The sequence below is a fragment of the Aedes albopictus genome, chromosome 1 (genome assembly GCF_035046485.1).
Source record: "Aedes albopictus strain Foshan chromosome 1, AalbF5, whole genome shotgun sequence".
NCBI lineage: Eukaryota > Metazoa > Arthropoda > Insecta > Diptera > Culicidae > Aedes > Aedes albopictus.
In genome coordinates, this window is record NC_085136.1 from 152,707,771 (window position 1) to 152,851,949 (window position 144,179).

Genomic DNA, 144,179 nt, shown 5'->3' on the forward strand with positions numbered 1-144,179 from the left:
TGGATGAACAGGCAGTATAACTTTGAACGATTATTCAATGTAAAATTTCCAAGTCGCACTGAGTGGGAATCAGGGGGGCCTAATATTCGGCCAGGCTCAGTGGTTTTTTTCACAGATGGCTCAAAAATAAATGACAGGGTTGGAGCTGGTGTCACTGGCCCTGGAATTAACATATCTATATCTATGGGTAAATGGCCAACTGTATTTCAAGCAGAAATACAGGCAATAATTGAATGTACTTCAATTTGTTTACGACGTAACTATAAGCATGCAAATATATGTATCTTCTCGGACAGCCAGGCTGCTCTTGAAGCGTTGAAATCTTGCACTTCAAAATTAGTTTGGGAATGCATTCAATCACTACACGAGGTGGCTAAAAATAGCACAGGTAATCTATTCTGGGTACCTGGGCACTGTGGGATTCAAGGAAACGAAAAGGCGGATTTGTTAGCAAGACTTGGATCTTCAAAACCTTTCCTAGGTCCAGAACAATTTTGTGGGACCTCAGAATGTACCCTCAAACTGGAACTGAAAAACTGGGAAAAGAATATGATAGAAGAAGTTTGGAAAAACACGGTAATAGCACGACAATCTAAAAGATTTATATCTCCAAACAAAAACATTACTCGAAACCTTCTGAGTTTGTCTAAAAAAGATCTGAATACTTTTTGTGGTTTAGTAACAGGTCACTGCTCAAGCAAATACTTTTTAAAACTGCTAGGAATATTGGAAGATGACACTTGTCGATTCTGTAGAAGTTGCAAGGAAGATTCGGAGCATTTATTGTGTAACTGTGATGCACTTTTCCATAAGAGGTGCATATATTTTGATAAGAGCGTAATACAACCATCAGACGTATGGATGACTTCTCCTAGCCCGCCACAATAGATCAACAATTGGTCGCAGTGGAAATGTACCCAACAGGAAAAAAAAAAAGATGCCCAATTGGGCTGCAAAATGGTGAGCCGATAAGGAAAGCGTCCAACATATCCCTTTCGGGACGGAGCGCAAAAAAGTTAAATCTCCATACAAATGGCTCAGCTTTGGCTCTCCAGAATTCTTAGATTTCGCAACACAACCAAAATTATTTTTCCTCATTTGAAAGAACTACTCTTTATCTTTCGATTTCTTGCTTTGAACACCTAGATAAATCGGAAATAAAAATATGTGACCGATAAAACTTTATCAGGTTTTACGGTTTTTGTCCACTTTTTGTTTACCTTGTTGTGGTAAATCTCACAGGCAATGTAAACAAAAGTTTATTCACACACAAACAAGTATAAGTAATGGCTGAATTATTGAAACAGTTTACATCATATAAAACAAAATCTAAACAGATGAAAAAATATGCAAAACTGTTACCGCTCAACAGCACAATTGTGCTGGTTCGTCACAAAAGGGATATGTAGCTCTGGTCCTCATAAGTTCCTTTCTCATACTTCCACCGGTCAAGCGATTGCAAAGGCAAGAGTTGTTTGTTTAGCTGGTAGTGCAGCCTGGGCACTGTAGTCCTTCTGACTTCAGCTAGATTGAGGAGGTACTCTACTTGAGGTACTTGAGGAGGTATTCTACTTGGCTGTGTGTCTCCAGTTCCGCACTCTGCGAAGGGTCCGCAGATCTTTCTCCACTTTATGGACCCTTTAGCTCGCTTCGCACCATTCCATCGCTTCCGTTAGAAAACTCTAAGGGCGCGTTGGTCCTCTGCACGTTGGGTACATTCTTTGAGCCCATAGAGGGCTACCGGTATAATCAGCGTTTTGTGGATATTATTTAACTTCGTGTGACGGCGAACTTTATTCGATCGTAGAGTTTTGTGGAGTCCAAAGTAAACTCGATTTCCTGCCACAATGCGTCTCTGAATTTCTCTGCTGGTGTCGTTCTCGTTGTCGGCGGTCACCAGTGAGCTCAAGTTCACGAATTCTTCAAACGCCTCGTTTTCATCACTGATCATTTTACTACTATTTTACGAACTACGCACATTACTCGATCCATCGTTGTCTTGATAAATCGTATCAGTTTATCTGGGAATCCGTACTCGTGCATAATCTGCCATAGCTGGTCTCGATTAATTGTATCATACGCCGATTTAAAATCGATGAACAGGTGATGTGTGGGCACGTTGTATACGCGGCATTTCGGATTCACAGTTATCACGTGCAAATGAATCAGCTTGCTGAATATTCGCCATGTGATAGCTGAGTCGGCAGTGGCCAGTCAATGCTTTGACCAGAATGCTGCAATTCTGCTTTGACAAATTTGTAAGATACTTCGCCACCCTTGGAGATGGCTCAGTACAATACAATTTGGTTTGACAACATGACTCCAAACTATTCCAGTATTGTTTGTGTTGAGTGGCAGCCCAAGTGGGAATCTGCAGCTTTGCCCAACACTTCGATATCGGAATAGCTGGCTCAGGGCCAATGAAGTCATGTGATGCTCCAGTGCGAGCAAATTCATGAGCCAATTAATTTACAGCGATGGAAGAATGGCCAGGTACCCATTCAAGGTGAACAGCGTTTGCTGAATTCAGCTCCTCGATTTGAGTTCGACAAGCGATAACTACCTTCGACCTAGAGTTGGCCGAAGCATGTGCTTTGATAGCAGCCCGGCTATCTGAACAGAAGTATATTACTTTGTCCATTACGTGCTTCTGAAGTGTCGATTGCACTCCGCACATAAAAGCAAAGATTTAGGCCTGAAAAACGGTGCAGTGTCTACCAAGTGAGTAAGACTGATACAGCCTTAGCTCACGAGAATAAACACCAGCACCTGCTCGACCTTCGAGAAGGGAGCCATCAGTGTAACATACGATGCCGTCTGAAATACTTCTTTCCAGATAACCAGAAGTCCACTCTTCCCGGGAAGGGAATTTCGTGGAAAACGTCCTGTATGGAAATTACAAGCAATTGCGAGATCACTTGGAGCAAGGACAATTTTGTCCCAATTCACCATAAGTGGAAACAACGAGATGTGTGTTGATGTGCAGTTCACAGGAGTTTCCTCTAGTAGACCGAGTATCCGTAGACGGTAAGTGCAAGATAGTGATTCTTGTTTGAGATGAATGTGTAGTGGGGAAACGTCAAAGAGAACTTTTAGCGCTGCCGTGGGAGTTGAAGAGAACGCTCATTAAGCACATCCCTCGGAGATGGCCTAACTTTGATTGGACCGTTCTCATTTCACCCTTATGCACATGACATCCATAGGCCAATATTGGCCGAACCACAGTTGTGTAAATCCATTTGATATACTTGGGTTTAGACCCCAAGTTGTACCAAATGTTCGCCGGCATTGCCCGAAGGCCATACAAGCTTTCTTGATTCTGAACTCAATGTGAGGTGTCCAGGAAAGCTTGGAATCCAGAATAACTCCAACATACTTTACCTGTTCAGTCACATCGATTTTTAAATCAAAGAGACGCAAAGGTCGAACGCCATCACGGTTTTGCCTTTCCGTAAAAAGAAAAATAGATGTTTTATTCGGATTAACCGAAATGCCATATTGGCGACACCAACCCTCAACTACCTGAGGGGCACTTTGCATCAGATCGAAAAGGGTGCTGATGCACATACCGACTAACAATGTTAGATAGTCGTCGGCAAAACCATAAGTAGGAAAACAGCTATTATTGAGTTGCCTCAATAGCGTATTTGCTACGAGATTCCACAAAAGTGGTTATATGACTCCCCCTTGGGCGCATCCACAAACACTCAATTTCCTAACCGCCGCTTGACGCAATGTCGAGAAGAGATGTCGGGTTTTAAGCATTTGGTGAATCCAATTGGAAATCATTGAAGATATACCATGACCCCGTGCGGCCTCCAATATGGCATCGAAAGGCACGTTGTCAGGGGCACCCTCGATATCTATGAATACACCCAAACAAGATTGCTTTTAAGCGAATGCTTTCTCTTAGCTGGCAACGCGGCAATGGCACATGAGGCCATGCAACTTGCCGGAGCCGTAGCTACTAAGCTTATTGATAAAATCTAAAAACAAAAATTAGAATGAATATTGTTACATATTAGATATAAGTAATTCTAAACGGGATGAATGACCCATAAGAGATTAAAATCCCTGGTAATAAACAAACAAACAAACAACAACCCAAACAAGATTACTTTTGAGCGAATGCTTTCTCGATATCGTAAACAACCTTGTGTAAAAGAGTCACAGTAGACTTACCAGATTGGTAGGCATGTTGGTTTACATGGAAAGGCACGTTGGCCAGATGAACATCACGGATATGGTAATCCACAATGCTTTATTAGCATTTCAGAAGAAAAGAGGTCAAACTGATAGGTCTGAAACTCTTTGCATCTTCATACGACGCACGACCCACTTTCGGAATAAACTTCACAGTAATATCCCGCCAAGATATGGAAATATACCCTGTACCAAAACTGCAAACAAGTAGTTGTTTCAAAACATGTTTGAAATAATCAAATCCCTTCTGAAGCGAAATATGATAAATCCCATCTGCTCCAGGAGATTTGAAAGAAGCAAAGCTATTAAGTGCCTACCCAATCAATTCTATAGTTATGATACTCCGAGCCGAGGCCAGGGAGTCATAACTACAAGAAAAGACATCAGGTTCATCCGAAGATGTAATATCCACACATCCAGGGGAGTGTGTGCAGAATAAGTATTCCAGAACTTCCTCATCAGAGGAAGTCAGATCGCCATTTGGCAAACGAAGTTCGTTCACTCGGAAATCCTTAGATTTCGCAAGGATTTTGTTTAACCGACTGACTTCACTTAAACTGGAAACATTTGTACAAAGATTTTTCCAGCCGGATCGTTCAGCAGACCGGAGAGCTTTCCTGTAGGCCTCCGAACCAGCCGAACGTCGTCTGTTCCAACTCTTTCTACATTGTTTCCTGAGTTTCACCAGATCAGAGTTCCACCAAGGGGTTTCTCTTGTGGTCTTCACAGACCGTAGAGGGCATGCTTCTTCAAAAGCTTCTATGATGAAGGTAGTTGTAGTATCAACGGCAGCATCATCACTCGGTGAGTCAGTGGATGGTGAGTATTCATGAAATTTGGCCGCAACCAAATCAGTAAAAAGATCCCAGTTTGTTGACCGGGGATTCCTAAAACGCAATGTTTGCGAAGTAACATTAATATGTTCAAAAAAGATGTAGCAATGGTCAGATAAAGATTCTTCATCTGACACATGCCAATTGGTTAGCTCGTAACAACTCTACTAGAGCAAAGCGTTATGTCTAACACTTCCTCTCTAGCAGATACCATAAAGGTTGGGCGGTTGCCTATGTTAAGTAATGCAAGATCTGTACTTCTTAAGTACTCCATCAAACTGGAGCCTCTCAAGGTAATGTCTGAGCTGTCCCAGATTATATGGTGAGCATTAGCATCACTACCAACAATTAGCGGAAGGCCTTTTGAAGTGCAGTATGCGATGACGTGTTTGAGAGCATCCGTAGGTGATGGTTCGTCATGCGGTAAATAATCCGAACAATAAATACGTCTATTGAGGTTTCCAACGGATACATAAATTGTGATAGCACATACATCTCTGGTGGTTAGTTCAGAGATGAGTGTAGCAACTATTGCGTTGTTGAAAAGTACACAGGCTCGAGGCATGACACGCGAGCTTTCCATTTCATGTTTACTGAAAGTAGCAAACACCGGGTTCACAAGGTTTCCTAGATAGAAATTCCCCTTACTGAAGTAAGTTTTTTGAACCAAGGCCACTTGGGCTGAACCATTTTGCATAAGTCTGCAAAGATCGAATAAAGTTCACCGTCACATGAAGATTACTGTCTGCAAAACGCTGATTAGACCGGTAGTCCTCTATGGGCTCGAAACATGAATTCTACGTGCAGACGACCAACGCGCCCTTGGAGGTTTTGAACGTTGCGTACCATCTACGGCAGAATGCAGATGGAAGACGAGACTTGGAGAAGGCGAATGAACCACGAGCTGCATCAGATCACGTCATCAGAGTTAGCATAGCAACCCGATTAAAATGGTTCTCGAGAGCCATCCGACCAGTACAAGATGACGTGGTGCCTTTAGCCTTTAGCCTCAGGTCTAAGTCTGACCGGTAAGTAAGATAAGATAAGATGTCCCACGATACCTTAATGGGACTCAGATGAATGCCACGATACTCGCAATAGTGAGTACGTACAGGGGATAGACTAAATGATCGGAACAGGCAAAATTTCCATTTTTCATATACTATTCAACTAGCTGTTACTCTTGCTCTATATTTCATTGCATTCGGTTCATTGAATCCGGAGATATACAAGCTTAAAGTTGGCTATCGGATAATTGTGCCGTTTCCTAGATATTTTCTAAATTTGTGTAGAATAGCCTGTAGAATAGTTCGACCAAATTTGGACCACTGCCACACAACTAGTTGATCAAATTACAGAACAAATTTGAGATTTTTAAATGCATTTTTTGAGAAGTTACAGCTATTTGACCCTTTTTTATGTGAAAATTTTACCTGTCACGATCATTTTGTCTATCCCCTGTATCCTTAAGAAGAGTGGAATCATTCAGTGCAGAAATCGCTTTGTTTTCGAATAGGATGCATTTGAGAGCATAGTAGTGACACCATGATTCTACAACAGTTTTAAAATAACTGTTAGATAGAAAAAAATTTAACAAAATAAAATTGAAACTTTATTTAGAATAACCTGATTTTGTCGAAACAAGTCAGCATTTGAGATTTTTTGCGTCACATTACAAATGAGGGGGTTAGAAGCAAAGGGGTGTAAGTGCCAAAAACCCACTTTCGAGTAAATGAAATTCAAAGTTTATCACCAACTTTTCATCCCATACAAAATGTATGAAGTTTCAAAATCGACCCAATTTTCTACGATTTACTGTAATTTTTTTAATCATCGTAAAAATAATCTTAAAAAAGTTCCTGAAAGCTTGAAATCTGAAGAATTTTTTTATACACTCAGCTCAAAATCGACAAAATGGTCACTTTCACCCCTTTGATTCTGGGCCCCTCAAATAATTTCTGCTAATATGGAGCATTTATTTTAAAAATACCGATTACTATCCTTTTGTTTGTATCTCGTAGCTTATCTCGAGTTATTATTAACTTTCAAATTCAACATCTTCCGACATCTATCTCAACGCAATTTATATATATATATATATATATATATATACAACAGATGACGTTGAAAACATCAGCTTTGAGACGGATAGAAAAAAAAATCCCTAATAAAACCACACAAATCAACCTGAAGCAAAACTAACAATCGAAATAGTTTAGTTATGACGTCTCAAAGCTGACGCCCGAATTCCGAAAAACGTAGGTATGTTGCTTCCATTGATCCATGTCCGTAGTGTGATCAAGTTGCCATACTGCGAGCTTCGGTAGTAACGGTATAAACAGAAAGCGAAACAAAAGTCGTAGGTGGATTTTATCCAAACCGCCTCACTTGTTCATATGCCACTCTAGTTCCGTCTTGCCCGTTTATGTCAGTCCATTTTTTTACGGTCGACATCTAATAAGCAAGCGTAATTTACGGGATTATAAACTGGCGTTGAAGTGCGACTGAATTAGGCTATTGGATTTTAGCACTTGGTAAAAGTGCACGGTAGAGAGGTGGGTACCTGCCTTGCTTGATGTATGAGTCACTTTTATGCGTTTCTTTCAATCAATTTTATATACTTCTGCTTGCCTTTTTTCGCAGCTACTCCCACCAGTAGAGCAGATTCGGCTTGACAGCATAGTGCAAGCCTCGCTTTAACAGTTATTAACTGGGACTTGACTGTGAGCTTCCTTATCCAATTCATTTATTTTATGATTGCGATATGGCCTGTGGGTTATCTTCTTCGAAAATTCGGAAATATTTTGTAGCAAGAAAGTTTTGTTTTTCAAATTTATGTTTAGAATGGTTCGTATTTCCTGACAGTCCTTGGCACAAGGTCCCAGATTCAAGTTTTCAACATATAGACTGTGGTACAATTAGTGAAAAACTGCCTCGCCAACCCGAAAAGGTTTAAAACATCCTACAGAATCAGAAGCACATCATCTTACCAGTTCTAAGAATCGCGTGAAAATATGTTATACTTTGTGATAGTGATGGATGGTATATTGATATTACTTGATTTTACTGCTTAACCTTTTTTGTCAACAGGAAAGGCAATCCAGAAACCTAATCAACGTTTTTCACGCGATCATCAGGCGACTTCAACTCGTCAAACTGCGAACCTTTCCCAGGTTTAATAGTCGAAAAAAAAAACAAGCAAACTAAAACCAGAATATTGTTACACGCTCCAGGGAAGATGAGGATTGCGGTCTCAAACGCAAAAGAACCAGTCACCAGGAACGCACAAAAAGAGGAAAAAAACTTAGTATATTGCTTCGAATCCCATTCCTTTGGGGCCTGACTACGACTGAGAGCCGGTTCCTGCAGGGTGGAGCCACCGTCCGTATATACCTGCCTGTACCCGTCCGGGCCGAGCGTAATTCTTCTGCAGTCCAATGCTTTGTTTCGATGGTTCTCTCTTCTAGCGCTGCCCATCAGACAAGACGGAGCAATTATTTGCCGGGTGAAGTGATCCGATTCAGCAGTTTATAAATTATTGAACAGCGTTATTTTACAGCCCGCTATCCACGTTGAAGTGCTTCCCTTGAGTTTTGCCGATTACTAGGCGCGGTGGTGGTTGCTGGTTCCTAAAGTAGGCAGGGTAGCGTCTGTTGGCGAGGCTTTCAAACCACATCATCGTTCTGGAGGTCCTTGCCATATCGTGTTGCAGCCGCAGCAGTTTATACCATGAATCTGATATAACAGGAATGCAAGTAGCGATTGCAATAATAAAACAAGATGTTCGCCATGTCAATCTGTCTATCTACATCGCAGCAAAGAGTACTGTACGCTCCATAAATCCAACTTGGAATGCTTACGTCCGGTTTTGTTCTGTGCTTATGCAAACTTACGATTATCATTTAAAAGTTGGTTGAACTAGAGACTGGCAATCATTTAATTATTGTCACCGTTAAATTCAATGCAATTATCCGACGGAGTATTCGCGATCTGATTGCAGGGTACGCACTGAACAGGCGACAGCGTGTTAGTCGCCACCAATGGCGTTTATGGTAATTCCATTAATCAAAAACTAGTTTGTCTGACTAAATACTATATTCCAAGACTGCCTTTATATAACAACCCTTTCACGTTAACCGGATTTTGCACTACTTTGTCGAGAGAAAGACACTTTTGATCGCTGTCTTTCTCTGCAAGATTACTTGGTTATTGACGTCATTGCTTCGAAATTTAAAATAATATAATTTTTTGTGTGGTTACTTAGCAGGAGGATTTGTCAGGAAGCTTACTTACTGGTAGTCTTGTGCGCTCATGTAAGGGCAAAGAACTAACATCAAAGATCCCTATCAAGGACAATTGCTGCAAATCGCCAGGATGAACTTCCATCACCTTTTTTGTATTATTGTGGTTGCGCCACCATGAGCCTCTGCTACGATGATGTCCTACAGTAACTGGGATCACGTCCGATGTTCGCCACACAGTAAAACCACTCAGCAATAAAATATGTAAGACCTACTCATAAATGCATAATTTCCATACCACTAATAAAATGTGTAAGAGTTACACATTCCCAAAATCTGCTCCTGCGTCCACAAAATTGTAAAAGTTGCCATTTTTTTTGTATGTCAATCTACATAGCTAGGTTTACTAGTGACCTTGGCGAACCAAAAAGTATAGCCATTTCGCATCTAGAATAGTGTACGAGCAGATTTTGTGAATGTGTAAATCATACACATTTTATGAGTTGTATGGAAATTATGTATTTATGAGTAGGTCTTACACATTTTAGTGCTGAGCAGTTTTAGCGTGCAAATGACGTTTTACCTCGTCCACACAGGTCCACACGGCTCACTCACTGCGTTCTCGTCGTTCTTGTTCATGAAGTTTCATATTAGCATTGTGCAGTTGATACTGTCGTATGCCGCTTTGAAGTCGATGAACAGGTGATGCGTTTGGACCTGGCATTCACGGCATATATACACGGAGAAAGTTAAAAACTCAAAATTAGGTACTTTTAAACTCAATTTTAAGTTCTTTTTCATCTCCCTTTACATGCGCTCTTTCTAGTGATGTCAGAGAGTAGAGAAAGAAACAGGCCTACTTTTGCAGCTGAGTGCGTCAACCCAACACTGAGTTTCTAGCACAGTACTCAAATTTGAGTGAATACAACCTAGTCGAAACTTCGGTTGGGTGATAAAAACTTAAAATTAGGTATTTTTTTCACATGGAAGCAAGCGGGAATAACCCAACATAAACATCGATTCCATCAACTCAAAATTGGCTTGAAGCACGCAACCCCGAAGTTGGGTGGAAAGAACTCAATTTTGGGTAGTTTCATCTCTCCGTGTAGAGATAAGTGTCATTTCAACACACGAACACAAAAATGCACGCTAAATCAAAGGCTATTCAAATTGCACATGGGTAATATCAATTGATTTGGGTAAAACGGCTCAATAATGTTAAAACTAACAACCGGGGTAAGAGTGCACATATTTCCCCCCAAGTTTCACAACTACATCTACAAAAGAGACACGCACACATTTGAACGTGATTACCACTATTTCTGAAAGTTTTGAAGTGCGGTGATGATCTGGTCCGTTGTTGATGAATCCGGCTTGATAACTATTCGCAAACTCATCAGTTTTTCGTAACAGAGGGTGGAAGATGATTCGACATAACACTTTGCTGCAGGCGACAGCGAAGTTCTCACATTCACATTTCTTGTAAAAGGCATAGATTATCTCTTCCTACAACTCATCCGGTAGCTGTTCAATTTCTCAGGTCCTGACATTTCTGGGCCCATTTTGATGAGTTAAGCTGTTTTGTCGGTTTTAAGTTAGCGAATGGCATCCTTAACTTCCATCAGCGTGTGAGTTGCCTCAGTTCCGTTCTCTGCTGCACCGACGATATAGTTTCCTCCGATTCTCTGATCTCTCGTACCTTTTACTCGTCATTCGATGTGCATTGCTGCTGTGCTGCTTCCACCTTTCGGTCTCCTCACGCCCGTTTGTCAAAAGGACTCCTGTCCTTATCCTTGAACATTAGGCCTGTCCAGCTTTTCAAAAATGTTCTCTGATTCTCAAGTCCACCCCCATATTTTGATTAGCATCCCAGAAGAAGTAACTGGTCAAAATTTCAGCCAAATCCATTTAAATTAAGAGGTGCATCAAATCAATTTTATGTTTTTCGACTATTTTTGAACTTCACTAAACTACACTACACTACACTAACTAACTACACTAAAACTTATCAAAACTTAATTCTTCCGAAATTGAAAGCTATACTTGTTTGCTACAACTTCTCCGAACAACATGTGCCAATAAAATTGAAGGAAACATGTGTAATTATCACATTTGTAATCAGAAAAACCTTAAAAAGTTGTTTTTTGATAGATTTTGTTCTGGAACACCCTTATATACGTAATAAGTTGGACTTTTCAAAACGGCATCATATTCTCCAATGTTTTTTGGTTATTTGCTTCTTTGACACCAATGCTGTAGGAGTTGAGCAAAAATTACTAAAATTCGTGAAAGCCAAATGTGGCCTAAAAACTAGCTTTTCGGGTGCAATCACGCTTTGAGAGAAATATTTACATAGATGGATTTTCTGAAGAACTTCCGGAAGGACCTTAAAATTCCTGGTGAAATACCTAACAAAACTTCTTGAGGTATTTTTGGAAAAAATCCTAGAGGAATCCCCAAATAAAAATCTTAAACAACTTTTCAATGAAGTCCTTGAGAAACCCATAGAGGAATTCTTAGTGGTACGCTTGGAGGAAATCCTGGAGGAATGTCTGATAAAAATATAGAGGAATAACCGCGAATTTTTACAATTTTTCATGTAAAAGTCATGTAAATTCACATTGTTTTACGTGACTTATTTAATTAGCTGTTGCTCCGGGGTGTTACGAACATTTCATTCATTCATTCATTTATTTAGTATTACATCAAATTCAAGATAAAACTGAATCAACAATATTTCTCCATAATACACGGTTTGTGGCTGCCGCTCTCCATCCTCGGTCGCGCCCGATGCTCGCCAAGTCACGCTCCACCTGGTCCGCCCTACGTGCTCTCTGCGCTCCACGCCTTCTTGTGCCAACCAGATCAGTTGCAAACACCAGCTTTGCAGGGTTGTTGTCCGGCATTCTTGCAACATGCCCTGCCCACCGTATCCTTCCGGCTTTAGCCACCTTCTGGATACTGGGTTCGCCGTAAAGTGCAGCGAGCTCGTGGTTCATTCTTCTCCGCCACACACCGTTCTCCTGCACACCGCCGAAGATCGTCCTTAGCACGCGTCGCTCGAAAACTCCGAGTGCTGCAGGTCCTCCTCGAGCATGGTCCATGTCTCGTGCCCGTAGAGGATCACCGGTTTTATTAGCATTTTGTACATAGTGCATTTGGTGCGTGGGTGAATCTTTTTCGACCGCAGTTTCTTCTGGAGCCCGTAGTAGGCCCGACTTCCGCTGATGATGCGCCTCCGAATTTCACGGCTCACGTTGTTGTCAGCCGTCAGTAAGGATCCGAGGTAGACGAATTCCTCCACCACCTCGAAAGTATCCCCGTCTATCGTAACATTACTACCCAGACGGATCCGGTCGTTTTCGGTTCCGCCAACCAGCATGTACTTTGTTTTTGAGGCATTCACCACCAGTCCGACCTTTGCTGCTTCGCGTTTCAGGAGGGTGTACAGCTCTGCCACCGTTCCAAATGTTCTGGCAATAATATCCATGTCGTCCGCAAAGCACACAAATTGTCCGGATTTTGTGAAAATCGTTCCCCGGCTGTTGAGCCCGGCTCGTCGCATAACACCTTCCAGAGCGATGTTGAAGAGTAGGCATGAGAGTCCATCACCTTGTCGCAGTTCCCGGCGAGATTCGAATGAACTAGATAGTTCACCCGAAACCCTTACGCAGTTTTTCACACCATCCATCGTTGCTTTAATCAGTCTAGTCAGCTTCCCAAGAATGCCGTTTTCGTCCATGATTCTCCATAGCTCTGCGCGGTCGATACTGTCGTATGTCGCTTTGAAATCGATGAGCAGGTGATGCGTTGGGACCTGGTATTCACGGCATTTCTGGAGGATTTGCCGTACGGTAAAGATCTGGTCCGTTGTCGACCGGCCGTCGATGAAGCCGGCTTGATAGCTTCCCACGAACTCGTTTGTTTTAGGTGACAGACGACGGAAGATGATCTGGGATAGCACTTTGTAGGCGGCATTCAAAATAGTGATCGCCCTGAAGTTCTCACATTCCAAATGGTCGCCTTTCTTGTGAATGGGGCAGATTACCCCTTCCTTCCACTCCTCAGGTAGCTGTTCGGTTTCCCAGATCCTGACTATCAGCCGATGCAGACAGGTGGCCAACTTTTCTGGGTCCATCTTGATGGGTTCAGCTGCGATACCATCCTTACCAGCTGCTTTGTTGGTTTTGAGCTGGTGAATGGCATCCTTAACTTCCCTCAGCGTGGGAGTTGGTTCATTTCCGTCCTCCGCTGCACTGACGTCGTCGTTTCCTCCGTTGCCGTGGGCTCCCGTGCCTACGTTCTCCACGCCGTTGAGGTGCTGATCGAAGTGCTGCTTCTACCTTTCGATCACCTCACGTCCGTCCGTCAAGAGGCCTCCGTCTTTATCCCTGCATATTTCGGCTCGCGGCACGAAGCCGTTGCGGGATGCGTTGAGCTTCTGATAGAACTTCCGCGTTTCTTGGGAACGGTACAGCAGTTCCATTTCTTCACACTCTGCTTCTTCCGGCGCTTTTTCTCCCGAAAGAGGCGGGTCTGCTGTTTCCGCTTCTGTTTATAACATTCCACGTTCTGTCGAGTCCCTTGCTGCAGCATTACCGCCCTGGCTGCATTCTTCTCCTCCAAAACCGTTCTGCACTCTTCGTCGAACCATTCGTTCCGTCGATTCCGCTCCATGTACCCGATGTTGCTCTCGGCTGCGTCGTTGATGGCTGCTTTCACTGTACTCCAGCAGTCCTCTAGAGGGGCCTCATCGAGCTCGCCCTCGACTGGCAACGCGGCCTCGAGGTTCTGCGCGTATGCTGAGGCGACATCCGGTTGCTTCAGTCGCTCTAGGTTGTACCGTGGCGGTCGCCGGTATTGTTGCCGTACATTGTTGATGACGGAGAGTTTTGGGCGCAGTTTGACCATCACCAGATAGTGGTCGGAGTCGATGTTGGCGCCACGATAGGTCCTGACGTCGATAATGTCGGAGAAGTGCCGTCCGTCAATCAGAACGTGGTCGATTTGAGTTTCCGTCTGCTGTGGTGATCTCCAGGTGTAACGATAAGGGAGGCTGTGTTGGAAAAAGGTGCTACGTATGGCCATATTTTTGGAGGCGGCGAAATCAATGAATCGTAGGCCGTTTTCGTTCGTCTGCTGGTGGGCGCTGAACTTAACAATCGTCGGTCTGAATTCCTCCTCCTGGCCTACCTGAGCGTTCAAATCACCTATGATGATCTTGACGTCGTGGCTTGGGCAGCGATCGTACTCGCGTTCGAGCTGCGCGTAAAATGCGTCCTTGTCATCATCAGTACTTCCGGAGTGTGGGCTGTGCACGTTTATTGTGCTGAAGTTGAAGCATCGGCCTTTGATCCTCAATCTGCACATTCTTTCGTCGATCGGCCACCAACCGATCACGCGCCTCTGCATATCACCCATCACGATGAAAGCTGTTCCCAGCTCGCGTGTGTTGCCGCAGCTCTGGTAGATGGTATGATAACCTCTAAACGTTCGCACTATGGATCCTGTCCAACACACCTCCTGCAGCGCTACGATGCCGAACCCGCGGTCCTTCAGTAGATCGGCGAGTATGCGGCTGCTCCCAATGAAGTTGAGAGATCGGCAGTTCCACGTACCGAGTTTCCAATCGCAAGTCCTTTTTGTTCGCTGGGGTCGTTGCCGTTGGTCTCGGTTCGTATTATTCTGTTGCTGATTTTCCGTTACAACATTTCATCTATACAACATTTTAGTGTAGGAATTCGTTTTCATTGACTATTGCACTTGGCAAGCAAATTTTTAGTTTCACACTTTTACCGATCTGTCAGTCAGTCAACCAATCGAATCAGCAACAATTCTTCATTACACCAAAAAAGCAAGCCATGAAAATGTTTGACAATTCTCAGGTCATTTTGACAGACCACACACATGCACGAAAAAGACGGATCATATATTCTACTTTATCGATCTTGATGTCGTCCTTTTCATGCTCATGTTACATCTGTCAAAATGACGTGAGAATTGTCAGTCATTTTGAGGTTAGGTTCGTTGGTGTAATGAAGAATTCCAGAAAATATTTCTTTATTTCCGTTTCGTTGAAACAATCTTGAAAAGGACCACAGTGAGTTAACATACCTTTCCACGCAAGTTATCAACAACAACAATCAGCCGGTGGGCGAGCGTCGATGTTTGTTTTGGTCGCAGACAATGGAAACGTGTTGCGTGTAGTTTTGGCGCGCAACGACGTCGTCTGCTTTCTTGCTCCTGATTGGCTGCGCGCAACTGGAGTGGAGCTGCGCGTAACTACCCGGCGCGCAAATTGCGCAACGAAAGAAAAATTATACAAAATATTTGCAATAATTATCAAAAGTTTGCCACGTTAATATGTATTAAAAATTGCATAGATTTGCCAGCACGAAATAAAACAAAGTTACCCATGATTAAAACGTCATTACACTTCTTTGTATCATCTGCATCAGTTTCAAAATGGTGCAGATGGTTGAGCATGAGACTGTCGATCTGAAGATTGAAGGTTCGTGCCCTGGAATAGGATTTTTTTTGAGTCTCCATCCAGCTATAAGTTGTAAAGCTGGAAGTATTTCTTTCACTTTTCTGTTAGGGAAACTACGTCACTGCATCTCATCGCAATTTGGCATCATAGCATCATAGCCTTCTTTCGAAACTGTAGAGTGCATTGTAAGAATGAAATTTCATGTAAGTAGTTGTGTTGGTTTGTGGGTATAGATACATGTAAGCTCCACAGTTGCATGAAAAGTTTTGCATCCAGAAGCAGTTCCATCATCGTATTGAACTGTTTTAGCTAAATCGATCGTTATTTATCCTCTACTGATCGCGCTGTTGTATTTTGTACAATGCATTGAAAAAATGTCACTTTCTGTATACAGCATTAGCGTGGTGCTGACAGTGGTGGCCAACCGCGCGAGTTATGGAAGGTTAATCAGATGCTCAATATTTCGCCCAGCTGATCTCGTCGACACGACTTCTCATCAACAAGTATACAAAATATCTAGCTAGTCGTAGAATGGACTTATTTTGCAGGTCCCGATCATTATTATTTAAGAGATTGCGTGTAAGACATGGCAGATTCAAAGAAAGAAAAAAAAAGTTTATTATGTTTTTGTGCTAGAACCTGGGACCTGGGCTCGAGCCTTATCATCTGCCCCATTTCTGATGCTTGAATCAAAACGACATTAGAATACGATGGCATGACGTCTTAATCATGGGTACCGTAATCCGGGGTATCATTGATCAGCGGGGTAACATTGATCGGCTTGACACACCTCATGAAATGTTCAAACAAGCATTTTACATTGAATCAGTTTCTGCTATGGAATGGTATATCGTAATCTGCTATCATTTAGCTATAAAATGACATGCAATTTATGAAAGTTGAATTTCATAAACATTGAATTAAATCGATTTTTCTAAAACTGTGTTTCGTAATGCAATGAGATACATTGTCAAACATTCATGTTTGGCGTGAATACAAGATACAATATGAGGTTCGAAATCACTATATTACTTCAATATGATATCCTAGAGTTGGATTTAATAAACGAAACTTTTATGAAAATTATATTTTTCAGTAAAATATACGACTTATTAAAAGTCGGCTATCAACTCCTTGAGCCATTGCCTACCTTTAGGCGTTATTCGTGGTTTAGAGGATTTTAATCCTAAAATAACTTAAAAAGTACATAAGTTGTAAGAACTTGGACAACATAATCGAAATCAGCGACCCCGAATTTAGTAAGTAAGGGTATTTTCAACACAAATGAACATTGATCACTGACATGATCAATGTTACCTCAAATCAACGCAATCAAAAATTAGATTTAAAAACCTATTTAAACATGTTTTAAAGTTTTACAATACTTTTTCGAGTAGCTTAACACATACTCAGAGGGCCAGTACTTGTTTAAATAGTATAAAACATGTAACGTTTGCTTTAACAAGAGAATTATTCAAGAAAGATACAAAATTCTGATCAATGTTACCCCGGATTACGGTAGCTTTGTTTTAATTCGTGCTGGCAACTCTGTGCGATGTTTAGTATCAACATGGCATACTTTTGATAATTAATTAATGAAAACGAATCCCCACACAAAAACAATGTATGGACGAAATGTTCGTAAAACATAGGAGTAATAGCTAATTAAGTTATTCACGTAAAATAATGTAAAATTACATGACTTTTATATGTAAAATCGTAAAAATAATGTATTTTTTCGTGATTTTTCAACGAAAATTGTTTAATAACTTTGAAATACGCAATTTAAACACCGTAGTGTCTTCAGCAAAGTTGTAGAGTATTGTTCTAACTATATTCTAACGGTATTTCCGGAATCTTTACGGTGCAATTTAGTGGATTTCAGAGTAAATTTTTGAGAAAATGGTTATAAAAACACAAAATTGATTTGATATACCTTTTTCATCAATTTGGCTCATTCTTGGATTGAAGACTTGTTTTTGCATGTGGATTGATAATTTAATGTGTCACGGAGAATCGGTGAAAATAAATTTCAAAGTAAACAGGTCTATTACGCAGCAATTTAATCTGTTTAGTGAGTACCCCTTATGAAAAGATGATTTTAAACAATGCAAAAGAATTTAACTTAATTAATTAATTAAGTTAATTTTTTTTAAATTTAATTAAATCAAATTACAGAATTAATTAATCATCATTTATCTTTTTTTTCGGACAAATTACACTTTGTGCCAAATGGCGTTAGGAAAAATGATGATTTTTTTGGAATTCGTGGAACCAATCCTCAATGTTGTATAATATGTATCTTGTATGCACATAAGCCTTGGTAAATTTAATAAACGCTCCAAAGCGTAAGCCCGTCTCATACTAGTGCTACATTTGGGCAAACCACTTGAAATCGATCTGTGCGCATCGTGTTTAAGCCCAGGCCCAACCGTACACCCAAATAAACTTCCATATTAATGCCACTGAACTGGCGTAAACTATATCCAAACAGCCGGTGAGTTCACTGCTGCAGCCCCGACGAAATACCCTTTCGCCCTGATCGTGAACTGGTTCGCAAGGCGAGGCACGCAGTTTTCAAGTTCTTCTTGTGCCTTCCAAGTTCAAGATCAAGATCGCCAGCACAACAATAACTGGGTGGCAGTTAAGTCAATCGGTATGCACCGAAACCATCGACAGCCGACAGCAGTAGCAGCAACAGCAGCAGCTGATTCCAGTGAGCCAGTACCTAATAAAAGTTTACATGACGGCTTCTGTCATACACCCGAAGAAGGAGGAAAATATGGAAGGTAAAACCGAAAGAGAACGAGAGCAGATTGTTGCTTTGGAGTGCACCAGTTTTCGGTTCGATGATTGAAATGAAGTTGAAACAAGTTTTACGGGGTTCCACTGCTGTCGATGCCGTTGACTTGTGTGAACTTTACACGAATAAGCACTGGTGCGCAAGTGTTGCAGTGTGCACCGACCTGTATCGAGGTGGGAAAATTGAATTTCTGTTTTGATTCTACCATGCACGTAAGCCTGGACGACACGCATTATTACAGGTGTTGCTCGGTTTGAGTAAAAGGAAGTCCCCGACCTTGGAAAAACCTGATGAATTGATGCAACGATGAGCTCCCACTGCAGGCACGGCACATGTAAAATTCCCGGGAACGGTTGTTTATACAGAAAATATAGTTCATTGAACTGCCATTTGCCAGTGCACATCTGCACTCAACTCAGATGATGAGGCATTCACTCATTAGGATACGATCATGTGGATCCCACACTGGGGAGGTTCGTTCGAGAGTGTGTGTACAGTCGGGTATCCTATGAGACGCTGCACAATGGTCCACGAAACAGATTTACGTTGAAAGATGCATTCAGCGCCTTCAAATGATTTTCTAGATTAATATGGTCTTCTACAAAGTTGTTCCTAAAAATAAGGCCCACTTTTCAATATACATGAAAATTAAGGTGGTCCATATTTTTAAAGAAATTGGGAATCAAACTTTTTTATTTGCAAGAATAACAATATACATTCTTCGAGAAAGTTGTAGATCTATCAATTTTGAGCAAATTTGCTGAAGATACTTTTTATGTTGCTTTGAAATTGACCGATCTAGTGATATTTTTCTGAAATAGCTTAGGGTATTTCAAGAAAAACCGGTTTTCTGGCGTTCACCTTTTCAGTTTTGATTTTTCAACTAAGTCGCCCAAGAAACACTTGTAGAGCATGTGAAGGCGCGTCGTTTCGTGCGCTGAGATGGTCGTTATCTCTTTTGGTTCAAAAGTAACAGGCGTTTTTCTTTTAAAAAAATCATAGTTATTTAAAAAGGTGTTATGACGGGTAGGGGCAAACATAAAAAATATTTTTTGCTCGCATTCAAAAGAGAAATGTGGTTATGAAACATATCAAAAAATTAGAGGGGTGTTATTTTTGTAACTCAAGTGAAAAACACTTGAAAAGTGCCTATTTTTTTCTAGAAAATCATCAATATCTTTTGAACGGAATGACGTAGCAACATTCTCAGCGCACGAAAATGTGCGTTTTTTTAAAGCTCTAAAAATGGTTCTTGGACAACTTTGATAAGAAGTTTGAAACAAAATAGATAAAGCCTTTAAACTGTTTTGACCAAATTTGGAGCATTTTAGTTTTCATAGGGTGACGCTAGAACAAATCGTTTTATTACTTTATCTTTTTTGTTTAAAATTTCTCGTCAAAGTCGCCTAATAACCACTTTTAGAGTTTCCAAAAACGCGCATTTTCGTGCGCTGAGAATGTTGCTACGTCATTCCGTTGTGGAGCCTCGTAGCCGTGCGGTTAGGGTCACCAAGCTTATAATCGCACCATGCTATGGGGTGAGGGTTCGATTCCCGCTTCGGGCGTTGAAACTTTTCGTGAGAATAGTTTCTTCCCCGTTTCCACTGGTGCATGCTCCGTTGTCCGTTGTCTAATGTTAAGTTTAAAACAGTCTGTATAGCCGAAAGCTGAAGACGTTGTCCGTGTCTTTTTTTTTAAAGATGTTGATGATTTTCTAAAAAAAATAGGCACTTTTCAAGTATTTTTCACTTGAGTTACAAAAATAATACCCCTCTAATTTTTTGATATGTTTTATAACAACATTTCTTCTTTTGAATGCGGGCAAAATATATTTTTAATGTTTGCCCCAACCCGTCATAACACCTTTTTAAAAACTATGATTTTTTAAGAAAAACGCCTGTAACTTTTGAGCCAAAAGAGATAACGACCATCTCAGCGCACGAAACGACGCGTCTTGAAATGCTCTTCTTGGGCGACTGTGATGAAAAATCGAAACAGAAAAGGTGAACGCCAGAAAACCGGTTTTTCTTGATCCACCCTAAGCTTATTCAGAAAAATACCCCTAGATCAATCAATTTTGAAGCTACATAAAAGTGTATTCAGCAACCTGCTCAAAATTGATAGATCTACAACTTTTCCGAAGAATGTATATTGTTATTCTTGCAAATAAAAAAGTTTGATTACCAATTTCTTTGAAAATATGGACCACCCTAATTTTCATGCACATTGGAAAGAGGGCCTTATTATTAGGGACAACTTTGTAGAAAACTATATTTGCCTAAAAACTCATTTGAAGGCGTTGAATGCATCTTTCCTCGTAAATCTGGTTCGTGGACCACTGTGCAATGTTAACCTTTATCCCTAATAGGATGTTGGGGTCTATAGGGCACTGCACTGTTTTGATTTTGTATGGAATTTTGACATTTCCTGGCCTTGTTGTTTACAAAATCTCAATAAGAGCGAAGGAGAGGGAGAGAGTTTCGTGCAGAGCCCTATATGACCCAGACATGCACGATGAACGCACACTACGCCATCGTACTGCAAAGGTCCTAACATCTTAGGAGGCTTAAGTGATCGCGCTGTTGTATTTTGTACAAATCATTGAAAAAATCTCTATTTTTGTACTCAGCATTATAGCTGGCGGTGGTGGCCAACCGCGCGAGTGCCGGAAGGTTAAACAACAGTCCATGGCCTTGTCATAGTCCTCCGTAATATGCAAAAGAACTAGACAGATCACCCGAAAACCTTACACAGTTTTTAACTTATCGTTCTTGAGTTGCTGGATAACGTTAATTTCTCTGATCGTGGGACTTCACTCGTCGTTGCTTCCTGCTGTACGTAGTATTTTCTCCCGTTGTCTTGGCCTTTTGTCAGCTTCTGGTAGAACTTTCCTGTCTTTTGTGAACAGCACTGCAGTTCCATTTGTTCACGCTGCACCTCGGAGTGTGGACGGATATCGCCAGCGGACTCATATCATATGACGCCACGACAGCAACGCTACTAGGGTGTTTTATCGCTGTAAGGGGCGATTTCAACCGCATGGCACCGGTATTACTTAGCCGACACCAAACCCCTGGACAACCTCTTGTACCGCATCTGGACTAGCCATTCTCCGAGTGCACGCGCTACCTCCTCTGTAGCTCCAAGACGATGTGGGTGTAACCGTTGAAATGACATTCCAGCCAAACTCATCCCTACAGATCCTCTGGACAAGATTCTCCGGAGTAGTGTCCCCCACGCATGCGGCTAGCATTTAGTCACGCATTGCGAGAAAACGCGGGCACACGAACGAAACGTGTTCCGCCGTTTCCTCTTAAGCAGCACAAACCGTACATTCGAAAGAACCCGCATGACTGATACGATGTAGATACTGTCAGAAGCAACCACGTCTTAAAAGGACCTGAGTTAGGTGGAATGTTCTTTACCCATGGCGCCTATTAATCGAGCTATCTACCCTCGGGAACAACCTATGGGTTCACCTTCGTATGGTGGAACTGTCCCACGCGCGCTGTCTTTTGACCGCGGAGGCCATCCTGGCAGCCCTACGTATGTCTCTTGTACCGCGCATTTCGAAGCACACTATGTCGTCCGATACGCACCTTATCAGAGATTACGCAAAGCGCATCGTGTGACACGGTACGGTATGCGCTCGCAACCCTCAGGCACATCAGCCTATAAGTACTTTCCAGCTTACCACGGTAACTTTTGATACTTAGCGCTGTGCCCCACGCCGGGCCTCCATACCTCAGTATGGACGTTGCGATACTAGCCAGAAACTTACTGGCATACACCACAGAGATATTGGACATCATCCGGGACAGTGTCAATGTAGCTGTGGAGGCTCTTTTGCAGGCGTAATCAACGTGGCTACCGAAGGCGAGCTTATCGCCAATCATCGCAGCTAAATGTTTGACGGAGCGCTTCAAAGTGGTAGTACAATCGCCTACATTGATCATCGCTTGCTGCTCCGACTTTCGGTTGTTCACAACCACCACATCAGTTTTGTGGTGAGCCAACTCCAGTTTTCTGGATCTCATCCATGTCTCCTCAACCTTGACCGAGTGGGTAGTCAACTCCGACGCTTCGATCGACTCACCGCAGACTTCCAGCGTTATGTCGTCAGCGAAGCTGACGATCTTCACCCCCACTAGGAACTCTAACCTCAAGACCTCGTCGTATATGACATTTCATAACACCGGGCCCAGGATAGCACCTTGCGGATCTCCTAAGGTTATGTGAAAGCACTTCCGACCCACATCTGTTTCGTAAACTAGTACTAGATTCTGGTAGTTACCTCTAAGAATCTTGTACAGGTACCCGGGTATCTCCAGACGCATGAGCGCATCGCCAATAGTCGGCCAACTGGTGCCATTGAACGCGTTCCTTACATCCAGAGTCACTACTGCACAGTTGCGAATCCCCCGCTCTTACGCTGGAGTGCTATCTCGGCGATTTTCGTAACCGACACGATAGCTTCTACGGGCTACCTCCCTGTCCGGAAACCAAACTGGCTGCTCGAGAGACCATTTACACCCTCAGTGTGCGTAACATTCTATTGCGGATGATCTTTTCGAGCACCTTCTCCGCCGTGTCGATCAAGCATATTGGTACATATGCTGACGGGTCTCCGGGTGGTTTCCCCGCTTTTGGCTATAAAACCTGCATTTTCCAAACTTCAGGGAAAACTCCCTCGTCCAGGCATTTCTGCATAGCAGAGGAGCCTCTGCAGTAGCTACTTTTAAGGCCTGGTTCGAAACTCTATCTGGACTTGGGGCCTTACCTAAGCTAAGGGACTTTGCTATCGCCGCAAGTTTCACATCGGTGACTCTATCCTCATCACCAGCCCCAGTCCCTGACTGTCTTATGAAAGGAGGTCATGGACAAGGATCATGATCTCCAACATCTCTGGAGATTGCTCTGTTAGGGCCATTACACCTCTCGTCTTGGCCATCACGATCCTGTAGGCGTCACTCCACGGGTTCGCATTGGAACTCTGACAGAGACCCTCAAAGCAGCCCTTTTTACTTGTTCTTATCTCGGTCTTCAGCGCGGCTTTTGCACCCGCCGTTCGTTTCGCTCTTCCTCTGATGGTGCTCGCTGCATCCGCCACCTAACTCGTAGACAGACGCGGCGCAGGTCCGCAATCGCATTAGTCCACCACAGTGGTCTCCCATTACTAGGGTGGACTCACCTAGGCATGGTCGCATCGCACGCACGCGATAGCTTCGCTAACAGCTCGTCGCTGTCCAAACCAAGAAGGTTTTGGTCACGGCGGAGCGCCTCCCTAAATACCCCTTTGTTGAAATATGATGTCTTTCATCTGCGAGGGCCTTGGCCTAGCCACCTCTTCCTCTATCCGCTGCCTGCTGTTGTTGTAGTCGACGCTATAGCGAACCACCAGGTGATCGCTGTGAGTGTAGCAGCTACACCGTAATTATCTTCTACTCTCTAGTTCGAACTACTTGTTAGGCCACGACTACAAAAAGTGACGTCAAAAAATGACTCCGCTCCGTTCCGACTAAAGGTTCTCGTAGTACCGACATTTGCCACGTCGATATCTTGTATGGCCAGTGTCTCTAGCAGGATCTAACCCCGCTGACTCGTAAAACGGCTTCTCCATTCCATGGCGCAGGCATTAAAGTCACCCGCTCGCTATTAGCCGCGGCCTTCGCCTTCATGGTCGCCCCAGCATGGTCGTCATACAGTCCAGCAACTGCGTGAACTGCTCAATCGACCACCGCGGAGGTACATAACAGGTACTAAAGAAGATCTTGTTTACTTTGGCGACCACGAAGCACTCATAGATAGTACACACCAACTTGTTATGCGGATCGGCTGTGATTGATATTATGCTAGTGGGGATTTCCGGCATTCAGTCTCTGTGCTATCATGAACGGATATTGGTTCAACCAGGTGTTGAGCCAATATCCGTTTATGATAGCACAGAGACTGAGAGCCAAAAATCCCCGGTAGCATAGTACATACCAACTCCTGGACGGGGTATTTACGTCATCCATATCACCGCCATTTTTGTGGACCCATCCGAGACCCAATTGCCATTATTGGCAGGTACTCGGTATTGGTCCGCTATGACGGCGATACCCGTTCCTTATCCAGAAATCACCTGATACAGCAGTTGCTGGGCTGCGTCACAGTGGTTCAGATTTAGCTGTGTTACCTGCACTGTGATTTGTTCACTGCGGCTTTCTTAAAGGCCGGGCCCCTTGGACCACCCGTTAGGTGCCTTATGGTCTTCGGCGCCGCATCTCCTACACAGTTTGATCTTGTCAGGGCCTTTGCAGCCCCATGACATGTGTCCTGGTTCCAGACACCTGACGAACCTCAGGTGGCTCATGAAAGGTCAGATGGCATACTGAGCCCACCTTGATCTTCCCTACTTTAACGGACTTATTTACGTTCGCCGCGGGTAGCTGTACCAAGGCCGCCCGTGTCTCCGCCGGCCCCTTCCATAGCCGAACGGCTTGCTGTGGCTACCTGCACCCCGCAATGTTGCCGCAGTGCCGTGACGAGTTCTTCCGTTTCGGTGACCTCGTCTAGGTTTTTCACCGTCAAAGTCGCCTTTGCTGTAAGGGTTTGTTCGCATATTACGAATAGCTCAGAATGGAGGGAGGGGATCTACCGCTGTGGTACGCTCCATACAAAAAATCTAAATTCCCCATACAAAACTTTTTACGTGGGGGAGGGAAAGGGTCTAAAATTGGTAAATTTTCGTTACGTAATATGCGATTGAACCCTAATAGCCCTCACCTCGACTCCTTCGCCAAGGACCACATCCGTCAGAATTTTGTATGCGGCGCCCTTGTTTTCCTTGACGCGCTTTGCACCTGCTCTTCTACGCCTTCTTGGTTTAGCGTCCCTAATCTGCTCGATTAGTGGATTTTTCTTTTCGCTCTTCCGCTCGACTTTCGTCAATGGGGGTCCTCCCCTTGGTTCGCCCTACTCTGTGGTTGCTGAGGGCCTAACAATGGCCTTAACCCTCTTGTATGTACATTAGGGTGGCCCACACTTACGTGACAAACAAAAATTTCGAAAAATGCCAAGTCTTACCTCCTGAATCAGTTGTTTTCGACTCCCAGAAGCTATGTTCAAAATTTGAGCAAAATCGGTTTAGCCTAAGGGGGCGCTCAAAACGCTTGAAGTTTGTATAGGAAAACTTGGCCAAATGTATGCAGAAATTTAAAGTTTTCGAATTTTGCCGCTAGGTGGCGCTGTAAGCATTTAATAAATAAACCCTTTGGTATTGTTGTAGGTGTCTATATGCCAAAGAACTTTGTCGAAGACTGCGAAGTGATCCGACGGCTGTGCAAAAAGTTATACCCTAGGCAAAGTAAGGCACAGTATTGAGATTTCATTATTGATATTATTCCTTTGCATGTATTAGAAAAATAACAATATAGTTTATCCTCACTTTACCAAGGGTATAACTTTTTTCACAGACGTTGGATCACTTTACGGTCTTCGACAAAGTTGTTTGGCATATAGTCATTTACAATAATACCAAAAAGTTTGATTATTGAACGCTTACAGCGCCACCTAGCGGCAAAATTCGAAAACTTTAAATTTCTGCATACATTTGGCCAAGTTTTCCCATACAAACTTCAAGCGTTTTGAGCGCCCCCTTAGGCCTAATTGATTTTGCTCAAATTTTGAACGTAACTTCTGGGAGTATGTTTGTATGTTTGTATGTTTGTATGTTTGTATGTTTGTATGTTTGTATGTTTGTATGTTTGTATGTTTGTATGTTTGTATGTTTGTTTGTTTGTATGTTTGTATGTTTGTATGTTTGTATGTTTGTATGTTTGTATGTTTGTATGTTTGTATGTTTGTATGTTTGTATGTTTGTATGTTTGTATGTTTGTATGTTTGTATGTTTGTATGTTTGTATGTTTGTATGTTTGTATGTTTGTATGTTTGTATGTTTGTATGTTTGTATGTTTGTATGTTTGTATGTTTGTATGTTTGTATGTTTGTATGTTTGTATGTTTGTATGTTTGTATGTTTGTATGTTTGTATGTTTGTATGTTTGTATGTTTGTATGTTTGTATGTTTGTATGTTTGTATGTTTGTATGTTTGTATGTTTGTATGTTTGTATGTTTGTATGTTTGTATGTTTGTATGTTTGTATGTTTGTATGTTTGTATGTTTGTATGTTTGTATGTTTGTATGTTTGTATGTTTGTATGTTTGTATGTTTGTATGTTTGTATGTTTGTATGTTTGTATGTTTGTATGTTTGTATGTTTGTATGTTTGTATGTTTGTATGTTTGTATGTTTGTATGTTTGTATGTTTGTATGTTTGTATGTTTGTATGTTTGTATGTTTGTATGTTTGTATGTTTGTATGTTTGTATGTTTGTATGTTTGTATGTTTGTATGTTTGTATGTTTGTATGTTTGTATGTTTGTATGTTTGTATGTTTGTATGTTTGTATGTTTGTATGTTTGTATGTTTGTATGTTTGTATGTTTGTATGTTTGTATGTTTGTATGTTTGTATGTTTGTATGTTTGTATGTTTGTATGTTTGTATGTTTGTATGTTTGTATGTTTGTATGTTTGTATGTTTGTATGTTTGTATGTTTGTATGTTTGTATGTTTGTATGTTTGTATGTTTGTATGTTTGTATGTTTGTATGTTTGTATGTTTGTATGTTTGTATGTTTGTATGTTTGTATGTTTGTATGTTTGTATGTTTGTATGTTTGTATGTTTGTATGTTTGTATGTTTGTATGTTTGTATGTTTGTATGTTTGTATGTTTGTATGTTTGTATGTTTGTATGTTTGTATGTTTGTATGTTTGTATGTTTGTATGTTTGTATGTTTGTATGTTTGTATGTTTGTATGTTTGTATGTTTGTATGTTTGTATGTTTGTATGTTTGTATGTTTGTATGTTTGTATGTTTGTATGTTTGTATGAAAAAAGCTTTTATCCTATTTAATTACCGCAGAGATGAAGTTTTATATGAATTGTTCCGAGTCCTGGTTTTTGCCTTCAGCTATGTTATAAAGTTTGTTGCAAGAGAAAATGGGTAATTTTTATTGAAATATACCACGCAATATGGATAACCTGTTTTGTTTGTATTTTTGTTTTCAATTTTGGTCTTAATCATCTAAAAAATCACAACATGTGCATGATTGAAATCAAAAACCCCTTTTAATTTCTGAGTTAATTTTATGTGTTCTTTTCTTACAATTTACTTCAAAAACTAAATCAAATTTTCTTATTGCGATTTATTCTGAGTTGACATCCCAACCCTTAGTGTATCAAATTGACAGTGGAAGCCTACTGACGCAGTCAATTAAGATTTTATTAGACATGGGAACAACCTACCCAAGCTTGCTCCTGAAGCGGCATTCTAAGTACAGAACCGTCTACTGGACACTCTCATGTAAAGTTTTGTTCTCACAGACAAACCATTCTAAGCGAGGCCCATTCTCTCCATCGGCTCGGTCCGATCCCAGCGCACGCGCGGGCGAGAAGTTGAGCATGTACGCGCCGCCCGAGTCCTCAGAGCAACCAACAACGACGCGAAGAGTATAGTAGAAAAATATGTATATCATGCCAATTTAATTTCTGCTTCACATAGCATTTGTCAGTGCACAGCCGTCCGTGTTGTAGAATAGATGCTTCGGGTCCTAGCATTGTATTTCCGAACCGTGCGCGTGCTTTGCTCTCCTCATTACGTGGTGACTGGGACTGGGGACGGAATTCGGATACGGTGCGTCACGATCGATTGGCGGTGCCCTGCTTCGACCATCAGAGACCACCAGCCGCACTTGCGCATTCCCAGGAACTCGTGAATTAAGAATAGAAGGGAGGTGTCTTACCCACAGTTCCAAGAGAAGGTGGTTGAGTGACCTTGTGTGGCTGAAAAGGGGTAGAGTGAGAGTGCAGACTGTGAAGATCTTGAACTAGTTACCGCCTCGAAGTAGGACTTAGTCAACCGGAAAATATTTGCTCAAACAGAAATTAATGAGACTTGTGAAGCTTCGTTGGGTGGTTTTGCGGAGAAGAAAGCGCATAGAAGGTCACGTATATTGATTTTGCCTATTTGGGTCCGCTACCGGAAGCACCGTTTTGCTAAACAAAGTGAACCAATAATTGTCCACAATGGACCAATTTACGCAACTGAACGCCGAACAAGAGACCGCCGCCGGTAAACAATGTGGTTTATGCTTAAGCTCCTCTGGAATGCAGCATTGAGTGAAAGTACTTCAGCAAAGGACGATGATTGTGCACTAGGACTCCAGTAACGAAACGACCCACTACAGGACTCTAGGTGTAACGTTAGGCTTCTTTGTAATGTTTCTTTTCGATACTTCGTGCCAGAGGGAAGTATAAGAAGAAGAAACGGAAAAGTAAACTCCAGTGCTGCGGAAAACATCGAGAGCCCGCCGGAAGGAAACATGCAGTGATTCGATTGCAAAAAGCAAAATAGCTTGTGCTGACGGTCATCATCGAGTGCGAAGGCGTGCTTCAGAGAGCGAGCTGTGGAGCAGAAACACGGAGTTCGAAGGCGAAAATTATTCATTTTGTGGCTGACGTAAACAAATTCACTGCACATTCCAGTAGGATGGAACAAATTGTAAATTTGTTTGTTTGCTTCCTGATGGTGAGTATAGCGAATATTTATCTCTTTTATTTTGCCGTCGCCATGATAGGGCTATGAAGTGGGCCTACACTAGTGGGAATAATTATTGTTTGAAAGGATGTAATGCAATTTATATTTTTTGGCAATGGAAAATTAAGCCTGCTACTCAGTTTAATACTATTCCTTTCTTACATTTGTAAAAATCTATTAACTATCAGCATCAGTGTATATTCCATTTGATTAAAAATGGGTTTCTATTAGGATAGAGGAGATACAAAACAAACGACATGGAATGCGCGATTTTTTTGTTTATAATATCATCTTACAATCAAAATTTTTTGATGATGGCTTCTCAACAGTGATGCAATGTTTACTGATTCGAAGTTACCTGCAAGGATCAAAGCTTGCGGTGTACGATATTTGTCCTATTCTGTTCAAATTGAGATTAAGCTATGTCGCAGTCGCATTACATTTATCATTTTATTAGTGACGCTTTTCATTTAAGGTAATACGGGAAACCATGTTAATTCAGCTATCTTTCGTATCTTTTATCATCATTACCCTTGCAACTTTGATGATGCAAATCTTCACTTCCAGTGGAATGATCTAACTGAAAACTTAGTCGATTGTACATCACATGTAAGTATACAAACGATCAAATTTTCAGCCCATTTGATGCAGTAGAATTCGAGATTTGCATCTTCAAAGTTTGAGAGCAATGATTGATGATTCTGATGACGCCCCGTAAAACCTTATGGAAAGTTTCCAGTTGCCGAAGTGGAGCGGTCAAATTAAATTCTTTTTTTTTTTTCCATGAGTAAGATTAACAGCAGATATAGTATGTCCCTCTGACCTTCGTCCACGCGGAATAATACAACGCAAGCCCGTGAACAAAGGGGAGGGGCCTTTTGCCGAAATTGGGTAAAACCCCTCCCTTGGTGCTACTTCTGTGCACGGGCCTGATACAACAGAATATATTTTCGCGCAGACAAATGACAGGTAAGGTACACCGGGGCAAGTTGAAACGGGTGGGGCAAGATGAAACAGCGGGTTAACATGATGTTATTTAATGATGGTAAACAGCTTGAATGCCATGACACATTGTTTTTGATTCAAACAATCTTTTGGCGAAAGAAAAATTTCCAAATTGTATTGAAAACTATTTCAAAACTTCGCGTTTCATCTTTCCCCACCCGTTTCAACTTGCCCCGGTGTACCTTACATTTGATTTGCATTACAACTTCTAATTCTAAATTCTAATTTAGAAGCATTAACTCCTAAACTACCAAGGGTCCAAAAAAAGTCGGAAGTCCAACTTTGACAAGGCATTTCTCGGCCGTTTTTCAACCGATTTAAAAACTTTTTTTTGCGATGGAACCGGACAGGTTTCAAGATCATTGTCCATTTTAAAAAATATAAAATAGATGCGTCTACCCAAAGTTATTAAGCAAAAGGCACTTCCTAGTTTTTATGAGAGCGCATTTTTTGCGCACATTGACCAATAAAACAAAATTTAAAGCGATGACATATGGTTTTTTCGACTCTAAATCATGCGTACAGCTGGAGTGAACATGTTTATGCAAAATTATTTATTTTTCAGTACACTGATAATTTACCTTACTCAAAAAACTGCTAAAATACCCTATTTTCCACATAAAATAAGCAATAAATCAAAATTCAAAGCGATGACATATAGTTTTTTTGGTCTTAAATTGTTCGTAGGATTGTACTTGACATTTTTGATGAACAATGAAAATGTTCTAATTACACTCTTATTTTGTTTAACCCGGAAAACTAAGAAAATTCCATACATTTTACACAAAGTAGTCAACAAAACTTAATTTAAATCGATAACATGTAGTTTTTTAGCCTTGAAATGTTCGTAGCAGATTGGGAGACATACTTGAAGAATAATAGTGATGTTTTCATTACACTCAAATTTTTATTCACTCAAAAATCAACGAAAGTACCAAATTTTTTTCGCAAATTGCTTAACAAAAACGATGGCTTACAATGCAATGTAGTATTTTACCTTTAAATTACTCGTGAAAGCGTACTGGACGTTCTTGATGAGTAATAGTGATGTTTTCATGACACACTTAATTTATTTTACTCGAATAGCTACAAAAATACCATAGTTTTCATACAAAACAGTCAATAAAACAAAATTTAAAGCCATAACATGTAGTTGTATGCCCTTCAATTTTCCGTTACAATGTACTGAACCTGTTTTTGATAAAGTGATGATGTTTACATTACACTCATATTTTATTTTATATAAAAAAGCACGAAAATACCACAAAAAAAAAACGAATAAGCCAAAATTTAAAGTAATGATATGTAGTTATTCAGCTTTGAATTTATCGTAGTAGTTTAGTGGATTTATTTGAACAATCCTAGTGAATTTTTTATTACACTCATATTTTATTTCACTCGGAATACTAGAAAAATACCACATTTTTCACACAAAGTAGTCAACAAACTACTATAAGGCAATGCATTCTGGTTTTTTGACTTGAATTTTTTCGTGAAATGACACTCTTATTTCATTTTACCAAACAAGTTTTTAAAATACCATAATTTTCTTACAAAATGGGCAATAAAACAAAATTAAAAGCAATGACATGTAGTTGTTAGTCTTAAAATTTTCCGTTGGAATGTACTAGACATGTATTTGATAACATTTTGATATTCACATCACATCCACGTTTCGTTTTACTAAAAAATCACGAATGTGCCATATTTTCCACACAAAATAGCCAATAACACAAAATTCAAAACAAACACATGCAGATTTCTATTACTGGCTTTTTTGTACTAGTTTTAGGTTATCTACTACCTGAAAAAAAAATACAAGGCAAAACGAAAATTCACCAGGGATTTTTTTATTTATGCGTCTCCTGAACATGCAGTATCAATCACCAAAAACTAAACGGAAATCCCGTGAAAATGAATAAAAGTTACGAACTTAATTGGTTTCTAAAGCTAAGGTTAGGTTATGTGTCTTTATTAGAGATTTTCAGCCTTCTTTTATTCCTGTTCCTTGGGATTCCTTTTCAAATTCCTCTCGGAGATTCCTATCGACGTTTTTACCCTAGATTCAAACAGTTCTTTCCGGAAAAATTCCTGGAGAATATTGCAGGATTTCTGCAATCCAAATATTGTCTCCTGAAGGTTTTTACAAGAATCCCATAGATTTTCTTCCAGAGGTTTTCCCATATTTACTCTCTGAGTCTCTCGTTGGATTTTTCCTCCTGCGTTTTGCCCAAACAAATTTTCGTGGAATTTGTTCTCTTTTCTCCGGGAATATACATCAGATGTTGTCGTAGAATTTTTCTTTGAGTTTCTCTAAGGTTTTCTGAATTTCTCTTGAAGGTTTTCCGCGATTTCTTCTGGTATTTATCTTGGTTCTTCTCCATGAGATTTTTCCGGGATTTCTAAGGTTTTTACAGAAACTATTGCTTGGATTTCAACTGAGGCTTCTCCCGGATTTTTAAGGTGTTTTTCACGAGTTTTCTGAAGGAATTGCTTTTAGGATTTCTCCCGAATCTTTAAGAAATATCAATGATTTTTTTTCTGGAGTTTCTCCCCGGATTTCTACAGAAGTTACATCCGGGATATTTTATAAATGTTCTTGCGAGAGTTTTTTTTTAGGTTTCACCTAAGATTACTCTCGGAATTTGTGCTCTAGAAACTGAAATACAGAGTTCCAAACTTAAGCATTTTGTATGAAAATCGGTCAATGCGTCCGGTACTGTACTTTTTAGAAGTGTTTCTAAAAATAAAATAAAATAAAATAAAAATAAAATATTTGACACTTGAATTTTTTTTCACTATAAGATGCAGAGAACAAAACCAGTGACAACCTTAGACAACCAGACACAGCAATTGATGAAAAAAATCACAGACAACAGACGTTGAAAATTTTGATTTTTTTTAAATTTGATACTTTATTTCATTTTTACTATCAGATGCGAAAACCAAAACCAATGACAACCTTAGACAACCAGATACAGCAATTGATGAAAAAGTCACAGACAACAGACGTTGGAAATTTTGTTTTATTTTTTTTTTAATTTGACACTTTAATTTCTTTTACTATCAGATGCAAAAAACAAAACCAGTGACAACCTAAGACAACCAGACACAGCATTCGATGAAAAAAATCACAGACAACAGATGTTGGAAATTTTGTTTTATTTTTTTTAATTTGACACTTTAATTCGTTTTTACTATCAGATGCAGGAACCAAAACCAATGACAACCTTAGACAACCAGACACAGCATTTGACGAAAAAAATCACAGACAACAGACGTTGAAAATTTTGTTTTATTTATTTTTTAATTTGACGCTTTAATTTCTTTTACTATCAGATGCAACAGTGACAACCTAAGACAACCAGACACAGCATTTGATGAAAAAAATGAAAAATTAAAAAAAAAATTGATAAAAAAAATGTAAATATAAGCTGCATTGAATTCACTGAATAAAAAACTATTAAAAACATTGAAAAATGTAATGCTTTTCTAATTTAAAATCTACAAGCGTGAATAAGACATGAACCGTTTATATTGAAAAAAAAACACTTGCCACAGGCGCTACTGCGTCCACAAATAAACTAGTAAAAGTATAAATAACAAATTGAGTCAGTACTTCACCTGAGTGAAAATCTCAGTGCTTTTAGCTATCAGAAATAATTATCTGTGAAAAATATTTTTTTTTACGGCACATCAACATGTGACTATGTGCTGCGTATAGTAAGTTCTTTTTATTTGAGTTGTTTTTGATTTTTTATAAACAAATTTAGAAAACAACGAGTGTAATTGAAAGATCACTATTGTTTATCAAACAAGTCAAGTACTTTTTTACAAAAAATTTCATAGCAAAAAAACTATAATGCATTGACTCCAATTTTTATTTGATGACTACTTTGTGTGCAAAATGTGGTATTTTCCTAGTATTTTGAGTGATATAAAATATGAGTGTAATAAAAACATCACTAAGGTTGTTCAAATGAATCCACTAAACTACTACAATATATTCAAAGTTGAAAAACTACATATCATTGCTTTAAATTATGGCTTATTCGCTTTTTTGTGGTATTTTCGTACATTTTTTTTTAAAACAAAATATTAGTGTAATGTAAACATCGACATTTTATCAAAAACAGGTTCAGTACATTGTAACGGAAAATTTAAGGCCATACAACTACATGTTATGGCTTTAAATTTTGTTTTATTGACTGTTTTGTATAAAAATTATAATATTTTTATAGCTTTTCGAGTAAAATAAATTAAGTGTGTCATGAAAACGTCACTATTACTCATCAAGAACGTCCAGTACGCTTTCACGAATAATTTAAAGGTAAAAATCTACTTTGCATTGTAAGCCATTATTTTTGTTAAGCAATTTGCGTGAAAAATGCGGTACTTTCGTTGATTTTTGAGTGAATAAAAATTTGAGTGTAATGAAAACATCACTATTACTCTTCAAGTATGTCTCCCAATCTGCTACGAACATTTCAAGGCTAAAAAACTACATGTTATCGTTTTAAATTTAGTTTTGTTGACTACTTTGTGTAAAAAGTATGGAATTTTCGCAGTTTTCCGGGTAAAACAAAATAAGAGTGTAATTAGAACATTTTCATTGTTCATCAAAAATGTCGAGTACAATCCTACGAACAATTTAAGACCAAAAAAACTATATGTCATCGCTTTGAATTTTGATTTATTGCTTATTTTATGTGGAAAATAGGGTATTTTAGCAGTTTTTTGAGTAAGGTAAATTATCAGTGTACTGAATAATAAATAGTTTTGCATAAACATGTTCACTCTAGCTGTACGCATAATTTAGAGTCGAAAAAACCATATGTCATCGCTTTAAATTTTGTTTTATTGGTCAATGTGCGCAAAAAATGCGCTCTCAAAAAAACTAGGAAGTGCCTTTTGCTTAATAACTTTGGGTAGACGCATCTATTTTATATTTTTTAAAATGGACGATGATCTTGAAACCTGTCCGGTTTCATCGCAAAAAAAAGTTTTGAAATCAGCTGAAAAACGGCCGAGAAATGCCTTGTCAAAGTTGGACTTCCGACTTTTTTTGGACCCTTGGTAGTTCGCGGGAGTTTTTACCCCCTCGGTAGTTTAAGTGTTAACGGTGTAACACCTTATTCCTAACTTGTCATCCACAAACTGTTCAACTAGTTTGAAGTGGAATTAAATTTTTCAAAAATTGAGATCTCAGTGGGTTTTCAAGTTTTTAAGCTGAAATTTTGTTCACATTAAGGGGAATAGTTGTACTATAAAATGTATTGATGGACATCCCTCTGCACCCTCCCCCCCCTGGTGGCTTTTTTCGTTTTTTTCGGAAATGTTCCGTGAAATTGTTAAAATACATTACTTTTGTCATTGAAGAGTAGGTTACGGAGCTCTTTAATGTCCGATTTACATTGGTGATCAAGTCCAATAAACCTAGATCACCCCAAGGCTTTCAATACGTTGTGAAACTTAAGGCTCTGTAAGCGCTTGAATGTAAACAATGCAATTAAATCATGGGACAATTATGCAGAATACTCTAAGAGTCGCAAGACATAAGCGGGCTGCTGTTTACGATTTGTTTGGATATTCTAGGATATCCAAACTAACCTGGAGTTACGATTTATATGGTCAACAGGATCTGCCGCACTCCAATTCAATATAACTTTGCGGCATTTGACCGTTATGTTCCTAGTTGACCGAGAAATACTTTCTACGGTTTCGGAACATTTCAGGGTTTGCAAAATGTCCTGAAGTTCAGGACTTTCAAGGTCTACAAAACCTACCGCAATCACCATGTCAACTACGTTGGTGATAATCGGTCATTGTTATCCATGATACTCCAAAATGTTATGAGACAATTTTTCTGAGGTTCTACAACATTGTAAAGTACGCAAATTGTCCTAGAGTTCAGGACTTCCAAGGTCTACAAAATCTACCGCAATCACTATGCAATATACGTTAGTGGTTATCGGTCATTGTTATCTATGATCCTCCGGAATGTTACAGGAAAATCTTTCTGAGGTTGTACGATATTGTAAGGAATGCAAAGTGTCCTGAAGTTCAGGGCTTTCAAGGTCTACAGAATCTACCGCAATCACTATGCAATATACGTTAGCGGTTTTCGGTCAGTGTTATGCATGGCACTCCGAAATGTTACGAGAAAATCTTTCTGAGGCTGTACAATGCAAAATGTCCTGGAGTTCTGGACTTTCAAGTTCTGCAGAGTTTTCCTCAATCGCCATCAAATCTATATCTGCAATTCAGTAACAAATTTTGAAAACGACGTATAATCAATGGTGTAGCATTGATTATACGTCGTTTTCAAAATGTGTTACTGAATTATTGTTTTCTGATATCCATGATGCTTCCCAACCTAACGGTTGTCGCATATTATATGTTTGCTAAGTGTCCTGAACTGCTAAACTTTCAAGTTCTACAAAATCTACCTCAATCGCCATTCAATTTAGGTTTGCAGCTATAGTCCTCATATTGTTCAGGACTTTCTAGTTCTACAAAATCTACCAAACATACATACAATTATTTGTTCAACATCATTAAGGCAAGACATAATCAACAATAGTACGCCACAATTCTCGGTTTGTGGCTGCCGCTCTCCATCCTCGGTCGCGCCCAATGCTCGCCAAGTCACGCTCCACCTGGTCCGCCCATCGTGCTCACTGCACTCCACGCCTTCTTGTGCCAACCGGATCTGTTACAAACACCAGCTTTGCAGGGTTGTTATCTGGCATTCTTGCAACATGCCCTGCCCACCGTATACATCCGACCTTGGCAACCTTCTGGATGCTGGGTTCGCCGTAAAGTGCAGCGAGCTCGTGGTTCATCCTTCTCCGCCACACATCGTTCTCCTGCACACCGCCAAAGATCGTTCTTAGCACGCGTCGCTCGAAAACTCCGAGTGCTTGTAGGTCCTCCTCGAGCATGGTCCATGTCTCGTGCCTGTAGAGGATCACGTCTTAATAGCGTTTTGTACATGGTGCATTTGGTGCGTGGATCAATCTTTTTCGACCGCAGCTTCTTCTGGAGCCCGTAGTAGGCCCGACTTCCGCTGATGATGCGCCTCCTAATTTCACGGCTCACGTTGTTGCCAGCCGTCAGTAAAGATCCGAGGTAGACGAATTCCTCCACCACCTCGAAAGTATCCCCGTCTATCGTAACATTACTACCCAGACGGATCCGGTCGTGTTCGGTTCCGCCTATCAGTATATACTTTGTTTTTGAGGCATTCACCACCAGTTCGACCTTTGCTGCTTCGCGTTTCAGGCGGGTGTACAGCTCTGCCACCGTTCCAAATGTTTTAGCGATAATGTCCATGTCATCCGCAAAGCACACAAATTGACCGGATTTTGTGAAAATCGTTTCCCGGCTGTTGAGCCCGGCTCGTCGCATCACACCTTCCAGAGCGATGTTGAAGAGTAGGCATGAGAGTCCGTCACCTTGTCGCAGTCCCCAGCGAGATTCGAATGAACTGGATAGTTCACCCGAAACCCTTATGCAGTTTTGCACACCGTCCATCGTTGCTTTAATCAGTCTAGTCAGCTTCCCAGGAAAGCCGTTTACGTCCATGATTCTCCATAGCTCTGCGCGGTCGATACTGTCGTATGCCGCTTTGCAGTCGATGAACAGGTAATGCGTTGCGACCTGGTATTCACGGCATTTCTGGAGGATTTGCCGTACGGTAAAGATCTGGTCCGTTGTCGACCGGCCATCGATGAAGCCAGCTTGATAACTTCCCACGAACTCATTCGTTATAGGTGAAAGACGACGGAAGATGATCTGGGATAGCACTTTGCAGGCAGCATTTAAAATGGTGATCGCCCTGAAGTTCTCACATTCCAAATGGTCGCCTTTCTTGTGAATGGGGCAGATTACCCCTTCCTTCCACTCCTTCGGTAGCTGTTCGGTTTCGCAGATCCTGACTATCAGCCGATGCAGACAAGTGCCCAACATTTCTGGGCCTGCTTCACTGGCGTCGTCGTTTCTTCCGTTGCCGTGGGCTCCCGTGCCTACGTTCTCCACCCCGTTCAGGTGCTGATCGAAGTGCTGCTTCCACCTTTCGATCACTTCACGTCCGTCCGTCAAGAGGCCTCCGTCTTTATCCCTGCATATTTCGGCTCGCGGCACGAAGCCGTTGCGGGATGCGTTGAGCTTGTGATAGAACTTCCGTGTTTCTTGGGAACGGCACAGCAGTTCCATTTCTTCACACTCCGCTCCTTCCAGGCGGCGCTTTTGCTACCGATAGAGACGGATCTGCTGTTTCCGCTTCTGTTTGTAACGTTCCACGTTCTGTCGAGTCCCTTGCTGCAGCATTACCGCCCTCGCTGCGTTCTTCTCCTCCAAAACCATTCTGCACTCTTCGTCGAACCATTCGTTCCGTCGATTCCGTTCCACGTACCCGATGGTGCTCTCTGCTGCATCGTTGATAGCTGCTTTCACTGCACACTTATTTCTGAATTGCCTGTTCGGTACTTTTTGACGAGATTATAACAGCAGTACGATCTCAGTAGTTTCGGTAATCGATTTTACTGAGGTTCAGTAAAACAACTGTCAAAATCGTATGGAAAAGGTAAACATTGCATTTTTGCTGAACGAGTTCGGTGCTCAGCAGTTTTAATCTCGTCAAAAAATTGCCGAACTCGGTAATCGAAATTAAGTGTGTGTACTCCAGCAGTCCTCTAAAGGGGCCTCATCGAGCTCGGCCTCGTCTGGCAACGCGGCCTCGAGATTCTGCGCGTATGCTGAGGCGACATCCGATTGCTTCAGTCTTTCTAGGTTGTACCGTGGCGGTCGCCGGTACCGTACATTGTTGAAGACGGAGAGTTTTGAGCGCAGTTTGACGATCACCAGATAGTGGTCGGAGTCGATGTTGGCGCCACGATAGGTCCTGACGTCGATAATGTCGGAGAAGTCTACCAAAATCGCCATTGAATCTGTTCAGGTGGTTTACGATTATTTTTATCCATGGTACTCCGTAGTGCTACGAGAAAATCTTTTTCAGGTTGTACGACATTGTAAGGTATGCCAAATTTTCTAGTGTTCAGGACATGAATGATTAAAGTATCTACCTCAATCACCATTCATCTCATTCAAGTCAACAAGTTCTGAACTTTTATGTTCTACAGAATTTACCTCAATCGCATTCAATTCACGCTTGCTGCTTACCTCTGCTGTTGTTTAGGGTGTTCCGGAATGCAAGAAGAAGCCTTTTTTTGATGGCTGTCGGACACTATATGGTTTGAAAATGTCCTGGATGTAGACTAAGATCTGCAAAATCTACTGTTACCTCCATTGAATCTACGCTTGCTGCTTATCTTTGTTGTTATCCGTGTTGCTTCGAAATGCAATAAGAAGTTCTTTTACGGTTGTCAAACATTGTGAGGTTTGAAAAATGTCCTTAAGCTCAGAACATTCAAACCCCATAGCATCTACCGAAATGCCGTTCTACGCTCGAGATATTTGATCATTTTTATTTATCGCACAAGTTTTTTAGAATCATCCCAATCGCCATTGCATTTATGTTCACAGTTATTGTTCATCAATAACCATGGTTCTCCGCAATCTAACGAGAAGTCTTTTTAGGATTATCAGACATCGTGAGGTTTACAAAATATACTGAAGCTCAGGGCTTTCAGGGTCTACGAAATCTGTCACAATCGACAACTAATCTTCGCTTGCGGCTTATCCGGCAGAAGTTCAAGTTACGGTTGTTGGGCATTGTAAGGTTTGCACAATATGCTGGAGTTTGAAACTTTCATATTTTACAGAGCCTACTACAGTCGCTATTCAATCAACGCACCACCATTAGCCTGGTACACGATTTATATGGGAAAATACAAGAAATGGAAAAACTCAAGCTCCTGTATACTTTTTGAGTTCCACTTCGGTCCCATATCAACTGTGCAAAATTTCAGATGGATCGGAAAAACTATATTTTAGCGCCAGCCATTCGTAGTTTTCCATACGATTTACTATGGGGAAAGTTTACTCCTGCAAAGAAAAATCGCTAGGAGCCATCCCTAGATCCTTAAAAATAAGTCGATGAATGATTTCTGTAGAAAACTTCACTAGGAATCAGACCTTCGAAGACAGCAAACCGATGCGATGTTCGTGGAAAAAGTTATTAAGCCTTACCCGATCGATAAAATAACGAGATTTTATTATTTATTGTTATTCCTTACATGTTAAACAGCGTTGGCATGACATTCGGTTTTCAATCAATAACTTTTTCCACATGCCTTAGATCACTTTGCGGTCTTCGGAGGGTTTGTTCCTCGTAATATTTCCAACAGAAATCATTCATCGATTTATTTTTAGGGTTTAAGGGGCATCCTGTGGCGATTTTTCTTTGAAAAGGTGATTTTCCCCATAGTAAATCGTATGAAAACTTAAAACGGCTGGCGCTAAAATATAGTTTCTCCGATCGAGCTGAAATTTTGCACAGTTGATATGGGGCCAAAATGGTTGGTTGTTGTTCCGTTGTCACTAGACCCGGGGACAGCTTGCCAGAGTTATTTCATTGATGTCATCAGGGGAAGCGTCACTTCAATACTCGAACACCGGAACTAAATAACGTGGCCCGGCGGTACACCGAACAATGACACTGTCGCATTTATTGTCACGTCTGTCTAACGATCGAGGGCCTATCTTGCGGCCGCGACTCCTCGTGCCATCTTGTCCTTGTGGGTGACAAAATCGAAAGCAAGAACCTTAGCACTTCGGTTGAATCCTTGCCGCTGTCACGGGTCCAATGCCCAATGAGCTGAATCGATTCTCACCGCCACCAGCAAACTCATTGATCTGAGGTTGCAATTCGTCGCTCATCATTATCCTTTGGTCTAGTTTGATTAAATTTTCCCAAAACATCCTCGCGCCGAATTTGAAAATTGAAAAAAAAAATCCAGAAGAACGACAACAATCAATTTGTAATGTAAATAACAATTATTATCCTAGTTACCCATGGCAGCCCATGGCAATCGTGAATGCGCCCGCAAAAAATGGTTATGCGCAGGGTAACTAAGATGAAAAATGCGCACCCCTTATTAAACTGCATGACATTTAGTTCACCCGTTGACTAATAGATGGCGCAGTCATCGTTGTTTCCGACTGAATACAAGCACTGATGGACAAGTGGGAAATCTATGTACAGTTGACTCTCTACATCTCGATATTGAAGGGACCATCGAGATAGGGAGATATCGATCTCAAGAACAATTTTGTAATGCACACTAGATTGAAAAATCGTCCGTAACTAGGAAAAACCGTCAACAAACAGATGTCACTTTACCTTCACAGAATGTTTTGCACCTAAGAAACGAGATCTAGCAACCTGTAAAAACGGGAATATCGACATATGGAGAGAAAATCTCGAACAAAAACGAACGAGATCTCATCGAGATAGAGAGATATTGAGATAAGGAGATATCGACATGTAGAAAGGTAAAATATATGCAGATTGAAGGGACCGACCAAACCATCGAGATAGGGAGAGATATCGAGATGTAGAACATCGACATGTGGAGAGTCGACTGTATTAATTATCTATGATCGTTGCAAACTTCACTATATTCGACAACCGAAAAAAGGCTTATTGTTAAGTTCTGGAGGATGGATATTGAAGGACAATTACTGCAAACATAGATTGCATGGTGATTGCGGTAGATTCTGTAGACCTTGGAAGTCCTGAACTTCGTGACATTTTGTAAATCTTGAAATGTTCCGAAACCGTAGAAAGTACTTCTTTGTCAATTACAAAGCAACTCGGAACATAACGGCCAAAAGCCGCAAAGTTGTGTAATTTCAAATTTGTGTTAAAGAAATGTCACAATAGCACACAGGGCTGTGATACCAATACGCCTAACAAAAATGTAAATAGTTTTGTTTCGGCCCTGATAAGTTTTTAGGCGTATGGAGGTAGCAAATAAAGAGATTTAAAAAATAACTTGCTTTGCCATAACTCGTACATGACATGTGCTTGGAGGTAATTGTGGACGTTGCAACGTGTGCCATGGAATGTTAAATTCCTCGTACATGTAACATCGAGAGGAATGCAGGTAGGGATTCATGAAAAATACCAGGAAGATTTCCGCAAAGAATCCCTGAAAGAAGTCAGCGATATTTTTCTGGAAAAAATGTCAGTAGGAATTCCTAAAGGGATTCTCAAAGGAATATTAGACGAATTCCTGGAGAAATCCTTTTATAATTCGAGAAAGACTTCTGAAAGAATTCTCTGGATGGGTTTATTTCGGAATCTCTGTGCAAATTCCGGAAAAAATAGCAGGTAGAATACTAGAAAGAATACCGAAAAAAATTCATGGAAGAATGCCTGGAATGCTTTTAGGGATTCTAAAATAAGTCCATGGATTTACTACACGAGAAATTACATGACGAATTCCGGGAAAAAATTAGAGAGAAATCTCACGAATAAATCCGAAAAGAATCAATGGAAAAAAATGGGAAAAATCTTAGAAAGATTCTCTTGTGAATCCTTCGTGATAATCGAGTAGGCATCCATACAGGAATTCCAAGAGAGCCCGCAAGTAGAACACCAGAAGTTCCATTGAGAATTTTGGAGCAATTACCTGGAAGAATTCAGGAACAATCCTTGAATAATTCCCAGAGGTTTTCCTGGAAAATTTATGGAACCTGGAAGAGTTATGAAAAAAAAATCTGGAAAAATGCGGGAAGAATCGGAGGAATAATTCGGAAGAAATTCCTGTACGTATTACGGCCGAAGTTCCTAGAAAAATTATTCGAGAAGTTTATGGAGGAATCTCGGAAGGAAACCTTGGTGAAAGTACACGAAGATTCATAGGGATTCCGCAAGAAATCCCTGGAAAAATGTTGATGATAACCTTTGGAAGAATTCCAAGAGCATTCTTCGCACATAAATTAGACATTGCGCTGGTTATATGGAAAAAATACCAGCCGCCTCCTACTCCTTCATTTGCTGACTGCTAAGAAGTGTTCGATGGAGCTCCTAAGCATTTTGTTGCGAAATACCGGATAATGTCAGAGGGCGTTTTACCTCACCCCAAAAGGCGTTTTGTCTCCTACAATTTTCCGGCACTTAAAAGGTAACACTTTTTTCAATTATGTATTTGAATAAGAAATGTGGTCACGCGGGCCAAAAGTTGAAGTCTCTTAAGAAAGTGAATAAGCTACTATCCGAGACCTAATACACACTCAAAATCAGCATAAATTGATTCTTTGATTTGTCTTTATTAAAGAGACTTTCAAACCAGCATAAATTGAGGTTTATGACCACATATGCCCTTACATACACTATTCTCACGCCGGGAATAGTTTATTTTCGTTATTTTGCAGTTTAAGCTTCCATTCTTTTTTTCCGAGAGCAACATTAAATGATAACTGAAAATCGATTTAACTTGAACAAATTCTCCCAAAAATATTTTCAAAGCAGATTAGGGGACGTCCATAACTGACGTTGCTTTTGAGGGGGGTGGAGGGGGGGGTGTTTGTGATTTTGTTATGAAGTATGACAATAGGGGGGTAGGGGTTTATGTTATGCTACGTAGCTTTCTACAAAGCCGATTGAAAAAAATATATTACCAATAAAGTTATTACTAGCTATTACTAGTATCATTATCCAGTAAATCAAAATAAAAATGCATGAATATTTTTTTTTTCCATTCACATTAATATAATAACAAATCATGGATAAAAATATCGGCTTCATTTCATAAGACATGCAGCTATCGGACGAAACAACTGTATCTGAGAAAATGGTTTTGAAATCCTATGTAAAGTATAATGTATTGTGTATGCAGACAAAAAATAATTTCGCTCAAATGCTTCTCATGACCAATACTTTGTTGGCATTATGGCACTATTCCAGGAGTTCCTAATATAATTTCTACAGGACTTTCTAGAAGAATTCTTCCAGCACTTTTTTAAGGAACTCCCCTAGTAGCTTTGTAAGGAATTTCTCATGGCGTTCTTTATAGGTTTTCCCAACAGACGGATAACACTTCCTCAAGAATACTGGGAATCACAGAAAAAAAACTGCTTTTGTTCCAAAAGGATCAGGAGAAAACTCAGAAGGAATCTCTGAAGGAACTTCCAGAAAAATTTCAGAAGGAACTCCTGAAGGAATCTTGAAAGGAAACAAGGAGGAAACCAGGAAGAGAAAATTCAAAAGAAATTCCGTGAGGAGATCCTGGAGGAATTCTAGATGGAACTTTTGGAAAAATCTTGCATAAACTCCTAGAAGAATGAGAATCTCAGCGGGAGATATTTGTAGATTCTCGGGAGGAACTCCTGGTTCAATTTTTGAAGAAAACACGGAAGAATTTTTTGAAAGAATCCCGGAAGGAATTTCTGAAGGAATATCGAAAATAACTTTTGGGGAATCTCAGAAGATTATCTGGATATAATTCCTGGTGAAATCTAAGAAAGAAAATCATTGAGGAATTCCAGAAAGATCTATGGGAGGAATCCCAAGCCCAGGGATGCCAGATGATTTTTAGAAGAATCTGTATCGCAATTTCCAAAAATCTGTATCCCATACAAAATTTGGGTGAAAAAACTGGATCCCATACAAAAATAACATAGCTCCTCTAGCTCAAAAATCTGTATTTCACATAAAACAAAATCTGTACGGATGCTCAAAAATCTGTATGTTACAGGTAAATCTGTAGATATGGCATCCTTGCCCAAGCCGGAAAAAGTTCCCGGAGTCGTCCCGGGAAAAATCTTGGATAAATCCTAGAAGGAAGTCCTCGAGGAATCCCAGAAGAATCCAGGAAGGAATTCCTGAAGGAATCCGAAAAAAAATCTGAAGGAATCCTATAAACAACTCCTGGGAGGGTTTTGAAAGAATGCTGTTAGGGTTTACTGCAGAGATCTCAGAATGAATATCGGAGTGAATTCCTGAAGGAAACCAAGAAGGAATTCGTGGAGGACTCGCTAAAGGAACTTATTCAGGAAACCCAGAAAGAAGTTACTGATGGAATCTCAAAAGAAAATCCGGTTAAAATCCCTGAAGAGATGTCCGAAGAAACTGCTGGTGGAAAAGAGAAGAAAAGCTTGAAAGAACTCCTGAAGGAAACCAAGGATAAACTTTTAGTAAAATCTAAGAAAAAAAAACTCCTGGAGAAATCTAAGAAGGAACTCCGGAAGGAACTCTTGGAGGGACCTCTGAAGGAACACAAGAAGGAGGAATTATCAAATAGAAATCTAAAGGAAATTCTTGGAGAAATCCCAGATGGAAGTGCTGGAGGTATTAAAAAGGCAAAAATTCTCAAAAATGTTGTTTAACAAGCTACGTCATTTATAGAGGGGGGGGGTATCTGAATTTGTGACGAAATGCTACGAGGGGGAGGGGGTATTAAAAATCGCTTATAAAAAGCTACGTCATTTATAGATGCCCCCTTAACGTAAATTTATGGCGAGCCAATTTTCGCGAGAATACCGAACGCTGTTGATCATTATGTCTCTAAACTAAATTATTGCATTGCACTATTCGTTTGTATATTCTTATATCAAGGCAAGTTGATTACGGTACATACAAATAACATTACTGTTTTTGTCAAGGGTGTCGTCCTATTTAGGAGTCACCTCTTGTTGTTTTTTTTTGGTTGTGCTGATGGTGGAATTCCATTCCAAATTCTTAACATTAGCGACATATGTTCCAATTACTACAGGTTTGACCCCATTGAATCAAGCTGACTTGCTTTGAATCTTTTTTTGCAATGGATGTAGCTTTTGCACTGAACTCGAGTCATCACGTCTGGTGCCAATAATAACAGAGGCGTTTGCGATCGGAGAGCTCTAATTAAGGCGCGACCTTGATTCGATTTTCCTTTTACTCCAGCAAGTTGGGAATTGTTCTACCCAGTCGCTACCTGCCATTAAAGCGGCTTACTTTGCTCTATCACTAGCATGGGAGCTGGATCAACACTGACCAATCCATTGCTGCTACAACGCCTTGAATCTAGAAAGGCTAACCACACACGATTGATGTCGAGAATCAGCCTGCGGGAACCTGCTCGCTAGGGCCCTATAGATATCTATCGTAGTCATCCAAATTTGGCCAACCTCTAATCTCCGATCGCTGAATAATGGGGTATAAAAACAATCGTTACGCCCATCTGTAGAACAACACCCCCAAAACAAACATATAACCAACACCCATCGCGTACGATCATTTCGAGCACTCCTCAATGATTTGTCTACTATCGTACGGATCTTATGGTCATTATTGGAAGTACCAACATCAACATCAGTGACGTAGTCAGAATCTAAATAATAATACATTGTCTACTTCAGAAGTGAAATCCCACTTCTAAAAGAACGAGTCTGGTTCTACCGTAGAATTCAGCGTCATTGATCGTTGTTTTTTTATTCTACGAAAATGTCAATTCCCAATGCTTCAAATTTATTGCAATTACTTCCTGTTAAACTACAACTTAAAAATAGTGAATCGGGATTCACTATTTTTAAGTTGACCCTCGATAATCAAAACTCGTTGTATTTTGTACTAATTTCAATAATTTCTTAGAACGTTTTGTAAATAGTCTTTGACTTGGTTAAAAGTTATGTAACTGACAGGTTGACGTTGAATAATAAATTACAAATTACAAAATGTAATTCATGTAATTCCCATTCTTCCCATCCTACTAGGGTGTTGGAATTAATATGACCCAGAGAGGCTCGCTGAACGTGCACCACGCCATCGTGTTGCGCTTAGCGTAGGGTTAACTGAGCTGTATTACCCTGATTCACGGTAGTATACACTGTGGATGGACGGCTTCTCATATGCCGATCTCGATCCAAACTAACGCGGGTGTAAGTACCTACTTATCGATGCCAGCAAAACTGGTCACGGTTCAGCTTTTAGTTGTTTAGTTGCCAGCCGAACCGCAATGACTCGCGCGAGGCGTGGGACTACACCACCAGGACCCAGCACTGCACTGTTCTGTTCTAACCGGCCGCTATGGTCTAGGACACACTTCATCATTTGCTTTTGATAAGCGGAAATCAATCAAAAATATTGTTTCTCTTCGAGCCGGGGAGCCACGCCTGAAGCTACGATGCAGGATCAAGAGTGAGTACCTACCTACCAACCTGCCTTATATGTGTGGGGCTGGTGCATAACAAGAAACTGGATCAGACGGGGTCTTGATATTGTTATTCACGATCACGTGATCAAGTGTTGACCAGCGGTAGTGCTGGGGCTTAGATGGAATTACTGGTCTGGTTCATTAGAATACACCATGGAACGGATTAAACGATTGAATCAAGTTCGTGGATTAGCAACTACCTACTATCAGATTGAGTGAAGCCTATGCAACGGGTGACGAGATTTTCAGCAAAAAAGTTCCATAAGAAGATTTATTGACTACGGGTGTAGGAAACCTTTAAATGCATTTATTCTTCCAAAAGTTAAAACAGCCTTTGGGCGAGCATCCAGATGTAGTTTTAGTTTTTGTATTTGTTTGGATTTAAAATTTGACCCATCACTCGTTACTTACCTCACCGATCAGGCTAAGGCCGGGGTGGCCTCTGCTGTACATAGTAGCCGTCTCCATTCCACTCGGTCCATGGCTGTTTGTCTCCAGTTCCGCACTCTGCGTAGGGTCCGCAGACCGTCCTCCACTTGGTCGACCCACCTAGCTCGCTGCGCTCCACGTCTTCTTGTACCGGTCGGATGGCTCTCGAGAACCATTTTAGTCGGGTTGCTATCCGACATCCTGATGACGTGACCCGCCCACCGTAGCCTCCCGATTTTCGCGGTATGGACGATGGTTGGTTCTCTCAGCAGCTGATGAAGCTCGTGGTTCATTCGCCTTCTTCAAGTCCCGTATTCCATCTGCACTAGGCCGTAAATGGTACGCAACACCTTCCGTTCGAAAACTCCAAGGGCGCGTTGGTCCTCTGCACGTGGGGTTCATGTTTCGTGTCCATAGAGGACGACCGGTCTAATCAGCGTTTTGTAGATAGTTAACTTCATGTTACGGAGAACTTTATTCGATCGTAGAGTTCTGCGGAGTCCAAAGTAAGCATGATTTCCTGCCACAATGCGCCTCTGAATTTCTCTGCTGGTGTCGTTGCCGGCGATCACCAGTGAGCCCAAGTACACGAATTCTTCAACCGCCTCTATATAAATTCAGGGTGACGGGCGCGGTGATTCCTCACTGGAGCCCTTTGCCATCATGTACTTTGTCCTCGACACATTAATGACTAATCCGATTCGTCTGGATCCACTTTTTAATATCAACATCATCAGCGAAACCAAGCAGCTGAACGGACTTCGTGAAAATCGTTCCACTCGTGTTTATCCCCACTCTCCTAATTACACCCTCTAAAGCAATGTTGAACAGCAAGTACCAAAGACCATTACCTTGCCATTGCCCTCTGCGAGATTCGAAGGGACTCGAGAGTGTCCTTGATACTCAAACTACGCACATCACTCGATCCATCGTAGCCTTGATCAACCGTATCAGTTTATCCGGGAATCCGGATTCGTGAATAATCTGCCATAGCCGATCGATTGGGTGCCCGGCCATTTGGCCGAATGCCGTTTGGCCGAATGCCATTTGGCCGAATGCCATCTGGCCGAATAGTCGTTTGGCCGAATGTCGTTTGGATGAATCATGATCGAAAGAATTCATAGGATTTTTTTGACATTCTAACTACTAATATGATCATAAGAAATATTTCCTTCTTTCAATCATAGACTATTCTTTCTAGTTTTGACATTGAGGGATTAGTTGACATTGAAACTGACAAAATTTTATCAAAGATTATCCCTTCTTTGAATCATAGGCTGTTCTTTCGAGTTATACTGATGCGGGGAACAGCGGCATGATAAGTGTAGAATTTGCTTTTAGTTAAAATACACATTAATAAAAACAAAAAAAAAGCGGCATGATCTTTTAAGTTCATCATTCATTTTTCGGTCAAACGGCTTTCGACCAAATGGCATTCGGCCACATGGCGTTCGGCCAAACGACATTCGGCCAAATGGCTTTCGGCCGAATGAACCAGAACCGATCGATTGTATCATACGCCGATATAAAATCGATGAACAAGTGATGTGTGGGCACGTTGTATTCGCGGCATTTCTGGTTCTGGTTCGCAACGAACATCTAGTCCATTGTGGCGCGTTCACCCATGAATCCAGCCTGTTATCGCCCCACGAACTCTCTTGCAACCGGTGATAGACGGCGGCATGATATTTGAGAGAGTACCTTGTAGGCAGCGGTGATGCGCGGTAGTTGCCGCAATCCAACTTGTCGCCCTTTTTGTAGATGGGATACACGATACCTTCCATCTATTCCTCGGGTATCCTCCTCCCAAATCTTGGTAATGATCCAGTGTAGTGCTCTCACCAGTGCTTCTCCATCGTATTTTAGAAGCTCGCTTGGTAGTAGATCTGCTCCAGCGGCTTTGTTGTTTTTAAACCGGCCAACCTCCTCTTCAATCTCTTGGAAGTCAGGGGCCGGAAGTCACCACCTCTTGACCACCCCACGCTCGCCCGTGAGAATATTCCCGTGATTATCTCGGCACATGTCGGCTTGCGACACAAAGCCTCTGCGCGAGCGGTTCAGCTTCTCGTAGAACTTTCGTGTGTCCTTAGCGCGGTACAGCTCTTCCATCGCTTCGCGATCTCGTTGTTCCTGCTGGCGCTTCTTCATCCGGAAGACTGAGTTCTGCCTTTTCCGTGCCTGTTTGTAACGTGCCTCATTCGCTCTCGTACGGTGTTGCAGCACTCTCGCCCATGCTGCATTCTTCTCGTTTTTCAACTGTTCACATTCGCTGTCGTACCAGTCGTTTCTGTGATTCGGAGTCGCGAAGCCTAGTGCTGTACCCGAGGTACTACCTATGGCGGATCGGATGTCCCTCCAGCCATCTTCAAATGTAGCTGAGCCAAGCTGCTCTTTCGTTAGTAGGGCCACTGCTAGCTGCTGCGCGTAGTTTTGAGTCACTTCTACGTTACGCAGCTGCTCGATGTTGAGCCGCGGCGTTCGACTTCGACGCATGGTAATGACCGTCGAAAATTTTGAGCGCATGCATACAGCTACTAAGTAGTGATCCGAAGTTGTCGTCGATTAGAACGTGGTCGATTTGGATTTCTGTTTGATAGTTGGGTGATCTCCAGGTGGCTTTATGGATATCTTTGCGGGGGAAGAAGGAGCTTCGGACTACCATACAACGGGAGGCTGCAATATTTACGCATCGCTGGTCGTTATCATTCGATACGGCGTGCAGGCTGTTTCACCCGATTACCGGTCTGTACATTTCCTCCCTTCCTACCTGCGCGTTCATGTCGCCGACAACGATTTTCACGTCACGCGGCGAGCAACCATAGTATGTTTGCTCTAACTGCGCGTAGAACGCTTCTTTCTCATCATCAGGTCTTCCTTCGTGTGGGTAGTGGACGTTGATCATCATCATGTAGTTGAAAAAACGGCTCTTAACTCTCATCATGCACATCGGCTGGTACCCGATCACACATTGTCGCATCTTGCCCAACACTAAAAATCCTGTTCCTAGTTCATTCACACTTACTGTCTTGTCCAACAAAGTTCCTGCAACGCCACGATGTTGAAGTTGCGAGGATGTAGTTCATCGCATTTCATTGCAATTCCATGATCCAAGTTTCCAATCGTAGTCCTTATTTCGTCGCGTGGGTCTTTGCCGATTGTATCGAGTCGTATTTTCTCCTATGTTATTCGCAATGGGGATATCTACGGGTGGCTTATTAGGCCTACGCCAACACTCATGTCTCACCGGAGGGCCATTGTGCCAGTTCTGTTTAACGTCCCAACCAACACTGGGACGACTACGCTGATGGGATCTAGCTGGGCGTGGTGCAGCGTTTCTTATTCAGCCGCTGTATGCCAGAGCAGACGCTGTTTGAGCCGCACCTCCTTGATGAACAGATGCTTGGGTCGTACCTCCTCAATCTAGCTGAAGTCAGAAGGACAACAGTGCCCAGGCTGCACTACCAGCTAAGCACACAACCCTTAGCTGGCGGTCTTTGTCATCGCTTGACCCGTGGAAGCATGAGGTAGGATCTTGTGAGGACCAGAGCTGTATTGGACGCTCTCCTTATCGACTCACTGTTTTGCAGCCCGATTTCTCGACAATATCTTGAAAGAATCCCGGGATTTATTACTTCCGGACTCAAGAGTTTTGAAAGAAAAACTTGAAGGATTTCCTAGAAGAAACTTTAAAAAAAATCATGGTAAATGCTGGATAGAATCTTGGGAGAAATCCCAACAGGAATAAGTAAACGAGCTTTTGATAGAATTTCTAGAAGAATCCTTGAAGGAATCAGCGGAAAACATTGAGAGGACTACTTGAGTAATTCCAGAGGGAACCTTTGCAAAGATTTTAGAGGGCATCCATGGAGAAAATCTAGAACGAATTCCTGAGGGAATTTCAGAGGGGATCACTGAGGAATCCTTGATTAATTCTTGGAAGCAAAATATAGTATTAAAAAGAAAAAAAAAAACGAGACGAATCCCGCCAGGATAAACAAAATTCAGAAATTCCGATGCGCCAGACATAACGGCAGAGCCAATTAATATGTGGCTGTGGCGTCTGTCTGCTCCAACGAAAAAAAATCCCAATGTTCCCAGCTTGATACAACCGCCTATTCGAATCAATAACCCGCGCAGCACCAAATTTTTGGATTTAATCCAGTTGTAAAGCCGTTTCACCTCGTTGTGTTAGTATTGTATTGTACAAGTGGTAATATTTAGCAGATTCTAAAACATTTCATTTTCAGTTCTAGAACTACTGAATTGCAATTCGTCCTGATGACCATTCGACCAAACGATTCAGCATCGATACGCATTACCCAGCATTTACCAGCCAGTCAGTGTTGACTTTTTTATGCTCATTGACAACAATGAAAATGATTAAATTCACTTTGATGAAGACACCTCCTCAGCCTATAATGTCACACGCGTGCACTGCCATTGACATGAATAAACAATCAGGCACGCTTTACCGTACTCTCTACATGGCGAAACCTCAAAGCATCTACGTGCCTTGTTCATGAAGAGATCTTTGTCGATCAGATCATCCTGGGACTGGGAGACCGCAATCATTGAACGGTGCCCTACACAGATGTCAGATGAACGGCTCATTTTCTTTCAATGGGTAATGATGCCGACCTCCGACTGCGCCCACCGCACTGCCACTGGTCACTCACAATTAGTTCTAGATCGATGACTCGGATGCGATCTCGTACCTAGTTTGTTGGACACTTTGTTAAGTTCAATGCAGGCTGCCAATTGATGAAGCCATAAAGCTCGTACAGCTGATTGATTGGTCAACGATTGCAAGCCGCGATCGAAGACAAAAGTTAGCCATTTGTTATAATTGATTTGCAGTCATGGATACTCGACATCTATTCATTACAAACAGGGAGTACGCGTCTAATGGGATCATTCAATAAGATGGTTGTACCAAGAAATTGTGAATATTGTACAATTATCGTAGCAATGACAAATTTTCTGCAATTCTTTTTATATTTTCATCTACGTTTTGTATCGAATTTAAGTGAAAATGCTTTTTAGCTTCAGTGATTTTAAGCAAAAATACCATTTTTGTAAAATTATTCGTTATTATCGAAATTGTTTGATCGTTCGTTGTGAGGAATGTGGTTTACATCAAGTCTACATGCTTGACCAACGAAAACTCCTTGACCAATAGAAAAACCTGCTAAAAATTCAACAAGTCACCCTCTATGGTTGGCAATGAGGTAACCATCAGCTAATTTTTGCACAAGAACAACATGTGAGACCACCAAGTGGTTAGAATTAAATTCAAGTCATCAAAGTAACACCTTGTCCGCACCTGACGATTAGCCTTGACATTCCACAGGCTGCACAGGAATTCAAAATTTGCGCTAATGCTGTCTTCAGCCACGGTGCTGCGCTGTGCTGTCACGTAGCATGTAATTTTGGTGCTCAAATTTTAATTGCTGTTATTTAACGACACATACGCACGTTTACTCCAGCTAGTTGTTCTACCTGCCGTATGGCATTGGTAGGTGTTCTTCAAAAATCACGGTGGCTAAGGACTTGTCATAAAATTAATCCGTCAATAAACCAGACTGCATTCTAATTATAGCGGTAGCGTATCATATGTCGCGTTAGATGCCGATGGGTTTGTCGATGGAAGAGGAGTGTTTGGTTGGCTGTTGATGTTTGTTTTAGCTTGCAGAGATACCTATATGTACACGAGCCAGTCTAATTCACAAATAATGCATTAACGCTGCGGGTCCTCAAGAGTAGTTAGTTGTAAATTTATTGGACGTTTTATCGCAGTGGGCTGCATCTATTTTTTAAGCTGTATCACGTCATTAAATATGCAGCTACTGGCTGAATTAAATTTGCATCATATTACCTGCAAAAGAAGCTTCGCCAGTTATAAATCATTGCAATCTGCGAAGCAATGGGATGAGTTGGTATGTATTGATTTATGAGTCCCACTGAAAAAAAAACTGATTATAATAATATGTATATCAATGGACTGGTTTCATTTCTTTATTTGCATATTCGCAAGCTAAGAATGATAATAACTATCGGCATGGTGCAAAGACGAGTTAAAATCGTTCGATATTACTTGTAAATGTTCAAAGATTAAATGTCTTGTTTTTTTCTTACCAATTGCCCACTTTAAGGTAATGATCATTCTTCTATGTTATGGATTACTCTAGAATTTTTATTTTAGAAACTCAGCTTGCTACGGGAATTCCTCAAAGAATAAAAATGGTACAAATGGAGAATTCATCATGAAATGTCTTGAGATGATCGTTCCTGCATTGTACCAGTGTTACACGGATTTTAATCAGAAAAGTGCTTCGAAAATTATATCAGATATTTCTATTACCTTACCTTACCGGTCAGACTAAGGCCTGAGTGTCCTCTGCTGTACATAGGAGTCGTCTCCATTCTACTCGGTTCATGGCTGTGAGTCTCCAGTTCCGCACTCTGCGAAGGGTCCGCAAATCGTCCTCCACTTGATCGACCCACCTAACTCGCTGCGCACCACGTCTTCTTGTACCAGTCGGATGGTACTTCGATCAACAGCTGATGCGGCTCGTGGTTAATTCGCCTTCTCCGAGTCTCGTCTTCCATCTGAACTCCGCCGTAGATGGTACGCAACACCTTTCGTTCAAAAACTCCAAGGGCGCGTTGGTTCTCTGCACGTAGAGTCCAAGCACACAATGATCCTTGAAGGAACAATACTTGAACGGTTCCTTTATGAACCCGCAAGAGGACACACAAAGAGAACTTGGTGAAAGGCCTGATTACTCTGGGAAGCTCTTTTCAAAAATAAGCTACACTGAAGCTACCTTTTACAAATTTATTGGTGACGTCACTATATAGGGCTTAGGCATGTATGCGGGTAACACACAATTGTCGTGATCGGTGGATTTTGGCTGTGGTTGGCTAACTCGGCTTAACTTGTTGAAGGCCGCGGGTTTGACTTACGGTTGTACACTGGAGCATCCGAGGGGTTTACAGCAGATGGCGATGGCTGAGAGAGGTAACTCGAGGATTCGCAATGGCGGACCGAGAACGCCGCGTAGATGTGGACGAGCAGGCAGCTGGAGTCACTGCACACTCGTCCGGGAAATATGGTGTCCGGCCATTCGGCCGAATGCCATTTGTCCGAATGTCGTTTGGCCGAATTATGATCAAAAGGATTCAGAGAAAGTTTTTGAGATTCTAACTACTAATATGATCATCAGAAATATTTCCTTCTTTCAATCATAGGCTGTTCTTTCTAGTTTTGACTTTCAGGGATTAGTTGGCGTTGAAACTGCCAATATGTTATCAAAGATTTTCCCTGCTTTGAATCGTAGGCTGTAGTTTAGAGTTATACTGATACGAGGAACAGTGGCATGTTCACTTAAGTTCATCATTCATTTTTCGGCCAAACGGCACTCGGCCAAATGACCCGGAACCGGGAAACATAATGGTCACACATCCGTCACTCGCTCACAGGGCTCATTCGTCCGGAAGGCCTATCTCCGGAACCACTCTCGGGAAAAAAGGATAAAAGAATAAGGTCCATTCCAAGGGCTGAAAGTCTCTTTAATAAAGACAAATCATTCAATCAAAAAGGCCCATTGACACGGGCCTGGGCACCACGGATTTATACCCAGCAACGCCACACTTCCTAACCTCCATTTTACCTTTTTCTGCTCAATTTCAACTTGATTATTCTTTTCGTTCCTGTTTGTCGTTTTCGTTTTTATTTGACGTTTTCATTTCATTTATTTAGTTCAACATCAAATTCATGATAACACTGAATCAAGAATTTGCCGCCATAATACTCGATTTGCAGCTGCAGCTCTCCAAGGTCGGTCACGCCCAACGCTCGCCAGATCACGCTCCACTTGGTCCGCCCATCGTGCTCTCTATGCTCCACGCCTTCTTGTACCATCAGGATGGCTAGCAAACACCAACTTTGCAGGGTTGTTGTCCGGCATTCTTGCAACATGCCTTGCCCACCGTATCCGTCCAGCTATAGCCACTTTCAGGATGTTGGGTTCACCGTAGAGTGCAGCGAGCTCGTGGTTCATCCTTCTCCGCAACACTCTGTTCTCCTGCACGCCGCTGAAGATCGTCCTTAGCACACGTTGCTCGAAAACTCCGAGTGCTTGCAGGTCCTCCTCGAGCATCATCCATGTCTCGTGTCCGTAGAGAAACACCGGTCTTATTAGCGTCTTGTACAATGTACATGGTACATTTTATGCGGGGATGAATCTTTTTTGACCGCAGTTTCTTCTGGAGCCCGTTGTAGGTACGACTTCTACTGATGATGCGCCTTCGTATTTTACGGCTCACGTTATTGTCAGCCGTTAGCAAGGAACCGAGGTAGACGAATTCTTCTATCACCTCGAAAATATCCCCGTCTATCGTAACATGGCTGCCAAGTTTTGTCCTGTCTCGCTCAGTCCCACCTACCAGCATGTACTTTGTCTTAGCCGCATTCACCACCAGTCCGACCTTTGTTGCTTCACGTTTCAGGCGGGTGTACAGTTCTGCCACTGTTCCAAATGTTATAGCAATAATATCCATGGCATCCGCAAAACAGACAAATTGGTCGGATTTCGCGAAGATCGTACCCCGGCTGTTGAGCCCGGCTCGTCGCATAACACCTTCGAGGGCGATGTTGAATAGTAGGCAGGAAAGTCCATCACCTTGTCGTAGTCCCCGCCGAGATTCGAATGAACTGGATAGTTGACCCGAAATCCTTACACTGATCTGCACACCGTCTATCGTTGCTCTAATCAGTCTGGTAAGCTTCCCAGGAAAGCTGTTCTCGTCCATGATTTCCCATAGCTCTGTGCGGTCGATACTGTCGTATGCCGCCTTGAAGTCGATGAACAGGTGGTGCGTTCGGACCTGGTATTCACGGCATTTCTGGAGGATTTGCCGTACGGTGAAGATCTGGTCCGTTGTCGACCGGCCGTCGATGAAAACGACTTGGTAACTTCCCACGAACTCATATACTTTAGGTGAAAGACGACGGAAGATGATTTGGTTTAGCGCTTTGAAGGCGGCATTTAAAATGGTGATCGCTCGAAAGTTCTCACACATCAACTTGTCGCCTTTCTTGTGCATGGGACAGATTATCCTTTCCTTCCACTCTTCCGGTAGCTATTCGGTTTCCCAGATCTTGACTACTAACTGGTGCAGACAGGTGGCCAACTCTTCCGGGCCCATCTTGATGAGTTCTGTACGATACCGTCCTTACCAGCCGCTTTGTTGTTTTTGAGTTGGTGGATGGCATCCTTTACTTCCCTCAGCGTGGGAGTTGGTTCGTTCCCGTCCTCTGCTGCACCAACATAATCATTTCCTCCGCTGCCTTGATCCTCCGTGCCTAAATTGTCTATGTCATTCAGGTGCTCGTCAAAGTGGTGCTTCCACCTTTCGATCACCTAACGTTTGTCCGTCAGGAGGCTCCCATCCTCATCCCTGCAGATGTAGGCTTGCGGCACGTAGCCTTTGCGGGATGCGTTGAGCTAGTAGAACTTACGTGTTTCTTGTAAACGACACAGCTGTTCCATTTCCTCGCATTCCGCTTCTTCCAGGCGGCGCTTTTTCTCCCGGAAGAGACGGGTCTGCTGGTTCCGCTTCTATCTGTATCGCTCCACATTCTGACGGGTTCCATGCTGCAGCATTACCGCCCGCGCAGCGTCCTTCTCCTCCAGAACCGCTCTGCACTCCTTGTCGAACCAATCGTTTCGTCGACTCCGTTCCACGTACCCGATGGTGCTCTTGGCTGCGTTGTTGATGGCTGCTTTGATTGTACTCCAGCAGTCCTCCAGAGGGGCCACATCGAGCACTCCTTCGTCCAGCAACGCTGCCTCGAGATTCTGCGCGTATGCGGTGGAGAAATCCGGTTGCTTCAGTCGATCTAGTTCGTACCGGGGCGGCCGCCGGTACTGTACATTGTTAATAACGAAGAGTTTTGGGCGCAGTTTGACCATCACCAGGTAGTGATCACACACTTCGAAAAAATCTTGTAATTTTGTGTCATATACCGTGGGTACACAGTCATGGATCACTTAGTAGTATTTTTGACCTTCAAAATTCAATTAACGACGCGTAGTGCGTCATCAGCATCATTGAAATCTGGCTCGAAATTTCAAAGTGATAAAACTCAGTTACCAAAGCGCAAATTCGGATGAAAATGTATCATCCCATATGCTCACTCGTGGTGAGTGTGATGATACTTTTTCTACTGCGTGACTGCAAAATTTCCCGTTTTTTATCACTTCAAAAACGCGAGGCAAACAATCATTGAAAATTAAAAAGTCAATGATTCCTATGAAAATTCTGTGATGCACCAAGTCACCTTAAAAATAAAAGATATCAAAAACTACGACTTTGAAAGCACCGTTGGCTATGTTTTGATTCGAACTTTTCATTACCGATCCATTTGAAGTATAATCGCAGGTAATTTCCGCGTAAAAAAAGAATATTTCACTGTTTACAAAATGCCTTATTATGGATCAGCTCTACATAGTCCCCCATATTATGGATCAATTTTTGCCATATTATGGATCAGGGCAAAATTACTCAAAATTCCAACTGTCAAAATAAATTTGCGTTTGTAAGGCTAAACTACGCAGTGTATTGATTATTTTCCTGATGGAGTACCCGATTTTACAACAGGAATAAAGAGAAAACATTAAAAAGTCCCGAATCTATTTACTTCGATAGAGGTGCGCCACTAGGTTTCAGTGATGCTCTCCATTTTAAGTGTTATTATTACAACTCTGTGTTTCAAGACACCTGGTTTTCAAGGTTACATGTTTTTTAATGATACTTTTGATACTTTAAGGTAAGAATATTGTATCAAGAACGTTGAGTGGAGCAAAAATCTATATTTGTTTAAAATGATCCATAGCGTCAAACGATCAGTTTTTGGGTCACATTATGGATCACTGTTGAAAATCACATTATTTTAGTATTTGTTTCCCAGAATGAAACAAAACTCCTTTTAATAGATACATACATATCATATCCAACGTGTACGAGCGATTTTTATATAAAAATTGATGGATTTCGACACTTTTAGAACTTACCGCTGCAGGAGTAGCTTCTTATGAAATTTGGCTGTTTACCGGCAGATGTGAGAGGACAACACTATCGTTGCTTTAAAATACATATTATTTTTAGATTGAACTCTTGTAAATGACTTTTTATCTCAGGAAACAAATAGGATCATGCTACAAAAATGAATTTCGTGCCGAAATATATGTTTTGAGCAAGATATTCGACTTTAAACATCAAAGTGATCCGTAACTGTGTGTGATCCATAACTGTGTAGGGACGGTAAGTCCGACATATAAAAGCAACACATTTGACGCAAAATTGTGTGCGATCTTATTTTTACAGAAAACGGAAAATGTTTGACTCATGTAATTTTACCGCAACAGCTCAGCTCGTCGGCTGCTTGTATACTTGATTGAGAACTGTGCTATTTATAGCACCGCATATTGAAAAAAAAAAATACAAAAAGTTCCATTCGGGAATCGAACTTCGATCCTCTGAGTGTCAGTTTTCGATCTTGTTCTCTCGGCTGACTCACCACTTCGAAGAGATGGCAGTCGAAGATGAACAACTTCTACCATAAACGAACTTGCCAGTTCGGCTGTCGCGTCGTCACTGCTGGCGTGTATGTATGTACTGAGACAGCCGTCATCGTAGCCAAGCAGACAAAGCCGCCCTCTGATTGACTGAGCGTGGCTGTTTTTGTTTACCACTGCATCGGCTGATGGCAACGGATTGTCATTTCCAGGTTTGTGGCTCAACTCGGTGTTAAATTTATGAGCGGTTTTCATGCTGTTTCACCTTCGTAATAAACAAATTTCCAATCGACTGCAGTCTTCATCTGATATTGTTAGGTGCTGTTTGACAGTTCAACATCAGTAATCGTTTCTGTAACATATCGCGTAAATTAACAGCATAGAGAACTAAATTATCAGTTCTGTGATTTAAAATTATGACTGGAAGAACTCAAACAATATAAACTTACTACGTACGTCACAAAAAGTGTAAAAATGCGGCACATTTATGTTTATGTCAAAGCTTTTTCAGGCAGTTCGATCAATTGTGTCACTATTAAAATTGAGATTTTTTTAGTGTGTAGAGTCGATATTAGCGCCACGATAAGGTCCTGACGTCGATCATGTCGGAGAAGTGCCGTTCACCAATCAGAACGTGGTCAATTTGCGATTCCGTTTGTTGTGGTGATCTCCAGGTGTAACGATACGGGAGGCTGTGCTGGAAGAAGATGCTACGAATGGCCATGTTCTTGGAGGCGGTGAAGTCGATGAGGCGTAGGCCATTTTCGCGCGTCAGCTGGTGGGCACTGAATTTTCCAATCGTCGGTCTGAATTCCTCCTCCTGGCCCACCTGAGCGTTTAGGTCTCCTATGATGACCTTGACGTCGTGGTTTGGGCAGCGGTCGTACTCGCATTCGAGCTGCACGTAAAATGCATCTTTGCCATCATCAGTGCTTCCGGAATGAAAGCAGTGCATGTTTATTATGCTGATGTTGAAGAATCGGCCCTTGATCCTCAACCTGCACATTCTTTCGTCGATCGCCACCAACCGATCACGCGCCTCTGCATGTCGTCCATCACTATAAAAGCTGTTCCCAGTTCACGTGTGTTGCCACAACTCTGGTAGATGGTATGGTACCTCTAAACGTTCGCACCATGGATCCTGTCCAACACACCTCCTGCAGCGCTACGATTCCGAACCCGCGTTCCTTCAGTATATCGGCGAGTATGCGGGTGCTCCCGATGAAATTGAGAGATCGGCAGTTCCACGTACCGAGCTTCCAATCGCAAGTCCTTTTGTCGTTGCCGTTGGTCTCGGTTCGTATTATTCTGTTGCTGATTTTCCGTTACAATGGTTTTTTACGGCTGGCTCGTAGGGCCTAACACCAACCCCCTACTTTCCGGAGGACCATAGTGTACAGTTGAGCTTAGAGTCCTTCCCTGGCACTCGGACGTAGATCAGCCGCCCCTAACATGGGGATCAGACGCTCTTGTGAGCCGCTCCTCCTGGAGAACAGACGCTCAGGTTTGGAGGTTTGGAGCTGACGTGAAGTAAACGCTGCTTTCAATATGGGTTTCGCCGAACTTGAGATAACTGCGCCCAACAGTTGATATTCGGGAACAGTAGGTTATGGGCCCAAGGTCCACTATTACGGGATAGTTTCCGGTAAAGGAGCATTTCATATTCAGTTGCTAGATGTCAGTACGAACGATGCTTAAGTCGCACTTCCTTGGTGAACAGATTAGGTTCACTTCTCATAAGAAATGTGAACCTCACTCCCCTGTCGTCAGCATACAACCAAAGCTCCCATCGGAGTTGGTTATCTGGCCCGTTACCTGATTTTCCCTTTGTATCCCTGTTGGTTTCATAAAGAGGTAGGAATTGGCGATGCTTGGAAAAAGCTAAGCATATCAATTGAGCTCTGAGCTAATTTATATGATATGAAAGCTTGTTGGGACGAAAAGGGCTCTTCTTGTATCATAACCTACGTGGTATGTAGTCTGATTATGTTGTTGAACGGTTCAAGCTTTGCTCGTGATTGATGACGTATACCCTGATATAAACATATCATTGCCCTGTTTTTCTTTTATTTTAGCCTCCTAACACAGACTCAACAGTTATCCGGGTGGGTCCAATATTCGATAAAAATTGACCCGATATTTAATAATTTTTCAGTCTGGTGAAATTTTTCCGGATTTTTCGTGCTTTGTGCTCAACTAGTCAATTGAGTGACCATTCATTCAAGTACCAAGGATTCGCTGCTTATTTGAAGAGAGTTCTGGTTGACTGAAATCGTTTTAAACATGAGTAAAAGCAAAAATGACTGAAAAGATTAGCTGGATGATATTCACATGAATGAGATGAGTTTTTGCAATACTGTTTCATTCAGAGAGATTCATCCCCCCTGATTTCAAGGGGATTTCAAACTAAAACTACCTAAAGCTACACTCTAAGAACTCCTCTGTAACATCACGTAACACCCTAGAAATCCCTTGGAACACCTTGAAAATTGAAATCTGGCGGTTATGCTAAGAGTTTAGGTTATGCCAGTGTTCAACAACTGGATCATGGATGCATAATTTAAGTATGACATTTTTTTTTTAAATTAAACTAGATGTCCCTTTTTTGACGTCTTAAGGCCAAGTTCCCGTGCGCAAACTTCGTACAAAATCGATTTTCAAAAATTCTCAATTTCTCCATAAACCTTCCTTGGGTGAAAACTAACAGACCAAAACAAAGACTAACCAAATCGGACGTTCCGTTCGAGAGTTCTGCGCGGTCCCACGTATGCTACTGCATTTTCATACATATAAGGGGAAATTGTGTATTTTCGGCAGTTTTGCTCTCTTCGTCAAGAGGGTTTTTTTTTTTGAAAGTAATAAACTCAGAGTTGGCCTCAAATCCTTCCAAAACAAGTTGAATTATACGACCAAGTTTCAGGATGTTTGACCGACAAAAACCTCTCATGACGAAGAAAACAAACCTGCCGATAATACCCATCATCACCCTAGATAGATAACAATGAAAATGTTATTTTAACTATGTTAGAGTGTAAAGGGCATCCTTTCAGTTCTTGTAACTATGGTGTGACTTTGATATTTGTGGTCTATTTGCCAGTAAAGCTTAACAGCTTACGTAACAACAATTTCTTAAAATAATCTTTGGAATTGTGCAGTTTTCGTGTCATCAACGGTAAGCAAATTTGCAATCAAGTTTTTTTTTAACGTAAAATATTCATAATTTATTGGTGCAATACCGTGGCACACATGCTTACTTTGAGCAAGAATTACTTAAGTTTGATTTAAAATAAAATTTTCAGAAACTGCTCAACATTTGGTTAGTGTTTAACAATTGGCGAATCGCCCTGATCGATTATAAAGCCTGTATCCGCAATAATCGGGACACAGAAACACAGCTGTAACTCTGCAATAGATACATGAAAATTGTGCAAATTTGGCCTAATAACATCTAAAGATGTGAAGATTTTACCTACAAAATTTCATGTGAATCGGGGCAGTGCTTTTTGTTGTAGCAATGAAAGAGTAGAATGTGAATTTTGTACAGCCCCTAGTTTTGCTTGTCAGCGCTGTAACTTTTGAATTTGGCAAAGAAAATGGCTGAAATTTTGAACAAAACTTCTCAATCTACATCTTTTGCATAGGCAAAATTTCAAAAAAATCGATGCTCTATCAACAATTTTATAGCCGAAACATGTATTGGGACTAAACGTGATTTTAGCCCCTCAGACAGCAATTAGTCAGCACCCCTTATTGTTTCGATTGTAGTATTGAAAGTACTATACCAATAGTCATCAAATTTTGCAGGCATAATAAATACATAATCAACTACCTTTTGTGAAAATTTCACAAAAATTGGCAGAGAAATTCAAAGGTTATGAACAGGCAAAAATCGCACATGTAAAACGCGAAAAATTTTCACTAACGCTCACTCCTATCAACACCAGTAGCTTTCAAACCAATTGATAAATATTGACTAAATTTTGCAAGAAAGTGTCTCTATAAGTATCATAACTGCTAACGAAATTTCATAATTATCATCACAGAACTTTGGACTGTAGCGTAAAAGAATCATCTATTATGTGAATGAAAATTGGTCATGATTGTACAAAATGCTTGAAACCACGTCTGTTTGTTTTTCACCCACAGTTAAAAGTAATGCATCGATTTTTATGAAATTTTGCACAAATAATAAACATACACCAAAGAGTTCTCAGTCAATTATTTGGCCAATTTTACCGATTCATTACAGAGCTACAGCCGTACTTCTGTGTCCCGATTATTGCGGATACAGGCTTTACTCAATCGCGAGAAACTGAAAAACGTTTCACCCTAGATCACAAAGTAATTTACACACGTCCGGGTCAACATACGATTATCTGATGAGACTTCAGCTATTCAGTTCTCAATATTAGTAGCTTGAACAACAGAAGTCGTTAATATCATTTTCTGACAGACGTTTAGGTTAAACAAACTACCAAGCACAGCATGTAGCAGAGATTGTATCGTGTGTCTATTGACATACTGAATGCCATCAATAATAATGAAAAGATGCCTGCCGTCCTAGAGCTGGAAGGTACCACTAATAGTTATTATTTTTAATCCTCGGACCACGATGGAATGTTCGACAGATGCTATTATTTGAATCTGATGCATGAATGGATTTTTCGACTGCGATCACGATATTCAGCACTTCTCGATCAATGTTTGCCTAATGGAGTTTTCTGACGTCACATGAAATGTGGAACGGAACAATTGAGAAAGCATACTATTACAGTACGCGCTAATGACCTCATGATTCTCTCGCTCACATATTTCTACTATTTTAAGTTCAAGAGATATCCTTAAAATTCCACATGTTAAACAGGTTTCCCATATGACTAAAAGAATGCGCTCTTCTGGCGGTGTAACGTTACATCAAGAGATGCATTTCCACTGCTGCTGAACTAGACCTTGTTCGTCATCTGACTAGCGACCAACCCTTCTCCGGTTTCCTAGACAGCAATGAAATACCGTCTCCAGCCCGGTTATAGCTCTTCGTTATAACGAATTGCTTTAATTCCGATCGGCTTGCCAATAAAATTGCATTCGCTTGACCAACCGCACACTGCGGGGCAAGCACTTGAACTTGGTTGCACGTAGCTGCAGAAGCGCAGATGGCGATGCGATGAGCACGCTGGCTGCAAGCTTTAAAGTTTCAATTAAAGTTCACACTCTCCCTGACGTTTTCATACACGCTCGGGTACAGTGCGCATACTGCTGACAGAATAATTGCTATGCAGCGGATAGGTACAGCCGACGATGCTTCTTGATTTATGAACAATAAAACCAACGATGAAGTTCGACCGCATGAATCGACATCTCAATTTGCAGCCATTGCCCTCAACCAGCAATGCGATGGTGTGGCTCGACCGGGTTCGTCTCTTGTTAGCACTCGCGCTCAAATCATTCGTACGTGTTCCACGATCGCGATGATTCTAGCTGGCTTTTGCTTTTCTTTTTTCTAATAGGTTTGTATGAATTGAAAAGTAAGATATCAAATTACTAAAGATTTCGCTCGAGCGGTGTTGGGCGTTTATTTAATTATAGCAATACCAGTAAATGGAGGATTCGGAACTTGGAGCAAATCTGACTTACAAAACAAACTATAACTAGGTATATTTTTGTAATACTTCACTTTGACTTTCTTCCTAGGTATATGATGTTTCAAATTCCATTGAAAAATACTAAAACAGGCAAATAGTCTAACTTCATATGATGATTTATTATTGGGAAGAAGAAACAACTTTGACATTACATAAATGTTTAACAATTCCAAACAGATGTTGTTTTGTTCTACCAATAATGTCGTGATGATTGCCTTCTTTTTCTTGTTGTAACGTCTCCACAGGGTCAATGCCTACTTATCAGCCTAGTGTTTTGAAGAGTTAATGCAAAAAGTTAGCTTATCTTTCAAGATATGTAATTGAATTGCGAAGCTTTCTTAATATCTCCTTCCAATCGGGTACGTTGTTGCTGACTTAATTAACATAACTGGGTGCATTCCTTGAATTGCTTGGCGCCTTTGTTTGACCGTGCTTCCAGCGAAGGACGGACGCATACGAGGAAGCGGAATAATATGGAAACCATGTTCTGCTCAAATGGCTGTGGTGACTGATGGATTGATGGTTCACTGATCGGGATTGTCACTTCTTATCGGTTGTATCCAACCATTATGAAATGAGGGCGAAATTCTTTAAGGTCTTTGTGATATGTCATCCTCGATTCATAATAATCACCCAGACTGATGGATTCGACAGTTGGCATTTTTATTTTAAGTAACGGATTGTCATCGGTCAAACATGTTGAGAATTTGGCACAATTTATGTATCAAGTTTGGATTAAGAAGCATCAACATATTTTTTTTGAACTTCCTTTGTGGGTTCCTTCGTAGTGGTTGCTGGAGCTGATAACTGGTAGTATTTTTCATATTCACTCAGAACAGAATCAAGCACTGACAGGAGACAATTGCGTTTTTTTTCTCAAAAATATACTGTGCGATGGCTCTTTCTTCATGATTTTTGGTAATAGTGGTGATGGTTGTGATGAAGGTGATCAAGACCACCGTTGGTCACTCTGGGAACCCCCGAGGGAACCGTTAACTGGTGACCATTACTCTTTGACACTAAAACATGCCGTGCGACGGCTCTTTATATATTAAGACAACGAACTATTTTATCAATCCAAATAATGAATGTAACAAATTGGTTGAAAAACTTCGTTCTCATGCAAATATAAACACATAAACATGTTTGCTCACTTGTAATTTAGCCATTCTTGTGCTAAAAAGTAATCATGTCAACGAAATAATGATTTTACGGCCAATCAAAAATGCGAGTAGCTGGCTGCTGTCGTCCTGCCTTCAACCAGTTCCTCACACAGGCCACAGCTATGCGAATCGAAAATGAAATGGGTACTTACTCTTACTGTGACTCTGCTCAAGCTCATGCCAAATAGTGTAGTTTAAGTAAGTTTCACTTCATTATTATTTGTAAAAATACAGGGAAACAAAATAGAATTGGCACACCTTGACGCGAAACACCGCGAAATGTACAGAGACAACTTTCTAGCACCGAAAACGTAAACAAACATTTGTCAAAGGCTGTTACTCTTGAATAAAATGAATAAGTTTCATTTAAGACGAACAAATCTGCCTTAAGATCATAACTAGTAAAAACAATCTTCAATAAAGGCTGTAGCTTTCATGCAAGGTGACTTGGTTCCATCATTGTTTTGAGGGGGTTTGGATTAAAGGTAATAACAATTGATGGCGGCTGCATGAGTTTTGTTCGCTTGGAACGGCAGCCATGTTTAGATAGAATTGAAAAAGTGGCGTAGCCTTTTGTTTTTATAGGAAATTGATGTCTTCGTATATTAATAATTGATATTATTTTTGGGGCGCTTTGTTATTTTCGTATGTTTTGGGCGGCATATCAACGAAAAAGTGGGTATGGCACGGAAAATTTTGATTCCCTGTCATCAATGATCTGTCAGGCAATTTTAATGCTTTAGCCATTTCAATTTGATGAAAATTAATTTGCATTTCATCCATGAAACAAAATTTGTTTGCATCTGCAAAACGCTTGGGTAAAACATTTCATTTATTATGCACTGTTGACACTTTTGATAAAGACAGCTATAAGATCAACATGCTTCAAGCTATTCTTGTTAAAGTTTCATGAAGTTCTTATAATCAATCATCAGTGCAAGTACATAAACACAACTAGTTTCAAAGCAGTCTTCGAAAGCAGCTTTGAAGATCTCCTGAAGAGTGGGCCAGATTAGTCTTATGGATGTTTTATGCCTATTTTATCTCGGATTCGCAGAACAAAGAGCTTTATTGCTAAGTTTTATTATTCTATCTTAGAAATTACTTCAGGATTGCCACAAAAGTATAATTGTTACTTGGGAAGATTTCTCCAATAATTCCTCCAAAGATTCCTCCAGGAATTCCCCCAAAGATTCCTGCAGTAATTTCTGGAGGAATCTCCAGAAAAATTCCTGGAGGAATCTCCGAAGAAATTCCTGGAGGAATCCCCGGAGGAATTCCCGTTAGAATCTCCGGTGAATTATTGGGGGAATCTCCGGAGGAATTATTGGAAAAATCTTAGAAGGAATTTTTGGAGATTTGCTCCAGAAGATCCTCTGGTAATTGCTCAAGAAATTGCTTCGGGGATTTCTCCGGTAATTTTCTGGGGAACGCCTGGATATACTCCTTAAAGAATTAACGGGGAACTTCTGGAGGCATACCCGGAAACTCTAGGAAGTTTTATCGGGGATTTCCTAGAGGATTCACCTGAAAATTTCTGAATGATTTCCTGGGAAATCCCTGGAGGAATTTTCGGAACACTCTTTGAGGAATTCTCGAGGAACTCCCTGGAGGAAAGCCCGGGGAACTTCTGGAGAAATTTCCGGAGAACTCCTGGAGGAACTCCTGATAGAACTGTTTTAGGGATTTTCGAGATCTAACCAGCTTGTTCCTGGAATTAAGAGCTATTTTCATGAAGAACTCAAAAACACCATCTTTCCAAAACTCCCAGAACTCCCGAACTTTCTATTGAAATCGTTAGCTTCTCTTGGATCCACAGCTTCTTTGAAGAACTTGAGGAGCTTCGCCGAATTATTAGTTTTTTTAATAGTATTTCCCGCTTCTTGAAGAATCTCGGACAATACTCGGACTCCTATAAAATCATAACTTTCTTTTATGAGAATGGAATTCTTGGAATTTCTTTCCGTATTAACTTCTTTATATCTCATGGATTGACCTGGTTGTTCGTTCTCAAAATCTTTGGATTTTTACTGGACTAATTTTCTCTCTATAACCTCATTATCGTCCCACAATTACAAACGATAGAGCGAGACAGAGCAAGAGCAATGCTGCAGATTCTCACATAATTACTTTCTTCTAGGAAACAAACTTATTCACCAAACTGAAGTTGTTTTGAAATTAACCGCAGGAAATCCACGCTCAATGCGTTTTGCTACAGCGGCAGAGTTGCGGATTTTTGAGTACATACCACAGGGCTTCCGCATTCCGTTGCACTTCAAACAGATGTTTTATTTTGAGTTCTTCCCTTGTCAAATCTTTAACCCTGTGCAGACGCGCCAACTTGGTCAAATTATTGGGGGGGCAAAGCCAGTTTTTCCTGATTTTTTATACGGGAAAATTTAAAAATCTTCAATTATTGGGGGGCAAACCTATGCTTGCCCCCCCTAAGTTGGCGCCTATGACCCTGTGTACTATAGGCCTAAGGCCCCTGTGTACTAACAGCTTAATGCACACTGATGTCTTTGGTGCGAAAGAAGAAACAAAAAGAAAGAAAAATGTCACTTTTACTCACGGAATAATAGGGGTAGGCGGGGCAATATGGACACCCTAAGGTTTTTGCCAACTTTACCTGGCAAGATGTCAAAAAAGTTTAGTTTTTTGATACATGTATCCTTTTAAAGTCTATTTAGCATCTATTGCATTAGAATGCTCACGAAGAAAAATGATTTATCCACTTCAAAAAATGTTAGTTTTTCATTACCGTCTTCAAGCATACGGGGCAGAATGGACACCCCCTTGGGGCAATATGGACACCATGAGACTTTTACGAATTTCGTACATTATTTACACCTATAAAGTCATTTCATTACAAAACAACTATTATAGATGAATAATACGCCGAAGTAGTTCATTTTTGTTCAGTTAATTTAAATTCAGGCTGTTTTGGATAAAGCTTCGGTTTTGTCGGCATGTACAGCTGTGCCTAGAACAACTATTTTCCACTGCTGTCGTTTTTTGACCAATTTGTTTCACCTTATGTCTACTATAGTGAACATTCAACCGAAAATATACTAAAATCGAAGAATTTAGTAGGTTTGTGATTTATGTTATATTTTTCCCTTGCCCTTTCTTTCAAAAAAATGAGTGTCCATTTTTCCCCGACAGCAGAAGATATTTCCAAACTTGATTTTTGATATAATAATGAAGAAAATATAAACATGTTAAGCATGTAGATACAGCAAAACTTCTTGCATGTGTTCTAGAAATATCAGGTTTTAATCGACCTGCAATAAATTAATCACTAAATCTTATTTTAGATGGTGTGAAAATTATAATTTCCATGCACAAAAAACGGAGGACGCAACTTTTTCGTATAAAATCAAGTATAATTTTAATTTCGAATGTTTCTTTCCTGAAACTACGTTTTAGACAAATGGACTATATTCTCCATTCATTAAAAGTTCAAAAAAGTTCGCATATTTCAAAATATCTGTTGGCAAATCTTTTTGGCTGCGAATTACTTATCAACTGCGAACGCTAAAGTAATTTTGATTGCAAAAGTTTTACTTGACCATTACTTGTCCTATCCTTTTACACAGTACTTACCAGGTGGAAACTAGCCATAAGAGTTAAGCGCAGCGTAGGAGGTAATAGGACCCCAGAATAGGTGACCATGTTTGGCAAAATACTAAATAAATGTAAATGATTTTGCTATGCTTTGTGATTTTCATGGTGCTTTAGCCCTCAGTGTTTGTGAGGCTAGACCCTCTCGCTCCTTCTTTTCGTTCCGTCATTTTCACTTTATCCTCACCACGTGACTGCCCCTTCGTTTCCAGCCGGTATGCTACATGAATAAAATACTGGAAAACCCCTATCCATGCGTTGAGAGGTGCTCTAAATCGGACTGCTTCCTGATTTTCCTGTAGTTGCCGAACCTTGTCGATGTCGTTATTAACTGAGAGCTTCCTCTGCCAATGACCATTTTGCATGTGTACACTACCCGTCATAAGTACGGACTCACAAAAAGTATTGCAACAATATTGCATCACCCTGACTCACCTCGATATCTTCAAACCCTGAGGATTTACAAAGATGCTGTCTTCAGAAAAGTTATTCAGAAGCCCAAAAGCAACAACTTTTCTGAAGGTGGCATTTTTGTAGGTGTTCTAGTTTTAGAAATATGGAGGTGAGTCAGCGTGATGCAATATTGTTGCAATACTTTTTGTGAGTCCGTACTTATGACGGGTAGTGTATATCGTGTGGCAGGCACGAAGATACTCTATGCCCAAGGAAGTCAAGGAAATTTCCTTCACGGAAAGATCCTGGACCGACCGGGAATCGAACCCGTCACCCTCAGCATGGTCATGCTGAATACCCGTGCGTTTACCGCCTCGGCTATATGGGGCCTGCTGTGTGTACCATCATCATCTTCAAATATCTGATTGAACTCTGACGTTCCCGAACTACCATCCATGCCCCATTTGACTAATAATTCAATATTAAGAAGTTCATCGTCATTGAAGCTGTCCAGAAATTCTTCATTGATATCGACGATTCGCGCCGAAGTGTCACTGCTGTTATAAAAGCCTCATCGGGAAAGCAAGTCTTCTCGCCTCTGTGACATGGTGGTACGGTAGATACAAATTTGCATGTCTCTCCATGGCTCCCGATTGAATTTTTTTATACTGTGACTTTGAAAGTCTCACATCGACAGTCTCGCATCGACAATGCTTTTCTCCACGATTGTGCCATCCTTAGAGCCTATGATGGTGTTGTCTACATAGGCTCTTTGAGAATATTAGCTGCATGTGCTTGTCCTGATTAGCGGAGCTTCACTTGTGTGGCGAGTACAAGTTCTGCCGTTTGATTTTCATTTCGCATGGCTGCTGTAAGGCTTGGTTGACTCTTTGCATTTTTCAAAAGGAGTTCGCTTACGACCAAGTCTACCACCCAATGATATTGAAGGGAGCAAATCAAACATGTTTCATGGAAGTTTGAACGTTTTTGCAAATAAAAAACCTCCTATGGAACCGCAAAACCAAGGACGTTGTACGATTATGCTTTGTCAATAGTTTGCTCAAGGTATCACACATTACTTGGCTATATATCCACAGCCACTTTTGGCATAATACCGGGATCGATCGAGTTTGTTTCAAAAATTTCCTTTAAAACCATGTTGTTCTTTTTCTGTCAATTTCTAATTGCATCCCTCTATATTGAGAAACAATTGCGTTTATCTATTTCAACTGGAGAGTTACTGAATTACCGAACAAATGATGTACCATAAGTTATTTATGTACCTAACTGCCGTAATTCTGCAAAATGACGTAAGCGCCATTCAAAATTTCAATATTTTTTGGTATATTATATACAATATCTGGTGTAAAAATATCACTGTGGTATTCCTGCTATATAAGAATGCAAGATCTAGTCGAAATCTATCATCTATGGATAGAAACATAGAGGATGAGCAAGAGCTTTATGCATAATAACCAAAAAATTGGCCAAAACAGTCAATGTCGCTTACGTCACTTTGCAGAATTACGGCAGCTAACGAGTTGATTGTTTCAGCACGAGTCGTACATTTATTCAACGAGGCTTGTCGAGGTATGATCTTGCAATGTATACTAATTTGCAAAAGTTTCGTAATATTTTTAATTTTCGAATATTGCAATTTTCGATTATAGCCTATTTCTTTCACCCATCGTAGACATCTTGAATGCTTGCGGCAAGGAATCGAATACAGTGGCATCGTAAAATTCTAGTTAGAGACAAATAAAGTGCATACTAATTACCAAGCGCCACAAATTTGCAGTTTCACGTTGAGAGGGCGCTACTATTTAGTAGATGGCTGCCAAGCATTATAGGATAAGGAACCGCAGGAAGATGAACAACCGCAAGTATATTTACTTGCACCGGGAGGTATATGAGCATGACAATACCATTCGCGTGTCTTTCACTACTGCTCCGATGGTGAAGCATTCTTGAATTCATCAAGTTTAAAACAGTCCTGTTCAGGACTACCAAACATTTCACTGAAGAATTGTGGAAACAATTTATTACGATATTATTTCTTATATGCTTGCCGGCCCTAAGCACCATTATGGGTGCTCAGGGCTGAAAGTAAATAAATTTCTCAAGTCTAATTCACTCGTCTTCTTAATCTTTACTATTTCATCAACATTAAACAATTAGCAATCTTAGTAAAACGAAATATCGATTAAGGGTGGGCACTTTTTACTTGATCGTCAGAAAACGGATCTGAATCAACCATTTTGTGAAAATAATCAAACTCTCAACGTCTTGTTTGCGTTGACGTCTTCGAGTTCTTTGTTGGCTATTTTTCGCTTGCGATGCCATGTTCTGCGTACACTGATTAGAATCAAACTATAGATCAATACACCAATAAATCAATGCAGATTTCACACTATGTCAATGTATATTTTCACCCACTGACTGTATCGGAGAAGGCCTTTCAATCATGTTGGGTGTTTCATGATATTCCCTATCACAGACATCATTTGCCATGCCATTGTGTTGGGACAGGTGGGCTTTAGCCGGAAATTCTGTAGTGCAGAAGTGGAATTGTGGAAAAGTTATCACGGTTATTGGAAGATGCCTGTGGAAGTAGTAAGCGTGAAGCGAAAGAGTGAGATAGACGAGGACACGATAAACCCGTCGAAGAGGAGGAAAGTTCGTGTTGAGCAGTTCACCGAGTGGGATGCTGAGGACAAACAAGGCAATGTTTATGAAAGCCATGAGAAGGAAAAATATGTATTATAAACTCTCAGGGCCATCAAATCAAGGCCACCGACAAATATCTCAGCAAACTGAAAAACTGATATATCAATGCAAATTACGTTTGTTAGCTGATTCTCTGTAAAACAGTACCCGAATCTCAATAATAAGCTTCCACAGTTGCTATGATCTCGGTAATGTTGTTTGTCTAGCACTCGGCTGTGCGAATCTCGGTGAAAGTTTGAGAAAATTCTGATATCGTGGCTAGAGTGTGTATATCATAATCACTATTCCAGTGTCTGGTGTAATGGTTAGAACAGTTGACTATCACGCCGAGGACCTGGGATCGAATCCCACTCCCGTCAAACTCGCAGAATGTGAGTTCTTCCTTCGGAAGGAAAGTAAAGCATGGGTCCCGAGATGAACTTTAGCCTAGGCAGGGCTAAAAATCTCGTTAATACAGATAAAAAAAAAACTATTTCAGTCCTTCACATGGGAACAAACGGTTTGGACATAACTGAACACACTAATTCACAAATGATCACTGATCCACATATTTTGGTGAACAATTTTTAAATAGTTGCAATGAAAAAGACAGTGTGTGGTATCTTTCAATTACCGTAATCTGGGGGTTTCACTTTTCCTCTATTCTTTTGGATAAAATCAGGCACATCGCATATGACTCAAACAAATATTCTTAACACATGCGCCAAGTGGACCTGTTTCAAGTTCCGCACACGAAAGTCTTACAAGAAGCTGCTACATTTTATAAAAAAAAATGCTCTAATGGGCAATGGCTAAATTTGAAAACTTTCAATCCGAGGTGGAGCTGATGAATCAATGACATAACATTCTAAGAAAGGAAAATTATTGAGCACACCAAATTTGATGACACTAGATCTGAATAAATTTGTCAAATTCTTACAAGTGGTGTATTTTGTGCATTAAAAGTAAAATAAAGTTTTGTAAGTTACAGGATGACCCACATTAAACGCTCAAATGTAGGCAATTTCTTGGAAAATCGTCTAGTTTCCGCAAAAATATGCTATTTTTATATAAAACTTATATGATAACATCAATTTAACTCAAAGCTTATTTCAATAAGCCTACCATGAATAAATTAATGTGTTTTGTGAGTCATTTAATAAACAAGGCGTGGTGGGAGGCGAATTTCTAAAAGGCAGTGTTTTCACCCTATTTGAAATACACATCCAAAAAAGTTGATAATTTTCCGTAAAATCTGTCACATTTGGCATAAAAACCTTCACAAATACTTCAATTATGGTCACGCAATTGATATACGTCAATAGTTTCGATTGCTTACTAAGGAGTGTATCGGAAATTAACTATAAACATTCAGGATGCTCTATCTCGAAGCGTGTTTGGTCTTATCAATTCGGTTCTTCTATCAAATCTTCACAATACAGTCAAGTTTAGAACAGCCTGAAAAAAAAAATGAAAAATGTTTAGCATTATTGAAAATATTGTAGCATCTCACAAATTAAAGTTTTGGACAAATTGTTGTTTTTTTAAAATTTTTCAGCGTTTCAATAACCTGTAGCGATTAAAACTTGTACGGCGAAAAATCCAAAAAATATTAATTATTGTTAGCAGTTATGTACACATAACATATCACCGAACACCAACTTAAAAAAAAAAATTATGATCGAAAAAACCCTCAACATTTAAAAAATGACCTATCCTAAAATAACACTAATTTTTTGTCGAACTTTGACAGTCTGTTTTAAATATCTTCAAAGGTTATACAATTCCGTTCTCTACTAAAGCTACCTCATCGTTAAGTTTAAAAACATTTCCAATTAAAAAAAAATGAATCATCAATTTGATGTATTTTTTATTTGCGTAATCGTGCTTTGAATGAGCATCAAAAAATAGGGTCCCTGAAAAATGACCTTTTTTCATTTTTAAGAATTGCGCTAAAATGGAATCGAATTTTTTCTTGAAAAAATTTTTTTACCTATATTATCAGCAATCTGGGAAAGAATATATTTGCGCTAATATATCTTAAAAAATCAAAAAAAGATTCCATTTTTTCCGCAATTTCAAATTTTTAAGAGGTGTCCAAAATTTCAAGATCATGCGTTTAAACTTTGAGATTGATGACCATGTAAAATAATTATTTTTACAAAAGCAAAAGTGCCATTCCTTTTTCTGAGGATTTATATAGTACCTCCAAAAATAAAATTGTTTATAACTTGAATAAATTGACTTAAGGGCAAAGTCTTCGGTATACCAATCCGTGTGGTCAATTAATGATTTTTAATGAAACTCAACGTACATATGTACAGATGGAAATATTATTAGTAAAATTGCGAAAAAATCCACAGCTCAGGTGAGATTTGAACTCACGACCCTTATACGCTAGACAAGTGCTTTTCCAACTAAGCTACCGAGCCAATTAATGACACGGCATTTTGGTTGGTACAAGGTAATTCCAATCTCATCGATCATGCTTCATCTTTCCCTTAAATTTCACCGCAAATATATCCATCTCTTATGTACACATGCATGAAGAGCGATGCGATTTATTTACTGTTGAAACTGTTTGCCTAACTTTCAGTAAATAAATCGCATCGCTCTTCATGCATGTGTACATAAGAGATGGATATATTTGCGGTGAAATTTAAGGGAAAGATGAAGCATGATCGATGAGATTGGAATTACCTTGTACCAACCAAAATGCCGTGGCATTAATTGGCTCGGTAGCTTAGTAGGAAAAGCACTTGTCTAGCGTATAAGGGTCGTGAGTTCAAATCTCACCTGAGCTGTGGATTTTTTCGCAATTTTACTAATAATATTTCCATCTGTACATATGTACGTTGAGTTTCATTAAAAATCATTAATTGACCACACGGATTGGTATACCGAAGACTTTGCCCTTAAGTCATATTCGAGCTTCTACCTCTTCTGTAGTAATCTGTCGTATATGAAAGAGTGCGAACGACACGTTGGTCGCCTACCAGGTTTCAATTGTTCTTCCTCACCACAGTCGGTGATGAAGAGACGCCTGAAAGTTAGGCAAACAGTTTCAACAGTAAATAAATCGCATCGCTCTTCATGCATGTGTACATAAGAGATGGATATATTTGCGGTGAAATTTAAGGGAAAGATGAAGCATGATCGATGAGATTGGAATTACCTTGTACCAACCAAAATGCCGTGTCATTAATTGGCTCGGTAGCTTAGTTAGAAAAGCACTTGTCTAGCGTATAAGGGTCGTGAGTTCAAATCTCACCTGAGCTGTGGATTTTTTCGCAATTTTAATAATAATAATTCCATCTGTACATATGTACGTTGAGTTTCATTAAAAATCATTGAATAAATTATTTTTAGGATGTTTTGAACATATATAGTTAATTTCCGATACAGTCCTTACTACTTCCATTCAAACAGAATTGTGGCATCCTCAGCGGTTGCAGGACGCGGATCCCATAGTGATTAACTTCACTCCGCTGATCAACTAGCCCCCAGATTACGGTACCAAAGTAAATGTTTTAAATATGTACGACTATGGATTTTATCAGTCAACGAGATTGAAACTTTTGCTTTTGGAAACGCCTGAACGTATGCAATTTTCTTACTAAATGTTGAGCTGCAACATCCGAACTTCAGATGTGTGTTTAATCAAATCTAACTAAGAATAACAAATGCACAACATGGATTTTTCAAAGGTCGGTCGACTACAACAAACTTGTTAGAATTTGTTAATTACACCTTATGTGTAATGGACAGCGGTAACTATATTGAATCACTTTACACCGATTTCAGTAAGGCGTTCGACAGACTTGACATTCCAATGTTGATTTTCAAGCTTGATAAAATGGGAATCGAGTCAAGACTACTTAAATGGATCGAATCGTACTTAACTGACCGATTACAGATAGTAAGATTTGAGGGGAAGAAGTCAGAACCTATCAACGTATCATCAGGAGTTCCCCAAGGTTCACATTTATGGCCTTTGCTTTTCATATTGTTCGTAAATGATATCACGTATATTCTAAAACATCTCAAAATCCTTATATACGCTGATGATATGAAACTCTTTAAAGAAATAAAAAATGAAGAAGACAAAGAATGTTTTTTGAGTGAAATACGCATATTTGACCAATGTTGTAGTAAAAGCCTGCTGCAGTTAAATGTGAAAAAATGTAATTCAATTACGTACAGCAGAAAACATAGTACCGTAAAACGGGGTATCATTGATCGGCGGGGTAACATTGATCAGCTTGACCGACCTTATGAAATGTTCAAACAAGCATTTTACATTGAATCAGTTTCTTCTATCAAATGGTATATCGTAATCTGCTATCATTTAGCTATTAAATGTAATGAAATTAATGGAAATTGAATTTCATAAACATTGAAATTTCCAAAATTGTGTTTCGTAACGCGATGAGATACATTGCCAAACATCCATGCTTGGCGTGAATACTAGATACAATATGAGGTTCGAAATCATTGTATTATATCAATACGATATCCTAGAGTTGGATTTAATAAACAAAACTTTTATGAAAATGCGTTTTTATAATGAAATATACGATTTATTAAAAGTAGGCTATCAATTCCTTGAGACATGGCCTACCTTAAGGCGTTTTTCGCGGTTTGGAGGATTTTAATCCTAAAATAACTCAAAAAGTACATAACTTATAAGAATTTGGACAACATATTTGAAATCAGCGACCTCGAATTTGGTAAGTAAGGATATTTTCATCACAAACGAACATTGATCACTGACATGATCAATGTTACCCCAAATTAACAAAATCAAACATTAGATTAAAAAGCCTATTTAAACATGTTTTAAAGTTATACAATACTTTTTCGAGTGGCTTAACACATACTCAGAGGGCCAGTACTTGTTTTAAAAATATAAAACATATAACCTTTTCTTTAACAAGAGAATTATTCAAGATAGATCGAAAATTCTGATCAATGTTACCCCGGATTACGGTACACCACCATTAATTGTATCTTTAGGAAACCAAGAAGTTGAAAAGTGCAATAGAATTAGAGATTTAGGTGTTATCTTAGATTCCAAATTAACTTTTACCGATCATTATAACGCTATCACTCATAAAGCGACTAATATGTTAAGCTTCATTAAGCGTTTTAGCTACAACTTTCAGGACCCATACACGATTAAAACATTGTACGTCGCTTATGTAAGATCAGTTCTAGAATACTGTAGCATAGTATGGTCCCTACATGGTAACACATGTGGATCGAATCGAATCAACACAAAAGCAGTTCCTCCTATATGCCTTACGCAAGTTAGGTTGGTCAACAGTTGGCCTCTTTCGGGAGAAAAAGCGCCGCCTGGAAGAAGCGGAGTGTGAACAAATGGAACTGCTGTGCCGTACCCAAGAAACATGGAAGTTCTATCAGAAGCTCAACGCATCCCGCAACGGCTTCGTGCCGCGAGCCGAAATATGCAGGGATAACACGGACGAATCTTGACGGATGGACGTGAGGTGATCGAAAGGTGGAAGCAGCACTTCGATCAGCACCTGAATGGCGTGGAGAACGTAGGCACGGGAGCCCACGGTAACGGAGGAAACGACGACGCCAGTGCAGCGGAGGACGGAAATGAACCAACTTCCACGCTGAGGGAAGTTAAGGATGCCATTCACCAGCTCAAAACCAACAAAGCAGCTGGTAAGGATGGTATCGCAGCTGAACTCATCAAACTGGGCCCAGAAAAGTTGGCCACCTGTCTGCATCGGCTGATAGTCAGGATCTGGGAAACCGAACAGCTATAGGAGGAGTGGAAGGAAGGGGTAATCTGCCCCATTCACAAGAAAGGCGACCATTTGGAATGTGAGAACTTTAGGGCGATCACTATTTTGAATGCTGCCTACAAAGCAGGCTTGGCATTGGTCACCGTTAGTTCTCACTGTCAAGCCACCCTGAGAAGTGTTTCGTTTTCACTGCCACACAATCGCAATAGGCTCATCAAGTCGCCGTAGTATGTAGTCAAGCCGAAAAAACAAACTGTTTGTCGGTTGCGTTGTTACCTCGGGGACTGCAACAATCATGCTTCATGTTTTGCGTAACGTTCGTTTGCTCATTGAATTGACGGTCATGACGGTCGTGGCAAAAAGGCAGCAGTATGTCGACTCCAAATAACACATATGGAAATATATTCTAAGTTTAGTAAAGCCATGTGAAGATAACTATCAATAAATATGTGTAAAATGGGGTTTGTCAATAAAGTTTCCATAACTACACCTTTACGTACGGTTCATGTGCATAAATGATAGTCTCATATGCATCTCAAGGGTAAATGAGAATTATTGAAGCATATGGTGTACATTAGGAAGGTTCCTTGAAAGGTTTCCTATTTAGTCATAGTGGTTATTTGAGATAATTCAAAATTTTGCATCACTTCAAGAGTTTTAATGAGAAGATACATTCAATATCTTGCTAATAAAACTTTCATATTTTCACTATGGCCAAATAGGGTACCATTATAGCCATTACCCTACATTAAAAAAATGCTATTGAACCGATGAGCGCATACATTAATAAATCACGCATCGATAGAGGAGGTTAATGCAGATTGTAATTGCAATTTATTGGCTTTGCAAAAAAAATGTACGGGATGGTTCTTATTTTACCTTCTATTCCACTATCGATTTGGAACTCTGCATAAAATCCCCAAGTTGTAAAAACAGCATTCATTTAGTATGAGCCGTACATTTATCCAACTCGACAAGCCTAGTTGGATAAATGTACAAGCTTTGAAAATATCGTATTAATACAACTGGTTGCATAAAAATATATTTCGGATTAACTCCGGCTCTAAAGGATATTTCCTCCACTGCTGCCGCAACCTCGCTGGCCTCCAATACTTTTGTTATGCTCGGTTTCATCGTCGGGGCATATTGGCCCCTCCGGCTCCAAAGGGTTAAACGATCTACGACACCGATTGATTTCGTTCTATTTGTTTTCTGTCGTGCTCACTTCTAACAAAACCCCTTTAATAGATTTGTTAGGGTCTGTTCATTGCTGACCAGCTTCGTATTTGTATTGATAGTGGAATATGACATTGTAACTAATTATTGAAAGACACGGGAGAAGTGTAAATAAGTTTTATTTAAAGCTATGAAAAATAAAAAAATAGGTATGAAAAATAAAAAAAAAACAAAAAATAGTTATGAAAAATGAAAATAACGCAAAGATAGTAACTTTAGGATATGCTTATGACAAATGCTTCGCTTTCAAATCTTTCCAGTCATAAAGCGATGGAACTTTTTTTTTTGAAAAGATTGGCATTCAACTTGATAAGTAATATCTCTTCAAGAGTATCATCGGCGAGCTCGGTTCTTGCGTCTGATACCACCAAAGCAAGTGCACTAAACGCACGTTCCACAGACACCTGGTTTGACGGTGTTGCCAGAATAACCAAGGCCACTATGGCTAATTCAGGTTATGTGGTCCTTTTCAGCAACCAATGGCTCCAAACATCATAATCATGAGGCTTTCGTGGTTCAATTTCTAGCATCTTGAGTTGCTGCATAATTTTAGTTTTGGGATCTTGAAGCGTATCATCTTTTGAGCTGGACCCACCGAACATCTCAGCCAAATAGCTATCGATGTCATTGGTAGAGTTGGAATCTTGTGTTTGCCTGGTATCGGTAGTTTTTTCTTTCGTTCTGAAGGCTTCAATTTTTTCCCATAGGCTTACAACGTAGTTCTAAAACATGTTAATCTAAAAATCATAAATTCGATGTTTTGATTCACTATAATTATACCTGAATTTCTTCTTTCTCGTCCGGGGTAAAAAAACGTGGAGTTCAAGTACGTAAATCTAGGGTCAACGAACAAGGATACTTTGAACAGCATGTTGCTCTTCAGACTCGCCAACCTTACATTAAGTGCCTCGATCAGTGAGTAGGAGAACGGATTACTCTGCATAATTCGGAGGTCGCGGATCGCTAGAATCCATTCCATGCAAAAGTCAGGGAAAACTTGATTATTGCTCTGCAATGTCTTTGTCATAACGTGGAGGGGTTTGAACGCAGATTCAAAATCATGACAGAACTGCCAGTCTTCTTCACTCAGTGCTAGAATAGTAGAGTGAAGTGATGTATAAGTTATCAGTATAGTTGTAATGAAAAATAAATTACCTGGTCTGGAAATTTTTCGCCCATCTTTTAGAAAGCCACCTCTTGTTTGATAAAGCTGTTTATCAACTTATATTTTCCGCTCCACCTTGTTGGGCACCAGAGGGGGGGGGGATATGATACTTCATTCGCGTCGAAAAAGTATTTGTATTTTATTTTCTTCATTTGCTTCGAAAAATCTGTTATTTTTTTAATATTGCAGTCCGTATTTGATACCACATCATTCAAAGCTAGTTGGAGCGTGTGTACCAAGCATCTCACAATATTGAATTGCTTGCTCAGGTCAGTCGCCATGGCTTCTAGAAGCTCCCCTTCTTTTCCTCCAAAATCATCAGATAGCTAATAAGCTAATAAGCGATACTTGTTTTGTTTTTACTTTTATATTTTTTGTTAGGAGTGAGCATGCATGATAACAATCAGACCGAAAACATTTACTACTCTGGGAGTTATGTCATAAAGTTGAAAAAAGTAAAAAAAAACCGATGGTAACAAAATGTGTGAATTTTTCAAAAATAGGGTGTTCAGGAACTTACGGGAAGAAGTGTAAAACTTTTTACATTTTTCAGAGATACAAATTGATTGATTGTTAATAGTGAGTGTCATATTTATTGAACATCACGGAAAAAATTTATCAGATTCCTGATGAAGAAAGGAATGCTCAACTGGCTTTATGTAAGAAGTTTTACGATGAATGAACCACATAATCTGCAAAACTGATCGTCAACTATACGAGCGTGGCTTTATTTTTAACAAATACATTATTCGCAGGTAGAAATTCTGAATGATTCGTATCCTTATCCACATAAACCCATATATAATTAATAAGAGTATTTGAAAAAAAAAAAAATGTTTTACCTAGAGTGCGAGTGACTGCTTCATTTTCCAGGAAGAATTGTGCATCAACGCCAAGGATATGGCGCCCGTGACGCGAGGCCGAGTCAATGCGTAAGCAGAACAGGGTTCCCGCCATTTCCCTCTTGATGGTTTTCTCCAGTCCAGCGGATCCGGTGGCCAACAGAGTTTTGATATTCTTCCAAGTATTCTTCCTGTTTATGCGCACTCCGAGAGCCTCCTCGATCGGATCCAGCAGCATTTTCAGGTCCTCCCATTCGAAGCACCGCATGGGAAGATGATGCTCTGTTGTAAATGCCATACAACCTTCTACGTACCGCTGAGTATCGATGGCTACTGGAACCCTCGCAATTACTCGTTTCTTGCTCATCGGCTCCGCTTCCGTAGATAAGCCATTAGCACTGGAAGCCACAGGGTGCACAGTCCGGAAGTGGCGGATAAGGTACCGTACTCGTCGATTTTGCAGCAGTACCTACCATCTACATTTTGAATAAAACTCCATGCGATGGACGCATACGTACGCTTCCCTGGCCTTTGGGAATTGCTTGTAGTGCCATGTCTTAAGATATATTCACTAGACATTCCAAAAATCAACCATAGTAAACTAAATATTCACAAAAAAGTTGAACTAATTACCTATTTTATTACTTGGGAAGACGGCAACGAATGAAGGTCAAAACGATGACGGTTCGAACGACTGACGGTCAGGTAATGCAAAACTCATTCATTGTTACCTGTGGTTTCTAGGTCACGAGTGCTTGCCTTAGTGATGCGACACATGGTTGCTAACGTCATGTTTGATTACGAGGCATCGTAGCACCGAAAACTAAGCACACTTGTGAATCTCATGACCAGTGTCGCGAAGCATCAGCGTACAAGTCACAAAAAAGTTGATGAACACCAAACTTGTATCACCCTGTCTCTGCGGTTTCTGATTCGCTCTCTCTACAGTCGCTAACACCAGAAAAGACAGAATCCCATCATAGTCACCCGGTCACCCTTGTTTTGCTACAATCATCCTGACTTGGATACGGCTCATGTGAGTGTCATGACCTAGGTCATGACTCTCTCCGTCGCCTCAAGCAGATGCACGCGCAACAGCATGTAAACTATGCATGTGTATTATCACAAGCACGGTACTACGTCATAAATCCTATTCGTTTTGCATAGCTCAGTTTAAACGCAAACATTGAGCGCACCACGCAGTTCGCCCTGGCTACGGCAAACGCTCTCACTTCACCCGTTATGCATCGTTGTTCACAGAGATTGATTCTCTAGCAACCCGCCTGAAGCATACTCAGCAACTGCTATCGCTGCAAAGCTGCGAAGGGTGGAACCCACAACATGTTTGTCATTCCAGGCATGACATGCTGTCTGGTTCGTATCACCTTGGGAAAAGTGACTCCAGAAAGCGGTTCAAGTGATTGTCTCGTGATGGTCGCGATTATTCGCAAGACTGCTCATGACCAATGCCAAGCCTGCTACAAAGTGCTATCCCAAATCATCTTCCGTCGTCTGTCACCTGAAACAAATGAGTTGTTGGGAAGTCGACGGCCGTTCGACAACGGACCAGATCGTTACCGTACGGCAAATCCTCCAGAAATGCCGTGAATACCAGGTCCCAACGCATCACCTGTTCATCGACTTCAAAGCGGCATACGACAGTATCGACCGCGCAGAGCTATGGAGAATCATGGACGAAAACGGCTTTCCTGGGAAGCTGACTAGACTGATTAAAGCAACGATGGACGGTGTGCAAAACTGCGTAAGGGTTTCGGGTGAACTATCTAGTTCATTCGAATCTCGCCGGGGACTGTGACAAGGGGATGGACTCTCATGCCTACTCTTCAATATCGCTCTGGAAGGTGTGATGCGACGAGCCGGGCTCAACAGCCGGGGAACGATTTTAACAAAATCCGGTCAATTTGTGTGCTTTGCGGACGACATGGACATTATTGACAGAACATTTGGAACGGTGGCAGAGCTGTACACCCGCCTGAAACGCGAAGCAGCAAAGGTCGGACTGGCGATGAATGCCTCAAAAACAAAGTACATGCTGGTAGGCGGAACCGAAAACGACCGCATCACCCGTACTCCGCCCTTCAACCAGGACATCGTACTCCTTTTTGGCTAAAGCTAGCGAATTGTGGAGCTTTAGCTCCTCCTCTAGCTTGTGCTCCTCTTGTTGAACCTGTTACCTGCTCGATAGCGGGTACACCAGATACTCGTAATGGCGATCTCGCCAGTCTCCTAGCGCGAACGGGTTCAACGCCGCGCCGTTCCCTGTGCCTCTCCACTACATGGGTTACCCAAGCAACACACATGTTATAATGGAGTTTGTTGAAATAACGTAAAATAAACTTCTATACAACCAAAACTTGCGCTGTCGTAACTTTTATATAACATGTGTGTTACTTGGGTATGGATTTGGCAGTCATTCCTGTTGGGTCCCCTTTAGAGCCGCTATCCCTTACTGCAAATGAAGTAGTTGCCAATGATCCTGGTGGTTATCTATGCAAGCAAGGAGGCCACCCGAGGGTTGGCATAGGCCTTTATGGGGTCTGAGCTCAGAGTAGGACCAGCGCTAATCATCTACTGAATCTACTTCTACCCAATTTGTTGCCTAAGCTTGGCACAGGTCAGGAACGTACTTTAAGGGCACGCCATGGTTTTATAGGACGGAAGACAGCGCCAACATTAGCCCATCCGCCATTTCAAGTCAGTGTCACCCGACCTTACTAAGATGATAGAATGCCGTCGCTACCACTTAAGGTGGTAAGTACACAGTGATGTGTGGTGGATATGGATTGCTTAGGAATGAATCCCAGGCTTCCAGCTAGACCTACTGTACGCTAGGCACCGAAGTATAGTTGCTATGTAGCCAACAAGGTAACAAGATATAATCTCCATCACTACTTTAGTGAAATTTCAATGCATTTTGGATGCCCAAAAAAGGTACACGGCAGATTTGTCTTGGTAGGATGTCAAGATATCCATGGCACAATATTTGTATGACTATTGTCCTCTAGTTCTATTTACGCTTATTTCAATTCAATTGCAACGATGAAAACAATACCTTGTTTACTCTAAATGCTTGATTGCATAAATATTTATTTAAACGCTTATGTATTCGTTGTTACGTCATACTGTGGGAAACAAGACTACCATATGTACAACTTTAAGGTTAAAATGTGATCTGTGTACCAACATCGAGCCATAAAGGCAATTGCATCTTTATTTTTTACTTGTAACATCTGCCTCGCCGTTGACTTCAGTCATTACAACTCTGTTGCCAACCACCTCACAGTATATAAACAAATAAGCAGAGGAAGATCTCTGCTCGAGCTCTGACAAAGTGACAGGCAATAAAATAAACGAAACACAAAATCGCATGTGGGCATTCGGAACACAGAACGGTGTAGGTACTGAACTGACACGAATGTGATCCGCGGGCATCATCAGCAGCCGGTGGCCAGCCAATGCCCTGCCTGCACTGCACTACACTGCCCTGCCTTTGCCTACCTTCGTTCCTTTACCTAACCAATCAACCCAACCGGAGCAGCAGCTGATGCGCGTTTAACCGAGCGAATCGCAGAAAAGAAGAGCGCAGTTAATTTCACGGCCTTCCAAGGCCGTTCAATGCCGTTTTCTTGACGCATCGCCGAACCGATTCTCGGTTGGTCGACATTGCCCTCAGCAAGAATTCGCTAGCGAGATGGCGTGCTTCCACCTTTGCGTGGTTTGAATATTGTTGGCTGTGGGTTGTTGGGTAGGTATATAGCCTTTCGTGAAACTGTGGACAAAGGATAGAAATTCCAATTCGACCGATCGTGATGAGTTCCTCCGGTGGACTTCACAGCAATGAGTTTGATGATTTGCAGATCTATAACCGCTGGAATGCGGTCGTTAATCAACGATATCAGCGGCAATTTAACGGTTCGTTTGAGGTTTCAAACAACAACACCTTTCGAAGAAATCAATGTAATTCAATTTGACAGATCCCATTAGGAGATGTCTAATCCGTAAAAGTAATTTAAATTATGCTTCATTTCAACGTTCAGTAGTACAGTGAGAAAACGGTAAGCATACTTCCTGGTACTGAGTCAAACGATTTGTGATATTAAATTCGGAAAAGATTCTTTATATGAAAACTAAACGTTTCATAATTGTTCGTAAAAAGCAACAGCTACTAAAGGCAATATATTCATAGCATTTTCGTTTAGTGGCAAACCAGATAGAATTTTCTACACACAAACAAACATAAGGAACTGCACAGGATCGCAGAATGAAATATGACAACTATTAACTTCCCATTAGGCAAATTTAAATCCAGATGGATGATTGCGGCGCGGCGTGCTTCCCGGATAGAAATTACATTCCATCCAAATTAACCGGTAGACCTCATCTTTCAGTTCCAATGTCAGGTTCATACCATTAGCCGGAATTCGCACGGGTCAGAGTTATGAATTCCGATCTTATCGCACCACTTTGCCTCGCATAATAGTGGCACAGAGGCGTTCCGACAACACCGCGCTCGTGTACCTCGTTCTGATGTTTACACCTTCATTCTTTATACCATTCGCCACTTTGAAAGTGGCTTCACACAACACCACAGAACATGCAATGAGCTCCGAACGGAGGTGACTTGTAATTATTAGTTTCCTGAAATAAAACCATTAGAACAAAACATGCAGCGGATTCATGCACAGAACTGGATCGTATTTTGCCATTACCCCGCCCTTATCCATGTGTGTACTTACTGGTTACCATTGACTTCGCTTTGGCCCAACCGAAGCGTGCAATTTATAGAGTGATCGCAAATAGGCTCAGCTTTGGTAGGATTCGTACACAGCCACCACCCACAACATTGAGAAGCGTGACTTACGGTTTCGATCATTCACATCTGGCAACGGTCGGTCGGTGGTTCAAGCGGTACCTGCATTAAAAATCTATGAATGAAAGTGGGTTGGTTGTATTATTGAGAGCATTCTCTGAGACACTGCTGATCACTTGTACGCGTGAGTAGGAAATAATACGGCTAACTAAATTTAACAAGACGGATATTAGTTCGTTGAAACACCATGAAGCAACTAATATGAACCAATTTGCTTGATTTTTGCACGGTTCAATTCAAGACCAACAATTGAAAAGGCCGCAGCAACATTTTGTAAACAAACATGCTTCTGTCGATTCAAGGCCTTCTGAACTTCCCCCACACACCCCACCACACTAACAGAAAGCGCAGAAAAAGTTACGAGAATCGTCTTAAAACGTATGAGAATAGTGGAAGAACTTAGGAAAAAATGACTGAACTGTCGTTCGTTTAAAAAGAACGGTAGTTCTTCGTTCTCTAGAAAACAAGAAACAAAATATCCTTTGGAATCGTCTATTCAGTTTGTTTTTTTTGTCCATAGAACGAAGTTTGGTTCCACAAATATCTTTCCAATAATTCCATCTGATATTGCAATACCTAAATGAGAATTCACGATTTTTCGTACAAACTTGCAGGAATTCGACTAAATCTATTTTAAAATTATACCTCAAACAGTACCCAGTCAACACAAAGCCTTATACGATGTACAATAGGATGCTAAAGTGGAGGCCATATGCGTACCTGCTCCCATTTAACCGCGTGTAAAGTGTGCGTATCGTCTCCACTTTAGCATCCTACCCAACATCATATGCAATCGTGTGTTGACTGGGTATTCAATACCTACCTAAGTTATTCTAAGGCCAACTTTGAATACCTTTTTAATACCAAAATAAGGTATTTTCGAACACGAATATCTGACCAATACCTAATTTTGGTATGATACCTGGGCCAGGTCTGCCCGAGTTATGTGCCAGTTATTCGCTCCTGCTATTGGAAAGGACGGTTTGTTCTTAAAATAACAAATTAAGTTATTATTTAGTTATTTTCCGCAGCAAAGTTAGTTATTATTCTTGTACTTTAAGCCAAGCTTTTAGCTCTTATTCCCAATGAACTAATGTTTAAGCTTAAACAAATTGACCGTTAGTAGTGTAGTTAGAAGTGCGAACCGAATTCGGCAAAAACTAGTGTTCAAGAAGTCGATTCCAACGTTTTTTTTTAAATAGTTTTTCGGACGGATTATGCTTCCACAAAGGCTTTCAAAACGAACGCGATTAACACTTCTAATTCGCTGAAGAAGATATAATACACATCGAAACGTCGGATGAAGGAGAATATCTGATCGTTTGATTGCAATTGTGACTGCCACGCCGAAAATCATCCCAGCTGTCCAGATACATCAGTCGAAAGCCCCTCCAAACAACTGATTTAGTGTAAAGCTAATTCAGCAACTTTAGGTCATGACAGATAATAAGTATGTCATCTGCATACGCTAATGTGATTGGAAGTATGAAAAAAAAAAAACATTCTATTCCTAATGAAATCTCTGGGAATTTTTGCTTCATCTTGCAAAGGACGTAATGCATTATGATGGTGAAAAGACGCGGGCACAGCGGACAGCCTTGCTTCACTCCTTTGCCTCCTGAGCAGGAGAAAATAGCTGCAGAATACCAAACTCAGGTATGCAGAACCCAATACCTACAACCTGAATGAGGTGGTAAGTAGCCCTGCATAAGAGGTAAAATAAATAAAATAAATAAAATAATAACTGGTGTGTATTCTAGGAATACCACGTGAATAATGACATCAGGTATTATAATACCTCAATAATAACCGACGATTTTCACATAAAAACGGTGCATTTCTCATAATTGCATAATACCTCATGCAGTCCTCAATACCAAACCAATAACTCATTGAGGTATTTTTTTTGTGGACACCTCAATACCTACATAATACCAAAACAGGTTATTTCCGCGACCAGGATAACCGACCAAGTCCTTGTCTTGGTACGATACCTGACTTTGGTATGCCGCAGTTAGAGCATCGCCACGGGAGTTCTCATCGCTATCCCTATTATACTACTCCTTTTCGGGTACTATTTTAGGTTAGCACCCCGCCTTCCCAACAGTGGTTTCTATTTTGGGTTTAGGGACTTCAAAAACATATTGATTTTCCACCGTGCGTTGCTAAAAGTGGTCCACATCGAACGTAGTGCAAACTAAAACAAATGAAATAGACTTTTGATGAATCCTGCATGATAACCCTAGTTTGTGTTAGAAAGGAATCGTTCAAGAAACTTTTTGAGCGATTTCTGCCAGAAACTTTTTACGATGACTGCAATTTGAATTGTCATTTTTCGCAACTGCGTGCTGCAATCGAAAAAAAAAACACGGTTTCTTCAGCGAATTTCCCATGCATCAAGATAAGCTGAGAAAATCCTTCTGAACTGCAAAAAGCACACGTAGGATTTTTTCTGGAGGGGGCCCAGGGAGGGCTGACTTAAGATGACTTCTATGCGGCATGGTCTCCCATATGTGAATATGCCACGCCGAAATTGCAGTTTTGAGGAATCAAAACGGCTTTTTTAGGTTTGTTCCTAGTTTCGTAAACTATATGAGTATGAGCAATTTCTCCAGGATTATTTCCCAAGTGTTGTGATTCCATCATGGATTTCTCCAGAGATTCATTCAAGAATGCATCGAGTGATTTCACCAGACATTTTTTTGGGGATTTGTCCTGAGATATCTTGCGAGGTTCCTCTAGTGATTGTTTCAGTGCTGTTTTCACGATTTCATTCGATAATTTTTCCAGAGATCCTTTAAGGTATTTCTACAGGTATTCATTCAGCGATTTCTTCAGGGATTTCTCCATATATTCTTGCCAGAATTCCACTAGAGTTGCCTTCAATATTTTTATCTGAATTCGTTCGATGTACAGGGGTTAGACAAAATGATCGGGACAGGCAAAATTTTGAATTTCCAAAAAATGTTCAACTAGTTGTAACTTTTTGAAAAGTGCATCAAATCTTCTCAAATTTTCACTGTAAGTAGTTCAACTAGCTGTGTGGTCAAAATTTGGAAAAGATCGTGCTATTCTGTACGAAGTTATAAGGATTGTAGAAAAAACTTTAAATAGCCGATAGCCAACTTTGAGCTGTTATATCTCAGGATTCAATGAACCGAACGCAATGAAATTTTGACCATTTATGACTTATGTAATGAGCTATAAAAAAAACTTTTGACTTAACTTAAAATTCTTTACACGGAAGAAAACTATAACGATTAGATTAATTTTCTAATAAAACACCAAATTATTCAAAATTTCAACATCGTTTCAAAATTCAAGATGCTAATTAAAGTTCACAAAAATTCCCTCTAATTGATTTGACTATAAATATGTTTTGAAGGAAAATAACAAAATTGTCAGTAATAAATTAAAAAAGTAATGGGTTGCCTATTAAAATAGACCAATTTACTAAAAAGTTATAAAATAATTTAAATCGCTATAACTTTTTCTCTTGTTAAATATTTCAAGTTAATTCAAACGTTTTCCAGAGCTTATCATACAAGTCATAAATGGTCAAAATTTCATTGCATTTGGTTCATTGAATCCGAAGATACAACTCAAAGTTGGCTATCGGATACTTATAGCTTTTTCTAGAATTTTCATAACTTCGTGCAGAATAGCCCCATCTTTTTCAAATTTTGACTACTGATACACAAGTAGTTGAACAACTTACAGTGAAAATGTGAGAATATTTGATGCGCTTTTCGAAAAGTAACAACTAGTTGAACCTTTTTTTTTAATTAAAAATCTTGCCCGTCCCGATCATTTTGTCTATCCCCTGTACTTTATACATTCCTAAAGAAATTCCTCCAGGAATTCACTAAGAAAGCTCTCCTGTTAAGAGGTTTTCTTAGGAATTCCTTTTGGCATTCATTATTTATTTATTTATTTATTTATTTACCATTTACATCAACAGGCTTGTGTATGCCCCAATGATGTGTACCTAAAACTAAGCTACAAAAGCATTTGACAACTACGACGAATTTCCGTAACAAAAACAGAAATACAATGAAGGTTCATACACTAACTACAATTTTATCAGACAACGTGTATCATTTCTAAACTAAACAGTGCAAACAGATAACATAACAGAGCACATTAGAAAAACATTACATCAAAATAAAACATTTTAATCCCTCTGAAATCACGTAATTCACAATATAGAAACAAATTACAAAACATCGGGTTTCCACGGGCATCTCAATTTTTTAAACTCTCGAAATCTAATGTTTTTAGGCCAAGTAGATGACATCATTGCGGCAGATTTCCATTTACGATTTAATACTATTTTGAAAGAAACATAGTCAAGTGCACTGCAATCAACCCATCGTGGAACTAATTTTCTAACGTTAATGCGTTCATTTTCAAAAGTGCCCAAGCAGCGGGAAACCATGAGATGCACATCTTCCTCCGATACGCTTCCATCGATGTTAGTCAGCAACAAATCGAAGTTCTCGTCGTCGCAAATCGAATCAGGTAACCGACTCGCAGTATCAAATGCGTTTGATATTTCACTTGTTCCTTCTTCCTTCTGCCGCGATGAGTTCGGTGTTGAATGGCATATCCTGGTATCCGAGTGATTGTTCTCATGCGACGTAATCACCGACAAAATAGATGCAACTTTAGCTTTCAGTTCATCTACGTCACGTTGTAGTACGTACGTTGGCTCCGGAACGGTAGCGGCGATCGGTTCATTCATTTTCTCACTATGTTCTTTTCTCCACTGTACGAATTCAACCAAACACACATCGCACATCCAACAGCTATTCTTGTTCGGAGGCGACACGGCAGCGAGCTCGGCAGTGTTTAATCCAACACAAGCGGCATGGTAAATTGCGGCACACAATGCATTGCAATATATGTACGGTTGGTCTTTTGTTACCACTGGAAGAAGGCATTTTTTGCATTCCATAGCGAGATTTGTTGAACAAATTAATTACACTTTTTTCGTCACAACGGTAGCGGATATGAATTGCGAAATCCCTCCAAGGATTCCTTCAGGAACTCCTCTAAGAGTTTCTCTATGCACTCTTTTTGGGATTCCTTCAGGATTTAAGCTATTTCTTCAAAACTTCCTCCAGAAACTTCTTCTGGAATCCCTCAGATATTGATCCTTAAATTTCTCACTGAGACTCCACTAAGAATACTTCAAGGGTTGTCTCTAGAAATCCCTCAAGGAATTGTTCGGAATTCCCGCTAGAGATTCCTCTAAGAATTCCTCCGGAAATCCCTCCAGATGTTCCACTAGAGATACCTCAAGGAATTCTTTCTGAGATTCCTCTAGAGATTCTCCAGTGTTTCTTGAAGAAAATCCTCCAGAAGTTCCTCCAGGGATTCCTCATGAAATTAATGCAGGCATTCCATCAGGAGTTCTTGTGGAGATTTCTCAAGGATTCCTTTAGGAATTCCTCCAGAGATTCTCAGATGCTCCCATAAAGATACCTCAAAGAATACCTCTGAAGTTACCTCAAGGAACACCAGGGAGTCCTCTAGGTTCTTTAGTGATTTTTCAAGAAAATCCTCCAAAAATTCCACCAGGGATTTCTCTACGGATTCCTCCAGGGATTACTCCAGGAGTTCCTCTGGAGATTCCTCCAGGAATTCTTACAGTCAAGTCTCCAGGAATTTCCAGGGATTTCTCCAAGGATTTATCCAAGTATTTATCCAGGATTTCATTCAGGGACTTCTCCAGGAATTGAGAATTCCATCAGGAATTCCTGCAGAAATTCCTCCAGAAATTGATCTTGGACTTCTTTTCACAATTTCTTCAAAAATTTCTCTAGGAATTTCTCCAATAAATCCTCCTCTCGGAGTTTACACAGACATTATTCCAGAGACTCCTGCATGAATTCCTCTAGGAATATACATTCAAGAATTTCTTCATGAATCCCCCAGGAAATCCTCCAGAGAATGCTACCGGTATTTATCCAGGAATTAATCCAGGTATTGCTCCAGGATTTCATCAAGGCATTTCCCCAGGGGCTCCTCCAGGAATAACACCAGGAATTCCACCAAGAACACTTTCAGGAATTAACCCATGAATTTCTTCAGGATTTTTCTAGAAAATCCTAAAGGGATTCCTCCAGAAATTTTATCAAGATTTTCTTCCGTAGTTCCTGGAGGAATTTCTCCAGAGATTCAGCCGGATATTTTTCAAGGGCTTTCTCCAGTAATTTATCCAATTACTCCTCCATGGATTCCTCCAAAAATTACTTCACAGATTCCTGCAGGAATTATTTCATAGATTCCTCCACAAAATGCACCCGAAATTCCTCCAATAATTTAACAGGAATTCCTTCAGGGATTCTCCTAAAGATTATTCCAGAAATTCCTCCAAGAATTCCTCCAGTAATTTATCCAAAAATTCCTCTGCCAATTCTCTAGAAAATTTTCTAGGAAATTATTCAGAAATTTATCCTGAATTCCTCTAGAGTTTGCTCCAGAATTTCATTCAGAGATTCCTCCAGGAATTCTTCAAGGGATAGTTCAACGAAAGTACCACAAGAAATCCTCTAATGATTTCTCCAGGAATTCCTCGTGGAATTCCTCCAGCAATTTGTCCAGCAGTCCTCCAGATATTCCTCCTGAGGTTCTAACAGAAATTCCTCCAGCGATTTTTCTAAGAATTCCCCAGGGATTTTTCAAAGATTTTTCCCAGAAAGGTCTCTAAAGATTCCTCCCGGAATTTCTCTAAAGATTTCTTCACAAATTTCTCCAGGGATTCCTTTCACAATTCCTCTGGGAAATCCTCCAGGTATTCATCAGAATTTCTCCCAGGGTTTGCTACAGGAATTTCTGCAGTAAGTCCTTCAGGAATTTCTGCAAAAGGAAACTACAGAGTTTCCTCCATGGATTCATCCAGGAATTTCTTTAGAAATTTATCAAGAAATCTCGTGGGAATCTTCCAAGAACTTCTCCGGAAATTTCTCGAAAGATTCCTCCGGAATTTCCCAATAGGTTTCTTCCCAAGTTTCTTCAAGGATTCCTCCCAGAATTCTTCTAAAGAATCCTCCAGAAATTCATCCAGGGATTCCTTTAGGATGTGTCTCAGGGTTTTCTCCAGGAACTTATCCAGAAAATTCTGCAGTAAGTCATCCAGGAATTTCTCCTGGAATTCCTGTAGGGAATCCATCCAAAGATTTCTCTAGATATATTTTTGGGCATTCGTTCAGGAAATTCTCCAGGGATTCGACCAGGAATTTGTCCAGAAGTTCCTCCAGGATTTCTTTCAGGGATTCGTCTAGGAATTGCTTCAGGGATTTTTTCAAGAATTTATTCAGGAATTTCTCCAAAATTTCCTCTAGAAATTCCTCCAGGAATTCGTCCAAAAATTCCTCTAAGGATTTCTTCAGAATTTGTCTAGGAATTCCTCCCAGGATTCTTCAAGCGATTTCTCTAGAAATTTCTCTGAGATTTCCTTTTATTGCTCTAAGGATTCCTCCAGGAATTCATCCAGGGATTGCTTCAGGTATACTTTCAGAAATTCCTCCAGCGATTCCTACACGGTTAACTCCATGCATACCTGCAGGAATTCTTCTAGGAATTTCTCGATGAATTTTTTCCCAGATTTTTCCCAGAATTACCTGAACATTTTTTGAATTACTTGAAGAATTTCTGTAGGAATACCTTAAGATAAGTTTAGAGAAGTCCTCCAGGATTTTTTTCACAATTATCTCCGAAAATTCTTTAAGAAGATCATCCACAGTTTTCGATATAAGAACAATCTAGTTAACAAATCCAAGTGAACTGGAATGATAGAAAACTATGCCTAAAAGTTCATCTCGGTCACTAACTGCGTTGGAATCAGTTTTACGGATGTTCCGGGGTCAAATTTTGAATATGTTTCAATACTATCATGCGACACCTCAAACTTCATGATTTTTTTCAAGATGCATCATTTTGAGCTGTTTTTGTGTTATCTGAAAAACTTCTGGCCATTTTGGAACTGATATGTGGATTTCACGGATATCGGTTTCGGTGCTTCCGGGGTCCATTTTTCGAAGATGACATACACCATCATGACACATCAAACTTCACGATTTTGAAAGCTATAGCCTATTATCACGATGAATGGTCACTTAGAATACATTTGGGAATTTTGGAATTAGTTTACCGATTTTCTGAAATCCAGTTCCAAATTTTAAGAATAATTCAATATTGTCATGTGGTATATCAAACATCGCGGTTTTTGTAATACACCATTCTGTGCTAGTTTAACGTTGTCTGAAATACTTCTGGCCATTTGGGACCCGATACACGGATTTCCCGGGAAACCGGTTCCAGTGGTTCCCGGATCATAATTTCGAAAGTAAACAAATACCGCCAACCGACACCTCAAATTTCGTGGTTTTTTAAGATACATCATTCTGAGCCATTTTTGAAATATCCAAAATATTTGTTCCTGCTGTTCATTTTGGGACTCCTCCAAGAATTCCTCTAGGAATATCCCTATCGCTTCTTTCAGGGATTTCTCAAGTATCCCTCAGTATACCCTTTATGGGCTCATTGAGATATTTTTCAATAAACTTCTCTGAGGATTCCTTCAGGAAGTCCTGAAGGGGTTCCACAAGTAATTGCAGAGATTCCACCAACAATCTCTTCTTGAATTTCTCTAGAAATTGCTATTGGGATTCCTTCAGGAATTCCTAGAGGAATTATTCTAGACAATCTTCCTGGGATATTTGACCGTTGTCGACCGGATCTTTCCTTTAACTCCTCCGGTAACTGTTCGGTTTCACTGATCCTGTCTATCAACTGGTGCAAACAGTTGATTGATTTTGAGCCAGTGTGAAAGTTGTATCGGTCCAATCTCTGATGCACAAACATTCCGGAAATCTGACAGTGTTTTGATGACGTAATTCAAACCGTTTATAGGCGTGAACACAGTGATCTAGTACTCCACACCAATTTGATCAACTTAAAGCCCAGTTTTGTGTTCGAAAGAAATCGCTCAACAAACTTCTAAAGTGATTCCCAGCAGGAATTTTGTACGGTGACTGCCATTGGAACTGTTATTTCTTCGCAACTGCGTACTGCGATTGCAGAAAAACGGTTTCTGGAACGAATCAGGCAAGGAATTTCGCATGCATCTAGATAGGCCGAGAAATTTCTTCTGATCTGCAAACAGCCTTTAAAGCGATAAGAACAACGTCACATGCTAGGTCACATGTTTATATCCAAAATTAATGTTTACATAGGTTACTAGTCTGCCTTGTAAGCTTTATGCCGTACTCTGATGCAATGATCAGTTGTTTCCTTGGTTGCCATGATTGAAGCGACACGATGGCTTTGTGGGTTGTGTTGACCTTTCGGTAGAGCTTGTGTGTAGCTTGAGAATGACACTGCAATTTCATTTGATCGCAATACGCTTCTTCCAGGCGGCGTTCTTCTCCAGAAACAGACTTCCACTTTTGTTTGTATTGCGCCACATTCTTTCGGGTTCCGCTGCAACATTACCACCCGCGCTGCATTCGTCTTATTGAAAACCACTCTGCACTCCAAGTCGAAATAATGATTCTGTGGACTCCGTTCCATGTACCCGGTAGTGCTCTAGACTGCATAGTTTAGTAGTCCTCCAGAGAGGCCACATTGAGTACACCATCGCCCGGCATTGCTGCTTAGAGATTCTGCGTGTATGTAGTTGCGACATACGGTTGCGTATACAGTAGCGATAAGGCCAAGCCCTCGCAGGTGGAAGACCTCATACTTCAACGACGAGGTATTTGGGAATGCACTCCGCCGTGAGCGAAACCTATTCGGTTTAAGCGGATACGAGCTGGTAGCGGTACTCTCGCGTACATGCGATGCGACCATGCCTAGGCAAGTCCACCCTAGAAATTGGAGACCACCGGCTAACTGGTGAACTGAGGAAGAACAAAACGAACGGTGGGTGGTGTTCGCCGTCGCTAAAGGCATTCTGAAGACCGAGATATGGGCAAGCAAGAATGCCTGCTTTGAGGGTATCTATCACAATGCCAATGCGAATCCGTGAGGTGCCAATGCGAACTCTCCCCCCCCCCCCCCCCGCCCTTCCATGCTACGACCAAAGTTTACTCCGGGTTTGGTTATCTGATAAGAAGATCGGAAGAGGAGTTGCCGAGACGAGGCTAATGACTTCAATGGGGCCTGTATTACAAATTGTCCAGGGGGTCCAATCGGGGTTTGAAAGGTGGAAGTATGACTTCTTCGAACATCCAAAAAGAATCAACTATTATGTAGAGAGCACTAACATTATTCTCCATTTGCTACCAGCTCAAGAAAAACAAAACAGGCGGAAAAGACGGTATCCGCCGATGGCGGATAAAAATTCTTTCGGCAACGAAGTCTTATGGAAGCAGATATTTAATCGGTTCTATTATTGAAATTTAATGTAATGATTAATTATGCAGAGTAATAGATCAAAAATCATACTTGAAAATTGGATTTTAATTATGCTAATGAAATATTGAAATATCAAGTAGTTAGTTGATATAAACCGTTTCTAACACATGTCACACAGATTTGATTCATTACAGAACCGGATATCAATTTGTTTCTCAAAAGTACTGTAAACCTTTTCATCATAAATATATTCCCACCACTTCTGGCTGTTAAATTCACATACCTGTACGGAGGACAGTGAAAAGGTGTACCTATCTAGCGTGTTGGGCCGGCTTGTACACTGGTTGTCAGCATAGGTAATCACGCCCGTACCGGTACCGGTTACCTGCCGATCTTACCACCGCCGTAGCAAATGCTAATCCTAGGAAACGCCCATTTCTAAAGCGTGCTCTCACGATGCCTTTTAGCCGTGTGGATTTATATGTACCACGACATGTCTATACTGCCTGCCGAATTAAGATTAATCGAGCAGTTTAGGCTTTAATTAGAGTGGCGGTTTGCGTGCCGTTTGTCTGTCGATTGATAGATATAGGTTCATATAGCACACGAAACGTGTGGTGCGTGTAGGAACAGATTTATGTCAGCCTTAAATCGAGTTCACAAACAGAAGTTTACACAATCAGTCACAGGAAATAATGGTGGGAAAAATGTGATTTTCAGACAAACTATTATTTTTTTCAAATTGTGACAAAGCCGCCGTTCTCAAGACATACATACGATGAAAGGATTAAAAGTGCCCTCACGAAAGAGCATTGAACTAATCGAGTGCTGGTCTACTCCAACGCGCATGGTTTCAAAGGACCCTGTTTTACATAAGTGCTACGTACGGAACGTTCGCAATACGGCGCCACCACCACGCCCAAAGGTCAGTTTTTGCCTCTTTCTTGATCCGTTCCACGGGGATCGCCTTTCCGCGTCTTCGTTACTCGATCAAGTTCGCTTGATGGTTGTTTTTCTCGATCATCGTGCGTTTTACACAAAGGTGTGGCCATTGTATGGCGCTCGAATAGATGGAAGCAGAAGAATGAGGATTCAAAATAAATTATGGTTAATTTGCCGTTGCGGAATTTGCTCTGCTCGTTTCGTCGGTAATGCTTATTGAATCGACGGTCATTAATTTATAGCACGCTTCTAATTGAATCCTATCATTGGCAAATGAATCCCTACCCTAAATCGTGTGTACTGCGAAGGTCCAATCCATTCACATCCGCATTTTTTCGTTCCTTTTTTTCAGATTTCAACAATTGACAGTGTCTACAGCTATCCTACACCAAGTGATATTCTATCAGGGAAAGAGTTCCTATCGATTCTAATGGATTCGGATTCTCGAAGCAGTAGAAATAATAACTACGCTAGCCGAAGTACAGACGTTCAGCGAACTACAGTGGCAGCTCATCCATATCGAGGGTCACGCAAGTTTAGTCAGTTTTACTACGGACGTGCCGAAGAGGAGGAGAGCATTCTACCAATTGAAGCGCTATTCAGTTCTCATGAAGACACGACTCGTAGCGGGGCACGATCATATGACTTTAGGAGTAGGACTCGATCGCGGAGTGGGAAGGCAACACCCAGAACAACGACCACAACGGAAGCCATCGAAGGAATGGAAAACTTGGAAGTAGCTGCAAGTGAGATCAGTCTAAGTTCCATTGGTACGACGGAAAATGAAATGGTTGACAGCACAATGTCAACTATAGAGCTTTCTATGGGAACTGATACTGCAAGCAGCGCCACAATTACAAGTACTGTGCCAACTACTGTCCTTGCTAGTCATCAAACCGAAGAGCCTTCGAAGAACAGTCAAGCCTTCCAAATGAATGAGGAAGATCGTTCGGTGCATTCGAACTCCTTTCGAAGTGAGTTCATGATCGAAGAAAGTGGTCCATCAGTAGGGCTGGACCAAACCGAGCCTGAACGAGTGGAGTCAAGTAATATCCATCGAGTTATGACGACGTTGGATTCCGAGCAGATCCATATGCAACCAACCCGTGGACGGATGCATAGAAAACAGGACCCACTTGCATCTCGTCAGACGGTTATTTACCACGACAAGAAAACTGAGAGTGATCATCCTCGTTCCGTTTCTTATAGCTATATTGGTGAAACAGCACCAACGCTCAAAACTTGGAAAGATATCGACGAAGAATATCTCTCAAATGGAAAATCATCCTCAAATACAACGGAAGCACCGTTGAAACCGATGGTTAATGAACCATTATACCCCGGTTCTCCCATGATTTGGTCTGAACCCGAGAAAAACTATAGTGAACCGGCTAAAGTATGGTCGGAACCTGCAAAAATCTATTCAGAACCAGCAAAATTTTACTCCGAGCCATCCAGAATCTATTCTGAACCAGCAAAAATATACTCTGAACCAGCTAAGATCTACTCTAAACCTTCTAGTTTTTGGCAAACGGCTTATGATAATCCTCCTTCCAGAGCGTCTCCTGCCCCGGTGCAAACAACGACAGAGCCTCCTACCAGCCCGAAGCGAATCGTATTCAACGACCTGGACAAGATTCCATACGACGAACTCAACGCACCGGCAGATGCGGAAGAACGCAGCTCTATTCACAACGCGATAGGAAAGTTCATACCCAAACAGGTACACGAGCCTCCAAAGAAGAATCTCAACAAACCTACTCCTGATCCCACGGAGGTTATAGATCCGTACGTCGAAAAGCAAGGAGCCGGGAATGGGAGCACTCCGAACGTCGTGCAGACCCTGGCGCCCGTATCTGGATCAACGGATGACTCTAAAGTGGGGTACGTAGTGGAAGGGCGAAACTATCGCAAATACCGCGTCGAGGAGAAAACATCCGATGGCTTCATTGTCGGAGAGTACGGAGTCCTAAGCCACAACGACGGAAACCTTCGAGGGGTACGCTATACTGCGGACTCCGACATCAACCCACGCCTAATATATGATGCGCTAGTAAAGTTTCTCTCGCTTTGAAGGGTGATTCACATGGTATGAAGGTAACTGTTGCCAAATAAAGTCAGCTCTCTTCCCAACGGATGGAAATCAGGAGCATTGGTTGAGTGCGGACCCCAAAGGGGGAGAGTAAAGATAATCTAAGTCGATGCCATACAAACACATTTCTGCAACAACGTATTTGTAAGATTTAGGAACGTAGTCATAGGAATACAACACGAAACTTTCTCTAAATTTAGCTAGATTTAACACATAGGAATTGGATCGCGTCAAACGAAAAGTGTAATTGAATGTGATAGTAGACTATTAATTTATTAGATAGAAATCGTAAACCTAATGCTAATCCATGAAAACAGCACGTCCACTGCTCAAATCACCATGGTATATCACTCTCTTGGAACCTATTCTTGCCATATTGTGAGTCGCACTGAATGTTAGATAATATTATCAGTAAGATAATATGCAAAACCGAAAAGCAGTTGTACATTCTTGTATTGAAGACCGGTAAAATAATAAACAGTTTCATTGCAGTAGAAGCTCAACAACATATGACTTTTATTTTTCTTTTTTTCTTAGTTTCAAATCCTAAACAGACAAATCCTCAAAACGCCGAAAAATCGTAGCTTGATCCACTAAATCCGTTCAATGTGTTTTTATCCCACATCTCAGAACATATCACCGGCTGTGCGTGGGAGTTAATGTTTCACTTATTGAGCTGTACTTATTCAACATACCTTTGTCATGAATCAAAATGATTGCGATCCTCGCTTGCTCCTACTACTGAGCTGAGGCGGGTTCTTTTTTAACGGGGATTTGATACAATTATTATGATCAACCGTTTTGACGTGCCTTTACCCCTTTGGCTCCTTCTTTTGCACAGTCAGTGCTCAAGGCTTGACTCAACGGGCGAATTTTGTGAATTATGATTGGTAATAAATCATACTGCTGTCTGTCTGTTTGGCTTCCCCCATTTGGGCGCGGGTGGAGGAATATTTACAAAACCTGACGGAACCGCTATCAAGTATTGTGATGGATGAATGAAGTTGTTTTGAACGAAATAATGGCATAACGGTAACGATTGGAACATGGGACGTTGACTTCATTGGGTATGTAGAGGAAAATGCGAAACAGTTAGCCATCAACATAGTTTGAGTATTTTACTGCATATAGCTCCAGAATAAGGCAAACTTCATCACTGTTAATAGAGTATTGCCATGTAGAGGAAAGAAGGAGGGCTCATCCAAACAATCGCGATCATATATTCGAAATCTGGCTGCTGTTAGGCACGGGTGTAGGATGATCTTGTCGAGCACCTTCCCCTTCGTTTTGATTAAGCAAATCGGGCTGTATGCCGACAGGTCTCCGGGTTGGCAATGCAATAAGACCAGGCTCTGTCGCTTCCAAACCTCTGGGAAGACTTTTTCGTCCAGACATTTGTGCATAGCAGACCTCAACATCCCGGGAGCCTCTGCTAAAACTTCTTTCAAGGCCAAGTGCACAACTTCGCCCAGACCTGGGGTCTTACTCACAACTTACTCACTTTCAATCCTGAGAACCCACGGTGAAGCACCCGAAATGAAAGATCTCCTCCTGGGCGATTGCCCGCCACCGCCTTAACCTATGCCCACTGTGGCACTGCCCAGGTCAAATTTCTGTCTTTATTTCGTTTTTAAGGCTACCTCTGCTGTGATGTCTTATTGGGTTCCAATCTAAAGCATGCTTATTTCGTTTCCGTCCCTGCGTAGAGTGTGGCCGACCCACCACCACTTTCGCTCCCGAATATATGTAGCTATCGGCCATGGCACCTACCAGAATCTCGTCGATAGAGGAACAGTAGCAGTTACATTGCCTCACTCCACCAACGACCCGGATGGGGTTGAACAAGACCAGCCCTACCCCCCCCCCCCTTGTGCAGTTCTCTGCACGAAAATGTCATGTACTGTGCTTCAATCAGGCCGATGATTTTCTCAGGAACACCCTTGTGCCGAAAGCTTTTTCACCATCAATGAACACCAGGTAGAGAAACTTTTTGAATTCATTGATTTGCTTCAAGATGTTACGGAGCGTCAAAATATGGTCCACACGTAATAGTGTTTGCTACCGTCGGAGATGCGTCAATCTTCTCCTGTATTCGGTTAAGTATCACTTTGCAGAGGACTTTGAGAACAATACACAGTTACATGATGCCCCGTCAATTATAGCATACAGTCAGGTCGCCGTTTCGGGTACCTTATCTAAGACGCCTTGCATCCAGTCGGCCGGAAAAGTCGCGTTTCCCATATGTTTCACAATAATTGTTGGGCAGATACTACGGGGTCAGCTTAGAGCATCTCGGCTGATATGCGATGGACTCTCGGGGCTCTGTTGGATTTTATGCTATGAATGGCTGTTTCTATCTTTTGTACTGATGGAGCACAGCGGATCATTCTGAGGTGTTAGTGGCGTTGCCGATGCGTGAAAAAAGTTTCCAAAGTGCTCGAACCTGCGTTTCAACTGGTCAGCCGGATCAGTCAATAACTGTCCACTAGTAATCAAATTGTTCTAACATTGGATAACAATACGTTAACTCACTGGTTCATCTTATCCCACCCGTTTCAATTTGCCTCAGTGTATCTTATTTTCAGTGTCGATAAGATAGTTCAAGTCAGTGAATGTAAAAAAAGACATGCTCTGCTTTTTAGAATATCTTGAATAGGAACTTAGTATCTAAAAACTGGTATTCTTACGTAAGATGTTCGTAATCGCGATTTGAAATAGGTATGGATCAACGTCTTCGCCTTTATTCACTTTGCAACTATTTCCTGGGCTGTTTCACTGGTCCACAACTCATACGTCGTCGTGTAGAAAAATAATTGAGAATATCGACAGGAAAGTAAGATAAACGCGGCTCAACATTTTGTGGAGAATATCTTTAAAAAAAATAATAGGTTGTACGAAGCTTGTCAAGAGCGCTAGCTTTTTAAGAAATCTTTGCTAAATAAATAGTTAATTTCTATATGAAGGGATTGAATAAAAAAAATAAAAATCTATTAATGATGTCACCATAATTCCATAACACAATCAAGACAAAAACTTGTTGAGCATACGTGATTTTTTACTTTGTATGTGTTTTTGGGAAGTTCTTATGTGACATTTTTAGAAAAATACCTAAAAATTCAAATTTCATCAAATAGTAAATCGTGAATAACTCTAAAACCGATAGAAAAAACGCCATGCTGTCTTCGGCAAAGTTTTTCCTCATAAAATTTTCTATCTTTTTATGGAAATTGTTTTAAATTAGCATTAGGTTCAGATTCTTTTTATGATGGGTAAAACGCACAGTATATCAAAAAATGATTTTTTTTAGTAAATTCCAAAATTCAGTATCAAAAAGTTACCTGCAAAACATGTCGTTTATTATTTTTCCTAAGAAGTTTGGATTCATATCAAGCTGTAAAAAATATAAAAATAGCGGGTATGGCCAATTTTTGTACGTTAAAAAATATTTGTATGAAATTTATTACGAAAAATGGCCATTTTTCAAAAATATCGCCGGGGCGACCTCTAAACGTCATTTCTGAAAGTTGCCGTCATACAAAAGTTTGTTTCTAACATCCTTAGCTATCATTTGCAGGGTGAGCCCCCAAGCTTTTTGACCATGTGCAATTTTGGGACAACCTACTGTCCAGACATGTCCTTCACGGGCATCGTAGCATTCGCCCCACTAAGGCGACGTGAAACATCGCAGAGGTATTTGCGGCCATCTCGCCTTCGTCGGCTAGGGAGTCCGTCCATGCTCTTTTGTCCCGTCACTTGCTTCTCGAGAGCCGAATAGCGCTGATGGACTACGCCTTTGGCTCCTTGTGTATTCGCTCGCTCTATCGCGGGTGTGACGTTCCTTCGCTCCCCTATCTTCCTCCACGTATCATCTGTGATCCACTGCTTTCTCCGGATGCGTAGCTAACCCAAATTATTCTCGCCGGTGGCGATGAAGGCTTTCTTGATGGTATTCCACCTTCGGGAATATCCGCAGCACGTTCCCCAGCTCCTCGACAAAGGACCTTTTGACCGCAGCGTCTTCCAGTCGGCTTGTGTTGAACAGGCGTCCGATTTTCTCCTCCTGTCGATGGATCCTAGGAATGCGCAGCCGGATCTATTTTTTATCTAGTTCGTTTATTTATGACTCAATCGTGACATAGGTTGGTTCAGTTACCTATTGACGACGCAAACAAATCCGTTAAAATACAGAAGCTCAAGGTGGGCTGGTCAGTATGTCAACTGACTTTGCACGAGCCTACGGAGGTTTGCTTCAGAAGTCTGGAATCAGGACACAGCTCATGGAACTGCAAAGGCTCGAACAGAAACAAGCTCTGTATTCGATGTGGCGGTGAAGGCCACAAGGCTGTACAAGTCCCATGTGTTTGATTTGTTCCGGGAAATCCGTGAACAGCAAGCATCCAACGGGAGGTACAAGGTTAAGAAGTGCCGTAGCTGATATTGAGTACCCAAGTAACACAACTAGTATTATAATAGTTTAAAATTCACGTTTCATACATAGTCGGTTGTTCATTTCCTGTATTATTAACTTAATAATGAACACTTATATAAGCAAAACAGCGCAAAAAAATGGCGGCTTATAAAACATCTTACAAGCTATTTAAGATAAATCCTAATACACTTATAATACTCCAAATATACGTCCGAACCAACTCTCTAATATTGATCAGATGAAATTGAGTTATCTGTCAGTTATAAAACTTGCATATAACACATATAACTCAATTTCATTTATGAGTTGAAATTCAGATATTTTCCAGTAAAACATATCTATAGAAAGCTTTTATCGTGCGTACTATCTATATAGTTGTAATTAAGCTGTTTGAAAGTTATATAACTTGAAGGTGCCATGGAGTCGATGATGTCTTAATATTTGGATAAAAATTAAACAAATGGGATAGACTCAGTAGTAGTATCAATACTTTACTGGCGTTTCAAGATTTATGGTGAAACATATAATTATAGTCACTCATAATTCATGCGCCATTGTATTGAATTATAAAACATAACATTAATCAGCCATACGATTCTGTTTTGTTGATTTTTTATAATCCAGACGAAAAAAGCAATATGGCAGATTGTTCATTTAGTTTACAGTGCTGTTCAAAATATTGTGAATTCTATTGGAAATTTTAATCATAAATAAAACTAAACCCTTGACCCGAAATAGACTTCGGATGGGTCATAGTCAAGATTTATTAAATTTAGAAAGCGTTTTTTCAAAGATGAATAAACACATTGAGGAAAACAAATGTGTCATTCCGTTTCATATTTTTGTTATTGTACTCATATTTTTTTCAGTACTGTAATTAGAATCATTTTTCTATTAAAATGAAGAGGAGCAGAACATACAAATATTTTATTTTGATTCAGAACAAGTTCAAATTTCTTCAAAATAACATCTGTCGAGCCACTCTACAACATGAGCTTGTTATTACATTTATAATATGTTTAAATAACACATTTGCAACATTCTCACGTATTTGTTTGTTTTGTGATAATCATTAAAACTCCAAAATAACTGTATTACAGCTACTTGGTTGATCTGTCATTCTGTCAAAATAAAATTAATACAAATGACGAGCCATTACTGGATGCTCATAATTGTTCTGAATTCAGTGAAATTTCAGTGAAATGTGTACAGTGTACGATTCACGATTACGCAGCCGATTAGCCCATGTTTGGAACAGCCTGTGAGCTTGGAGAACTGGCTGGCAACCCGGGAAACATCATATCAGATCGGGACGGAAACATGGTGAACATTGTTGGCGGATTTTTGGTGATTCGGTTCTGGCTGCTGTTTTGCATTACCTACTTATGAACTAAGCCTAGTGCTCTGGCCGGATGCTTCCCTGATTTGTGTATGTTAACCTTGTTTGGACAGGGATGATAATCACGGCCGCTGCTTTTAGAACAACTTGGAGGCGAGGTAGATGCTAGCTGTAGCTTTTCCCGGAAGCTCAGCTGTTTATCGAGCTGTTGGAACCAGGGCGCAAAATGTTCATAGTCATTGACTGAAAACAGCACGAATTTGAATGATTCTGCACAGAGTATTCAAAACAAACAAATTCATTTTCGCTCTCTCTCTTCACACAGTCAGTCATTTCGTAGTCATTGAATATGAAGCCGATCTTGAAACATCTTTATAATTACCTACTTTTATGGCTACGATTCCTTCCAAAAACACTCCACTACAATCAAATGGGAAAAGATCTGTGTAAATCACCGTTAAATGTAATCGAAACGTTGATATTTTATCTACAAAATAACACTTTGTAAGATGTTTACAAATATTCATTGACTTTCATTCAGTTGACAAACGAGTATCGAGCAGCTGAATATGAATATGCAGGCAAGTGAATGAAAATTGCCGCACGGTGAACTTCAGCTCATCTGCTCGAAAATTTTGCGCCCTGGTTGGAACCATTGAAGCTTGACTGGTACCCTGTTCGGCTTGGGATCAATTTTTATATCATGCTGAATTAGTAAATTTTGTCAACTGGTTAATTTTTCACTGAGGATTTAATATTTTTTGTAGGCAGATTTATCCCCGCCACATTTAGAGTATGGGGTAGCCTTTGGAGTGAAACAGATAACCGAGTAACTGCAGTATGTCAGCAGCATGGGTAATCAATAAACTGCGAATTATAACATAAACATTGGTTACTGTCAATATTGGATGGTAAATGGTGTTGTATATCTGCATATTCTACATATTTTTTCAAGCTTTACAGCCAAAGATATTATTTTGCCAGAAATCAGCAGCTAACAGAAATTTAGCTTAAAAATAACACTTGACGTTTTTCAATCCTCTAATAGTACGTTTATAAAACATTTTTTTAGTTTTTTTTATTTTCAAAGATGTTTTCTGTGTTTCTTGGGTACCCGCCGGTGATAGCGATAGAGTCGCGGATAGGTTCGGATAAATGGTGGCTTATCGCCGAGACTCTTCAGTGGCAAGTGTGTTACTTGGGTTGTCCATCTGACTTTAGCTAGACTGAGGAGGTACATCCCGAGCGTTTGTTCACCAAAGAGGTGCGCGTAGTTTGTTCTGGCTTCCAGCGCACAGTGGGCAAAATCGAGCCAAAAAACGGAACTTATTTTTGCCGCTGGTTTGAAGCAATAAAAAGTATGTATCCCAAAGGAAAAAACCATGCTAAATCGATTGGTGATGGTCTCGTGACCGGCAGGTGACGGGAAATGGCCTCTTTGGCCACTTTTAGGTCCCGAACCTGGTTTTCCGGGTTCCGCACCAGGCTTTTTTCAATCAAATCAGCTAAATATAGAGTGCGGCACATCATTTCATGTCTATTTTTGGTAAGGATGTTAGTGGTGACTATTTAAGACCTCACCAAGGTCATATGGCCACTTCCGGATCCTGGTCCAGTTCCTCCGGTTCCGGATTTCGGCCATTTCAAGTGAAGTCACCTAAATATACAGTGCGACATATCAATTCATATCTATTTTCAACAGACATGTGAGTAGTAACTGTTTGAGACCTCACCAAGGTCATATGGCCACTTCCGGATCCTGGTCCAGTTCCTCCGGATCCAGATTCCGGCCATTTCAAGTGAAGTCAGCTAAATATACGGTGCGACATATCAATTCACTTCTATTTTCAATAAGCATATGAGTGGTGACTATTTTAGACCTCATCGAGGTCATATGGCCACTTCCGGATCCTGGTCCAGTTCCTCCGGATCCGGATTCCGGCCATTTCAAGTGAAGTCAGCTGTATATACGGTGTGACATATCAATTAATATCTATTTTCAACAGGCATGTGAATGGTAACTGTTTGAGACCTCACCGAGGTCATATGGCCACTTCCGGATCCTGGTCCAGTTCCTCCGGATCCGGATTCCGGCCATTTCAAGTGAAGTCAGCTATATATACGGTGTGACATATAAATTCATATCTATTTTCAATAAGCTTTTGAGTGGTGACTATTTGAGACCTTACCGGGGTCATATGACCACTTCCGGATCCTGGTCCAGTTCTTCCGGATCCGGAGTCCGTCCATTTCAAGCGAAGTAAGCTGAATATACAGTGCGAAGAACGAAACACATTTTCAGAGTAAATGTTACACCATTTATTTGCTTTCTAATGTTTTTGTTGTCAAATAACCAGTTTTAATTTCCGTGGATAAAATAACAGTTCAAGTTGAACTGTCATGAAATCTAGATATTACTAAAGAGACCGATTGTTGTGGAAATCGCTTCAAAAAATCCTTCGAGAATTATTGTTGAAGGAAATATTTTCAAAATTTCATAATTTTTGGAGTCCGGGAACTATTTTTAAAACGCATTAAAAGTTTGTATGGGGAAAATTTTTTGTTCGGGTCGAACTGTCACTTTATCGATTGAATTGTCATTCTATCCACGAAAATTAAAACTGTTCTATTAATTTAACCATAAAAAAAGCTATTGGAATCCAATAGAATCACGTAATACTCAGAAAAATGCGCTCTTTTGATTAGGTTATAAAAATAGCAATATTTTATTCACTAAACAACCCATTTTTAAATTTGTCTATAATATATTTTTTTAGGAATTAAGTTCAAAATAGCCATAAAATTCAACAATAACTTCCTACGAAACTTGTTCTATTAGTTTCTGAAGAATATTTGCTTGGTAATCGTGAATTTTATCTGAATAATGACTGAAGGAATCTCCAGAAAATACAACTGTACCGTTTTCATTCATTAATTCCGTCAGGAGTTCTTCGCAGAAATTCGTCTCCAGAGGAATAATAACAAAATTATATCTGAAATATTACCTACGATTTTTTGTCGAATTTCTTTGAAGAAAAAATCCAAGCAGAATAACAGGCGAATTTCTTTGACATTTCACGAGAACTAATTAAGGAATTTCATCAACAATTCATTTTATTATTCTTTCGAATACTTCTTTAGGAATATTTCTTTCTGAAGTTTCATCGGCAAATGGTGTTTTAGAAAACAAAATATTTTTATTTTTCGTACTCTAAACAAAGTTAGACATTTTTGGAGTATAACATCATTTATTTGATTTTCAATATTTTCGTTTAGGTAGTCAAATTAACAAAACAGATGTAATTCACTTTGATAATTGATAATCGATAAAGTGATAGCTCGCCCTGAAGAAAAAAAAAATCAAATAAATTTTTTATCTGCGTTTTAGTGCGTTTAGTAGTTCCGAAATTAAACTTTGGATTTTGATCCATTTTCCCATGGAGGTTATTTATATGAAATAGTCTGGATACTATTAAAAAGCCTGATAAGTTCGGAAGTTACCTTACAATATTTTCATTAAAATAAACTCGTGGAAATTCTTTCAGTAGTTTATATGAAACATCCTGTGCTGGTTGATTTTCTTTCTAAAATATATTTTGTTATATCTTTCATGCATTTTTTTTTCGGAAATTCACTGAACAAACCCTTCTAGCTTTTCCCCTGCAATTTCTTATGAAAACCATTTTGCTATTTTTTTGGGAATACCTTCTATAACTCTGTCGGAAATTTCTCCTTCTTTGGGAAATCCATAGTCAATTTTATTGTGAATTCCCTCTTCAATGCCTTTGAATATTTTTAGGCAATGATTTCCGGAATTTCATCCGTACTGTTTTAACTTATTCAGAAATTATTTCGGCTGTAATTCTTCCAAGATTTTTTCACTAAAGTAATTCGACAAGAGATTGTAGGTAATATTATAGATATAATTTGATCAGGGTGCAAAATGTTCATAGTCATTGAATGAAAACAGCACGAATTTGAATGATTCTGCACTGAATATTCAAAACAAACAAATTCATTTTCGCTCTCCCTCTTCACACAGTCAGTCAATTCGTAGTCATTGAATATGAAGCCGATCGAGAAACATCTTCATAATTACCTACGTTTATGGCTACGATTCCTTCCAAAAACACTCCACAACAATCAAATGGAAAAAGATCCGTGTAAAGCACCGTTAAATGTAATCGAAACGTTAACATTTTATCAGCAGTTTAACACTTTGTAAGATGTTTACAAATATTCATTGACTTTCATTCAGTTGACAAACGAGTATCGAGCAGCTGAATATGAATACGCAGGCAAGTGTATGAAAATTGCCGCACGGTGAACTTCAACTCGTCTGCTCGAAAATTTTGCGCCCTGAATTTGATTATTAATCCTCTGGGGACGAATTTCTTAGAAGAACTCGTGATGGAATTATTGAATGAAAACCCTACAGTAATATTTTATGGACATCCTTCAGATAAAATACACGGAGCAATTTCCACAGAAGTTGGGTTTTTTACCCTACTAACAAAATTAGCCGCATAAGAGCTTATCATGCAAATGCAATCGGAAGGAAGCTCAGCAAAAATGTTAGTCCGGTAGTAAAATCGATACGTTCATTTGCTTAACTGTAATTTTATCCACGGAAATAAAAAAAACTTTTGCCTACAAAAACACAAGAAATCAAATAGAAGATGTTATATTTACACTGAATAAATATTTCGTTCTTCGCACCGCAGTTCACTTGAAATGGCCAGAACCCGGAACTGGAGTAATTGAAGCAGGATCCCGGAGTGGCCATGTGAGGTCTCAAACAGTCACCACTTACATTCTTACCAAAAATAGATATGAAATGATAGTTGCACTTTATGCTTAGTAAACTTCACTTGACATGGCCGGAATCGGGATCCAGAAGAACTGGGCATATGACCCCGGATCCGGAAGTGGGCATATGACCCCGGTAAGGTCTCAAATAGTCACCACTCACATGCTTATTGAAAATAGATATGAAATGGTATGTCACACCGTATATATAGCTGACTTCACTTGAAATGGCCGGAATCTGGATCCGGAGGAACTGGACCAGGATCCGGAAGTGGCCATATGACCTTGGTGAGGTCTCAAACAGTTACCATTCACATGCCTGTTGAAAATAGATTTGAATTGATATGTCACACCGTATATATAGCTGACTACATTTGACATGGCCGGAATCCGGATCCAGAAGAACTGGACCAGGATCCGGAAGTGGCCATATGACCCCGGTAAGGTCTCAAATAGTCACATCTCACATGCCTGTTGAAAATAGATATGAGTTGATATGGCTCACTTTATATATAGCTGACTTCACTTGAAATGGCCGGAATCCGGATCCTGAGGAACTGGACCAGGATCCGGAAGAGGCCATATGACCTTGGTGAGGTATAAAATAGTTACCACTCACATGCTTATTGAAAATAGATATGAATTGATATGTCACACCGTATAATATAGCTGACTTCACTTGAAATGGCCGGAATCCGGATCCGGAGGAACTGGACCAGGATCCGGAAGTGGCCATATGACCTCGATGAGGTATAAAATAGTCACCACTCACATGCTTATTGAAAATAGATATGATTTGATATGTCGCACCGTATATTTAGCTGACTTCACTTGAAATGGCCGGAATCTGGATCCGGAGGAACTGGACCAGGATCTGGAAGTGGCCATATGACCTTGGTGAGGTCTCAAACAGTTACTACTCACATGCCTGTTGAAAATAGATATGAATTGATATGTCGCACTGTATATTTAGGTGACTTCACTTGAAATGGCCGGAATCCGGAACCGGAGGAACTGGACCAGGATCCGGAAGTGGCCATATGACCTTGGTGAGGTCTTAAATAGTCACCACTAACATCCTTACCAATAATGGACATGAAATGATGTGCCGCACTCTATATTTAGCTGATTTGATTGAAAATAGCCTGGTGCGGAACCCGGAAAACCAAGTTCGGGACCTAAAAGTGGCCAAAGAGGCCATTTCCCGTCACCTGCCGGTCACGAGACCATCACCAATCGATTTAGCATGGTTTTTTCCTTTGGGATACATACTTTTTATTGCTTCAAACCAGCGGCAAAAATAAGTTCCGTTTTTTGGCTCGATTTTGCCCACTGTGAGCGGCTGAGTATGGCATGCTCCTGCACCGGAAGCTATACCTAAGGTGGCAGCCTCACCATGGTGGATAGGGGGCTTTAGGCCAACAACCTACTGTTCTCGAAACCCAAAAATCGTTACACTAACCGAAAATGAAAGGTTATGAACTGATTCAACGGCAACGACCTTTAGTGAAAAACATACTTCAGACTAAGGCCTGAGTGGCCTCTGCTGTTCATAGTAGCCGTCTCCATTCTACTCGGTCCATGGTTGTGTGTCTCCAGTTCCGCACACTGCGAAGGGTCCACAGATCGTCCTCCACTTGATCGAGTCATCTAGCTCGCTGCGTACCACATCTTCTTGTACCGCTCGGATGGCTCTCGAGAACAATTTTAGTCGGGTTGCCATCTGACATCCTGATGACGTAACCCGCCCACCGTAGCCTCCCGATTTTCGTGGTGTAGACGATGGTTGGTTCTCTCAGCAGCTGATGCAGGTCGTGTTTTTTTTATCCGTATTAACGAGATTTTTAGCCCTCGGCTAGTTCATCTCGGGACCCACGCTGTACTTCCCTTCCGAAGGAAGAACTCACATTTTGCGAGTCTATTGGGAATGGGATTCGATCCCAGATCCTCGGCGTGAAATTCAAGTGTTCTAACCATCACACCAGGTCCGCTCCACACAAATCGTGGTTCATTCACCTTCTCCAAGTCCCGTCTTCCATCTGCACTCCACCGTAGATGGTACGCAACACCTTCCGTTCGAAAACTCCAAGGGCGCGTTGGTCCTCTGCACGTAGAGTTCATACTTCGTGCCTAAAGAGGACCACCGATCTAATCAGCGTTCTGTAGATAGTTAACTTCGTGTGACGGCGAACTTTATTCGATCGTAAAGTTCTGCGGAGTCCAAAGTAATCTCGATTTCCTGCCACGATGCGTCTCTCATTTTCTCTGCTGGCGTCATTATTAGCGTCCACCAGTAACTTGATGATTTTTTGGCTATATCGGTCTCTTTCTACTCATAGTATAAGGGATTAGAGATCAAAGTGGATAATGAAATGAAAGATATGATAGAATTCGCTAGGTAGCGAACAAGTGTGAAAATTTTATAGAAGCAAGGATCGGTATATTCGCCTCACCCCATTCATCACGCAGAAAAATAAATTGTAAACACAATTAAATTCTAGTTCAAATCAACCGATTTTTCAGTTTACTATAGCGACAAACTGATTTCTAGTTTAAACTGAACTGTTCCATTTGTTTGATAATACAAATATTTTCATTTGTCGAAATTTTTGGCAGTTTGTTAAAATAAACAGAGATATGGTTTTTTAAACATGAAATAATTGATTGATTCAAACGACTGCACTTTTACCACTAACAAACCCGGAATGTGATTGTTTTGGTGACGGCAGCAACTGCGGCAGCTCGGAAATCTATTTTTAGATCGTCGGTAAGCGGATGGCGAGGAGAATGACTAGAAAAAGACAAAAAAGGCGAAACCGATAAACTTTTTGTGGATGCCGTCGTGAGTACCTGCGCGTTATCCATCACGGCCAAAGCTGCACTTGGAAGTTGGCGTGATGGATTTGCTGCACCTTCTTCGCTGTGGCGATGTTGGGGTAAGCATTTTATAGATGTGTGAGTGCTTTCGGACCATGTTTATGGTTTTTATTTTGTTGAAACAAATGAAATTTTTGACATTATATGAAATGATGGTAATCGGTTGTTTTTATCAATAAACTCTGAATGAAAACAATTAAATATAACTTTGGAATAAGTTAATTCTTAGTTTGAAAATCAACCATGCGTTTTATTGTTTTAAACAAGCGCCATTTTTCTGCGTGATATTCACTGCTCTTTGCTGAAGCGAATCGAGAAAGATGCTGCAAACGGATCGTCGTGATCAAACACGCAACCCCATCACCAGTGGGAAGCGATGAGCTAGCTGCTTGACATGAATATTCGTTGCCATTCGTCGCAGTTTGGATCGCAAGCGAATGAATGAATGGCGAATGGTGACGAATGCTGGTGAGCGATCGAAGCGGCTATTTTCATAAGTAGAAGAGAATTTCTGCATGTAATGCATACATTTTTACTGTATTGTTGTTGAAATGCTAGATTAGCAAAGAAAATAATTCGAAAACATCCAAAATTCGTATGCACAATATCAATCGCATCACTCACGAATCGCATTCGCTTGCGATGCGAATGTCGACGTATGAGTAATTTCCAAGTGTGGCTTCCCACCGTTCGCCGGAGTTTGCTGTCGTCGCTGACAAGCATACACACGAACTAAAGCGACAACCGTTCGCTGCTGACTGTCTTCGAATGTGGAAGAAGATGAAAAGTGGAAATCAGGAACCCTGTATAGAAGGTGAAATTAGGCAAGTAGGCCATGTATTGAACGAATACATCGAATGCGTGAAACTTCTGCCGTGCGACCTGTGCTTTTAGGGGCTGTTCATAAACCACGTAGACCAAATTTTGGCCATCTCAGACCCCCCTTCCCCCCTCGTAGACTTTCGTCCATACAAAAAAAATGAAATTTGTATGGATCGTAGACTTTGGCCAGACCTCTCTCCCCCTCCCCACAAAATGTCTACGTGGTTTATGAATGGTCCCTTAAACAGATCGGCTTGGTTGGTAGTTCATACCACCTTACCAAGACTGACTGGTTATGGAAATAGAGATGTATGAAGTGAGCAACTTTGCTTAAAAATAAAACAAAAATCGATTTCAAATCGACAGCCTTGTATGGAAAGTCGAAAAAATTTCCGCTCTACTGTATTTTTTCCTTCACGTTTTCGAACTCAGAACATGATTCTACACTGAAAATGACCATCAGTTTACCGAGTTCAAAAATGCTGTAAACTACCGGAACGTGGTGCAAGAAAAAAGATGTATGTACCTAAAACAACCAACCCAGAAAGTTACCGTTAGACTAAATATTGGACATATAACGAAACGAATATTTTCTCCCTGAAGATGACACCAATCCAGTGTCGAAACGTTGGGCATATAGATTAAGTTTCATTTAATTCAATAAAGACTGTGTAGCCGAAAATCATAAGAGTACGTCTAATACAGCGCACGTCGGCTCCCAGATGCACGAGGTAGGCGTCGCTCCCCATCGCTTTCCAGATTTCCAAGTACAGAGACCGTTCTGTCTTGATGACGAGCGCGTCGCCCTTCTCACGCTTGGCACCTGCCCTCCAACGTTTTCTAGACCTGGAGTCCATACGCTTCCTCTTATTCTTCTTCTGCTCTCCGTTGGTACAGGGAGCGACCTCCCACTGATCCGACCTATCTTGTGGTTGCTGAGGACCAATCAGTGGTCGCAATCCTCCGTTCCTTTCCATCCGACACTGGCCGGCCTTTTCAGGCCTACGCTTTCCGGCTTTCTTGGACGCCTGGCTTGGGTACGCCTTGCTGGCATTACTACCGACGTTCAGAGTTAACAGTCGCCCAGCCTTGCGGGCGCCACCTGGTAGCTGCTCACCTGACGGCTACCTCACACACTTCTACGATTGCTTGTCGCCACACTTTTGGGGCAACCCGCGAAAGCGAAGGCCTCCGTTGGAACCTTTAACTTTGCGGGTTCTGCTGCAGCCGCAGTTGTCACGAGTTTCTAGTAGTCCTGCCTGGCCACCATCATTGACTTCTGAAGTCTAATAAAATCCAGCTCGTGGTCCTTGCTAATGTTGAACTTCACTGACGCAAAATCAATTAAGGAAGTCAAGCTTTGGGGAGCCCGTTCGTCTAATACCTAAAGCAAGCAAAGCAAAGCAAAGATAACCGTACACATCGAACAGTGACCCCACAATTTATGAATCGGCAAAAATGACCACAGTTTATGGATCAGTCATTTGATCAACATGGTGATTCATAAATAGTGTACAAAATTAAGGTGATTCATCGGTGTGGAGTCACCGTAGTTGCCACTCCGTGATTGACCAGAACAATCGAAGTTGCACAGAGATCCAATGAATGGTGCTTGGGAATAGCTACACACTCTCAATGTGCACAATTCAAGAGTTCAATATTTTAAAGCCAAATACGGCGCCGGCCACGTCCTTACGGTCATCGGGAAAGGAGGAGGAATGTTTTTTTTTCCTCCCTTATTGGGGAAATTAAGCCACTGCGTCCAATAAGCTGAACTTTTGTGGCATGTCCCGGGTTATGATATTCACATCTAGCCAGCTAATTACCATGTGTCAAGTAATCAGCTTCTGCCACGACGCGTCATCTCCCAGTCAGGTGCAATGAAATTAATAAACCCCAAGACCTTTCCAGGTTCTGCAGGCCAGATCTCACTGGGTTGCAAGCAATCACTATTTAGAAGTCTTTGCCTGCGCGTATATAAAGCACCACAACTGCAAAGCAGATGTTCCGAGGTTTCACGTTCCGTATTACAGAAACGGCAGGTATCACTCTGAATCTGACCAATATTTTTCAAGTGATACCGACTCGGGCAGTGTCCAGTTACTAGGCCAGTGTATGTACAAAGGGGTCTCTTATTGAGCCCTAATAGCTTTTTGGTTTTGAAAGCATTTGGTTTAATAAATCGTTTTGACTGATTACAGTTTTTGACGTCCATCCAATTGGACATCACCCTTTGTTCAGCCCAGCATTTCAGTTTCATTTTGATTGTACACCGTGTCCAATAAGTTCTCATACAAAATCAAATTCAAGTCATTTCACATCTGTAATTAGGATTTTCAAAGTAAATTTATTTATTGAAAGGTCAACTAACATACACCAAATACAGCATATGTTTCGGAACAAACTGTACTTTATCCTTCTCTGCTGATCGCTTATATGTCGTAAGTCCATTTCAGATGGCACGCACTCCATTTCATAGGTATTTCATCGTATTTTAACGAGTAATGGTTTTAAGTTGAAACAAATTAGGTTCCTGTCCTCCCCATTGCTAGTAGCAGCTATGACCAGAAGAGAAAAAATATGAGATCCTGTATTGGTAAAGTACGAAGCCGTTTTATTTTGTACAAAATAAAACGTCAATTTAACAATAATGCCCGTTTACCTGTTTCAATGAGATTTGTTGTGTTAAAGAAGCATGGGTGCATCTTATCTGGTTGATTCACACCATTCTCACTTAAAAAACATGCTTGTATTCCTATTGTGGTAAATTTTGTCCAAAATTTACGTTTTAACACAGAGACCAGACATCCAAGTCCAGTTCCGAAACTGTGTAAGGAATTTAACGGCCATTTGAAATCGGCAACACAAGTGGCAATAGCGTGGCGCAGCAATCGGTTAATTTCCCATACTAATTTAATTCACCACTTGAAATGTTTCAATTCACCACTGACTGTGGCAATATGGTGTTTGGTGGCGTTAGTGTTGTCATCGTGTATTGGTTTGCAACCTTACTCAAGTAAAGATTCAAATCCTTACACAACTTTCCGAATGAAATTTGTTCTAGCCTGGATGTCTGTTCTCTGTGGTTTTAAGATGTTTATCTTTGATATAACGGTTATTTTCATAAAAATCATCCCAAGTTGAGCTTACTTGAAAATTTCTTACCATATCATCACTAAAACTAACCTTAGTATATCCATTTGGTACATAACTTGAGATACAAACTCAAAATTTATCCATATGGACTTTATTTCGCTACCGTAGAATGAAAAACTTTTCGGATATTTTTCTTGCGTGCCGGAGAAAACGGATTTCATAAAACGGAAGTGTACTGCTTGGCTTATAAAAACAAATATAAAATAACGTTATTCTAAACCGTATGTTTTATTTAATCAGTATCATGTGGCCTTTCAATACATGTATTCATTTTGAACAGATTTATCACATATGTGGAATAAAATGATATTTTCTAAATTTGTATTTTGTATGAGAACTTATTGGACACGGTGTGCAGTTAGATATACCACAAAAGAAAAGTTCTGGGCCAATAAACTGTGATCTAGAACCCTGTTCAGCTGGTTCATCTGCCATTTCATTCTCTTCAATGCCACAGTGACCTGGAACCCAGTATAAGTTCACTGAGTTCGCTTGGCACAACATTCGCAATGAAAGAATGCACTCCCAGACAAGCTTTGAAGTACACTTATAAGCACACAATGCTTTGAGTGCCGCTTGACTGTCTGAGAAAATACAGATATTGGCATACCTGTATTTTCTCGCAAGGCAAATATTTACGCATTTTAAAATAGCAAGAATCTCCGCTTGAAACACCGTAGGATAGTGTCCCATCGCCACTGACGTTTTAATTCCAGGGCCGTAGATTCCTGCTCCCGTTTGCATTCTAATTTTTGAGCCATCTGTATAGAATATAATGGACCCTGGACGAACAGTGGGTCCTCCGATTTCCCAATCCGTGCGAGTAGTTTCACACAATTTGAAGCGAATTTCATAGTTCTCCACAGGTTTCATCCAGTCCTGAATCATATTCATAACTGGCCGATTTTCAAAGTACTGAGGTCACCTGGCATAAACTTCTCAACTCGTTTGAGTCTTAACAACTCCTTTTCTGCTTCTAATTGCACGTATTCAAGCAATGGCAGCAAATCAAGAATTGCGTCTAACGCTTTGGATGGAGTGCTGCGCATCGCTCCCGTTATAGCAATAGACGCGAGCCGTTGAATCTTTGTAAGCTTTGCTTGTGTGGTAGCCTCTTTTGTTTTTGGCCACCATACAAATGAAGCATACGTCACTTTTGGGCGGATTATAGCAGTATAAATCCACATTATCATTTTAGGCAGTGTTGGTAAAATCACACTCAAAGCACACTCATGAACCGCTCCTGCACGCAGAACTCGATGTACACAGCGCCACGAGTAACTTTCACGCAGCGACCAAAAAGACAAAAGAATTTTCACACAGATTAGCGAGCCAGGTAAATACGTTGCACATTCCGATTCAGTTCAACAAATCTTACAAAAAGCTTCCAGTGGTGATTCTGTGATTATTGTCGGGGACTACAACTTACCCCACCTCGTCTGGTCATGATGATGATGTAGATTCGTACCTGCCGACAAACGCCTCCTCAGAGCAAGAGCTTGTTTTTACCGAGAAAATGATCGTCAGTGGACTCCTACAGATTTGCGACGTACGTAATGTCAACGGGAGACTTCTAGATCTGGCCTTCGTCAACAACAGCAGCGATGTAGAACTATTCGAAGTATCATCCGCTATTCTACCTACTGACTGTCACCATAGGCCGCTTGTGTTACGTGTAACCGCAAGAACTGCAACGATCAATATTGACGAAACTGCAGCGGATTTCAATTTTGACTTCAATCGATGTGATTACGACGCAGTTATTGAAGAGTTACATCAACTTGATTGGGACGAACTGTTTCGAAGCGCCAATGTCAATCAAATGGTTGCCATTTTCTATGATGTTGTTTTCGGGACGGTAGGCAGGTATGCTCCTCTTCGTCGAATGCATCCTCGTCGTTCTGATAAACATCCCTGGTGGAATGCTGAACTTAGACACCGACGAAATGTTCTCCGCAAAGCTCGCCGCCGCTTTCTACGGCACCGTGCCGCGGAAAATAGAAGCGTTCTTGAAAGACTTGAAGTTGAATACGACAACTGTGTTTCAGCTTCCTTCCGTGAGTATGTTTTTCGTATCGAAGACGAAGTCAAAACCGATCCTTCCTCCTTTTGGCGCCACATCAAGAGCAGGAAAACTGCGTCACCGGCACCGTCAGAAATGACATTTGGCAACAAAACGAGTTGTGATGTCGAAAGTTCGACTGAGCTTTTTGCCGATTTCTTTAAATCCGTTTATAACGCTGATCCTCAGATGGTTTCTCCGGATCTTTTGAATACTCTCCCGACATACGACATACACTTTCCATGCCCGACATTTTCTGTAGCAGATGTCACTAATGTATTGGAATCCGTTGACCCATCTAAAGGACCTGGATGTGACAAACTTTCTCCGATATTTGTTCAACGATGCGCAGCGGCGCTAGGACCACCTGTCTGTAGAATTTAAAATTTATCGCTATCGGAAGCTGTGTTCCCGGATACATGGAAAGTGGCTGCTATTACCCCTATCCATAAAGCTGGCAATGTTCGTCAAGTTGAAAACTACCGGCCTATTTCAATTCTATGTTGTCTAGCCAAAGTTTTCGAAGTTTTGATTCACGACAAGATGTATTTTGCTGCTAAGCCAATAATCTTGCAGTCTCAGCATGGATTTGTTAAGAATCGATCTACAACCTCGAACCTTATGGTATATGTAAGTACGATCAACTCCAGTCTAGAAAAAACATCGTCAAGTGGACAGCATTTATGTGGACTTATCCAAGGCGTTTGATAAAGTACCACACGATTTGGCTTTAAGTAAACTTGAGCGATTGGGATTTTCTAATTGGCTTATCCAATGGTTACATTCGTACCTGAAAGACAGATGCGCCTACGTGAAGCTGAGCTCGGTTACGTCTAATCTCTTCGCAACGCCTTCTGGGGTGCCGCCTTAAAATATATCGTATCATCAGCTCTCTGGTTGACTGTGCTGCTCTACAGCAAGACATCGAAACCGTGGTTGACTGGTGCACCTCGAATAGAATGACAATGAACGCGACGAAATGCAAAGTGATCAGCTTCTGCAAAGCACGTGCACCGCTGATTTTTGAATATGCAGCAAATGGCAGTATTCTGAACCGAGTAACGTCAATCAACGATTTAGGAGTGACACTGGACAGCAAACTAAACTTCGCGGAACACATTACAAGGACCACTGCTAAAGCTTTTGCCGTGTTGGGTTTCATACGTCGAAACGCATACGAATTCCGCGATGTATATGCTTTGAAGGTACTCTACTGTTCACTGGTTCGCAGCATCCTGGAATACGCCGTACAAATCTGGGCTCCGCATCACGAGACACAGATTGCCAGAATTGAGAGAGTGCAACGCTGCTTTGTCCGTTTCGCTCTTCGAGGATTACCATGGAACGACCGACTGAGATTGCCGCCATGTGAACATTGTTGTGAATTATTTCATCTTGAAACTCTGCGACGGCGCCGTGTGGATCTCCGAAGGATGTTTGCGTTCGATTTACTCAGTGGCCGAATCGACTGTCCAGCCCTCTTGGAACAGGTAAACTTTTCAGTTCCGGTACGACGTTTACGACATCGAACGCTGTTTTGGTCCGCTTTTCATCGCACTGAGTACGGTCAGAACCATCCTCTTGAAAGGTGTTTTAATCTGTTAAATGAGATCGATGTTATGTTTGACTTCCATCATGGTAGAAATAGTTTTAGAAATAGTATGAGGCAATTAGATTAAGATTATTCAGTCTGTGCAGCATAGCTGAAGACGGTGCAATAAATAAATAAACAATCGAGCATCTTTTTCATCCCCTCGATCACTTATTCCTCGGCACGGGTCGATTGACACTTTGAATTGGGATTAGTAGTCCTATTCTTAGCCGGCAACTACTCCTGTTAGGGCCTTTACAGTCCCACGACTTATGCCTCGGATCAAGACACTTGATGAAAACCTGGGATGGATCGTATATGTCGACCAGGTTGTTTGTATCGACCAGCTATAACTTTGAGCTTGCCTATTTTGACGGACTTGGTGGCGTCCTCTACACAGGTACCTGAATCAAGGTCACATGCGTTTCTACCGGGTCGTCCCGTAGCCGAACGGCTGCGGTGGCCATCTGCACTTCGCACTGTTGACGTAGTCTGCGACAAGCCCTTCTCGTCCGTGATCTTGTCCAGGTTTTATTCTTTAGAATCGCTTCAGCAGTGAAAGACCTCAACCCAATACCTTCAACAATGACCTTTTCCGCCAAACACAAAAATCCCTAGATTTTTGCACAAATTGATTGTATGCAGTTCGGTTTATAAAAAGAGGTACCAGTGTAGTACATAACAGGATTGTGTTCATGACCAACATCTTATTATATATTCATGTAGAAGACCGACATTAGAACTAGTTTTATAAAAGAGAATACTTCACGGAACGCAACATATGTTATCAATACAACATTTTAAAACCCCGATTAACAACTTACAATAGCTATTACTGTTGGACTTCAATTCCAGAGAGTAATGGCATGTACTTCAGGCCATTTATTCTTGACACACGCTGAGATGCAAGTCACGAGCATAACTTTCTTCCGTTAGGGTGGCGCTCATATTTTTATTAGTTTGAAAATGTTTCAATTTACATAATACTTTTCTGACGTGAATGAATACATGTAAACTTTCAAATTTATACTGAAATAAAATTCTGATCCCTTGTACAATCGAGCCACCCTACAAGTTCAAGCACTCTTCTCTGAAGAAGTTTATTTATGGATCGCACACGCCGTTATCGAGTATTAATGGATTACCGAGGCAATTTACTTGCGTGTGCCCTCAAAGAACGGCATACCATTCATGACAGCGTTATTATTTGCAACTTTTGTTAGCGGATGTGTTTATTCTTGCTGGGCACTGGGCGGCAGCCGCCGGGAAAGATAGCTATGGATTATTTATCACTTTATTTGACAGCTTGTAATCTTCCATGGCTCCTCATGCGAAAACGCTAAACGATCACTTTGTCCATTTGTAGCTCCTCCCACGCGTAAATTCCTTTCGTAAGCATGGGCAACCAGAATGGTAAGTTGGTGTAGAATATGGAAGAGGAGCAGTGATTTAGCATTCATACATGCCGCAATTATTCCTGACGACAAACGAGCAGCTGACGGTGGCACTCGGTGGTACCTTTTTCTCGCATAGGTGCTGATGATGACTCGGGGCAGTCTATGTAAAGTGTCAACAAAATGAATTATCATACCGTTTATTACAATTGGAAATTGGTAGCTTGAATGCATATGCAATTATTATAGTCAGATCGCGGTGCGTGCACGCTGGGATCTTGTACTTATCAACAAAGGCGCCACTGCTTGGTTGTGCATGTTTTGTTTCTGAGCTGTACTGTACTGACATGCACAGCCCTTGATTTCTACAGATTACGAAATAAGATTATCTTATCATCACCCTACGCATTTTAATGCAGCCATTCTTCCTCATGAAAGCTGTAGGATAAAGTAATGATCAAAGAGCAAAAAGTCGAACAATATTTGTTCAAAACTAAAACTGTTCTTTTGAAATTATTAACTTATTTTGAAATTTTTTGACCTGATCAACCAATCGAACTGGCTATTTCACGGTAACATGTAAAACATTGATTGCAGCCAATCAATAATGAGTAATGTAAATAGAACCAAGCAAGACAACTGCTCATTTCCAATCATGATCACGATGATGTAAATCTCTGCGGCCAGGGCGTTGGTCATCGGCTAATGGTTCATTGGCAAAGCATATCAGAATTCTTTCGTTGCCACGGGCACGAAAGGCTGTGATCGGTTATCGTTCCTTCGATTTCTTCATCTCGCAGCCAAGATGGGGTTGAGAAATTTATGTTGCCTCAACTGCCATCCCGCTTCGTTGAAAAAGGATTCCCTTAGGGTACCTATCCGATTCATTTATCTTAATACATTGAAGTGTTGAGTGATAAATTAAGACCTATCGGAACCAGTTACATACCAGAAGGGTATTGATTCTGTTGTGGGTTGTCGCTCATCACAAAGCCTTGAACTTGCAACAGTCGTAAATGAATACTTCTTGATTATGTGGTGGGAACCTATCCAATGATCTGCGGAGAATCCCTGAAACAAGTTTATAACAAGTTGCCAGTAAATCGTACACAGTCATAATTAATAAATGTGTCAAAAATAATTGAGGAGGCGTTTTTATGATGTATTTTCCATATTTATAGAATACCATGTTCTGATGCAAAAATAAAACGATATTTTACTGCAGCTATCAATCTGCTTTGCCTTTCTCTTTCGTTGGAGTTGTACAGAAACGATGGACCATTTCAGTCTTGAGCGAGTGATGACACATGCATGTTTGATTCATTTTTTGCCTTTCTCGTACACCAAGGTGTACCGAAAGGCTATATGTTCACTCCAAAAACGAAAATTTGATAGAGCCTCCGGAGAGGTCAAGTGTTATATACCAATCGACTCAGCTCGATGAGTTGAGATGATGTCTGTGTGTGTGTGTATGTGTGTGTGTGTATGTATGTGTGTGCGTATGTGTGTGTGTGTGTGTGTACAAAAAAGGTCACCTAACTTTTAGATAGTAAACCTCAACCGATTTTAACGACCGACGGTTCATTCGACGCGGAATCTGGTCCCATTGTTTCCTATTGAAAATGGTTCGGGTCGGTCCAGCCGTTCCGGAGTTATGGCCATTTAGGTGTTCCGGATCGGTACCCCAGGAAGGGGCCAGATATGAAAATGCAACAAACCCATGCATGCGACCCATCAAACCACGGCATTTTCGATTATCTGATGAATGGGAAGTGGGAAAATAGTCTCAGACTATATCTGAACCGGTAGTGTTCCGGAACCGGTTCCGGGCCTGCAGGAAGTGGCCAAATATAAAAGTGAACATAACCCATGCATGTGACACATCAAAGTGCGGCTTTTTCGATAACCAGTTGAATGGTAAACAGGAAAGTAGTTTCAGACCAAGTTTGAACCGGTAGTGTTCCGGAACCGGTTCCGGGTGTCCTGCCGGAAGTGGTCAATTAAAAAATTGAACCAAACCCATGCATGCGACGCATCAAAGAGCGGCTTTTTCGATAACCAGATGAACGGTAAGCAGGAAAATAGTTTCATACCGTATCTGAACCGGTTGTGTTCTGCAACCGGTTCCAGGTATCCCGCCGGAAATGGCCAATTAAAAAAGTGAACCAAACCCATGCTTGCGACGCATCAAAGAGCGGCTTTTTCGATAATCAGATGAACGGTAAACAGGAAAACACCTTATCTGAACCGGTTGTGTTCCGAAACCGGTTCCCGGTGTCCCGCCGGAAGTAGCCAATTAAAAAAGTGAAGCGATATATCAAAGAGCAGCTTTTTCAATAACCAGATGAATGGTTAGCAGGAAAAAGTTTCATACCGTATTTGAACCGGTTGTGTTCCGGAACCGGTTCCAGGTATCCCGTCGGAAGTGACCAAAAAAAACTGAACAAAACCTATGCATGTGACTCACCGCATAGCAGCTTTATCGATAACCAGGTGAACGGTAAGCAGGAAAATAGTTTCAGACCATATCTGAACCGCTTATATATTAAACTGACGAAGTTGAAGGGGTGAATCCAACTGAATGCGTCTGACGATGACCGGAGAATAGTAAGTCGAAACGCGTAACGCTTAACAAGCTGTTTCCGATATTTGTCACCGTTAATTACCAATCAATCCACAAATTACATACCTAAACCGGTTGTGTTCCAGAACCGGTTCCAGGCCGGAAGTGGCTAGTTAAAAAAGTGAACCAAACCCATGCATATGAAACATCAAATCATTAAAAATGTTGGATTACCAGATAAACAGGCAGCAAGAAAATAGTCTCTGGCCACACCTAAGATTACCAGCAGTGTTGCAGAATCAGAATTGGATGCATCGCTGAAATTACGAAGGTGAACGAAATCAATGCAAGCAATAAATATGCGTAAAAGAACAAAATCTTAATAAACATTAAAGCGATCTTGTCAAATCACACCATTTTAGATTCCTGAGACGTAATTATACAGTAGGATGAATCAACGTTGTATGGGGAAATTTGAATTTTATAGCATCAATCCTCTTTTGCGGTTGAAATTACTACACACAATTTTGATGCAACTGGTTGAGCCCTCGCTCTCTGTCACACGGTTGGAATTTGAATGGGTTTTTTAATGAGAAATTTTACTAGCTCGCACTTTTTTTTGTCAAATTATACATAAATCTTATAACCAATGATCATAAAATAAAAGCTAAAGTGTGCAAAAAAAAATTGCCAAAATATCTTTATAATGATCGGCATCCAATGCTAGTGAAGGTGGTCAAGCAGTCAACTGAGAGTTTTGATATTTTCCAGCTCTGCTTATACGTTTAACATAAAACATAACTTCGGAATATGAGCCATCAATAAGTTTCCAAATTCGATTATGGCTTTGATATAATTGTTGCTTTTCTAAATAAGGCTGACACAAATTTCGATTTTCTCTCAAGTCAAGAGGGCCCTTGGAAATTTTATTCGGATTTCATCATTTTGAGAAAGGGCACAAATTAATAGGGAAGACCGGGGCATAATGGACACCCGGGGCGAAATGGACACCCCTATTTTTGCCGAAACCGTTGACTTTTATGCTAAACTTTTAATGCATAAGTGTAAAGGAACAAGTCATCGTTCTATTTTTTTAAATTTCCATTCATATGCCTCCAAAATAACTTAAATATCATTGAAATTGAAATATGTCTTTCATATGGAGAAATTCTTATAATTTTAACGCAGCAGCAAATAAGGTATTACGAGTGTTTGAGTGTGTGCGCCATAAAAACAAGTGAATTGCTACCTTATCTGCATGTATACGTAGATTTAGCAATAGATAAAGTATTTTATTTGTGTTTAGAATTTACTCAAAATAGAAATTTCAATGTTGTAGTCGATTTGGGCGAAATGAACACTGGCAATTACGAATGGATGTACGCGCATTGCATACTCTTAGGCGTTTAAGAGTGTTTGGAAAAAAATCAATTGGATTATTTTAGCCTAAAGTATATTTAATTAACTTTGATGTTATGTAAACTTGTCTTAGATGGAGTATTTTATCTGAGGTATCGATCTCCGTGAGCAAATTACTTAACTGATCGATGTAATAAAAGAGTTAGCATAAAATATACAGGGGTGTCCAATGTTCATTATGCCCCGATCGATAGGTGTCCATTTCGCCCCGTACCTTCACTGCCAGCCAGGGATGCCAGATGTTTTTTTTGAAAAATCTGTATCGCATTTTTCAAAAATCTGTATCCTATACAAAATTTAGATGAAAAATCTGTATCCCATACAAAAAAAATTGGCCCCTTTAGCTCAAAATTCTGTAAATCTGTATGGATGCTCAAAAATCTGTAAAATACAGATAAAACTGTATATATGGCATCCCTGCTGCCAGCCCTAAAAAACACACGATTTACAATTAATTATTTCTTCACAATAAAGACATTCTACCTGCTGTAAACGATTGAAATACGTAGGAAACAAATTAAAATTGTAAGCCAACTGATAATATGTTAAGTTTTTCTCTGTTATATTTTTGTTTTTTAATTTTAAAGTGAAATTAGAGTCCTCCAGAAATTTTCTTACCAAATCCGATGAGTTAAGCGGATTTGCTAAATTGTTTGGGTATTTTTTCATCAAATACATTAAATATTTATCAACTCTACTCCCCCATTGAGATTTGGTCAAACGTTTAGCCAAGTTTTTAGTGGTTGGAAGCGCAGTAGGCGTTGCCGCGTGCAGACGTGTTTAGAGCTGCTCGTCACAAATTCTTTCGCGTCCGCTTGTTCGTTTTTTTCTTCGCGATTATGCTGACGGTTTGGCCGGTGCTACGCCATCCGTATCCGCGTGTGGAAGAGTTTTTGTGTTGTGTGGTGAATTGTACAGTGATTTGTGGTTTTGGGAAGAATTGTGAAGAATTATGAAGAAATATTTTCGAAATTAATACCATGTTGCTGAAGCTTTTGACCGACAAATCGTGATATGATTGGTAGCGCTACGCCATCCGGAGGCGTTTTATTGTCTTGTGTGTGATTGCATGCCGCTACTAGCAGGTCGGATAACGCACGCGGTGCCGGAATTCCTATCGGGAGTGTCGAAATATTAGCCTATTCCGCGTTTTGCCAACCTGTTTTTTTTTTCGGGGTTTTCTACGGTTTCGGCTAATACACCACGCCATCAGTGTTTAGAGAGTTCTAGAATCAAATATTGTAGCCTCATGCCCATAATTTTGAAAGAGATAAAGTGACGTGTGTTCTAATGATGACTGATTGCGTGCGTGAAGGTGGTGAGACGAGGAGTGACCTGACTGTGCGAGAGGAGGAGTAAGCCTGACTGCGGCGTGAATACGTTACCATGGAGATGGCAGCGCTACCTTGGATGGTTTTCGGTGAGATTGTTCTGATCATTGATTGTACAATAAATTGAACTAAATACGTGCCAGTTTCGAAGATTATCTTTGAATCAGGAAGTGTGTTTGCAGTATCATTATCCATTTGATAACGGTAATGCACACATGCGGGGCTTATTGTAAGTGAAAGTGACTTCTGAATGGACGTGTCTCTCCAGCCATTCTGAAATGGGTCTCTGAATCTGCAATAGAGCTATCACCTTCTAACTCCCGGACTAAAGCCTTTTGCAGTAGCATCAATATGGTATTGCAGAAATCTTTTTTCCATAATACCACTGCCGGACAGTGGGGGTTAGTTGGATCACACACACACACACACACTCTACTCCCCCATTGAGATTTGTTCCGTTCTAGAGTAAAGGGTGATACGGTCAAAATTTGGTCGCACAATTTTTTTCATAAGTTTAGACTGCGTACACCAAAACAGTTGATTTTTGTACCAGTAATGCTACATTATATGTAGCTTATACCATAAAATTTTCATCAAAATCGATTGAGTATTGGTTGATATACAGATAAAACCATCGACCTACCTTTTTAAAATTTTGTACAAAGGCGCTCCATAGTAAATTTTCGGAAATTTAAGGTCAGTAAAGCACAATTTTGATTATAGAACTACCAATACTGCTCCGATCTTTATCAAAATTTTAGAGTACCGTGATTTCGGGTGAAATTGATCAGTGGGGTGAAATTGATCGACGAGAGGTACATTTTTATTTGCTAAAAATAACGCTTTAAACTGTAAACAATTTGTGGAAAATGGCCATCACCTTGCTCAAGGGTTATTGAATGATGAGTTTACATGTTTTACAGCCAATTAGTTACATATTTCGGTATTGAAGTCAATATTTTCCGAAACTGCGTGTTAGGCGATCTTCATAGACACTTCCAAACTTTTGTTACCGTAGTTGTATCACACATGTAATGAATATTCGAATGAATGTTTATAGCTGCCAAGTGTTTGCTGAACCCGATTTCGTCATCAAAAGTTCTATAAATATTGTAATTTATGCATAAAATTGCACTTTTTCGAAAGTACAATGTTGATACACATAATTAGTGAGAAAATTGCATACTTTTAGGCGTTTTCTCTCGATTTATTAAACTTTAAACTTAAATAATTAAAAATATAGTAAACTTGTAACAGTTTTGCATAGCTTTTTGCATTCTATGGTGGTTAATTTAGATGGAAAAATAATTTTCAGCATTTACAAAGGCATTTCAATGACTGACCAATTTCACCCCGAAAGTAAAATTTTTGATTTTTTATTTAAAATGATATTTATTATAATAAAATGATTTGCTGTAAAAGTTTCAACCTCGTTGACTGATGAAAACCATGGTCGTACTTGTTTGAAAGCATTGAATTTAACCATATCGACAAACATTCATAAATTAGACGCAAAAAACTGCGAAAAGTGATCAATTTCACCCGAAATCACGGTATAATACTATTATGAAAATATGTTCTTAGTAAAATTTTGAGCCATTTTGTATGAATACTTTCAAAGTTGTAGCAGTTTGAATATGAAAAAAACTGACCGGGTGCCACTTAAGCAAATATAACTTTGTAACGGCTGGATCAAATTGAATGAAATTTTTACACAAGATTTTGATATGCATACTTCACATACAGAAAAATTTTCATTGAAATCGGTTTAGTATCTCTGGCTCTATAAATAAAGCAGTAAAAATGTGTGAATCCTTTTTGCACAAAATTTTAAAATTGCAGATCTCAGGGTTCAAAAATATCTCCACAAATACTAGACCGATTTTGATGAAAATTTTATGGTACAAGCTATATATAATGTACCATTACTGATCCAAAAATCAGCTGATTTGGTGTACGAAATCTGAAGTTATGAAAAAAATTGTGTGACCAAATTTTGACTTGACTTGAAAAAATTTGACAAAATTTGACCACCTAAACAAATATAACTTTGTAACGGATGGATCAAATTGACTGAAATTTTTACACATCATTTTGATATGTATACTTTACATACAGAAAAAATTTCATTGAAATTGGTTCAATATTTCTGGCTCTATACATAAAAGAGTAAACATGTGTTCTTATTTTTTAATCCTCTTTGTACAAAATTTTCAAATTGCAGTTTTCTGGATTCACAATATCTCCGCAAATACTGAACCGATTTTGATGAAAATTTTATGGTATGAGCTACATATAATGTTTCCTTACTGGTCCAAAAATCAGCTGTTTTGGTGCACGCAGTCTCAAGTTATGAAACAAATTGTGTGACCAAATTTTGACCGTATCACCCTTTATTCTCAGAATTCAGGAACACTTCGGCTTATGGCTCTTGAGTACATATTCGACGAGAAAGGCACTATCACCACTAGGTGGATTAATCTGGGTTTTTTCACTTAGTGTCTTCATATTCTGGTGCTGTCTAAATCATTCAAATCTAAATATGACCAAATAGGAAACTAGGGTGAATTTGGTAGCTTCGGTATTTTTGATCTTTTAACCCCATGCGGGTCGTCGCTGGAGTAAGGCAAGGATATTTTTGCCTTTCTCGTACACTAAGTGTACTGGAAAGGCTATATGTTCACTCCAAAAATGACTTTTTGATAGGAGGCCCGGAGGGTCGAGTCACATATACCAATCAACTCAGCTCGACGAGTTGAGGTGATGTCTGTGTGTGTGTATGTGTGTATGTGTGTGGACAAAAAAAAAACTCACATCACTTTTTTGAACTAAACCTCAACCGATTTTAATGACCGACGGTTCATTCGACGCGGAATCTGGTCCCATTGTTTCCTATTCAAAATGGTTCGGATCGGTCCAGCCGTCCCGGAGTTATGGTCATTAACCCATATCCGCCCAGCGTCCTATTTATAGGACAGATGCCCCGAACGCCCAGCGTCCTATAAATAGGACAGTCCGTTGGACGTGAATATCTCCAGAATTATGCAAAATTTTAGAATACTTTCTTCAGAGAAGATGTTCTTCACACCCATACCTTGCTCATAGTGGACAATATAGTATGTGACTGGTTCACTAGGTGGCGTAAACGATGCTGCAAAGAATGCATATTGTCACGATCTGTGAGCATCATTTCCAATGCGAAAAAAAAGTTATTTCCCTGGAATCTTGACAATGGTTAATAATTTACAGTTCATTTCTTCGGCAGAGTTTTTAATCACACATTCCTTAGGATGTGGAGGTGGTAGCAAGGATATTTAAATTCAAGATGGCGGCTTAGGTTCCAAGATGGCGGTCAAAACTCCAGAATATATGCTTTTTAACGACAATGCTGCTTCGGATACTGTGCAATATGGGTATCTATCGATCGGGCTTCACAAGTAGAACTCAAAAATGAATACCTGACGCCATTTTGAAATCAAAGATGGCGAACCATATCCAATATGGCGGCCATGTAATGGCAGTTTGATCTATAATACCATGCAATATGGGTATCTATCGATTGGGCTTGATGAATAGAAGTCAAAAATCGTTATTCTACGCCATTTTGAAATCCAAGATGGCGGACCATATCCAATATGGCGGCAACGGAATGGTAGTTTGAGCTATGATACCATGCAATATGGGTATCGATCGATCGGGCATGATGAGTAGAAGTAAAAAATCAATATTTAACGCCATTTTTAAATCCAAGATGGCGGACCATATCCAAGATGGCGGCCACGGAATGGTGGTTTGATCTATAATACCATGCAATATGGGTATCGATCGATCGGACTTCATGAGTAGAAGTCAAAAATCGACATTTGACCCTATTTCGAAGACCAAGATGGCGGACCATATCCAAGATGGCGTCCATGGAATGGTAGTTTAAGCTATGATACCATGCAATATGGGTATCTATCGATCGGGCTTCATGAGTAGAACTCAAAAATGAATTTCCGACGCCATTTTGAAACCCAAGATGGCGGACCATACCCAAGTAAGTGGCCACGAAATGGAAGTTTGAGCTATAGTACCATGCAATATGCGTATCTAAAGGGTAGATGGTAAGGTAGCGGGTAGGATAAAAGGTGGAGCAGACGATCGGGTAGAGGGTTTGGGTGAATGATAGAGTAGAGGGAGTGGAGTAGAAGCTTAGGGTAGAGGATAGGGTAGACGGCAGGGAGAAGGGTAGAATAGAGAGTTTGTTTGAGGGTAGGAAAAATGTTAGGGCAGAGAGTAGGGTAGATGGTACGATTAAGCACAATATAGACTAGAGGGTACGGTAAAGGGTATGGCAGTGGTTATAGTAGAGGATAGTTTAGAGGGTAGGGCAGATGATAGGGTTAAAGGTTATGCTATAGCGTAGGATAGAGGGTTGGAATAGAGGGCAAAGAAGACAGTAAGGTAGAGGCTAGAGAATATGGTGAAAAATTGAGATGAGATTAGATGAGCTGAGGTTCTTTTTTGAGATACCTTCAGGAATTCTTTCCAGGATTTCTTCAGGCATTCCTTTCGAGAATCTTCTCAGGTTTATTCCCGAGATTTCTTCAGATATTGCTTCCGAGATTGTTGTATGGATTGCTCCGGAGTTCTCTTCAGGAATTTTTGCAGGCGTTGTTTTGGAAAATCCTGAAAGGATTCTGTTAGTTATTCTTTTCTGCATTCTTTCAGGGATTTGTGCTCGAATTCCTTCAAAGATTTCTTCCATGATTCCTTCTGTTATTCCTTAAGGGATCCCTCCCGAAAAAAAAAATGAAAAACTATATGTTTCTTCCAAGATTGTTTTCAGGCAACCCTAGATCATAGAGACATCTTCTATGGTTCTTGCAGGAATGTCTGCTCAGATTCTGGCCGGCATTCCTGTCATGATCTCTCTAAGGAATACATCAGGTATTCTTTACGGGATTCCTTCAGGAATAACTTCGAGGTTTCTGCCAGAATTGCTTTAGAAAATTCTTAAAGGATTGTTTCAGAAATTTTAATTACCGTTCTTTCATGGATTTCTGCTCAAATTACTTATTCAGATTCATTATAGTATACTTTCAAAATGTTCTATCGAAACATATTCAGAGAATCCTAATGAAATTCTTTCTATAAGCCAGGATCCTCGCTCGGGATTTATACAGCAATTCCTCCCGGGATTTTTTCTGTGATTATTTCAGATCTCAACTGAAAGCTTAACCAAGCTTTCAGTTGAGATTCCCTCAGAACTCTACCAGATATGACTACCTTCTGTATATCCTCCCGGGATTCATTCGGGGATTTCACATTATCTTTTCGATATAACTTTGTTAGTGCCTAGAATAACACCATAAAATTCACATATTGTTCACGAATAAACAATCATGGAGTAGTACAAACATAAGTGGAGAAGCCGTGTAGAGTATATCTGGTTGAAATTTTATATCAAAACATGGAATGATGATGAACCTGGGCGTGTTAGTAGAATACTTGTAAATACGAGACACCGAAGACGACCATATAGTTGAGATCGAAGTACGTATCTGTCAAAGGAGACAAATTAAATGGAACATTACTTAACACGATTTTCTTTTTTAAATATAAAAAACTTCTGAAAAGTTTACGTATGGTGAGTACGTAAAGAGAGTTTACGGGAAAGCTCAATTACTTTATTAGAAATAATTATCTGTGTAAAATCTAACTTCTAAAGTATTTTAACGTTTGCTTATGCCACACATAGTGAGCTCTCTTTATTTGATTTGTTAAAAAAATGAGAAAAGTTGAACACTGCAGTCGAAACTACATGAAATTACAAGAACCATTCATTGCATACTTTTAGGCGTTTATCGGGTTATATTTCTGCCACAATTTATAAGTCCTTTTTCTATTCTTTTTGAGTGGTTATCATCTCTCTCTCTTGTTAAGAGCTGCATTTTATCTATACGGATCAGCATATAACGATAGCGTAGAAGTTGTGCTGAAGTAGAGCTCAAGAAAATTATTAGATATTGAGGACCTACAATGAAGAATTTTTTTGAAACTACACCATAGACTTCCATTTTTTTCATCAAATCATGCCTATTTTATTGGAACTTGACCTTTGATAACAAATTTATTTGAAGATTTAAATTGTGAGACACCTTGGGCGTTAACGGGTTAAGTAGGCCTGGCCGCTTTGATGCTTGTGTCATATTTTTGATATGCCCTAAGTTTCAATACTGACAAGAAAAATTTTTGGGCCTAATCTAACCCAAATATTTTCCAGGATGCTTTCTCGTACTGGCTGCGTCTGTGTTAGATTAGGAGTCAGTGTGTGTAGTGACGGCTCGGCAACTGGAGGCCGGATTCGCGCGCGCGTTGCCTTCGGTGCTCCGATATTTTTTTTTCATTTCGCATTTTTGGTTCGATTGATGGCAGGCGATTATCCGGTGAGTTTGTTCCTTGTTATTCTCTTTCTATGGATTCAACATCAATTATTATATTAATACAATTTTATACCATATATTTATAATACACGCAAAAAAATCCGTTCCGATATACGTGAACTCCCAGTCACGGCAACGCGAACTATGCATAGCAACGATAACAACAATACGAAATGTACACCGTGAACTAGAGTTCACGTTTTCATGAACGCCCATATTGACAGCTGGAACTAGTTCCAGTTCACGGTCTATATTTGCTTGTTCTCATATTTGCGTTTGTTTGTTCACGTTTATCAGAACGGATTTCTGAGCGTGTATCCTCTTTTCAAATATTTTTTCATTGACTTTGTATAGTTCGTCACCATGAGTGTCGACTTGGATTTTTGTTCCATTTTGTCACTGTTCGGGATGGCATTTTACAAACTATCTCAGGCCAAACATGTCTAAAGGTCCAATCTGCAGAAGAGAGGCTCTCTTTGGTTTCTCTCTCTCTTTCGTTAATATCTCAGCTGTTTATTTGTATTTTGATTGCCTCCTTGCATTGAACGATGGTCAAAACAATCGTCTTTTGATTTGTACTGCAAAAATAATTGAAAAGTGTACCATTACATTGCAATAATTGAAAGAGAAAGTAGACAAAGAGAGCCTCTCAAATGAAGATAGGACCTATTGAAATGTTTGGCCTGATCTCTTCTTTTTATTGAATTTATTTTTTTGTGCAATCTCTTAACGACATACTGTTTTTCTATGAATCTGTCCATGTATATTTGTTGTATGCATTTTTATGAATAAATATTGAGCGATCGCCTTACGAGGGTGGTCGATTGTTTGCTTTCCGCGTAAAGCGAGCAATAGCGCATCAGATTGCATGTTTTGACACGTCTTTTGTTGTAAATCTTGAGTGTCCACCTGACGCGGGTGGCTGATTGTTTACTTTCCGCGCGGAGTGAGCAATAGCGCTTAAGTTTGTATGTGTTGTCGCGTCTTTAATAGTAAATATTAAACGATCACCTGGTCGATTGTTTGCTTTCCGCGTGATGCGAACAATAGCACTTTGTTGCTTCATTTGTAGTAAATATTGAGCAACCACCTGACGAGGGTGGTTGGTTGTTTACTTTCCGCGTGAAGCGAACAACATCACTGCAGTTTGCACGGCATACTGCAACTCCAAAAGGTCATATTACTTATCAAAGTGAATCCTGACCCAACGATACTCTCTCTCTCTCTTCTTGGCGTAACGTCCTCATTGGGACAAAGCCTGCTTCTCAGCTTAGTGTTCTATGAGCACTTCCACAGTTATTAACTGAGAGCTTCCTCTGCCAATGACCATTTTGCATGCGTATATCGTGTGGCAGGCACGAAGATACTCTATGCCCAAGGAAGTCAAGGAAATTTCCTTTACGAAAAGATCCTGGACCGACCAGGAATCGAACCCGTCACCCTCAGCATGGTCATGCTGAATACCCGTGCGTTTACCGCCTCGGCTATATGACCCAACGATACCTGCCCTACTAACAATCACTCCTTCCTGCAGCCTTTGGTGGAGACGTGCGGTAAACGCCAACTTTCACATAACAAAGGTTGCTATTAACATTCCTTCACTCTTCCAACCTGACTGCAAGGACGTGGCCGGCGCCGTTATGGTACTGTTAAAGAGAGCCTCTGAAGCGTGCACAGTGAGAATGTTGACCACTCCCAGTCAATTATTCAGTTGATTCATTGTGCAACTGTCATTGGTTCGAGTCAATCACGGAGTAGCAACCATTATGTGCAGTCAGTCTAAGCTAAGCTAAAGCTGGCTGCGTCTGTGTTAGATTAGATTAGATTAGATTATGGTTTTGCCGACGACTACCTAACATTGTTAGTTGGTATGTGCATCAGCACCCTTTTCGACCTGATGCAAAGCGCCCTTCAGGTAGTTGAGGGTTGGTGGCCTTTCGGTTAATCCGAATAAAACATTTATTGTTCTTTTCACGGAAAGGCGAAACCGTAATGGCCTTTGCGTCTCTTTGATTCTGAAATCGATGTGACTAAACAGGTAAAGTACGTTGGAGTCATTCTTGATTCCAAGCTTTCCCGGACACCTCACATTGAGTTCAGAATCAAGAAAGCTTGTATGGCCTTCGGGCAATGCCGGCGTACTTTTGGTAAACCCAAGTATATCAAATGGATTTACACAACTGTGGTTCGGCCAATATTGGCTTATGGATGACTTGTGCGGTGGTAAAAGGGCGAAGTGAGAACGGTCCAATCGAAATTAGGCCATCTCCACAGGATGTGCTTAATGGCGATGTCTGGAGCGTTCTCTTCAACTCCCACGGCAGCGCTCGAAGTTCTCTTTGACGTTGCCCCACTACAAATTCATCTCATACAAGAATCACTTTCTTGCACTTACCGGTAACGGGTACTCGGTCTACTAGAGGAAACTCCTGTGAACCGCACATTAACACACACACCTCGTTGTTTTCACTTTTGGTGAATTGGGACAAAATTGTTCTTGTTCCAAGTGATCTTACAATTGCTTGTAATTTTCCATATAGGACATTTTCCACGAAATTCCCTTCCCGGGAAGAGTGGACATCTGGTTATCTGGAAAGAAGTATTTCTGACGGCATCGTATGTTACACTGATGGCTCCCTTCTCGAAGGTCGAGCAGGTGCTGGTGTTGATTCTCGTGAGCTAAGGCTGTATCATTCTTACTCACTTGGTAGACACTGCACCGTTTTTCAGGCCGAAATCTTTGCTCTTATGTGCGGAGTGCAATCAGCACTTCAGCAGCACGTAATGGGCAAAGTAATATACTTATGTTCAGATAGCCAGGCTGCTATTGAAGCACTTGCTTCGGCCAACTCCAGGTCGAAGATAGTTATCGCTTGTCGAACTCAAATCGAGGAGCTGAATTCAGCAAACGCTGTTCATCTTGTATAGGTACCTGGCCATTCTTCCATCACTGGAAATGAATTGGCTGATGAGTTAGCTCACACTGGAGCATCACATGACTACATTGGCTCTGAGCCAGCTATTCCGATATCGAAGTGTTGGGTAAAGCTTCGCCTGGGCTGCCACTCAACACAGATAATACTGGAATAGTTTGGAGTCATGTCGTCAAACCAAATTGTATTATGCTGAGCAATCTCCAAGGGTGGCGAAGTATCTTACAAATCTGTCAAAGCAGAATTGCAGCATTCTGGTTAAAGCATTGACTGGCCACTGCCGACTCAGCTATCACATGGCAAATATTCAGCAAGCTGATTCATTTGCATGTGATAGCTGTGAATCCGATTATGGAACTTCGTATCATTTGATATGTAACTGTCCAGTTTTTGCGCAACTGCGTTTCCGAGTATTTGGTAAACACTTATTAAGTGAAACTGACTTTAGAAACCTGAATCTTCAGAATATCCTGTTATTCTTAACCCGCTGTGGTAAAGGGCTATAGGCTCTCTTCCGCTTGCGTTATGCGTTATTACAGTGCCCTTTTCAGGGCACTGTTTGAACCCATTGTGGTACGCTTGTGCGTTAGTACTTTCTTTCAGGGTATTTTTCCTATTTCCCTACCTGTCCCTATTCCCATCCAAATCCTTTTTCCTTCCTCTTCCCTTAGGTAGATGATGAAAAAGGTCGTTATTTTGGCGATGGCACAAATGCCCCAAATGGAGGATAACGTGCCTCTGGAGCCTGTCTTCTGATACCTGATAGCAGTAAAATATTCTCAGACCATATCTGAACCGGTTGTGTTCCGGAATCGGTTCCGGGTGTCCCGGAAGTGGCCAAATATAAAATTGATCTAAAACCATGCATGCGACATATCAAACCGCGGCTTTTTTTGATAAGCTGATGAACAAGAAGCAAGAAAGCATTATCAGACCATATCGGAACCGGTAGTGGTCCGCAACCGGTTCCAGATGTCCCGCCGGAGGTGGCCAAGTATAAAAGTTTATCAATCTCATGCATGCGACACATCAAATAGTGGCTTTTATGATACCCTGATGAACAGCAAGCAGGAAAATATTCTCAGACCATATCTGAACCGGTTGTGTCGCAATCGGAAGTGGCCAAATATAAAATTGAACTAAAACTATGCATGCGACATATCAAACCGCAGCTTTTTCGATAACCTGACGAACAGTAACCAGGAAAGCATTTTCAGACCATATCGGAACCGGTTCCAGATGTCCCGCCGGAGGTGGCCAAACATAAAAGTTAACCAAACCCATACATGCAACATATCAAATAGTGGCTTTTTTAATATCCTGATGAATATTAAGCAGGAACATATTCTCAGAACATATATGAATCGGTAGTGATCCGGAACCGATTCCGGGTGTCCCCCGAAAATGGCCATATAAAAGTTAACCAAACCTATGCATGCGACACATCAAATCACGGATTTTTAGGCATCTTGGTTTGACAAAAAAAAAGTTTCCGATCATATTGGGGACAACCGGTAGTGTTCCAAAACCGATTACAGTTGCCCCATCGGAAGTGGTCAAACGTAGAGGAGACTTTTTAGGTAACCTGATAAACGGTTAACAATTTGCATAAAACTTGTCTAAGACCACATCAGGGACAATCGGTAAGTGGTAAAATGTGCAATTGAACCACACCCATGAGTATGGTACCATAAACCACGCCAATTCGACAATAATTGCTATCAAATTTCCTGGGTAAACTTTAAATTCGATAAACTAACTCTATTTTAGTTTTGTATAGATTGTAGGATTTGTTTTTGAACACCAATCTTACAGATATTGTAGAGGTACGAATTGATAGCTTGTTCATTTTGCGATTGTTGGCTTCCGAAGTTCACTGCGGTTGATCACCAAACGGATCAGGTGTCGGAAAGCACCAAATTTGAAATTCAGGAAGTAGAAGCTGCACGAGGAGCCGCTGCGGGTCCTATCGGATCATTCGTATTTACAGTGTATTACACTGTGACATTTGATCATTTTTTAATTCGAAAAATTTCGAATGAGCGGGGTACGAATTAAAAAGTGTCGTATTAAAGAGTGATGAATACGCGGGGTTTGACAAAATATCAAACAGCAGCTTTTTGATAACTTCTTCTTTATAGCTCGACGTTCGCACTGGAACTTGGCCTGCCTCTCTCTTAAACTAAGTATTTTTAGAGCACTTCCACTGTTATTAATTGAAGGGCCACTAGAAGTGGTCAAATGTAAAAGTGATCTATACCCATGTATAAGATAAATTAAATCGTGTTTTTTTAGGTAACCTAATGAACGTTAGCAATGACATAGTCTCAGACTATATTTGGGAGACCCGGTGGTGCTCCGGAACATGTTCCGGTACCGCATCGAAAGTAACCAAACGAACCATGTGACACATCACATTACGACTTTTTTAATAACCTGAGGAACGGTTAACTAGAAAATAGGCTTATAACACATTAGAGAAGTAGGGTTGCACAACCAGCATTTGGTGCTTCGCCGGAACTACGAATGTAAATAAAATCAATGCAAGCGATAAATATGTGTAAGAGAACAAAATCTTGACAAATTAAACCCACATACAAACAGACGTTTCACTATACTCACTACGTTCTTGTTTTCAACGATCAATAAAATATAACCTAAAATGTGCAGAAAAAAACTTTATCGACGACCGCAAAGTCATCTATGATTGTGCAAAAAGTTATATCTTAGCTTGTTATTATCATCTTGATATTGATCAGCCTCTAGTGTTGGTAAAGGTGCTCAAGCAGTCAACTGAGAAGTCTGATATTATTCAGCTCTGCTTATACGTTGAACATAACGTCGCACTATGTGCCATCAATATGTCACCCCCTTCCCCGCTAAATGATGGTCATCATGTTTGAATGACCCCTAACATGGATAGCGTAGATACCAACAACCATGCGCCTCCATGGGTGCCTCAATCTCCTTAGAAACACGTGGCTGGTAATAAAATCACCCGAAAACCCTAATTGCCAGCACGAAAAACCGGAAGTTGCCAATTTTCATTGGGAAACCAAAAGATTTTCCGTAATTTGGCGGCCTAGCTTCAAGAAGAATGTTTAATTTTTTTTTTATCTGTATTAACGAGAGTTTTAGCCCTAGGCTAGTTCATCTCGGGACCCACGCTTTACTTTCCTTCCGAAGGAAGAACTCACATTTTGCGAGTTTGTCGGGAGTGGGATTCGATCCCAGGTCCTCGGCGTGATAGTCAAGTGTTCTAACCATCACACCAGATCCGCTCCACAAGAATGTTTAATGAAAACATATCTTGACACCATTGACCTATAATAATGATCAAGTCCCATTCAGGAATGATTTTATGACTTGGGCTATTTTACCCCATCTTGGTCTTTTGGGCTCTGTTCCCCAGTGTTCCCCTACATGAATAGGAACGAATAGCAAGGCTGCATCGCTTGCATGCAATAAGCTTTATCTGAGTGTATAACAGTTTGGCACTTTCTGTGCGTTATGTTCAGCTGTTATAATGATTTATTCGCTGTGGCTAGCTGCCGCAAGGTGGAAGCAGAATAGGAAAATGGCTTTCGATCTAGATCATATCAACTTTTCAGATAAGTGTCCGAAATGCGTTCATAAACACTTCAAATTACTCAAATATTTTCATGTATCTTTTAGAGGAACGACTCAGAGGTTTAATAGCATTGCCCGAAATCCGAGTTTGTTTTCATAAACTAATCCAAAATGAGAATTTGTCCTGATTTTCGTATTAACTTTGCATGTTTCATCTGAAGTAACTGGTTTAAAAGTTATTTAAAAAAACCGGTGCCCCTTGATTTTATGTACACACGTATCTTTTTCTAAAAATATTTTATAAGGATATCCATTTATTTACTGCAATCTTTTTTTTGTTAATTTATATTGCGTACCTACAGTATCGGACAATAAAAATGCACCAAAGCCGTTTTCCCATACAAAATAGTCAGCTATAGATTGTCATATCTTAGTTATTTTTCAACCGATTGTTTTCAGCTTTCCTGTGACGAACTACAAAACATCTCAATTTATAAAAAAAAAACTATTGAAAAAGTGCGGTGATAACTATTGACACAAGAGTTACAGATAGGTTGAATTTTAACAATAAAAATGCATCAAGACAAAGAATGCTATAGCAAAAAAAATCACGTCATATCATTATGGTGTTTTCGGCAAATATGTTTCTTGTGTGATGACGAGTAAGTATGCTGAAGAGACAAACATGATTTGATTTCAGCATTTTTTGCTATAAAATGTTTTGACTTGGTGCACTTTTATTGTCAAAATTCAACCTATCTGTAACTTTTGTATCAATAGTTATCACCGAACTTTTTCAATAGTTTTGTAGTTCGTCACAAAAAAAAAAACTGAAAACAATCGGTTGAGAAATAACTAAGATATGGCAATCTAAAATTGACTAGTTTGTATGAAAAAAACGGCTTTGGTGCATTTTTATTGTCCGATACTGTATGTTGGCTAAGTTTGTTTAATTGTCTATCTGATTAATCGCCGTTTATTTTGTTCTTAAGGTGGAGGTCACCAGCGCTCAGTTTCCAAACAACGTATTTTGTCGAAGACCCTTTAAGCGGATTGTTCTGCAAATACTGCTTGGTGTTCACTGCGAGTGAACAAGCAACAAGGGAGCGTCCTTAAATTACGTCATGCTCTGAGGGGGGAGGACGGTTTAGCAACGTGTGACGACCCATAGAAATTTTTTAGAGTTCTCATACAAGGAGTGTGACATAGGAGGGAGAAGGGGTTGGGAAATTCTCGAATTTTATAGTCAAGAAAGGTGGACTAAAATGATGGTGGCTATTGTCCTATTGTGGCAGCTATTTTTGTACTCTAGCAACTTTGTCCTTAACCTTATCTTAACCCTCTTTGTGGATTAGGGTCATTTTTTTACCCAAACCGTGCATCACTTCAGCGAGTTGTTCCCAACGTGATGCATTAGGAATACACTGAAGTTTTTTTTTACGACGGTAATGGTCTCGCGTAAAAAAACGCGTAAAAAAACCGCGTTATTTCAAGACCCGTCGTAAAAAAAAAACCGCGTTATTTCAAGACCCGTCGTAAAAAAAACCGCGTTATTTCAAAAAACGTCGTAAAAAAGTCAAGTCACGTCGATGTGGTGCTGACTATTTTACGCGTGTTTTTGAAAAAACGCGGATTTTTTTTACGACGGTTTTTGAAATAACGCGGTTTTTTTTACGACGGGTCTTGAAATAACGCTGTTTTTTTTTAGAACGGACCGCGTAAAAAAAAACCGCGTAAAAAAACCGCGTAAAAAAAAACTTCAGTGTATTATATCCACATGTCTTATTTCAAACTAGTCAATTCTCAGTAACATTGAAATTGATTTTTATTGGAACGTATGAACTGCTTTCCTAAAACGAGTTCCAAAAAACCGCAAGTTTCATGGTCAATGTGAGCACTAAATTCGCGGAAAGGTCGTTCACTTCTCGGGTCCACAGAAATCCGACATGCTTCAATCAATGACAAAGCTCACATGGGAGGTAGCTGCTACCTGCCTATAAAAAATGTCGCTGACAATCATTCGTCGAGCACCGCCCAAGACACTTCTGGACGGTTCGAAAGTGACTGGTAAAATGGTTCAAGATAAGTGAGATATTACATCACCTCAGACGAACCGAATGTGGGCTCGCTCATGAACCAGTTTCCTTACCTTCGTTTCCCGTCGCGTCGTCTTGCTTATTTTCAAGAACACGGAGAAGGTTCGCTCCTGGCGGTTTAATCTCAGAAGGGCAATTAAGGGTCTATAATGCTGAAGCGCTAAACGCGCGATTTTTTGACACGCCCATGCTGAAGATGATGGGTTCGATTCCGGGTTGGTCCAGGAGCTTCGGTAATTTTATTGACTATCTGGGACATAGAGTATTTCCATACCTGTCACATGATATGCAAATGCAATGGTCATTGGCAGAGAAAGCTCTCACAGTTGTCAGTTAATAACTGTGGAAGTGCTCGCTCAGAACAGAACCAATGCAATGCAATGAGCTAAGATGCGTGCTTTGTTCCAGTTGCGACGTTATGCCACGAAGGAGAAGAAGACAGCAATTAAGGAAGAATGAAGCAGAATGCATTCACGTTACCATTCATCGAAAATGTGGCAAAGATTATAAATAATGTGCTTTATCATATTACTGTAGTGGCTAGTAGTCCACTCGGTAAAAGTACCGAACCCCTCGAAGGGTTTTTAAGGACAAACGTCTTGAAATCCCGCTTCAAGAGTGCATCAAAACTTCAGACGCACAAATCTCAAGAAGCAAGCTTCAAACAACAATGCATTTTATTATTCTGTTCTTGTTCACTTGTTATAAGCTTAAAATGAGAAGCTCAGGTGCGCTGGTTCTGTTTACGAAGAGATTTGTGCGCTCGAAATCGTGAGTAGGTGCCGAAGTCAGCCATTGTGGCGGCCATTTTGAGATACTAACAAGTATGTCCTTAAATAACGTGAGAAACACTGAGAGAATGAAAAAGAATAAATAAAGATTATTCAGTTTTGGCTTGACATTGACACACTCGGTAGTCATTATTTATTACGAGAAATGCTTCGTTTAATTATTGTTCTCGGGATACATATAATAATTACATAAGTTGTTACTAAGGGTCAAATATTTGTCCAAAAACAAACCAATGCTCATTAGTGTCAATCTGATATTGTTTCTTGAGTCTTTTCTTGTCAAATATTTGACCCTGTGTACTTGAGGCTATATTGATGAATTGCAGCTTACATCTACCATATGTTGAAAAATTTATCTATGGGTATTGAAGTCATTGCAGCATTTGACGGATTTCGCGCCAACTCG

The 144,179-nt window shown here is 40.5% G+C and overlaps 3 protein-coding genes across 3 annotated transcripts; 1 reads left to right on the forward strand and 2 right to left on the reverse strand.

The window, feature by feature from the left end:
- The first annotated feature begins 27,982 nt into the window (after positions 1-27,982).
- On the forward strand, positions 27,983-100,689 carry LOC109412946 (uncharacterized). The gene is made up of 2 exons (XM_062845603.1): positions 27,983-29,198; positions 98,424-100,689. Exons 1-2 carry the CDS (start codon positions 29,160-29,162, stop codon positions 100,143-100,145), a joined length of 1,761 nt encoding a protein of 586 aa, XP_062701587.1. The 5' UTR covers positions 27,983-29,159; the 3' UTR covers positions 100,146-100,689.
- On the reverse strand, positions 75,453-82,240 carry LOC134284852 (uncharacterized). The gene is given in 3 exon segments (XM_062844285.1): positions 75,453-80,554; positions 80,596-81,087; positions 81,874-82,240. Coding segments are annotated over 3 exon segments (1,287 nt in total). The 3' UTR covers positions 75,453-80,126.
- Positions 90,822-91,892, reverse strand: LOC115260661 (uncharacterized). Its single transcript, XM_029861804.2, has one exon. It carries the CDS (start codon positions 91,719-91,721, stop codon positions 90,981-90,983), a length of 741 nt encoding a protein of 246 aa, XP_029717664.1. The 5' UTR covers positions 91,722-91,892; the 3' UTR covers positions 90,822-90,980.
- Positions 100,690-144,179: the final 43,490 nt, after the last annotated feature.

Coding starts and splice junctions, on each gene's coding strand:
- LOC109412946 (XM_062845603.1), top strand. CDS start 29,160: ATGGAACAAATTGTAAATTTGTTTGTTTGCTTCCTGATG. Junction 29,199..98,423: donor TGTTTGTTTGCTTCCTGATG/GTGAGTATAGCG, acceptor CCTTTTTTTCAG/ATTTCAACAATTGACAGTGT.
- LOC115260661 (XM_029861804.2), bottom strand. CDS start 91,721: ATGGAATGCAAAAAATGCCTTCTTCCAGTGGTAACAAAAGACCAACCG.